The sequence below is a fragment of the Bos javanicus genome, chromosome 16 (assembly GCF_032452875.1).
Source record: "Bos javanicus breed banteng chromosome 16, ARS-OSU_banteng_1.0, whole genome shotgun sequence".
Lineage (NCBI taxonomy): Eukaryota > Metazoa > Chordata > Mammalia > Artiodactyla > Bovidae > Bos > Bos javanicus.
The window spans coordinates 4,266,826-4,391,929 of record NC_083883.1 but is presented as its reverse complement, the minus strand read 5'-3'; the positions used below and the strand labels follow the sequence as shown (position 1 = coordinate 4,391,929).

At 48.3% G+C, this 125,104-nt stretch overlaps 2 protein-coding genes and 2 long non-coding RNA genes across 8 annotated transcripts; 2 read left to right on the top strand and 2 right to left on the bottom strand.

Annotated features, from left to right (window-relative positions):
• Nucleotides 1-48,154: 48,154 nt before the first annotated feature.
• LOC133227501 (uncharacterized) lies at nucleotides 48,155-57,335 on the bottom strand. 2 transcript variants are annotated; one of them, XR_009729850.1, is made up of 3 exons: nucleotides 53,046-57,335; nucleotides 52,619-52,877; nucleotides 48,155-52,298 (listed from the first exon to the last, which is right to left on the bottom strand). It is a non-coding gene; the product is annotated as an uncharacterized LOC133227501 (long non-coding RNA). The 2 variants fall into 2 exon arrangements; XR_009729851.1 differs by having other exon boundaries at nucleotides 52,630-52,877.
• Nucleotides 57,336-57,552: 217 nt separating this feature from the next.
• On the top strand, nucleotides 57,553-86,298 carry SLC26A9 (solute carrier family 26 member 9). 2 transcript variants are annotated; one of them, XM_061382024.1, is made up of 21 exons: nucleotides 57,553-57,648; nucleotides 64,610-64,752; nucleotides 67,336-67,475; nucleotides 67,581-67,691; nucleotides 68,339-68,514; nucleotides 70,051-70,215; nucleotides 71,006-71,158; nucleotides 71,487-71,569; nucleotides 72,538-72,685; nucleotides 72,929-73,042; nucleotides 73,238-73,315; nucleotides 73,858-73,953; nucleotides 75,942-76,048; nucleotides 76,794-76,863; nucleotides 76,982-77,074; nucleotides 77,174-77,287; nucleotides 77,963-78,232; nucleotides 79,265-79,319; nucleotides 81,309-81,454; nucleotides 82,838-82,909; nucleotides 84,071-86,298. In XM_061382024.1, the coding sequence occupies exons 2-21, from the start codon at nucleotides 64,628-64,630 to the stop codon at nucleotides 84,116-84,118; spliced, it is 2,364 nt and encodes a 787-aa protein (XP_061238008.1). In that variant the 5' UTR covers nucleotides 57,553-57,648; nucleotides 64,610-64,627; the 3' UTR covers nucleotides 84,119-86,298. The 2 variants fall into 2 exon arrangements, with proteins under 2 accessions (XP_061238008.1, XP_061238007.1); XM_061382023.1 differs by lacking the exon at nucleotides 57,553-57,648 and having other exon boundaries at nucleotides 64,487-64,752.
• Nucleotides 65,429-99,676, bottom strand: LOC133227500 (uncharacterized). Of its 3 annotated transcripts, none has more exons than XR_009729848.1 (4): nucleotides 99,455-99,676; nucleotides 66,840-70,682; nucleotides 66,492-66,738; nucleotides 65,429-65,618 (listed from the first exon to the last, which is right to left on the bottom strand). It is a non-coding gene; the product is annotated as an uncharacterized LOC133227500 (long non-coding RNA). The 3 variants fall into 3 exon arrangements; XR_009729849.1 differs by lacking the exon at nucleotides 65,429-65,618 and having other exon boundaries at nucleotides 65,812-66,738; nucleotides 66,840-68,034; nucleotides 70,093-70,682; XR_009729847.1 differs by lacking the exon at nucleotides 65,429-65,618 and having other exon boundaries at nucleotides 65,812-66,738.
• A 54-nt stretch (nucleotides 99,677-99,730) lies between these two features.
• PM20D1 (peptidase M20 domain containing 1) lies at nucleotides 99,731-123,577 on the top strand. Its single transcript, XM_061382025.1, has 13 exons — nucleotides 99,731-99,986; nucleotides 102,657-102,743; nucleotides 104,258-104,490; nucleotides 105,151-105,237; nucleotides 106,628-106,761; nucleotides 107,155-107,274; nucleotides 108,064-108,139; nucleotides 108,497-108,558; nucleotides 108,769-108,847; nucleotides 110,787-110,858; nucleotides 118,460-118,628; nucleotides 121,552-121,651; nucleotides 122,860-123,577. Exons 1-13 carry the CDS (start codon nucleotides 99,818-99,820, stop codon nucleotides 122,981-122,983), a joined length of 1,512 nt encoding a protein of 503 aa, XP_061238009.1. The 5' UTR covers nucleotides 99,731-99,817; the 3' UTR covers nucleotides 122,984-123,577.
• Nucleotides 123,578-125,104: the final 1,527 nt, after the last annotated feature.

Genomic DNA, 125,104 nt, shown 5'->3' with positions numbered 1-125,104 from the left:
AGGCACGGCGGGAAGTTGAGTTCCATTAGAGGGCAGTGGCTTGCACCGCTGTACCAGGACCAGTGTGTGCCTGTATGTGTGTGTGTGTGTGTTGGGTGGAGGGGGTGGGGAGCAAAGGATTAGAAGATCAGACAGTGGATTTCCCTTGCTGAAGTATAGACAAAGTATAAATAAGCTCGTAGGCTTGGAGGAGAGCAAAAAACCACCTGAAGCGGTGTTGGCAGTGCGGGGACAGAAACGCTGCTGAGAGCCTTCCTCACAGCAGTGAAGCCCCAGAACAGCCATGGGGGGAGGCCTTGGCCTCACCTTTCAGAGGCTTCCCCTCCTCCCTTCACATCCTACCTCATCCTTCTCTTGGAATCATTCCCTTCTCCCCTCATTCTCTGCTCCAGCAGGTCCAGCCGACTGCATGCCTCTCCCGGACCACACTGCCCTCGCCTGGAGCCCGCCGCCTTCCTGCTGATCCCTTTCTTGGCTGCTCCGCACTGCAGCCCTTGCAGCAGCACTTGCCCTCTTGTCCCTTTGCTGGCTGCTTTGCACGGCAGCCATTGCAGCGGCATCCACAGGACAGTTCCTGGGATCTGCAAGGGTTGCCCCCACCAGCCAGGGCCTGCTCATCGGGGCTCAGCTCTGGCCACAGCTTCTCTCACAGCTACAAACAAAGGACCTTCTCTCAGTCCCCAGACATGCCTCTCGCCTCCCTGCCACGTCTGGCATGGGGACCTCTGTTGGGAGCACTGGTTCCTCTCTGGCCCTGCACCAATCTAATTCCTCCTTAGCTACTAATTATCAGCTAAATCATTATCCTCTTCAGTAAGGATTCCCTGATCCAGAGACAAAGTGAGGGGCCCCACTGTGTATATCCCCGAGCCCTCCGTAAACACAGTGCCAGAACTTCAGCTCCACTAGGATGGAAGTGCCACAGGGCAGGCATTTTCATTGGTTTTATTCACCATCTTCTCCCCCGTTCCCAGAGCAATGCCTGACAAGTGGTTGGGGCTGGAGAAATAGTTTTGGAAGGAACAGCTCCTCCAGTACTTTATCACAGTTGTTTGTCCATTTGCCTAGACTGTAGTATCCCTGAAGGCAGGGCCTATTCTGATTAATCACTTTAACCCCAGCACTCAGCATGGAGACTGGTGCATAGTAGATTACAAATATTGTGAAATTTAATAGAATACTACACATGTATTTTTTTAAATTACAATTGAATGTTTTATGTAATGACCTGGAATAGATATCTGATATGCACTGCTACATTAAAAAGCAATGCAGAATCATGGGAATTATATGCTATATCTTCTATAACAGGAGACTCAAATAAGACTTTATGTTCATTTTTGCTTGTACATAAAGAAAACTCTAGAAGAATGCACAGGAAGTGGATAAAAGTGATTACCTTTCAGAGAGAGACTACGCAAACACAAGACAGGAGAGACAGCAAGACTCTTCTTTGTATAATTTTGCAATTCAAATTTTGAATTCTTTGAATGTATTATATAATCAATAATTTAAAAGAAGGAAAATGAGTATTGATGGAAAAAAAGAACAAACAGGGAGAGAAGCAAAACTCCAACCAGGATCTGCCTGCCTCCAATCAGTCACATCCTACGGCCTAGAATCCAAGGCTGACAAACGTAGATTCTGCCACTTAAGAAGCCCTCCCAGCCCACATGCTCCGGCCGAGATGCCGAGTCCTCTGGGATATGGTGAGAGCCCCTCAGGTTCTCTTGGTTCTCCTGTGTCCTAGAGGAGGATCCTCTTTACTGGGATGTTAGCTAGTAACTGAGCAAGTGTTTCCAGTCTCAGACATTCAGCTCTGGAGATAAACTATCAAGTCTGTGCACTGCTTTGGGAATTTCCCAAGGCTAATCTCAGGGCTTACCAGTTTATCAACACCCTGGAACCCCCTTTCCTCACCAAAACATTGACCCCTGAAAAGATGCTGCTCTAGCTTATAAGCTCCAAAGTAAACTGGTGCAATTATTTGGGGGCTACATTGAGTAAGGCACCACATACAGGCCCTCCAATCCTACAGTTCTGCCCCTGCACAGGCACAACCCTTCCTGGTGCACCAGAGGACATAATCAAGAATTTTCTCCCATGGCCGACATAATACTAAACAGTAAAAGTCTGAAAGCCCTCCCACTAAATTCTGGAACGAGACAAGGTTGCTCACTTTAACTACTTCTATTCGACATAGTATTGGAAGTCCTAGCCACAGTAATCAGACAAGAAAAGAAAAGAAAGGTATCCAAATCAGAAGGAAGAAGTAAAATTCTCATTAAATGCAGATAACATTATACACTACATAGAAAACCCTAAAAACTCCACACCAAAACTATTCAGTTCAGTTCAGTCACTCAGTCATATCCAACTCTTTGCGATGCCATGAATCGCAGCACACCAGGACTCTCTGTCCATCACAAACTTCCGGAGTTCACCCAAACTCATGTCCACTGAGTCGGTGTTGCCATCGAGCCATCTCATCCTCTGTCGTCCCCTTCTGCTCCTGCCCCCAATCCCTCCCATAATCAGAGTCTTTTCCAATGAGTAAACTCTTCGCATGAGGTGGCCAAAATAATGCAGTTTCAGCTTTAGCATCATTCCTTCCAAAAAACACCTAGGACTGATCTCCTTTAGAATGGCCTGGTTGGATCTCTTTGCAGTCCAAGGGACTCTCAAGAGTCTTCTCCAACACCACAATTCAAAAGCATCAATTCTTCAGCGCTCAGCTTTCTTCACAGTCCAACTCTCACATCCATACATGACCACTGGAAAAACCATAGCCTTGACTAGACAGACCTTTGTTGGCAAAGTAATGTCTCTGCTTTTGAATATGCTATCTAGGTTGGTCATAACTTTCCTTCCAAGGAGTAAGCATCTTTTAATTTCATGGTTGCAGTCACCATCTGCAGTGATTTTGGAGCCCAAAAAATAAAGTCTGACACTGTTTCCACTGTTTCCCCATCTATTTCCCATAAAGTGATGGGACCAAATGCCATGATCTTAGTTTTCTGAATGTTGAGCTTTAAGACAACTTTTTCACTCTCCTCTTTCACTTTCATCAAGAGGCTTTTTAGTTCCTCTCCACTTTCTGCCATAAGGGTGGTGTCATCTGCATATCTGATGTTATTGATATTCTCCCGGCAATCTTGATTCCAGCTTGTGCTTCTTCCAGCCCAGCGTTTCTCATGATGTACTCTGCATAGAAGTTAAATAAGCACGGTGACAATATACAGCCTTGATGTACTCCTTTTCCTATTTGGAACCAGTCTGTTGTTCCAGCAGCAGCTCCGCTTTGCTGGAGCAGCTGTGAAGAGATACCCCACGTCCAAGGTAAGAGAAACCCAAGTAAGACGGTAGGTGTTGCAAGAGGGCATCAGAGGGCAGGCACACTGAAACCATACTCACAGAAAACTGGTCAATCTAATCACACTAGAACCACAGCCTTGTCTAACTCAATGAAACTAAGCCATGCCCGTGGGGCCACCCAAGACGGGCGGGTCATGGTGGAAACAGCTGACAGAATGTGGTCCACTGGAGAAGGGAATGGCAAACCACTTCAGTATTCTTGCCTTGAGAACCCCATGGACAGTATGAAAAGGCAAAATGATAGGATACTGAAAGAGAAACTCGCCAGGGCAGTAGGTGCCCAATATGCTACTGGAGATCAGTGGAGAAATAACTCCAGAAAGAATGAAGGGATGGAGCCAAAGCAAAAACAATACCCAGCTGTGGGTGTGACTGATGATAGAAGCAAGGTCCGATGCTGTAAAGAGCAATATTGCATAGGAACCTGGAATGTCAGGTCCATGAATCAAGGCAAATTGGAAGTGGTCAAACAAGAGATGGCAAGAGTGAATGTCAACATTCTAGGAATCAGCAAACTGAAATGGACTGGAATGGGTGAATTTAACTCAGATGACCATTATATCTACTACTGCAGGAGGGATCCCTTAGAAGAAATTGAGTATCCATCATGGTCAACAAAAGAGTCCGAAATGCAGTACTTGGATGCAATCTCAAAAATGACAGAATGATCTCTGTTCGTTTCCAAGGCAAACCATTCAATATCACAGTAATCCAAGTCTATGCCCCAACCAGTAATGCTGAAGAAGCTGAAGTTGAATGGTTCTATGAAGACGTACAAGACCTTCTAGAACTAACACCCAAAAAGGATGTCCTTTTCATTATAGGGGACTGGAATGCAAAAGTAGGAAGTCAAGAAACACCTGGAGTAACAGGCAAATTTGGCCTTGGAATACAGAATGAAGCAGGGCAAAGACTAATAGAGTTTTGCCAAGAAAATGCACTAGTCATAGCAAACACCTTCTTCCAAGAACACAGGAGAAGACTCTACACATGGACATCACCAGATGGTCAACACCGAAATCAGATTGATTATATTTTTTGCAGCCAAAGATGGAGAAGTTCTATACAGTCAGCAAAAACAAGACCAGGAGCTGACTGTGGCTCAGATCATGAACTCCTTATTGCCAAATTCAGACTGAAATTGAAGAAAGTAGGGAAAACCACTAGACCATTCAGGTATGACCTAAATCAAATCCCTTATGATTATACAGTGGAAGTGAGAAATAGATTTAAGGGCCTAGATCTGATAGATAGAGTGCCTGATGAACTATGGATGAAGGTTTGTGACATTGTACAGGGGACAGGGATCAAGACCATCCCCATGGAAAAGAAATGCAAAAAAGCAAAATGGCTGTCTGGGGAAGCCTTACAAATAGCTGTGAAAAGAAGAGAAGTGAAAAGCAAAGGAGAAAAGGAAAGATATAAGCATCTGAATGCAGAGTTCCAAAGAATAGCAAGAAGAGATAAGAAAGCCTTCTTCAGCAATCAATGCAAAGAAATAGAGGAAAACAACAGAATGGGAAAGACTAGAGATCTCTTCAAGAAAATTAGAGATACCAAGGGAATATTTCATGCAAAGATGGGCTCTATAAAGGACAGAAATGGTATGGACCTAACAGAAGCAGAAGATATTAGGAAGAGGTGGCAGAAATACACAGAAGAACTGTACAAAAAAGATCTTCACAACCCAGATAATCACGATGGTGTGATCACTGACCTAGAGACAGACATACTGGAATGTGAAGTCAAGTGGGCCTTAGAAAGCATCACTGCGAACAAAGCTAGTGGAGATGATGGAATTCCATTTGAGCTTTTTCAAATCCTGAAAGATGATGCTGTGAAAGTGCTGCATTCAATATGCCAGCAAATTTGGAAAACTCAGCAGTGGCCACAGGACTGGAAAAGGTCAGTTTTCATTCCAGTCCCAAAGAAAGGCAATGCCAAACAATGCTCAAACTACTGCACAATTGCACTCATCTCACACACTAGTAAAGTAATGCTCAAAATTCTCCAAGCCAGGCTTCAGCAATACATGAACTTCAGATGTTCAAGGTGGTTTTAGAAAGGGCAGAGGAACCAGGATCAAATTGCCAACATGTGCTAGATCATGGAAAAAGGAAGAGAGTTCCAGAAAAACATCTATTTCTGCTTTGTTGGCTATGCCAAAGCCTTTGACTGTGTGGATCACAATAAACTGTGGAAAATTCTGAAAGAGATGGGAATCCAGAGCACCTGACCTGCCTCTTGAGAAACCTATATGCAGGCCAGGAAGCAACAGTTAGAACTGGACATGGAACAACAGACTGGTTCCAAATAGGAAAAGGAGTACATCAAGGCTGTATATTGTCACCCTGCTTATTTAACTTCTATGCAGAGTACATCATGAGAAATGCTGGGCTGGAAGAAGCACAAGCTGGAATCAAGATTGCCAGGAGAAATATCAATAATGTCAGATATGCAGATGACACCACCCTTATGGCAGAAAGTGAAGAGGAGCTAAAAAGCCTGTTGATGAAAGTGAAAGAGGAGAGTGAAAAAGTTGTCTTAAAGCTCAACATTCAGAAAACGAAGATCATGGCCTCTGGGCCCATCACTTCATGGGAAATAGATGGGGAAACAGTGGAAACAGTGTCAGACTTTATTTTGGGGGCTCCAAAAATCACTGCAGATGGTGACTGCAGCCATGAAATTAAAAGACGCTTACTCCTTGGAAGGAAAGTTATGACCAACCTAGATAGCATATTCAAAAGCAGAGACACTACTTTGCCAACAAAGGTCCATCTAGTCAAGGCTATGGTTTTTCCAGTGGTCATGTATGGATGTGAGAGTTGGACTGTGAAGAAAGCTGAGTGACGAAGAATTGATGCTTTTGAACTGTGGTGTTGGAGAAGACTCTTGAGAGTCCCTTGGACTGCAAGGAGATCCAACCAGTCCATTCTGAAGGAGATCAGCCCTGGGATTTCTTTGGAAGGAATGATGCTAAAGCTGAAACTCCAGTACTTTGGCCACCTCATGTGAAGAGTTGACTCATTGGAAAATACTCTGATGCTGGGAGGGATTGGAGGCAGGAGGAGAAGGGGGCGACAGAGGATGAGATGGCTGGATGGCATCACTGACTCGATGGATGTTAGTCTGAGTGAACTCCGGGAGTTGGTGATGGACAGGGAAGCCTGGCTTGCTGCGATTTCATGGGGTTTAAAGAGTCGGACACGACTGAGCGACTGAACTGAACTGAACTGAACTGTTGTTCCATGTCCAGTTCTAACTGGTGCTTCCTGACCTGCATACAAATTTCTCAAGAGGCAGGTCAGGTGGTCTGGTATTCCCATCTCTTTCAGAATTTTCCACAGTTTATTGTGATCCACACAGTCAAAGGCTTTGGCATAGTCAATAAAGCAGAAATAGATGTTTTCCTGGAACTCTCTTGCTTTTTCCATTATCCAGCACATGTTGGCAATTTGATCTCTGGTTTCTCTGCCCTTTCTAAAACCACCTTGAACATCTGGAAGTTCACGGTTCACATATTGCTGCAGCCTGGCTTGGAGAATTTTGAGCATTACTTTACTAGTTTGTGAAATGAGTGCAATTGTGCAGTAGTTTGAGCATTGTTTGGCATTGCCTTTCTTTGGGATTGGAATGAAAACTGACCTTTTCCAGTCCTGTGGCCACTGCTGAGTTTTCCAAATTTGCTGGCATATTGAATGCAGCACTTTCACAGCATCATCTTCTAGGATTTGAAATAGCTCACATGGAATTCCATCACCTCCACTAGCTTGTTCGTAGTGATGCTTTCTGAGGCCCACTTGACTTCACATTCCAGGATGTCTGGCTCTAGGTGAGTGATCTCATCATCGTGATTATCTGGGTTGTGAAGATCTTTTTTGTTAGTTTTTCTGTGTATTCTTGCCACCTCTTCTTAATATCTTCTGCTTCTGTTAGGTCCATACCATTTCTGCCCTTTATCGAGCCAAAACTATTAGAACTGATAAATGGGTTCATCAGGGAGAAGGATATAAATTAATGTATAGAAATCTGTGGCATTTCTTTATACTAACAATGAAATATCATAAAGTAAACACAAAAATCCTGTTTAAATTTGCATGAAAAAAATAAAATTCCTAGGATTAAGTCTAACCAAGTGGTGAAAGAGTTACACACTAAGAAATATAAAAATTAATAAAGGAAATCAAAGAAGATTCAAGGAAATGGGTAATGCATATCCTGTGCTCTTGGGTTGGAAGAATCAATATAGTTAAAATGGTCATACTAACCAAAGCAATCTACAGATTTAAAGTGCTCCCTATCAAAGTATGAATGGTATTTTCCCCAGAACTAGAACAAATGATCCTAAAATTTATATGGGACCACAGAAGATCTATAATTGCCAAAGAAATCCAGAGGAAAAAGAACAAAGCTAGAGGCATAACCCTCCCAGACTTCATGCAATAGCTATAGTAATCAAAATAGCATGGTATTGAACAAAAACAGACATACAGATCAATGGAGCAAAATAGAGAGCCTAGAAATAAACCCACACAGCTGGGTCAACTAATTTTTAACAAAGGAGGCAAGACTATACAATGGAGAAAAGACAGTCTCTTCAATGAGTGGTATCGGGAAAGCTGGACAGCCACATGTAAATCAATGAAGTTAGAACACTCCTTCACACCATACATAAACATAATGAAAAGAGAACCTACAGGATGGGAGAAAATATTTGCATAGGTAGCAACCAACAAGGGCTTTATTTCCAAAATATAGAAATAGCCTCATACAACTCAACAACAACAAAACAAACAACTCAATAAAAAAATAGGCAGAAGACCTAAATAGATATTTCTCCAAAAAGACATAACACAACAGATGGTCAACAGGCACATAAAAATCCTCAACATCACTACTTATTAAAGAAATACAAGTCAAAACTACAGTGAGGGATCCCCTCACTCCAGTCAGAATGGCCACCATCAAGAAGTCTACAAACCATACATGCTGAAGAGGGTGCAGAGAAAAGGGGACCCTCCTATGCTATTTGTAGGCATGTAAGTTGGTGCGGCCATTATGGAGAACACTGTGGAGGATCCTTTAAAATATAGAAATAAAGTTACCATTGTTGTAGTTGTTCAGCCAAACCCCATGGATTGCCACATGCCAGGCCTCCCTGTCCCTCACCATCTCCTGGAGTTTGCCCAAGCTCATGCCCATTGCATTAGTGATGCCATCCAGCCATCTCATCCTCTAATGCCCTCTTCTTCTACCCTCAATCTTTCCCAGCATGAGGGACTTTTCCAATGAGTCAGTTTCAAATCAGTTGACCAAAATACTGGAGTTTCAGCTTCAGCATCAGTTCTTCCAATGAATATCAGGGTTGATTTCCTTTAAGATTGACTGGTTTGTTCTTCTTGCTGTCCTTGCCATCCAAGGGACTCAGGAGTTACCTGGGAATATGTTCAGAGAAGGCAATGGCAACCCACTCCAGTACTCTTGCCTGGAAAATCCCATGGATGGAGGAGCCTGGTAGACTGCAGTCCATGGGGTCACTAAGAGTCGGGCACGACTGAGCGACTTCACTTTCACTTTTCACCTTCGTGCATTGGAGAAGGAAATGGCAACCCACTCCAGTATTCTTGCCTGGAGAATCCCAGGGATGGAGGAGCCTAGTGGGCTGCCATCTATGGGGTTGTACAGAGTCGGACATGACTGAAGCGACTTAGCAGCAGTAGCAGCAGCAGCGTGTCTGGAGAAAACTATAATTCAAAAAGATACATGCTCCCCAATATTCATAACAGCACTATTTACAATAGACAAGACATAGAAACAATCTAAGTGTCCATCAACAGATGAATGGATAAGGAGATATGGTGTATATATACATATATATATATATATATATATATAAAATAGAAAATTCTCAGCCATTGAAAAAGAATGAAATAAATGCCATTTGCAGAAACATGGATGGACCTAGAGGTTGTCATACCAAGTGAAGTAAGTCAGACAAAGACAAATATTATATGATATCACTTGTATGTGGAATCTAAAGAATAGTACAAAAGAACTTAATTACAAAATAGAAACAAATTCACCACAGACATAGAAAGCAAATTTATGGTTACCAAAGAGAGAAGAGGAGGGATGGGGATAAATTAGGAATATGGGATTAACGGATACACATCACCATATACAAAATGGGGCTTTCCTGGTGGCTCAGATGACAAAGAATCTGCCTACAATGCCGGAGACCTGTGTTTGATCCCTGGATCAGGAAGATCCCCTGTTAAACAATAAGAGTTTACTGTATAGCACAGGGAACTATGTTCAGTATCTTGTAATAACCTATAATGCAAAAAGAATCTAAAAAAGAATGTGTATATATATATATATATATATATATATATAAAACCAAATCATTTTGCTGTACACCTGAGCCTAACACAATATTGTGAATCAACTAAACTTCAATTTTATTTCAATTTTAAAAAGGAATTTTAAAAATTTGCTTATTTCTTGTGGCACACAGGATCTTTGATGCTCGTTGTGGCATGCAGGATCTTTGTTTTTGGTTGCAGCATGTGGGGTCTTTACTTGTGGGATCTGGGGACTTTAGTTGTGTCATTTGGGATCTTTAGTTGGAGCCTGTGAACTCTTAGTTGCAGCATGTGGGATGTAGTTTCCTGACCAGGGATTGAACCCAGAACCCCTGCATTGGGAGCATGGAAACCTAGCCACTGGACCACCAGGAAAGTCTCCCCTGAAAGAATTTTTGGTTGTATTGTTTGTAATAGCAAAAATTTTTTTTTAAGAAACTGAAAATGATCTAGACATCTGCCAGGAAATCAGATAAATAAAATGTGGTATATTCAAACAGTGGCACATCCCAGTACTGGAAATAAATAAAGCCACATACATCAACTGGGTGAAACTCAGAAGCTCTGGAAGATAGCAAGCCATAGAAGACATACGGTAAACCATTTATGTAAAGTTTAAAACTTAACAGCTTATCTTCATACATATTTATCATAAATGCATGTGGCAAAACAACAGAAAGCAATAAAAGGCAAGCAAACAAGGGAAACCTGGACCCAAAATTTAGACTGTGTTTACCTTTGACAGGCTCAGGGTCAGGTTCAGGGGAGGCAGAGCTGCAATAGGGGCCAGACACTCAAGGCACCAGGACAACGCTGGAAGACTTCTATTTCTCCAGTTGGGTTGAGGCCACAGGCAGTCATGTTGTTATTACAGTTTGTATCTTCGGTGTATGCTACATATATTACATGTTTTTTAACCACTCAGGGATTCAATTCTAAAAATTTTAGCCACAGTCTGAGCCTTGGCATCAGGCCATTCTGGGTTTGAAGCCTGACTTTCTTTTCCATAGCTATGTGAACTTGGGCCTGTCCCCTGACCTCTCAGAGCGCCCATGGTCTCATCTGTACATAGGTATAATAATGTTTCCCTCTAAGGGTTATGTATGTGCTGTGCCTGCTTGTAGTAGATGCTCAACACATGCTCAGTCGCTTCAGCCGTGTCCAACTCTTTGTGACCTCATGGACTATAGCCTGCCAGGCTCCTCTGTCCATGTGATTCCCCAGGCAAAAATACTAGAGTGGGTTGCAATGTCCTCCTCCAGGGGATCTTCCTGACCCAGGGATTGAACACAAGTGTCCTTCGTCTCCTGCATTGCAGGCATATTCTTTACCCAGTGAGCTACCTGGGAAGCCCATAATTACTGTGTCTCATAGTATGTAAAGTATTCTCCATCATTTCTGTTCATTTGGTCCTTTCCTGTAATATTTTATTGGCATGTCACAAAATGAACATTAAATTATCACTTTAGTCCCTCAAATAATACATCTTAACATGTTTCTGTCTTTGGTGACCAGGGTGATCAGGAAGGAAAACTAGGAGAAAGAATGGTGATCCCTAGAACACGGGCTTTGTTGGGGTTTCTGCAGGAAAGGCAAGGCAGGGCTGAGTAAAAAGTTTAGGATTGGCTGGCTTAAGTAATTTCCACAGGCTTTGGGGCAACTGGCTCTTTACCTAGTCATCTGGTTCCTGGCCCTGGGTTGATTTAGGGCAGGAGAAACATTTACATGGTGTGTGAGAGTCGAAGGTGGCAGAGGCCTGGGTCTACACTGGAAAGGTGTGCTCCAGGCAGGCTACTTGCAGGAGAGACACAAACAACTCTAGCTCTGAGGTTGGCCCTGTGATTAGTTACTGCCAAACTGACAGATATAGAATCTAAGAAAACACAGTTAGAGAAGTAGAGAAGGACCACAGGTCAAAATGAAAGGAGTTTTCAAAGGACGACCCGCAACTAGCTTTGCTGTTCTTTATGGCATTAGCCAAGAAAACAGATCTGAAATTTGGGGGGATCTTTAATATTATCTTGGTAGAGTTGTAAAGTGTATTAAAAGTGTGAGATCTGTAATAAATCTCCGTTTATGTCTCAGGGGAAGGTGGTAGGGCCAGCAATAAATGGTGGTTATTCTTGGGTCAGGAAGAGTTTCAGGAGGATTGGCTTAAATCTGTTTGTGAATAAAGGTAATCAGATTCTTTAACTTATCTTTGTTAAGTGTGCAATTAAATGAATGAATGAACTGAATGAATGAATGAGTGAGAGAACAAACAAAAGAAGCCATCCATCCTGTTCACACCTCCTCATCTTCTTCCCTCACTGACTGCTGGGACTCAAGCTGCCTGGTTAGCATTGTGGTCACTTGTAAAAGCAAAATCCAATTCTCACACCTATGCAGCGTCTGGAAGCAGGCGGACGGAACGTTTAGCCCCAGGAAGACTCTGCCTGCACCCTCCAAACTGGATCAGAGAGAGGACCTCGTGGGTGGAACTCACTGCGTCCTCCCTGTCGCCATGCCCCGGCACAGTCCTGAGCCCATGGCCGCTGTTTTGGGAAGACAGGTCTTTGGCCAGCAGGGAGCTCCCCAGACATCTGATGCCTCAGATCCATTGCTCTTGAATTTCTGGGAGATTTCCTTGCCCTTAAAGTCTCAGAAACACCTGTTCTATATGCAATAACAGCCCATGATTGGAGAAAATTAAGTGCATTTCAAAACTCTGAAAATGGGAGAGACTGGTGTTTATAGGACTTCTGAGAATCTCTGCCAGTCTCTGATTTGATTTTTTTCCTGTTTCAGGCTACATCTAGAGGAGAGAATTACCTGTGGAATCAGAGACAGGGCCATAGATTTGAAGTCAGGTGATTTTAACGAAGTTTTTGTGTGATATTAAGCTAGTATTATTTCTAGCCTCAGTTTTCTCTTCTGTACAATGAGAACAATAATTGTTTCTTGGGGATTTCCCTGGCAGTCCAGTGGTTAGATTCTGTGCTTCCATAGCAGAGGGCACAGATTCCACCAAAGGTTGGAGAACTAGGAGTCTGCATGCCATGAGGCACTGCCAAAAAATAGTTATTATTATTTCTTGCTCATTTCACAGGGTAAGATAGAAAAATGATAGAAAGATAAAATAAAATCATATATATGTTAATCATTTGAAAACTATACAGCTCTGCATAACATGGTGTAGGGAGGGAATGCTGAATTCAAAATATCTTGGTTGGTTGGTTGGTGGGTTGCTTATTTTTAACACAACACATATGAATGCCATAGGTGTTAGTTTTTGCAAAAATCCCCTGAACAATAATTTGTTAGATGATCAAACATATATTGAGGCTTAGTATGTTCTGAGCAGTTTATGAATGTTAACTCTTTTAGTCCTCACAACAGTCCTATGAACTAGGTGTTATATTATCATCCACATTAGACATATGGGGAAACTGAGGCATAGTTCAGTTCAGTTCAGTCACTCAGTCGTGTCCAATTCTTTGTGACCCCATGGACTGCAGCATGCCAGGCTTCCCTGTCCATCACCAACTCCCGGAGCTTGCTCAAACTCATGTCCATCAAGTCAATGATGCCATCCAACCGTCTCATTCTCTGTCGTCCCCTTCTCCTCCTGCCTTCAATCTATCCCAGCATCAGGGTCTTTTCTAATGAGTCGGCTCTTCACGTCAGGTGGCCAAAGTACTGAAGTTTCAGCTTCAGCCTCAGTCCTTCCAATGAATATTCAGGACTGATCTCCTTTAGGATGGACTGGTTTGATCTCCTTGCAGTCCAAGGGACTCTCAAGAGTCTTCTCCAACACCACAGTTCAAAAGCATCAGTTCTTCGGTGCTCAGCTTTCTTTATAGTCCAGCTTTCACATCCATACATGACTATGGGAAAAATCACAGCTTTGACTAGATGGACTTCTGTCAGCAAAGTAATATCTCTGCTTTTTATGTGCTGTCTAGTGTGGTCATAGCTTTTCTCTCAAGAAGCAAACATCTTTTAACTTCATGGTTGCAGTCACCACCTGCAGTGATTTTGGAGACCAAAAAAATAAAGTCTGCCCCTGTTTCTATTGTTTCCCCATCTATTTGTCATGAAGTGATGGGACTGGATGCCATGATCTTAGTTTTTGTAATGTTGAGTTTTAAGCCACCTTTTTCACTCTCCTCTTTCACCTTCATCAAGAGGCTTTTTAGTTCCTCTTCACTTTCTGCCATAAGGGTGGTATCATCTGCATATCTGAGGTTATTGATATTTCTCCCAGTAATCTTGATTCCAGCTTGTGCATCATCCAGCCTGGCATTTCACATGATGTACTATTTAGCATATAAGCTAAATAAGCAGAGTGACAATATACAGCCTTGACATACTCCCAATTTGGAACCAGTCCATTGTTCCATGTCCAGTTCTAACTGTTGCTTCTTGAACTGCATGCAGATTTCTCAGGAGGCAGGTAAGGTGGTCTGGTATTTCCATCTTTTGAAGAATTTTCCACAGTTTGTTGTGATCCACATGGTCAAAGGCTTTGGCGTAATCAACAAAACCGAAGTAGATGTTTTTCAATCATTCTCCTGCTTTTTTGATGATCCAATGGATGTTGACAATTTGATCTCTGGTTTCTCTGCCTTTTCTAAATTCAGCTTAAACATCTGGAATTTCACAGTTCACATACTATTGAAGCCTAGCTTGCAGAATTTTGAGCATTACTTTCCTAGTGTGTGAGATGAATTCAATTGTGTGGTAGTTTGAACATTCTTTGTCATACCTTTCTTTGGGATTGGAATGAAAACTGACCGTTTCCAGTCCTGTGGCCACTGCTGAGTTTTCCAAAGTTTCTGGCATATTGAGTGCAGCTCTTTGATAGCATAGGATTTGAAATGGCTCAACTAGAATTCCATCACCTCCACTAGCTTTGTTCGTAGTAATGCTTCCTAAGGCCCACTTGGCTTTGCATTCCAGGATGTCTGGCTCTAGGTGAATCATCACACCATTGTGGTTATCTGGGTCATGAGGATCCTTTTTGTATCGTTTTTCTATGTATTCTAGCCACCTCTTCCTAATATCTTCTGCTTCTGTTGGGTCCATACCATTTCTGTCCTTTATTGTGCCCATCTTTGCATGAAATGTTCCCTTGGTATCTCCAATTTTCTTGAAGAGATCTCCAGTCCTTCCCATTCTATTGTTTTCCTCTGTGTCTTTGCACTGATTGCTGAGGAAGGCTTTCTTCTCTCTCCTTGCTATTCTTTGGAATGCTGCATTCAAATGGGTATATCTTTCCTTTTCTCCTTTGCCTTTAGCTTCTCTTCTTTTTTCAGCTATTTGTAAGGCCTCCTCAGATAACAATTCTGCCTTTTTGCATTTCTTTTCCTTGGGGATGGTCTTGATCACTGCCTGCTCTACAATGTCACAAACCTCCATCCATACTTCTTTGGGCACTCTATCAAATCTAATCCCTGATTCTATTTGTCACTTTGATTTAGGTCATACCTGAATGGTCTAGTGGTTTTCCCTACTTTCTTCAATTTAAATCTGAATTTGGCAATAAAGAGTTCATGATCTGAGCCACAGTCAGGTCCCAGTCTTGTTTTTGCTGACTGTATAGAGCTTCTTCATCGTTGGCTACAAAGAATATAATCAATTTGATTTCGGTGTTGACCATCTGGTGATGTCCATGTATAGAGAAGTCTCTCGTGTTGTTGGAAAATGCACTATGAATTGCACTATGAATGCACTATGACCAGGGCATTCTCTTGGCAAAACTCTGTTAGCCTTTGCCCTGCCCTATTTTGTACTCCAAGGCCAAACTTGCCTGTTACTCCAGGTATCTCTTGACGTCCTACTTTTGTATTCCAGTCCGCTGTGATGAAAAGGACTTTTTTGGGGGCGGGGGGCGGGGGGACTTAGTTCTAGAGGGTCTTGTAGTTCTTCATAGAACCGTTCAAACTCATCTTCTTCAGCATTACTGGTTGGGGCATAGACATGGATTACTGTGATATTGAATGGCTTGTCTTGGAAATTAAGAGATCACTTTCATTTTTGAGACTGCACCCAAGTACTGCATTTTGGACTCTTGTTAACTATGAGGGCTACTCCATTTCTTCTAAGGGATTCTTGCCCACAGTAGTAGATATAATGGTCATCTGAGTTATATTTGCCCATTCTAGTCCATTTTAGTTCACTGATTCCCAAAATGTTGATATTCACTCTTGCCATCTCCTGTTTGACCACTTCTAATTCACCTTGATTCATGGATCTAACATTCCAGGTTCCTATGCAATGTTATTTTTTACAGCATCAAACTCGACTTCCATCACCAGTGACATCCACAACTGGGCACTGTTTTTGCTTTGGCTCTGTCTCTTCATTTTTTCTGGAAGTTATTTCTCCATTCTTCTCCAGTAGCATATTGGGCACCTACCGACCTAGAGAGTTCATCTTTCAGTGTCCTATCTTTTTGCCTTTTCATGCTGTTCATGGGGTTCTCAAGGCAAGAATACTGAAGTGGTTTGCCATTCTCTTCTCCAGTGGACCACATTTTTTCAGAACTCTCCACCATGGCCCGTCCATCTTGGGTGGCCCTACAGGGCATGGTTCATAGTTTCTTTGAGTTAGGCAAGGCTGTGGTCCATGTGATCAGTTTGGTTAGTTTTCTGTTATTGTGGTTTTCAACTGAGGCACAGAGAGGTTAAATTACTTGTCCATTTTGTACACTAGTATGTGACAAAGCTGAAACCCAAACCCAGGCTGTTAAGCTCTAGAAGCTGAGCTGTTAGTCAGCTATTCTGCCCCCTCCTTGAGAGCTCTGAAACCTACACCTGCCTTTCACTAATTCTGCTTTCTAACTTCCATTCATTGATTCCATTCATATTTACTGAGTGACTACTGTGTGTTGGGCACTGTTCTAGGGATGGAGCAGTGAACAAAACATACTGTTACGGAGTTTGTATTCTAGCATGAAAAACGGACCATAGACAGATAATCATATAAGGTGTCCAGAAGAGTGAGTGCAATGGATGAAGAATAGGGTGGGTGTCTGAGTCTGTTCAGGCTACAGGAACAAAACACCAGACTAAGCAGCTAATAAACACCATAAATTATGTCTCATGAGTCTAGAGGCTGAAAGCCCAAGATCAGTGCTGAGGACCCTCTTCTGAGTTTCAGTTGGCCAGATTCTTACTGTGTCCTCACAGGGTAGAAGGGACAAGCTTGTTCTCCAGAGTCTCTTTTATAAGGGCACTAATCCCATTCATGAAGGCTCCACCCTCGTGACCCAACCACCTCCCAAAGACTCCACCTCCTAATACCATGAGTGTGGGGTATTAGGGAGGAATATGTATAAATAAGTGAGGAGTACAAACAGCATTGTATGAATTGGGAGGAATACAAATAGCAGTGTAAGGGAATATAATGTGACTATGGGTCACGCGGCACAAGTCCTCTTGGAGGAGGTCGCCATTAGCTCCACCACAAAGCCGCCGAGCAGATGACCCACAAACTGCAGAACAATTATACCAAAGAAATTCTCAGACTGTTAAGAAAGTTCTAGGACCCACAACAGATTTCCCAACCTGGGGATCCAGTGAAGGGACTGAGAACCCCCAGGGAATTTGACTTTGGAGGCCAGTGGCGTTTGATTACAGAACTTCCACAGGACTGGGAAAACATGCTTGGAAGGCACAAACAAAACCTTGTGTGCACCAGGACCCAGGAAAAAGGAGTAGCATCCCCACAAAAGACTGAGCCAGACTTGCCTGTGAGTGGCCAGGAGTCTCCAGCAGAGGCGTGAGTCTTCAGTGGCCTGCTGCGGGGTAGGGGAACTGAAAACAATAGTTCAAGTTTAGGTCCTTTTGAAGAAGATCACCATTATTGTCATTACTCCTACCATAGTTTAGCCTCAGGCCAAACAACAGGGAAGGAACACAGCCCCTTTAATCAACAGAAAATTTAATTAAAGATTTACTGAGCATGGCCCTGCCAATCAGCACAAGACCCAGATTCCCCCACAGTCAGTCTATCCCATCAGGAAGTTTCCACAAGCCTCTTATCAGAGGGCAGACAGAATGAAAACCACAATCACAGAAAACTAGCCAAACTGACCACATGGATCACAGCCTTGTCTAACTCAGTAAAACTATGAGCCATGCCCTGTAGGGCCACCCAAGACAGTTCTGACAAAACATGTTCCATTGGAGCAGAGAATGGCAAACCACTTCAGCATTCTTGCCTTGAGAACTCCATGAATAGTATGAAAAGGCAAAAACATATGGCACTGAAAAATGAACTCCCCAGGCTGGTAGGTGCCCAATATGCTACTGGAGAAGAGTGGAGAGATAGCTCCAGAAAGAAAGAAAAGACAGAGCCAAAGTTAAAACAGCACCCAGTTGGGAATGTGACTGGTGATGGAAGTAAAGTCCGATGCTGTAAAGAATAATATTGAATAAGAACGTGGTGTTGTAGCCACATGTTCCGGGAAACAAACTCACTCAGAAGGACAATGCAGATAGTGGAGTGCAGTTTATTACATCAGCGAGCCCAAGGCAGAGTCTCCTCTTAGCCGAGGACCCCGACCAGTTTTTGTGAAAACCTTATATACCCTAAGTGTACTTGCTCAAACCCGCCTCCCCAAATTCCCTGAAACTAATCTGAACAAGGTAAAAGAGAGATACGATCAAAGTTAACACATGATTCATGCGTCACAAGACTAGATAAACAGTGGATATTTATCAATAGGCCTGTGGTCATATCCCGATAAACATAATGGAATTTACAACTTTGTTCTGTTACAGAGATAATTAGCATATTCTTTTAGGCAACAGAGACTCCAAGTACAAGTCCTGAGGCTCTTTTATCTGGCGGGGTCTGGTTTTCCATTGGTATGCCATTTCTATAGACACCAGGCACAAAGTTCAGAGTCCATTGGGAGGGTGACCATGCGTGTAGCCTAATGTTCACAGCCTGGCCTAAGATGGAGTCCAGCTCTGTCTGTTTTCTCCTTCATTCCCCACTCCTGATGCTCTTAACTCATATTATGAGCATCATTCATTAAGGATATATTGCACCCTGGCTCTCCAACTGCCAATTTGGGAGAACGACACAGACCTTTGGGTTACAAAGTTCATAATACATTGTAAAATGCAGGGTCCACAAAGCAGAACTATCAAGGCAACTACAACCATGGCAAATATAGGTTTCCGCCAATCATGCTTCACCCAAGATAGGACCGAAGTTCAGAAAGGAATGTTTTCATTCGACATTGCTTTTACCTGGCTTTTCACGTCATCTAAAGCAGTTGAGTTCCAGAAAAAACATATATTTCTGCTTTATTGACTATGCCAAAGCCTTTGACTGTGTGGATCACAATAAACTGGAAAATTCCGAAAGAGATGGGAATACCAGACCACCTGACCTACCTCTTGAGAAACCTATATGCAGGTCAGGAACCAACAGTTAGAACTGCACATGGAACAACAGACTGGTTCCAAATAGGAAAAGGAGTACGTCAAGCCTGTATATTGTCACCCTGCTTATTTAACTTCTATGCAGAGTACATCATGAAAAACACTGGGCTGGAGGAAGCACAAGCTGGAATCAAGATTGCCAGGAGAAATGTCAATAACCTCAGATATGCAGATGACACCACCCTTATGGCAGAAAGTGAAGAGGAACTAAAAAGCCTCTTGATGAAAGTGAAAGAGGAGAGTGAAAAAGTTGGCTTAAAGCTCAACATTCAGAAAACTAAGATCATGGCATCTGGCCCCATCACTTCATGGGAAATAGATGGGGAAACAGTGGAAACAGTGTCAGACTTTATTTTTGGGGGCTCCAAAATCACTGCAGATGGTGACTGCAGCCATGAAATTAAAAGACACTTACTCCTTGGAAGAAAAGTTATGACCAATCTATATAGCATATTCAAAAGCAGAGACATTACTTTGCCAACAAAGTTCCGTCTAGTCAAGGCTATGGTTTTTCCAGTGGTCATGTATGGATGTGAGAGTTGGACTGTGAAGAAAGCTGAGCGCCAAAGAATTGATGCTTTTGAACTGTGGTATTGGAGAAGACTCTTGAGAGTCCCTTGGACTGCAAGGAGATCCAACCAGTCCATTCTGAAGGAGATCAGCCCTGGGATTTCTTTGGAAGGAATGATGCTAAAGCTGAAACTCCAGTACTTTGGCCACTTCATGCGAAGAGTTGACTTATTGGAAAAGACTCTGATGCTGGGAGGGATTGGGGGCAGGAAGAGAAGGGGATGACAGAGGATGAGATGGGTGGATGGCATCACTGACTGGATGGACGTGAGTCTGAGTGAACTCCGGGAGTTGGTGATGGACAGGGAGGCCTGGCGTGCTGCGATTCATGGGGTTGCAAAGAGTCAGACACGACTGAGCGACTGAACTGAACTGAACTGAAAGCAGTTGATACATTGCCAGATAAGTCAGGAATCCATACACAACATTCAGCCTTAATTATAGCACAGGTCCCTCCTTGAGCAGCTGTGAGTATGTCCAAAGCCATTCTATTTTCAATTACCACTTTTCTCACTTGGATCTGCTCTTTATTTAAGGCTTGGATGGCTTTTGTTCTATCTAGGAGGGCCTGTTTTGTGAAATTAGCCAAGGCCTCTACTTTAATCATAATATCTGTTTTCCCTATAGAGGGTACAAATAAGGCAACAATACACTCATACCACTGAAACACAGATCCTGTCCACCTAGCATGTAAATAAGGTAGGTTTACCGGGGCTTGTTGTAGGTTAGGCTTTTGTTACACTGGCATTTATATCAAATGTAACCCTATGACCCAAGTCTATTGACTGTAGGTCTGGCTTATACCCAGAGAACAGGGAGAGATTATGATTGTGTCCCAGAAGACAGCAGAGTGGTTTAAAAGCTCCTTGGCAGAGTGGTGACAGCCACCAGGGAAGTCCATCCATCACAGACAGAGGCATAGCCCCACACACCCAACAGTTGGAGGTATTGTGGAAGTTGGCGTAGGAATGTGCATGTTGATGAGACCAAGCAGCAGGAGTTGATTATGCAGCTTCATCCTCAAGGAGCTCATCTGGAATCTTCTTTTCCTTCTTCTTAAGGATGGTCTTAGTCTCTCAAAGGTCAGTGGGGTCCCTCTGTGCAGTCCACTCAGCGTTTTCTGGGTCTGTGTGGTATGTTCTCTTCACCCTCATATGATGGATCCAAGGGGCAATACCTGCAACTTTAACTGTAGTAGGGGTAGTTAGAATAACATAAGGGCCCTTTCACCAAGGGGTTAGTAAATCAAGTTTCCAATCTTTGACCCATACTTGGTCACCAAGTGTAAACTCATGAATCTGTTCCCCAGGGGGGAACGGCACCCTTTCTTGTACAAACTTGGTTACCTGATTTATTACCTTACCCAGTTCCATCTGCTGTGAAATCTTATCCCCCCTTACCTGAGGCAAATTTGTTGACACCTGTTTTATTATGGGAGGGGGCCTCCCATTCACAATTTCATATGGAGAATAGCCTTGGGACTGTGGGGTCATCCTGAATCTGAGCAGAGCCGTCAGAAGCAAGTCCACCCAGGAGCAGTCAGTCTTTATGATCCACTTGGAGAGTCTCTTTAAGTGTCCGGTGGGTTCCTTCCACCATCTCAGAACTCTGGGCCTATATGCAGTGTGCAGTTTCCATTTGATGTTTAAAGTTTTGCTTACTTGTTGTACTAAATCAGCTATAAAAGCCAGGCCATTGTCTGATCCAATGCTGGTAGGAAATCCAAGTCTGGGAACTATTTCCCTAAGCAGGCACTGGGCTACTTCTGATGCTCTTTCAGTCCAGGTAGGAAAAGCTTCTACCCATCCCGAGAACGTACATACCGTGACCAGCAGGTAACAGTAGTGTCGGTGAGGTTTCATTTCAGTGAAGTCCACTCCCAGGTGTTCAAGGGGCAGCGTGCCTTTCCGCTGAATACCCGGAGGTTTTTGCCTGAATATCCAAGAGGCAGCATTAACCTGCAAGCAGGCAGCATGGCCTAAGTGGGTTGCTTGATGTGTTTGGCTTACCAGAGTGTGTGCCAGCTCCTCCGGTACCAATAATTTGCCACTTGGCAATTCCCACCATCCCTTTTCAGTCTTGATGGCCCCTTTTGTTTTGGCTAACCTGACAGCCATTGTCCTTGTTTTATCAGGCTAGTGCCATCAGTATATAGGACCCAATTAGGGTCTGGAACCTTGTGCCCTTCTTTAGAACAAACTTTACCTCCTCTTTGTAGATCTGTGTCTTCTTCTTCGACACCCAGTAACCTGCTTCCATCAGCTGCTGGAGCAATGTTTTTGTCCCTTCCCAACATTTTTCCTTGGTCTCGGCAGCCAGCAGCAGGTCATCCATGTATTGTAGGAGCCAACATCCATACTCTTTTGGATGGAACAAGTCCAGGTCAGAAGCCAAGACTTCCCCAAAGATGGTTGGGGAATTCTTAAACCCTTGTTGGGGAGTCCAGATAAGCTGTTGCTTGGTGCCCCCAACTGGATCTTCCCATTCAAAGCAAAGATGGGCTGTGACACCGGGGCAAGGTGTATGCAGAAGAAGGCATCCTTGAGATCTAGGCAAGGATAAACTTTAGTCCTCGGCGGGAAGAGGCTAAGTAAGGTATAGGGGTTTGGAACAGTGGGGTGTAAAGTCACAGTAGCCTGGTTGACTAGCCTGAGATCTTGTACAGGCCTATAGTCCTGTCCTTCTTCCTTTTTGACTGGCAGGATCGACGTATTCCAAGCCGACTGGCACTCTACTAGAATGCCCACTTGTTTCAATCTATTGATGTGGGGCAGTATGCCAGCCCAGGCCTCTATAGATAGTGGGTACTGGCGCTTTCTAACCGGGATGGTGCCTGGTCTGAGTTCTATTATCACCACGGCTTGATATTTAGCCAGCCTGGGGGGAGGGGAGTTTGTCTTCTGCACAGACCTCAGGGAATAATTGAGTTAGCTCTCTCTCATGCTCTTCTGGCCCACCCGGTTCTTCCTTTGGAGGCTCATGCAACCTCCACTCATCTTGGGGTGGTATTGAGAGAGCAAATAAGTCATAGTGCCCATCTGGAAAGTTGGGTCTCTCCTCAGGGGAGAAAGTTACTTGTGCTCCTAGTTTGGAGAGCAAGTATCTTCCCAACAGGGGTACTGGGCACTCAGGAATGTAGAGGAATTCATGAATCACTTGGTGCCCCCCCATCTGACATTTTCTGGGCTGGCAAAACGATTTAATCATCTCTTCTCCCAATACCCCAGTTACAGCAGTAGTCTTTTTGGATAGTGGTGCCACAGGTTTTGTTACTACCAAAAGTTCTGCTCCTGTATCCACCATGAAGTCAATGTTTTGGTCCCCCACTTTTAAGGTTACCATGGGCTCTCAGAGACCTGATATCTCTGAGCCCCAGCAGCCCTATTAAATTTCCAAGTCAGCAAGCCCCACAACTGCGGGAGCTTCCTATTCCTTCCTTGTCTTAGGTCATTCATTTTTCCAGTGGCCAAAAGCTCGGCACCAGGCACACTGGTTTGGCTGTAATGGAGCCAAGGCCTCCACTGGGACCGGTTGAAGGACTGTTCTGTCCCTGGGGTAGAGGAGGTTTTCTGGAGGGCCGGAGATAGACTTTCCCAGAGCAGCAGCTAGCATTGCAAATCTCTTGTCTGTTCTCTTTTGTTCCCTCTGGCTCTCTGGCAGAGCGCGTTCTCTGCTTAATTCCAACCTCTCCCTCCTCTTCCTGTCAGTACTCACCAGGAGAAGCGGGTATAGCTTAGGCAGTTCAGCTGGAGCCGGATCCTGGAAGTGTTGGCCAGAGGTTTCTGCCACTGGGATCGGAGCCCGCCGAGGTGGCAGCCCTATGATCTCTGGGAGAGCTGGTGGAGGAGCAGCAGCTGCTTGCAGGAACTTCACCTGGCCCTGGATCGGGCATTAAGGCGGCCTCCAGTCATGGTGGAGCACTGGGCCAGCAGGCGCGTCATCATCCAGTATGGGAGAGGGGCAGGTCATCCTCGCCCAAATCCTGCCAGATCCCAGATGGAGAAGGAAGATCGGCGTGTCTTCAACTGCTGGTCAGCAAGGCCTAACCAGAACGCCACGTGGTCCAAGACTGTTTCTCCCTTAAAGTCCATTCTGCCTTGGTGGGCTTGATCAGGTGCGGATGAAAACATCAGATCAGATCAGATCAGTCGCTCAGTTGTGTCCGACTCTTTGCGACCCCATGAATCGCAGCACGCCAGGCCTCCCTGTCCATCACCAACTCCCGTAGTTCACTCAGACTCACGTCCATCCAGTCAGTGATGTGATCCACCCATTTCATCCTCTGTCATCCCCTTCTCTTCTTGTCCCCAATCCCTCCCAGCATCAGAGTCTTTTCCAATGAGTCAACTCTTCGCATGAAGTGGCCAAAGTACTGGAGTTTCAGCTTTAGCATCATTCCTTCCAAAGAAATCCCAGGGCTGATCTCCTTCAGAATGGACTGGTTGGATCTCCTTGCAGTCCAAGGGACTCTCAAGAGTCTCCTCCAACACCACATTTCAAAAGCATCAATTCTTTGGCGCTCAGCCTTTTTCACAGTCCAACTCTCACATCCATGCATGACCACTGGAAAAACCATAGCCTTGACTAGACGGACCTTTGTTGGCAAAGTAATGTCTCTGCTTTTGAATATGCTATCTAGGTTGGCCATAGCTTTCCTTCCAAGGAGTAAGCGTCTTTTAATTTCATGGCTGCAGTCACCATCTGCAGTGATTTTTGGAGCCCCCAAAAATAAGTCTGACACTGTTTCCACTGTTTCCCCATCTATTTCCCATGAAGTGATGGGCCCAGATGCCATGATCTTCGTTTTCTGAATGTTGAGCTTTAAGCCAACTTTTTCACTCTCCTCTTTCACTTTCATCAAGAGGCTTTTTAGTTCCTCTTCACTTTCTGCCATAAGGGTGGTGTCATCTGCATATCTGAAGTTATTGATATTTCTCCTGGCAATCTTGATTCCAGCTTGTGCTTCTTCCAGTCCAGTGTTTCTCATGATGTACTCTGCATAGAAGTTAAATAAACAGGGTGACAATATACAGCCTTGATGTACTCCTTTTCCTATTTGGAACCAGTCCATTGTTCCATGTCCAGTTCTAACTGTTGCTTCCTGACCTGCATACAAATTTCTCAAGAGGCAGATCAGGTGGTCTGGTATTCCCATCTCTTTCGGAATTTTCCACAGTTTATTGTGATCCACACAGTCAAAGGCTTTGGCATAGTCAATAAAGCAGAAATAGATGCTTTTCTGGAACTCTCTTGCTTTTTCTTGATCCGGCAGATGTTGGCAATTTGATCTCTGGTTCCTCTGCCTTTTCTAAAACCAGCTTGAACATCAGGAAGTTCACAGTTCACATATTGCTAAAGCCTGGCTTGGAGAATTTTGAGCATTACTTTACTAGCGTGTGAGATGAGTGCAACTGTGCAGTAGTTTGAGCATTCTTTGGCATTGCCTTTCTTTGGGATTGGAATGAAAACTGACCTTTTCCAGTCCTGTGGCCACTGCTGAGTTTTCCACATTTGCTGGCCTATTGAGTGCAGCACTTTCACAGAATCATCTTTCAGGATTTGAAATAGCTCAACTGGAATTCCATCACCTCCACTAGCTTTGTTCGTAGTGATGCTTTCCAAGGCCCACTTGACTTCACATTCCAGGATATCTGGCTCTAGGTCAGTGATCACACCATCGTGATTATCTGGGTCGTGAAGATCTTTTTTGTACAGTTCTTCTGTGTATTCTTGCCATCTCTTCTTAATATCTTCTGCTTCTGTTAGGTCCATACCATTTCTGTCCTTTATAGAGCCCATCTTTGCATGAAATGTTCCTTTGGTATCTCTGATTTTCTTGAAGAGGTCTCTAGTCTTTCCCATTCTGTTGTTTTCCTCTATTTCTTTGCATTGATCGCTGAAGAAGGCTTTCTTATCTCTTCTTGCTATTCTTTGGAACTCTGCATTCAAATGCTTATATCTTTCCTTTTCTCCTTTGCTTTTTGCTTCTTTTCTTTTCACAGCTATTTGTAAGGCCTCCCCAGACAACCATTTTGCTTTTTTGCATTTCTTTTCCATGGGGATGGTCTTGATCCCTGTCTCCTGTACAATGTCACGAACCTCATTCCATAGTTCATCAGGCACTCTATCTATCAGATCTAGGCCCTTAAATCTATTTTTCACTTCCACTGTATAATCATAAGGGATTTGATTTAGGTCATAGCTGAATGGTCTAGTGGTTTTCCCTACTTTCTTCAATTTCAGTCTGAATTTGGCAATAAGGAGTTCATGATCTGAGCCACAGTCAGCTCCTGGTCTTGTTTTTGCTGACTGTATAGAGCTTCTCCATCTTTGGGTGCAAAGAATATAATCAATCTGATTTCGGTGTTGACCATTTGGTGATATCCATGTGTAGAGTCTTCTCTTGTGTTCTTGGAAGAAGGTGTTTGCTATGACTAGTGTATTTTCTTGGCAAAACTCTATTAGTCTTTGCCCTGCTTCATTTCGTATTCCAAGGCCAAATTTGCCTGTTACTCCAGGTGTTTCTTGACTTCCTACTTTTGCATTCCAGTCCCCTATAATGAAAAGGACATCTTTTTTGGGTGTTAGTTCTAAAAGGTCTTGTAAGTCTTCATATAACTGTTCAACTTCAGCTTCTTCAGCGTTACTGGTTGGGGCATAGACTTGGATTACGGTGATATTGAATGGTTTGCCTTGGAAACGAACAGAGATCATTCTGTCGTTTTTGAGATTGCATCCAAGTACTGCATTTCAGACTCTTTTGTTGACCATGATGGCCACCCCATTTCTTCTGAGGGATTCCTGCCTGCAGTAGTAGATATAATGGTCATCTGAGTTAAATTCACCCATTCCAGTCCATTTCAGTTCGCTGATTCCTAGAATGTCGACATTCACTCTTGCCATCTCTTGTTTGACCACTTCCAATTTGCCTTGATTCATGGACTTGACATTCCAGGTTCCTATGCAATATTGCTCTTTACAGCAACAGACCTTGCTTCTATCACCAGTCACATCCACAGCTGGGTATTGTTGTTGTTTTGGCTCCATCCCTTCATTCTTTTCTGGAGTTGTTTCTCCACTGATCTCCAGTAGCATATTGGGCACCTACTGCCCTGGGGAGTTTCTCTTTCAGTATCCTATCATTTTGCCTTTTCATACTGTCCATGGAGTTCTCAAGGCAAGCATACTGAAGTGGTTTGCCATTCCCTTCTCCAGTGGACCACATTCTGTCAGATCTCTCCACCATGACTTGCCCATCTTGGGTTGCCCTACGGGCATGGCTTAGTTTCATTGAGTTAGACAAGGCTGTGGTCCTAGTGTGATTAGATTGACTAGTTTTCTGTGAGTATGGTTTCAGTGTGCCTGCCCTCTGATGCCCTCTTGCAACACCTACCGTCTTACTTGGGTTTCTCTTACCTTGGGCGTGGGGTATCGCTTCACGGCTGCTCCAGCAAAGCACAGCCACTGCTGCTTACCTTGGACGAGGGGTATCTCTTCACCGCCGCCCTTCCTGACCTTCAACGTGGGATAGCTCCTCTAGGCCTGCGCTGTGAGAAGGGCAGCGGTGAGGAGATACCCCTCGTCCAAGGTACATTAGAAGTGGCCAAACAGGAAATGGCAAGAGTAAACACCAACATTTTAGGAATCAGTGAACTAAAATGGGCCAGAATGGGCAAATTTAATAGAGATAACTATTCAATCTACTACTAGGGGCAAGAATCCCTTAGAAAAAATGGAGTAGCCCTCATAGTCAACAAAGACTCTGAAATGCAGCACCTGGGTGCAGTCTCAAAGATGACAGAATGATCTCTGCCCTTTTTGAGGCAAACCATTCAATATCACACTAATTTAAGTCTATGCCCCAACCACTAATGCCAAAGAAGCTGAAGTTGAATGGTTGTATGATGACCTACAAGACCCTCTAGAACTAACACCCCCCAAAAATGTCCTTTTCATCACAGGAGACTGGAATGCAAAAGTAGGAAGTCAAGAGATATCTGGAGTAACAGGCAAGTTTATCCCTGGAGTACAAAATGAAGCAGGGCAAAGGCTAATAGAGTTTTGCCAAAAGAATGCGCTGGTCATAGCAAACACCCTTTCCCAATAACATGAGAGACCTCTCTACACACAGACATCACCAGATGGTCAATACCAAAATCAGATTGATTATATTATTTGCAGCCAAAGATGGAGAAGCTCTATACTGTCAGCAAAAGCAAGACTGGGAGCTGACTATGGCTCAGGTCATGAACTCCTTATTGCCAAATTCAGACTTAAATTGAAGAAAGTAGGGAAAACCACTAGACCATTCAAGTATGACCTAAATCAAATCCTTTATGATTATACAGTGGAAGTGACAAATAGAATCAGGGATTAGATTTGATAGAGTACGTGAAGAACTACGGATGGAGGTCGTGACTTTGTACAGGAGGCGGTGATTGAGATCATCCCCAAGAAAAAGAAATGCAAAAAGGCAAAATGGCTGTCTGAGGAGGCCTTATAAATAGCTGAGAAAAGAAGAGAAGCTAAAGGTAAAGCAGAAAAGGAAAGATATACCCATTTGAATGCAGCATTCCAAAGAACAGCAAGCAGAGAGAAGAAAGACTTCCTAAGAGATCAATGCAAAGAAATAGAGGAAAGCAATAGAATGGAAAGGACTAAAGATCTCAAGAAAATTAGAGCTACCAAGGGAAAATTTCATGCAAACATGGGCACAATAAAGGACAGAAATGGTACGGACCCAACAGAAGCAGAAGATATTAAGAAGAGGTGACAAGATTACACAGAAGAATGATACAAAAATGATCCTCATGACCCAGATAACGATGATGGTGTGATGACTCACCTAGAGCCAGACATCCTGGAATGCAAAGCCAAGTGGGCCTTAGGAAGTATTACTGTGAACAAAGCTAGTGGAGATGATGGAATTCCAGTTGAGCTATTTCAAATCCTAAAAGATGATGCTATCAAAGAGCTGCACTCAATATGCCAGCAACTTTGGAAAACTGAGCAGTGGCCACAGGACTGGAAAAAAGTCAGCTTTCATTCCAATCCCAAAGAAAGGCAATGCCAAAGAATGTTCTAACTACCACACAGTTTTACTCACCTCAACATGCTAGTAAAGTAATGCTAAAAATTCTGCAAGCTAGGCTTCAATAGTACGTGAACTGTGAACTTCCAGATGTTCAAGCTGGATTTAGAAAAGGCAGAGAAACCAGAGATCAAATTGCCAACATCCACTGGATCATGGAAAATGCAAGAAAGTTTCAGAAAATCATCTACTTCTGCTTTATTGACTACTAGTCAAAGGCCAAAGCCTTTGACTGTGTGGATCACCACAAACTGTGGAAAATTCTGAAAGAGATGGGAATACCAGACCACCTTACCTGCCTCCTAAGAAATGTGCATGCAGTTCAAGAAGCAACATTTAGAACTGGACATGAAACAATGGACTGATTCCAAATTAGGAAAGGAGTACGTCAAGGCTGTATATTGTCACCCCGCTTATTTAGCTTATATGCAGAGTACATCATGAGAAATGCCATACCGGATGAAGCACAGGCTGGAATCAAGATTGCCAGAAGAAATATCAATAACCTCAGATATGCAGATGACACCACCCTTTTGGTAGAAAGTGAAGTAAAGAGCCTCTTGATGAAAGTGAAAGAGGAGAATGAAAAAGCTGGCTTAAAACTCAACATTACAAAAACTAAGATCATGGCATCCGGTCCCATCACTTCACGGCAAATAGATGGGGAAACAATGGAAACAGTGACAGACTTTATTTTCTTGGTCTTCAAAATCACTGCCAATGGTGACTGCAGCCATGTAATTCAAAGACGTTTGCTTCTTGGGAGAAAAGCTATGACCAACCTAGACAGCATATTAAAAAGCAGAGATGTTACTTTGCTGACAAAAGTCCATCTAGTCAAAGCTATGGTTTTTTCAGTAGTCATGTATGGATGTGAGAGTTGAACTATAAAGAAAGCTGAGTGCCGAAGAATTGATGTTTTTGAACTGTGGTGTTGGAGAAGACATTTGAGAGTCCCTTAGACTGCAAGGAGATCAAACAAGTCAATCCTAAAGGAAAGCAGTCCTGAATATTCATTGGAAGGCCTGAGGCTGGAGCTGAAACTCCAATACTTTGGCCACCTGATGTGAAGAACTGACTCCTTGGAAAAGACCCTGATGCTGGGAAAGATTGAAGGTAGAAGTGGATGACAGAGGATGAGATGGTTGGATGGCATCACCAACTCGATGGACATGAGTTTGAGCAAGCTCTGGAAGTTGGTGATAGACAGGTAAGCCTGTTGTTCATGGGGTCACAAAGAGTCGGACATGACTGAGCAACTGAACTGAACTGAGCTTATGGGTCAATAATGTTATCTCTTTGAGCCTCAAAGCTCTTATTGTAAAATGGAGCTACTGAGTCCTTGCCTACTCCAAACGTGTAGGGGTCAGTCAAATAAAGCACAGAAGTGTCCATGGTACACAAACTGTAAAATGCTATTCTAGTGCAGGCATTTTAGACTTTTTTGTTCATACCTGTTCCTGTGGTATTTGGTTCATATCTCTGAATGTTCACCATTGTTTCATGGTTGGCCATGCAGGTCTCTGTTTCTCTCAATAAACTGAATTTTTGATGGCAGCAACAGATTTACGTTCAGAGTAAGTGTGAAATAAAGGTGTAATTATCCACATGAATAATCTCTATTCAGTGAACCCCTACTAGTGCCACACACTTCACCTTCATATTATCTCTATTACCAGAAGAGACTCAGAGAGGTGAGTGCCCTGCCCACAGCCATTCACCAGCGAGTGACCAAACCAGGATGGGAGCTTTCATCTCCCTGCCTCCAAAACCCGGGATCTGTCACCAACCCCAAGCTATCACCTGATTATCCATCACACAACAAAATATTTCACGAGCACCTGCTATGTTCTAAGTGCTTTATTAGGTGCTGGAGGCATGGAGATGGATAAGGCAGGTGTGCGCTTGTCCACAAAGAAGACAGAACCGATACATTAACAAAGAACTAAGAGAGGCCCACTTGGACATGCTGGGGGTCCTATCCAGGTTGAGAGAGGGAAGGCGTACCTGAGGCAGGGGCTGCAGAGCTGAGCCCTGAGAAATGAAAAGAAGCTGACTTTCAGAAGATCTTGGAGGAAGGGCCAACAAAGAAAACAAGCTGAGGTGTGAATGAGCGGGGAACGTTCTCCAAGCAGCAGGGCAATGAGTTGGCCTGAAGAGTCATGAGAAAGTAAGAGGTGAGGTAGGAAAGGAAGTCTGGATCTGCACCGGAGCAGGACCTCAGAGACTGTGGAGAGGAGCGTGGGGACCTTCAGAGGTTTCCCAGTGGAAGAGTGATGTGATCTGATGTATGCTTCAGAAAAGACATTGTTAGTAGTAGTAGTTTAAATGCAATTGGGGTTTGCCGATACTAATTATAACAATATTTTAAAAACATGTTTAGAAGACAAGAGACGGGGCAAAAAGAGTAGGGAGTAGGGACGATAGTTCAGCAAATGATTTTTGCAAGTGTTTCCCTGCATCTGAACTTCAGCATAATTAAGCCTCATTTATTTTATATATAACAATCATGGGCTGTAAATGGAAAAAACTAAATAGATTTCCAGAGCTCTGCTGTGAGAGGGATCAGATTTCTTCCCCTTTCTCTTCCCACTCCCAAGGAGAGAGGTGGCCCAGCGCCCCAGGGCTGAGGGGATCTGTCTGCTGCTGTCTGGAGCAGGGTTATCTGTTTAGCAGCTTCCCTGGTGGCTCAGATGATAAAGAATCTGCCTGTAAGGCAGGAGACCCAGATCCAGTTTTCTTGCCTGCAGAATCCCATGGACGGAGAAGCCTGGCAGGCTGCAGTCACAGCCTGCAGTCACAAAGTGTCAGACACAACTGAGCAATGGCTTCCCTGGTGGCTCAGACGGTAAAGAATCTGCCTGCCATGCAGGAGACTTCAGGGAGCGAGCTCCGCCCCTGGCAAAGGTCATGAGGAAGGAGGCTTGGCATACGCAAAGGCGGGATCGAGCCTCAGGAGTCCCCCTGGAAATTCTCGAGCAATCTACTCCCAAAACCAGAGTCTGCCTACTTTCTGCTTTGTGCTTTCACCTACACCTCTGACTTTACGGGGGGCTGTCCCCCACTACCTCTCTGAAAAAGAGTTAGCTTACAGCTCCAGTTAATAATTCCTGGGTGTGACAGTGTTTCAACCTACAAACTCCTTTGGAAGTCCTCTAGCCTGCCTGAATAGGTTTTTCCAGCCACATGTGATTGCTCAGAGCCTCCCAACTGTGAGAGGCATGAGATGTTCTAAACTGTCTAAATACAGATTCCTTTGAGCAGTTAAAAGGTTGATTAGAAATTGTATGGGTGAAGGGATTTTCACTTGTTGGGCCAATGTTTGCTGCTAAGTCTCCATATCCCTTACCTGCTGTGTCCCTGGCAGTGTATTGATTAATATAATTGGTGTAAGTAGTAGCTTTAATGTTTGTAACCTTGGACCCTTGAGTTAATTCTTTTTCTTGTTATAGCCCACCACACCTTTGCTCTGTAGGAATGCAACTTTATCTAATGCTTTTGGAGGGTGGCTCCTGACCTAAGGGTCTTAAACTGTTAACAGGCCTCCGGGCCAGAAGATGATGCAAATCACCTAAGCTTTTGCATATGATAAGTTTGCAGGAAGAAAGCCTGGCTTGCTGCATGACTCTACCCCTTCCCCCGTTATCCTCTATGCATAACTTAAGGTATAAAAACTACTTTGGAAAATAAAGTGCGGGCCTTGTTCACCGAAACTTGGTCTCACCATGTCGTTCTTTCTCTTACCTTCTGGCTGAATTATTCAGCCTCTTTTTTCCACTGAATTTCCTCACTGAGCTATCCTCATTCTATTACTCTTTATATCCTTAATTAACATTTAATTAAGCAGTTGTTTCCTGATCTTCGCCTACTCAGTCTCTCCTTCGAATACCCTAGATCAGCCGGGGCTGGACCCCGGCAGGAGACCCGGGTAGCAGTCTGGAGAATGCTTCTTAGGACCATTCCCTTCTCCTCAGGAGCAAGACTCTTAAGTTCTAGATACAGTTCAGTCTTGGCCAGATTGTGGCCTGGGAGTCGTGGTTCTTATTGTACAGCCTTGGTTGTCCTCTGGGAAACAGGCAGACAGCCCAGCCTCATCGCTGCTCTATAGCCATGAATTTGTGAGTAGAAAGACAATCCCACAGAGTAGGAACAACAGAAAGGGGAGACAGAAAGCAGAGGCCTCAGATGTCTACACCACCCCTTCTCCAGTTCAGATGTCTACACTGCCTGTCTTCTGCTCCCCATCCCCTTTACCATGTTCCTAGCCAGTCCTCTCCGAGAAGCAAAAGAAAATTCATGCTGAGGTTTGACAGAAAGCAGCAAAGTTCTATAAAGCAATTATCCTTCTATTAAAAAGTAAATAAATTTAAATTAAAAAAGAAAAAAGAAGAAACAAAACAAAGAAAACTCCAAGAAAGAAAAACTGTAAGAAGCAAAAAAGATCGAATTTGAACATTTCTGGACAACAGAGTAATCTCACCCATGCAAATTACATCGGATTATGCTAATTGTAGTGTAGCTCAGTACACTGTCACATTTCCTCTTCTATTTCCAACTTCAGCTTTTTGTACCCTAGAGGTGTTTGGGGTGAGGGGATCCTGGCAGAACCCCCTGTGCTGGTGCAAAGCTGGCAGAGTTGAGTTTTCCACTCCCAGAACTGCAGATTTCTTCCTTCAGTTCTGCTTCCCTCCACTCTGGCCACAAGGCATCTCCCAAAGGGACCTGGGGAAAGCCTTTGCCCATGCCTACCTCCCCAAAACACCCTTTGTCCTAGTGCCTGGACAGAATATTTATGTACCATATTTAGAGACGATGGGGCCAGTTTGAAGGAGGGAAGGGCTTAAAATAGATTCATGCAAATAGAACTCCTTTATGCTAATGATATGTAAATACAATTGGTTTTCTTTTCTTGGCCCCCTGGAGCCAAGAAAAGTCTTGTCTATGTGCACTGGACCAAAAAGAGGCACAGAGAGTGAGCTAGAGAGCAGGAAAGTAAGAAAGAGTGGCCTGAGAACCCTGGCTGACACACCACCCACCCATCCAATCACCCACCGCCGCCCCCCCACACACACACATATCCTACCCACCACCACCACCTCCCTGCCCAGCCTAGACTCTTCTAAGCCCTGGACAAAGGATGCAGACAAGGCTGCCCAGGCCTCCAGGAGGAAGCAGAGCGCTCAGACGGTGGGGGTGGGGGAGTATCACCTGGGCTCTGAGCTTCCAGGACAGGTGCTTCCCCTTCCTCCCTGCGGGGAGTGCCTCTCACTGCCTCCCTCCACCTGTGGAGAGTCTCTCTCTGCTATTGTCTCCTACATTTGCTCGTAAATGACAACACCCCCCCAGCGGCCGCCCAGCACTTGAACCCCTCCTGGCCAGGCAGCTTGCCTGAGGATTAGCTCCTCTTTGGAGAGTCCACAATAGCCCTCCACATCCTTTGTGCCTCTGTTTGCTGCAAATATTGAAGCTCTCTCCTGAAACTCATTACAGGCCATCAGGACAAAGGCTTTCCACGGGTCTCCAGGACAGAGCCGACACCAGGATGCTCCTCAATACCGTACCTGCTGCCTCACCTGCCACTTCTTCTCCAGTTACCCCTGAAGGGAAATGACCCACGTTCACACCAGCCGTCTCTGCTCCGAGGCGGTGGGCGGGCGGAGGCCGTGATGCCCACTTCCAGGCTTGCCCATCCGAGGGGAAGAGCAGGGCTGGGCATTCTTGGGGTGAACAGGGGTCCCAGGCAGTTGGGAGATGGAAGGATCTAGGGCAAGGGAAACGGATGGAGCCAAGGACACAGCAGCAGGGGCACTAAGCGCTCACTTGCCATCAGGCCTCCTTCAGCTCGGCCTGGAACGTTCCTCCCTCCCTCTCCTCAGCCTCACTTTCAGGGGCTGGTTTTACTTATTCCTCTGGTCTCACCCTAGACTTTGCTTCATCACCTCCTCCAGGAAGCCTTCCCTGCTTCCCAAATTTAGGTGTCCTTCCTCAGTGCTCACACTGGGTATTATAGATGCCTGCTCACCCTCTGCTCCCCTCGTCCCTCCGACACCCAGGCCTCTGAGGTCCCCAAGGCAGCTCATCATTGCACCTCATGTAACACAGCCCTTAGAGCGTGGCGAGTGAATACGGCTGAGCAAATGAACGACTGAATGAATTCAATCAGGTGTGGGCTATGCCTGGTCCTGAGTCCTCAGAATTCTGCTTTAGCACCACGAAGGGCCCTGAGGAGGAAAGGACCAAGAATCTCTTGCTGCCTTCTATGGAGACTCTTCTGTTTACTGAAGAGCACGGGACTGAGTCTACCTACCAGGAGACGCTGGGTGAGTCTCTGATCTCAGAGCCTCCGTCCCCTCGTCTGGCAAATGGGAAAAATAACATTGGGAAGGTGAAGCAGGCTGCGAAGTCGATTAAGTCGTGTCTGACTCTGTGCGACCCCATAGACAGCAGCCCACCAGGCTCTGCCATCCCTGGGATTCTCCAGGCAAGCACACTGGAGTGGGTTGCCATTTCCTTCTCCATTGCGTGAAAGTGAAAAGTGAAAGTGAAGTCGCTCAGTCCTGTCCAACTTGTAGCGACCCCATGGACTGCAGCCTACCAGGCTCCTCCGTCCATGGGATTTTCTAGGCAAGAGTACTGGAGTGGCTTGCCATTGCCTTCTCCGAGGTGAAGCAGGAGGAGGCACCAAACACAGCAACGGAGCTGAGGTGTGAGCATTACCTGGGGGGAGGGAGGGGAATGTGAGACCCTGGCTTGGGGCTGGGGAGGGGCCTGGTGGGGACGCCTCACGAGCGGAAACAAGGGCTCTTCGGGTCGGTGCCCAGAGGTCACTCAGGACTAGGGGCCGGGCTGGAGACGAGGAGCCTGCCCGCAGGTCAGGGGGCAGCACGTGCGTCTCTGGGCCTGGGACTGTCAGGAGGCAACCCTGGAGCCTGAAAGCCAGCCGGCTCTGCGCGTGCGCCAGCCCCTTTGCTCACCCGCTTCCTGTGAGTGAGGGGCCTGGTCAGACAGCAGGGGCTGAGTACCGCCCCTTAGTGGGCAAGTTATTCGTTGCTCTTTGTGAAACAGAGGAAACGGTGCCCCCGCACAGGCCTGCTGAGAAGCCTGGATGAGATGACTGTGCAAACACTGAGCTCTGCTCTCAGCACCTCACAAGCACCCCGTAAACACAGTCGCTGTTCCTGCCTGTCCCCGTCTCACCCTCACCTTGTTTCGGGGAGCCCAGAGGTCATCCTCCCGTTTCACAGAAGGCGATCCCAGAGCGGTTCCGGAACTTACGAGAAGTTACCAGTGACTCAGGGAAGGCTGCACGAAGACCTGGGCTGTCCCAGTTTCTACTCCCATTTCCTCATGGTTTGGAACTTGACTCATCTTGCATTACTTCGTGTGTATAAATCCAGCCACCCCGTGGGGCAACAACAGACGTTTCTCCTGTATCTCTTACCCCCTTGGTAGTGCTGAGCTATATAGAAACCTTCGAAAATTAGTGCAATGGCTCACATACTGAGAGATGGACAGCAAAGCAGAAACGATTCCCTAATCCCCTCGGGCTCCTCAGAGAAGCTGACCAAGGGTATCTGGGAGCCCAGACGTCCAGAGGTGGACAGCAATGCCCAGGTGACTCTGGCAGCTGCAGGAAGGTTCCTGACAGGCCTGGCAAGCAGGGCCAGGGGCACTGGTTCTGACACAGGACTGCCAGGCGCAGAGGCAGCCTGGGCTGCTCACTTGCCAACAGGCCTTTAGTCATATGGAAGGAGGCTTCTGTGGAATTGTGACGACATGCTGGAGAGCTGGCGGCCAGTCAGCTCTCTGGCTGTTTCCCTACAGGAGCAGGGGGCAGCTGTCAGGAGACGGGGCCTGCCACCCAGGAGTCTGCCCTCGATGCGGTTGCTTCATGAGGAGAAAGGCTTTCCAGACAGAAGGGACTCTCCCCCCAGCCTTCAGCTTGGGAGGGCTGCCTGGTTCACGCCTTTTCCCCTCTGTGGAGCAAGGGCCAGGCCCACAGCAAACACCAAAACATACCGGAGGGACGACTGCATGAACTGTCCTCAAAAAACAGCAGGATGGAGCCTTTCACAGCCTCTTCCTGGACCATGTCAGGCCCTCAGGAGTCCGGTCCTCTCATCTCACTCCAGACCTTGAAGCTGCCACTGAATCTCCGATTGTTGGGTCAAGAGTCTAATAAGTAAGCCTCTCCAAGCTCTTGGATGGTGATAAGGTGCCCCCTCAGCCTTTTCTGGAATAAGTAATCCTAAAAATATCTTTCATCACTTCCTTGGCTCTCCGCTTGGCCCATCTCCAAGCCCTTCCTCAGATTTCCTGCTTGGACCCAAAGCCGCGCATTCCTCTGCAGGGGAGAGAGCTCTTGTGTGAAGAAGCCTGAGGCAGGGGGTGGGCACCCGGAGGTGAGAGCAATCTTCCGCTTCAAGGGCCCGCAGCCAGGGCGCTGCCTCCCTGCCTGGTGTCTGAAACTCTGCTCATTCAACCAGTCTTATCTTAGCGCCATCAACCCAGCCTCTTTCCCGGAACCCCGGGAGATGACCCCTTCCTGGCAGGGTACAGTGTGATGAGCTCAGGCCCTGGATCTTTCCCTTTACCATCCCTCAGAACTCCTTGAGGGAGCCTATTCAGAACGCAGATTCCCGAGCCCCGTCCTCAGCAGCTTTGATTCCAAGGATCTGGGGTGAGACCCAACCAGCTTCTTTTTTAGCAAGCCCCCCAGATGCTGATGGCCCAGGAATGGTGCTCATGGACCGTCTCTCCAGGGGACCAAAGGGCGGACTGAGAGATGGGTGGCTCCTACAAGGAGCGCAGACCTGGTCTTGGTGCCCATGCCAGGCATGAGGCAAATGGTGAGGTGGGGGCTGGATAGCAACCAGGACGTTGGAGCTGGTCCTGGTGGTGGAAAGTGAAGCCCTCTTCCAGGTGTCCCCCCACCGGGGCCCAGAGCGTCAGGAAGCCAGCGGAGGCAGGAGCAGGAAGGCCGCAAGAGAAGAACGCTGTGCAGCCTCCACACTGACAGAGGCTTTCCTCCACCCAGGGCAACTAGCGGGCAGAGGCTGGGTGCCTAGCTGATGAAGGGTGCTGGGTGCTGGGTAGGGGATATGGAGCAATGGTCTACCTCCCCCCTCCGAGTGAGTGGCCCCTTAGTGACCTGTGAGCTTGTCCGGTTGTCCCTCCAGTCTCTGCCTCCCTGCCCTTTGCAGTCATTCTGGCCCCTGAAACTGACAGTCCAGCTCAAGGTTCCTGAGCTTCCTGACACCACCCGTCAGGTCCCACCCGCAGAGGAGCAGCAAACACCACGCCCCATCACCCCTTGACCCATCAAACTCAGGACCTCCACCGCAGTCCCAATCCATCCTTGATTCTGTGCAGCTCTGTGCAATCCCATCGCACCCCAGGGGAGCTGCCTGCCTCCCGGGCATCCTGGTTGATTTAGAGTCGAGCTAGGGCAGCCTCCAGGCATTTCTGAGCCCCAATTTCTTCATCTGTAAAGTGGGGCTAATGATCCCCACCTCCAGAGTGCCCTTGAGAAGGCTATGAGTGCTTGATCAGTCAAGCACGGGTACAGTTGACTCAATATCCCTGTCTCGGCTGGCTTGTCCTCTGCACCACGCCCACGTGCTCCCTCTACATACCCAAACCCTGATCATCTCTCTAAGCCCGCAGACTCCAGCCTGCTCCCTGCATCAGGGTCACTTGTCAGTCTTCTCTCATCACCTAGACCCCATGTACCCCAAAAGCAAACTCTACAATTTACCTGTTTGATCCTAGCCTTAAATAATCAGGTTCCAAAGAAGCCAATATCAATAGCTTCAGATATGCAGATGACACCACCCTTATGGCAGAAAGTGAAGAGGAACTAAAGAGCCTCTTGATGAAAGTGAAAGAGGAGAGTGAAAAAGTTGGCTTAAAGCTCAACGTTCAGAAAACGAAGATCATGGCATCTGGTCCCATCACCTCATGGCAAATAGATGGGGAAACAGTGGAAAGAGTGACTGACTTTATTTTTTTGGGCTCCAGAATCACTGCAGATGGTGACTGCAGCCACGAAATCAGAAGACGCTTACTCCTTGGAAAAAAAGTTATGACCAACCTAGACAGCATATTAAAAAGCAGAGACATTACTTTGCTGACAAAGGTCCATCTAGTCAAGGCTATGGTTTTTCCAGTGAGATTTGGACTATAAAGAAAGCAGAGCACCAAAGAATTGATGATTTTGAATTGTGGTATTGGAGAAGACTCTTGAGAGTCCCTTGGACTACAAGGATGTGAGATTTGGACTATAAAGAAAGCAGAGCACCAAAGAATTGATGATTTTGAATTGTGGTATTGGAGAAGACTCTTGAGAGTCCCTTGGACTACAAGGAGATGCAACCAGTCCATTCTAAAGGAGATCAGTCCTGGGTGTTCATTGGAGGGTCTGATGTTGAAGCTGAAACTCCAATACTTTGGCCACCTGATGTGAAGAGCTGACTTATTTGAAAAGACTCTGATGCTGGGAGGGATTGGGGGCAGGCTGAGAAGGGGATGACAGAGGATGAGATAGCTAGATGGCATCACTGACTCAATGGACATGGGTTTAGGTGGACTCCAAGAGTTGGTGTTGGATAAGGAGGCCTGGCGTGCTGCGGTTCATGGGGTTGCAAAGAGTCAGACACGACTGAGCAACTGAACTGAACTGAAAGAAGCCAAAAATATCATAAAAGACACATCACACACACCATTCCCAAATCCATCCCTCTCTAGGAACTTGGAAACTAGCTGAGGATTTTCTAGTACCAGCTGGTATGATGGTGGCCCACCATAGAAAATTCAGGATTGGGGGCATCCCAGTGATGGCCTGCCAATCAGTGTTCGCCAGATCGAACCGGAGTCTCCTGCATTGCAGGCAGATTTTTTCCCAGCTGAGCTACCAGGGAAGCCCTTCAAAATTCCTACTCAAGGGCTTTGGTGAAAGAAAGAGACCCTCCCTGGTCATGCTGGCCACCAGCAGAGACCTTTGTGCTCACATCCAAATGGTGGTATGAGGATCCAGGGCATTTGACTCTTCAGAGCATATAGAATTCTAGAGTTGGAAGCGGTCTTAGGGACCATGTGTTCCCATGTCCCTTCCCACCTCCACTTCACAGAAAGTCCCAAGGTCACCTCAGGAGACAAGGACAGAGCTAAAAAGTCGCGATTTCCTAGCACTCTGATCTGACTGTGAACTCCACTGGGAGGAATATAGGCTAAAGAGCTACAAAATGTCAAAGCACTCTCACATTTGTATTTCATTTAGTCTCCTCTAACCTTTGAGGTCGGAGAAGGCAATGGCACCCCACTACAGTACTCTTGCCTGGCAAATCCCATGGATGGAGGAGCCTGGTGGGCTACAGTCCATGGGGTCGCTAAGAGTCGGGCACGACTGAGCGACTTCACTTTCACTTTTCACTTTCATGCACTGGAGAAGGAAATGGCAACCCATTCCAGTGTTCTTGCTTGGAGAACCCCAGGGACGGGAGAGCCTGGTGGGCTGATGTCTATGGGGTCGCACAGAGTCGGACACGACTGAAGCGACTTAGCAGCAGCAGCAGCAGTAGCAACCTTTGAGGTAGAGCTTCCCAGGTGGTGCTAGTGGTAAAGAACCCACCTGCCAATGCAGGAGACATGAGAGATACCGATTCAATCCCAGAGTGGGGAAGACCCCCTGGAGGAGGGCATGGTAACACACCCCAGTATTCTTGGCCTGGAGAATCCCATGGACAGGGGAGCCTGGTGGGCTACAGTACATGTGGTTCCAAAGAGTCAGACACATCTGAAGTGACTTAGTACGCAGGCATGCAACCTGTGAGGTAGGTATAATTAGTAGCATTCTAATTTTAATATTGGGGAGTGAGGCTCAGAGGGGTTAGGGTACCTGCCTGAGGTCACACAGCTGACACGTCTGGAGCTCTGGCCTCGGAGCCTGTCACACCAAGCTCTGTTAGAGACCCGAGCTCTCTGTGTCTCACTGGGCTTAAGGGAAAAGGGCCCTTGGCCTCCTAAGTGGGAGTGGGAGAGTGGCCACTGTAGGCGGTGGGAGGAAACCTCACTCCTTGAATTTTTAACCTTCACAATATCTCGAGAAGACTGTTCCCAAAGTTATACAACCACTGTAAACCAGTGGTAGCTCTTGGAACCAGGCAATGTGGAGATCTGCTGTTCTTGGCTGGTTTCTGTAGCCTTCCACCTGTGCATAAAAGTCCCACGGTGGGGACAGCTTCTGTGACCCAGAACCACTGACTCACTCACTTACTTACTCAACAAACAACTACTGAGCACCAACCACAGACCAGGCAGGGTGCTAGGCACTGAGGCTGCTCGAGTGACAAGGACAGTCAGCAGAGCCAGAGGGACCGGGCTGCAAGTGGGGCTAGGGTCCTCCCTGGCCTTCACCTCTTGGCCACTAACCTGCATGACCTGTATTCTAGTTGGGGGGTGGGGGCGGGCGGGGAATAGACACATCAACTAGGACTTGAACATTCACCCTGGTAGGTGCTCTGATAAGGCTCACAGGGGCTCAGGCAGCCCAGGGAGGGGCACCTGGTCCAGGCTAGGGGACGACAGGTGGAGCAAGTGGGCTCAGTTCAGAAGTATGTACAGAGGTAAGTCTAGCAAGAGAGAAGAAATGCCGCTCCAGGAAGCAGGTGTAGACAGCGTGAGCAAAGGTGTGTACGCTGTTTGTGCATGCTTAGAGAAAGATCTGGAAGGGTGTACCCTCAGGTGCTAGGCTGGCTATCTCAGAAAATTAGATTACGGAAGCTTTTGCTTTCTTATTTGCACATTATTTCACTTGAAATTTTTACAACGAGCTGGAATTATTTTCATTAGCAGAAAAAAGAACACACAAGGCGAGAATGTTTTGTATATGATAGAAGTGAAAAAGCACAACGTTTGACAAGTGTAAAACTGAAGGAGAAAATGCAAGGAGCTGTCAAAAGTCCCCAGGGCCTGGAGCAGTAGAGGGTTGACTCTAGCCTGCAGGCAGCAGCTGGAGTGCTCAGTTGTTGGGCGAGTCCTTTCCTGGGGAGGCTCAGGGCAGCTGGAGCCGATGTCTTCCAGCTAGAGCTCCTTGTGGCTCCGGTGCCCCCCAGTTAAAGCTCCCACTTTCCTTTAGGCGGGGAACCGTGCTGAGGTCAGGCAGAGAAGTGATTCCACTGGCAGCATCAGGGGGTTCTAGGCTCCTATTGGGTATTTCTCTTGGCCTCTGTCTCTGTTCCACTACCTCACTCCCAGGCCTGCAACTGGGCTAGACCAGTGAAGGACAAAATGCCTGAAGCTCTTTAAACAAGGTCGCTTACAAAAAAAATATTTTGATCTTATTGACCTTTCGAAGAGATTTTCTATAGACGTCATTTTTTTTTTTTTTAACAACCTCAGTATTAGTAGGCTCTTTCCCTATTTGTCCTTAGCCAGAGAAGGAGGAAGTAACTTGCAAGCTATAACTCAGGTGTATCAAACACACACACGCTTACAGTTTGTTCATCCATTCAGCAGAATCTATACGAAGAGACTGCAATGAGTCCAATCCAATCCAATCTCCTTCCCTCGTATTTGGAATTGTATTTTAGAGTTAAACACTGCTCATCCTCTTCCTAAAGCTTCTATCTTCCCCCCACCTCACTACAAATGGTAGGATCAGGTTAGAGCCCAAAAATGTAACGCAGGTTTGTTGGTGGTGCATATTTTTCTCAGCAGAGATTTCAGATCAATTTGGTATTATTGGTTCCACTGTTTAAAAAGCTCAGAAAGTGGAGAGGGCCTGGGAACAAACCAGGGGTATGAGTTTGGTGTGCCTTATCCACGCCCTCCTTCCACTGAGAACTGTGAAGAGTCTCCCAAGAAAAGAATGGGACAAGTCAGCTTTCAGAGGAGGAGCTTGGTTCAGAGCCAATCCCCAGTCTGATCACTTCTCTTTTGGTTAGAACTAGGTGGATCCGCTCTCTCTCCCCTCAGGGAGGTGTGCGTTCAGAGCCTCAGCAGATAAGGAACCCTCCAGAAGACAGGGACATGTCTCGTTCAGTGATACCGCTGGTGACAGAGATGACAGGTGTCAGTATCAGGGTGGAAACGACACAGGAGACAGAGGGACATTTCAGAGAATTTTTCATTTTAAAAGTGATGATGTGAAAGATCATCAGTTACCAACCAAAATCGCATCGTTTGTGCCAGGAGACAAAACACATATTTGGGAGCCTAGGGAGGGAAGAAGGTGGGGTTAGGGCTATGGTAGGGCCTCCCTTACCTAGCTGAGTATTTAAATAGTCTACAGAATACTCATGACCAGGTCCCCGGAAACACAGTGAGTCGGAATATCTAGGGACAAAGCCTAAGAATTTTTTGAACCCTCCAGGTGTTTAAAGTATAGACCAGTTGGGGAAACCTAACTGTGATTAAGATGAGGATGGAGGCTGGGGCAAAGAACCACTGTGCTAGGGCGGGAGAGGGCAGGGAGCCCAGCTCTGAGAAGGGAAGACCTGGAGAGAAGGAGTCCTGTGCCCATTCTGAGGTAGCCTCCTGATGCTGAGAGCTTGTCCGGAACTAACCCGGACTCGTTGTTCCAGAAAGAAGCGTCCCCAGCTCATTCGCTCTGCCCAGAAGCAGAGGCTCTGGCGGGGAGAGGTGGGGATGGGAGCGGGGCTTGCAGATCGGGCTCCAGCCCACTCAGCGCCCTCTCCCATAACCAATGTCCTGCTGAAAGAGACAACTTGTTTTCCCTTCGGGGGCCAGCAGAATGCACTCAGAGTGATTTTCCGGGTCCCTCAGATCCCGTTTCCCAGCAGTGCCTAAAATGCCTTTGCACAAGTCTCATCTCCAGGGCCTGCTGGTGGGCTGGGGGAGTCAGAGAACCCCCCAGGCGAGGGGGAAACCTGCCAGATCCTAGAGCCTTGCAGAGACCCCGCAGGGGGTTAGCGGGGGATGGGAAGGGTGGGACCCAGACCTGGTGGGTAGTGGGATGCCTCACGCACATGCACTTGTGAGGAGATGCTCCTTGAGCGACACTTCTGAAACTGTTTGGGTCCCCACAGTCTGCTTGCCTAGTTTGTTTTTTTTTTTCCTGAGTCTTCCGGCAGCCACCTTTGGATTTCAGTATGTTTCAACCTTTATTTATGATGATTGTTTTTGTGCGTCATCTCTGGATGGTGACCCATCTCCCCCCAGGGGAGGACGCGGAACTGGCCCCCCAGACAGAGCATTCCGCCCCTCCTCCGTCTCCTGCACAGCATTGCCTGCGTGTCATCACAGAGTTGAGCCTCCTGTGCTGTACCTGTGACTGATTCCAGGAATGACTAAAAATCCATGACGTCAGAGCACAGCAGCTCAGTGGGGGCCGCGGGGCTGCCTGTCCTTAGGGAGCCTCGGTGGGAGTCAGAGAGGCCCAGAACCGGGAGCCTGTTGGCCACGTTGGGAGATAAAAGAGGGGACAAGTCAATACCGGTAGAGGCAGCACCTCGGTGGAAGGTGGTCCAGTTACAGTGTAACCAGACTATCAGCTATCTAGTGTAAATGACTGGTTATCAGATCCTCCTGGTGGGGGTTAGGGAGGAGGGGAGGGTGAGAAGGCAGGATCCTCAGTGCCAGAGTGGGGAAAGGATATAAGGGTTGGGGGACCCCGAAAGGCCAGCTCAGTTCACAGCAGCAGGAGTAGGCTGGGGGTTCAGAAGTCTTGCCAGCCTCCCCGCACCCACTCACAGCTCTCTGGAGCCAGTGGGAGCAGCCCTGTTTACCTTTAGCTGGTCAAGGACACCCAGAATGGGCACTGAGATGTCGCGCATGCCTTTGTAAACACAGTGTCCCGGCTTGTAACGAAGATTAGATTTGGGGACGTGTTTCCTGCTGGTTTGAAAAAAGTCTGACTTTATATAAAACAGACTCTTTTCCAAAGAATGCAGGATCCACTATGTGAAGGGAAAGAAGCCCTCCCAAGAAATCCAATTGTATGGTTTCATTTGTGTGAATAAAGTTACAGAAAGGCCAAACTAATCTACGGGAGAAAGAAATCAGAAGAGGTTTTTTTTTTTGGGGGGGGGGTGGGACTTCTTAGGAAGGGGTCTGAGGGGACTTTCTGAAGTCATCACCGTGTTCTGTAGCTTGATGGGGGTTGAGTTGCACAGGTGTATGCGCTTGTCAGAACTCATCCCTGGCACACGAGATCTGTGTGTTTCATTGTGTGTAAACCTTATCACACACACACAAAAAATAACTGCAACAAATATTGACCTCTTGTTCACGATATGATGCTGACGTACTGGCCTAAATGGGTACTGATGTCCGCACCTCACTTTTTAAAATTCTGTGTTATATTAACCTATAGTGGATTTCCAATATTGTGTTAGTTTCAAGTGTGCAGCTTCAGATTCTTTTCTGTTATAGGTTATTACAAGATTTATAATATAGCTCCCTGTGCTATACAAGGTGCATCTATTAATCCCAAACTCCTGATTTATCCCTCCCCCTCCCCTTCCCCCTTCACTAATCATATATTTGTTTTCTCTGTTTGTGAGTCTGTTTTGTAATAGAGTTGTATTATGTTTTTTAAGATTCTACATACAGTGTTTGTCTTTCTATGTATGACTTATTTCTCTTAGTATGTTAATCTCTAGGTCCATCCGTGTTACTGCAAGTGTCAATATTTCATTCTTTTTAATGACTGAGTGATGTTTCATTATATATATCATATGTATGATGCATATACATATATCACACCTTCTCTACTCTTTGTCTGTCGATGGACACTTAGGTTGCTTCCATGTCTTGGTTATTATGAACGGTGCTGCTGTGAACATTGGGGTGAATGTATCTTTTCGAATTTGAATTTTTATCTTTTTCAGATATTTGCTCAGGAGTGGGATTGCTGTCTCGTATGGTAACTCTATTTTTCGTTTTTAAAGGAAACTTCAGACTGTTTTCCATAGCTGTTGTACCAATTTCTATTCCCACCCACAGTGTAGGAGTGTTCCCTTTTCTGCACACTATCTCCAGCATCTATTATTTGTAGATTTTTTGATGGTGGTAGCTCTGACCGGTGTGAGCTGATTGTAGTTTCAATTTGCATGTATCTAATAATTAGCATTTTTTTCAGGGCCTGCTCCTCACTTTAAAATGCATCCAGAAATTAGATGGATAGAGGGATGGATAATGGGACATGTGATAAAGCACATACAGCAAATGTTAACGGTAGAATCTAGGTGATGGGTATAAGGTGTTCAATGGAGAAGTGTTTCGGCCTTTCTGTATGTTTAAAATATTTCTTAATAAAATGTGGAAATAAAAATAATTAGAGTATCCAGGAATCATCCTACCTCCTTAGGACTTTCTGAGCCCCTCTCACAGGTCTCGGTCGGTTTGGCTCGGTAGAGCCTGGCTAAGTGAGCGGAGAGCCCAGCACCCCTTCTCTAGCCCGCCTCACCCCTTTCCCACTTGTTCTGCCTGCTGAATTCACATGCCCAGGCCGATCTGATGACGACTCCCAATGTCCCTGGCCTCCTGAATACAGGGAAATGTTCCTTCTCACAGACTCCTCACCATTTCCCTGTTCTAAGGACCAAAGAGTCTTCTTTTTTGAAAACTTTCTGTCCAGCAGTCAAGCAGTGCCCCACTGCAGTATTCCAAGCCCCAGATTTCCTCCCTCTCCCATTTCCAGGTACAGAAATAAGCAAGGGGGAGAGTCCTGTGCACCTCTTTACTTTGTTCCTTTATTGCTTCTCCTTCTGCCTGGGCTCAAGGTGTTCGCCAGTAGGGACTGCACATCTTATTCATCTGGTTGCCTCTGGGCAAGTCCAACTGAAGTGTCTCCCTCGCCCCAACAATCAGAGAGATAAACATTTCTTCCACATTTACAGAGACTCTCAAGCTTCCTTCAGAAGATTCCACACTGCCCAGTCTCTGATCTAATACCCTCACTCCAGGAAGTTCTCCTTTGTGTCTAACTTAAATCCTGTGTGCTGCTTTACTAAAGAAGCCAGCGGGGCCTGAACCTGGGGTCTGTGGTTCTAGACATGTGGGTGTGCTCATGTTGGGTGCTCAGGACTGTTTGTGTAATTGGTGGGGCAGCAAAATCAGGAGCACCTGGGGTCAAGCCAACCTTTCTTCTCCACTGGCCTTTATCCTGCACTCCGCCCAAGTACCTGGTGTGGCTGAGCCACTGGAGGTGAAAGAGCAATCTCTGCCCCCTCCCCCCAAGTCTCCCTAGGCTGAGGACTCTCTCAGTTAACACTTTCCAGGAGCAGCCTAGTGGGGTTCACCCCATTGGGACATCTCTCCCCGCTGCCCAGGCCCTACCTTCCCCATATAAGCCTGCAGACCTGTTTGCCTTGCAGTCTTGGAGTAAGGGCAGGAATTGGATGGCGACAGGATGTGAGGGAAAAACAACAAGCCCTTTATTTGGTCTGGGAACTTCAGGGAAGTCCTGGGGCTTCACAGTGTTCACCAGTAGGGACTGTACATCCCATTCAACTGTTTGTCTCTAGACAAGTCCAGTTTAAGTGTCTCCCTTGCCCCTACCCTCACATCAAGGAAGTCCTTCCCTTTTCAGAAGAAATGCAGGCCTGGTACTTCCTTAGCATAAATCAAAACATACCATTTTTTTCAGCCTGGCAGGGTGGAGACATAAGAGCACAAAGCTAGAAAGTCGGGAACCCTTTCTAGCTGGTCTAGAGGTCTGATGCAAGCTTGGGCATTTCCCAGGCGTGGGTAACTCATCCTTGGTTTCCACATATGCAAAACAGTGGTGAATAGCCCCTGTCCCCGCCACAGGGCTGTGGCCAACAATTAGATGAGATGGTGCATGTGGAAAGCACCCTATAAATTGTAAGCACTCTATAAATATAAAGCACCATTTTTCCTTAACCTTAGTTAGTAACACAACTCCGTTTTTCATCTACTTGCTAATCCCAGGGAGACCCTAGCAGACTAGAAACTACCAATCCATGGGGTTCTTTCCCAACCCTAAGACCCCCAGCCCTTCCCATTATCTTCTCATTCTAAGCAGAAGACAGAGGTGAACTAAGCAGGAGGGTAGAGCCCTCATCCAGGAAGGCTCACCTTAACCGGGGGCATCAACTATAAAGATTTTGCTGTTGGAGACAGAGAACAGACTTCCGGTTGCCAAGGAGTCAGGGTCAGGGAAGGAAGGATTGGGAGTTTGAGATTAGCAAATACAAGCTACTTTATATAAAATTGATAAACAACAAGTTCTTACTGTATAGCACAGAGAATTACATTCAGTATCTTGCAATAAACCATAATGGAAAAAAAAATGAAAAATGTATATATATATACAGAGAGAGAGAGATAGAACTGAATCACTTTGCTGTACAGCAGAAATTAACACAACATTATAAATCAATAATTCAATAAAATCTTTTTTAAAAAAGAGAGAAAGGGAAAGGAGGAAAAAAATGATTCTGCTGTTGGGAAGCACAGGGCTGGGAGTCCCAGCTGACCCAAATTGGGATCCAGAGACTGGGTGTATCCGATAAGCCGGTGAATCAGAGGTCCTCCAGACCTCTATTTACAGGAGAGGAAGAGTTCCTGTGGTCAAGTCTCCGGGGCAGAGGAGGAGAACCCAGGAAATGGGCGTCTACATTCTCTCTCCTGAGCCAAGCCGTGGTGACTACAAGCAAAAGCTGAAGGGCAGTGTTTTCATCATACTCGGGGCCCACATGTGGGTTAAAGACCAAACTACAATGAATGGAGAGGACCCCACACAGTGGACTGCAGAATAAAGTCGCTCTTTCTTCCTACAGCAGTCTCAAGACTACTGGAGCCCTCGGCTTCATAAGGTCATTCATGAGCTCAGAGCCTTTCCATCTGTTGTTTCCCGTTTGCCAGGCCACTGTCGTTGTGCACGGTTGATGCTGGGTTACCAGCATGGCTGGAGGAAGAAAGAGCGTGGAGACTTCCCCAGCATCTCAAGGCCCAGACCTGGAAGGAGCTCCTCTGGCTCTGCGTTGCATTAGTGCGCACTCAGTCACACAGTCAGGGAGGCTGGAAAATGGACTCTAGCATGCCATCACGTGCCCACAGCAATGCTGTTGCTGGTGGTAGAGAGCTAGCAGTCTGTGCCATGGCTTCGCCGGGGTTGGGCCACCACAGTGTCAGACAGCCTGGAGGGAAGCACCCACCGTGCTCCTGTGGGACGCACAGAGTGCTGCTGGTCACAGGGCACAGTGAGACACTGGACCTCGAGGGTGGGAGCCCCAGGAGGCAGCAGAGCAGAACTCTCCAGAGAGGCCCTCTCTCCACGGCCAGTGTGCAATGCAGAGTAAGAATGAGCTAAGAGCAGAAAAACCTACCCAGGGATGCCCAGGGACTCCCAAGCCTGCCCACAGGAACCTCAGCCCTGGAGGGGAAGTGGGTCTTCAGTCAGAGGGATGGGGCACAAGCTGGCAAAATGGGGGTCAGTCGTGACCCTCGACTGGGTCTCGTCAGCTGCTGGGACATGGCTGCAAATGACACACCTTCTGGAAAGCTTGGACCCTCACAGAGCAAGGCTGAAACCACAATGAACGATGGTCCTCCTATAATCGTCCCGAGACAGGACCCAGGATGGGCTCTCAGTCCGTAGGTAAGCACTGGTATTAATAAGCTCAGGACATTTTGGTCTGTGAAAGACACAATAGAAGCAAAACACCCAAATCCTATGATCCAGGAAGGGAGTCCCTTGTAAACCATTAAAGCCAAATCCCTAAGAGCACATGATCCAGTGTCTGGTTGCGGTTATCACCTGAGACAGCTGCAGGAGTCTGAACGTGGTCGGAGCAAACAGGCTGGCTGCACAGGGGACAGGTGGCTTGAGCTGAAGGACGTGGAGAGCTGAGAAGGAAGGAGAGCATTTCAAGCTGGGCGGGGACAGGCGAGAAGAGAAAGGACCAGTGGGTGGGGTGGGCCCTCTGGAAATCGCCAGATCTTGTGATAAATGTTTTTCCTGAATTGTTGCTGTTGTTCAGTTGCTTAGGCATATCTGAGCTGACTCTACAACCTCATAAATGGCAGCACGCCAGGCTTCTCTGTCCTTCACTATCTCCCTGAGTTTGCTCAAACTCACGTCCATTGAGTTGGTGATGCCATCCAACTATCTCATCCTCTGTTGTCCCCTGCTTCTCCCGCCATCAATCTTTCCCAGCATCAGGGTCTTTTTCAATGAGTCGGCTCTTCACATCAGGTGGCCAAAGTATTGGAGTTTCAGCTTCAACATCAGTCCTTCCAGTGAATATTCAGGGCTGATTTCCTTGAGGATGGACTGGTTGGACCTCCTTGCTGCCCAAGGGCTTCATGAGTTACCTTGTTCAATCTTTCCGGTATCACTCTGCGGTAGGTGCTGCTATTGCTCTCACCTTGGAGATGAGGAAGCCGGGAGATCAGAGAGGCTCAGCAGCTTGCCCCAGTCACACAGCTTGCTCCCCGGGACATGCTGGCAGCAGGGTCTGCTCTCAGCCTCCTGGCAGGGCCAGCAGCGGCATCAGAACTTCCCAGGCAGACTTGCCACTGCCCTTGGCAAACAGCCCCAGGGTCACACTGAAGGCTGGCGAGCGCCCCTTCTCCCAGCTCCCTGCTCGACGGAGCAGTCCGGGGCCTGCCCGCAAGCCTGGCGCCCTGCCTGCCTCTGAAGATGTCCTCAGTGGGAATCACAGCCAATGAATGTACCAGCAGGATGAGATGAGCTTAACGCTCAAGCAGTTCCCAGGGAACAATGCGGCTCTGTGAGCAGCCCGGGCCGGAGCTCAGCCCTGGACAGCTGACAGGAACTAGCCCCAGCGACCAACTTGTCCTGGGGACTCCTCCAAAGCCGTCCATGCTGTGGCCTGCTCCCTGCACTCTGGAGTTAGGACATGTGCTTCTTGAGCCTTGGACCTCAGAGCCTCACGGCCAGCCTCCGTCATTCCCGCCTCTGCCTGCTGTGCTGGGAGACCCAGAGAAACAGCCCCAGCCGAGGTCCCAGCACACTAGCCTAGGCCCCCTCCTGCACCATCCGTCCCTCTGGGACCACATTCTCCCACATTCTCAGGGAATTCCATGCATATCTTACGCCCCAACCCCCAGACTCCCAGAGGGATGGTGTTCAGGCTGCTCAGGACTGAGGAGCTCTGAGCATGTCCCGGGCTGAAGCCTTGAGCCGGCCCAGCCCCCTACCAAGAGTGGACAACCTCTTCTCTGGGGCTGAAAACCTACCCCAGCATGCTCCCTCCTCTGCCTGAGCCTGTGATGGCTGGTTCTGGGCAAGGAGAGGGCAGAATCAGGATGCTAGGTGACCTGACCTTGGAGGGCTGAGAAAACACAGCAAGGAAGGCTTATTTGGGGAATAACTTTCTGGACTTATCGCCCAAACACAGCCCCTGGGGGAAAACTCGGGGAGACACCTTCCCCTCCACCATCCCTCTCTCCAACATGAACTGAGGGGAGTCCCAGCTGCAAGGCTCTGTTCTTGCAAGGGCTGCCCACGCCTCGTGCAGGTTCAGCTCTCGAGAGTCGGGCATATTCCTCAGGTAGGAGGGCACCAGGACCCAGAGGGTGAGGGGACCCACCCTAGCCCACCAGCCCACAGGCTGCAGGGTGAGGCAAAGACCACAGGCAGAAAGTAATTGGGGAGTTTGTGAGGTGGGGGGGCGGGCAAAAGTAGGGGTGTATACATGCCCTGAGCCCCACTCTGTTTTAGAAAAGCAACTTGTTCAGCGCCCACATCGTGCACACGCACACCGACATTCACGCTCACACCCTCTCTGCTTGGCACCTCCCAGAGGTAGGAGGGGAAGGGGGTAGGGGCTCCAAGGCCCAGGTGTGACTAATGCCCTGATGTTTTGTTGCAGCAACTCGGGAGGAGAGCCTTCTTGAACCCAGTCTGCCACTTGGCTGCATCCCTGGGAAGCCAGGAGGGCAAGGCCTGCAAGTGGGAGCCCAACACTCCTGACTCCTGAGACGAGGGAGCAGGGTCATTGAGGTGCAGGGTGGCAAAGGGTGTCACTGGCTGGGGTGGGGCCAAAGGGCTGAGGGTAGCAGGTATTGGAGAGGTAATGGGTATGCGCGAAAGGCGAGGGGTCATGCCCCAAGGGAAGGAACTTGCCTTACAAGAGCATTTCCTTTTTGTCACGTATCCCCTTTTACAGGTGAACAAACTGAGCCTCAAAAATGAACAAACTGGCCCAAGATCACATGACCAGCAAACCCAGAGCCAGAATCTCAACCTGAAGTCTTTGTTCTTCCCAGTACATCCTGATGCCTCTCACGTACCTGTGACATAGTCACTGACTTCAAAGAGCTACTGGGGAGACAGTAACTAGAAGACCTAGACCACCTCACCTTTGGCCAATTGGGGTTCAGAGAGCACAGCTGTCAGCACTCAGAGAGAGGCCTGTGTGGTCAGCGGTGATGGGAAGGAAGAGCTGGGAGGACGGGACTGGCTGGTGAGTGATAGGTACCTTCTGGTTTTATTCTTTCCTGGAAAATGTGGGATAAGAAAGGGGAGATGTGGAGACCTCATTTTCAATTTCTTTGCAATGTCAAGCCCCTCTTGTGATCAAATTGTCTCGCTGCCCAAGCTAGACCCTGGAGGTAGGGCGAGACCCTGGAGCCAAGTTTGCCAGTGCCTTGTTTCTCCAGCTATCTCAGTTCTCCTAGAATTGGGAGGGGGTCTGGGTCCTCTTATACCCCAGCCTCTATACTCCTCTTGGAGGCAACCCCTATACCAGGCTAATACATGCTTGGCTTAAGGCCCCAAAGCCAGAATTGTGGTCAATGTGACTAGACTTGGAACTCACCCTCGCCTCACCTCCAGCCTCATTCACTGGGTTCCCAGGGCAGTGGGAAATGCCTTGAACACCCTCACCCAGCCCGCCAAGGTCTGGCCCTGAGCAGAATCTTCTCTGTCTGGCAGCTGCAGGACTAGCACACCAGGGCTCCCAGGCCCGACGCTGTGGACCTGCTTGTCCCAAACCTCACGGCCAAGTGTCCAGGCCCCATGAGCAGGGAAGTCCTCTGCAGGCAGCACTCTGGATACCCGGTGTCTCTGGAGAGCCCCTGGGTGACATGGACAAGGGAGAGAGGGTCACAAAGCCACCTCCCACCCCCTTTGTGGAGAGAGGTCAGGCTGGAGGGCCAGGTTGGGGTCCTGGGTCGCGCCTAGCCTGGGCTCTGAAACGGCCTCGCTGGGTGACCTTGGGCAGGTCCCTCCCATCTCTCTCTCACCTGTAAACTGAGACTTCTTCTTCCGCTCCTCATCCGAGGGTTCAGCAACATTCCCCTTCCTCTGGTCCCAGATGCTAGGGGGTCTTGGCCAGCGCTGATCCAACTCTCTCTAGACAGATCCTGTCCTCACTCTACAGCCTTCAGAGCCCCCCTTAGCTTCCTTCCGACATACTGCCCGCCAGCCCTGTGGCCGTGTGTGCTCTCAGAAGCCTCCCTCTGCCTGCTCTTCAGGATCGCGGCCTCACGGGGCCTGGCAGTCTTCAGTCTTGGTCGCCAGCACATAGCACAGTGCCAGGCACATGGCAGAAGCTCCGGTTCCCTGAGTTAAGACTGGACACAGCTTGGCGTCCCCAGCGTTCGCCTTGCCTCCCCTGTCCCCTGACCCGTCTCAGATCCTCACCGCTCTGTGCTCTGGCTTCCCTGAGGAGAGAGGTGCAAGCTGGCTTCTCTGTGGGTACCCCTGCAGCCCTGCCAGCTCCCGGGAACTCTGGAAACTGCTACCTGCAGGGCCAGGTCAGATCCTGCCACCGCAGGGCAAGGTGCTGAAGATTTTTCTGACTCCAGCCTTGAGGTGTTTGCTTAAGTTGCTGGGCTGCTCTGCCCAAAACATGATCCTGCCTGCACGCTTGGCCCAGGCCCCACGCAGGGCACAGGTACAAGAAGCCAGCAGGTGCTGATAAGGCTAGAGGTGGCAGGATTCGTCTCCTTCTTGAGGAGTTTACTAGTGTGGAAACTAGCTGCTCCTTAGCTGGACCAGCTCCAAGGTGACATCGTTAGAAGGGTACTTTGTGACTACTTTGGCTTTACCTGCATAACTCAGTAAATCCCCCAAATCTGTTTGGTATGAGCATATGTGTGTCTATACACACACCGCTCTAAGATCTGCTGAAGAATAGGGTGGAGCTCTGGTCAGATGGAAACTCAGGGATAGGCTTTAAAGGGAGAACCTGGGATGGAGTCGGGGGTCAGAGGCTTGGAGACACGCTGGGACCCCTCCTCTATAAAAACAGTGCTTCCAGGACAGTCCCTGTCCCCCTTCCTCCTGGGAGTGGCCACCTGGGGTTTAAACCTCAAGTCCCAGGTTCTGGCCACGATAGGCCCTTCTGTGTCCCCTCCTGGGGAAAGCCTTTCCCGACCACCCCCCACCATCGCCACAGCCTCTCCTCTGCATGGCTATGCTCCTGTGATTGCATGTGATGAGGGTCTCTTCACCTCGCTGTCTTCCCCCCAGAGTGAGATCTTCTCAGGGCAGGGGGTGGGCCTCGTGGATCTCCGTACCCCCAGTGCAGCATCCTGGCACTGGGCAATGGTTAAGTTAAGTGAATGAATGGATGGATGGATGGATGAATACAGTTTTCAACTCTAAGGGTAAGGTTGTTACCAAAGGAGAATCTGTATGCTCCAAGAAAGTACAGGGTTGATGCTGAAATGTTTTTACCATAAAAAATGGACAATGATTTAACAACAATCAGGACTGTGAGCTGCTGGGATGTTGATGTGCTTGCTCTTTGCCTCTTGCTCTTGGTTTCTGAGTCTGCCTCTTCTCTGTGTTGTCATTTCTGCCATCTGTCTCTCCCCACCTTTGTTTTCTCCCCACCTACCCTCTGTCTCATAATTTAACTCCATCCAAGATACCCCTAAGATGTCCTTTTGAGCCATCTGCCTCTCCCTCCTGTCCTCTGCTTCTCTAGCCTCTGATCTGGCTTTCCCCAGATTCTGAGGGCTCCGTCTATCTCCCTTGGTGACTTCAGAGAACCCTCTAGGCTCTATGCTTCCTGTCACTATTATAAAAGATCAACCTTCCCAGAATTTTGCTAAGACGGTTGGAGAAGGATTAGGGAGGAGCGTTAACAAGTTGCCAGCCCCATTCTGTAGGCCTCAGCCATGTTTATCCAAGTTATCTTGGAAGATATACCTGATGGGGAGGCTGAAAGTGTATAAAAGGTGGAGTCTTAAAAGGTGAATGTCATCCTTTGCTTTGTAGGTCAAAGTTAAAGTGATAAAATGGCCTAAGCATAGAATTTGAAGCCATAATATCCAATTTGGATTTCTGCCTCTTGAATCCAAGCGTTTGTGACTTTGAGCAAGTTATTTCACTTTAGTTTCAACTTCAGTTTACTCCTCCTAAAAATGACAGTAACATGACTACATCACATGGTTGCTATGAGAATTAAACCAGATAACCTGTCTGAAAGCCCAGTGTCACTATCGAAAGTCAATCAGATTCAGGAGAGACTGACTCACATTAACAAAACTCACACTAGATCAATCGATAGACCAAAATGTCCGTGGGTCATTTAAAAGAGAGAAATGTACCTGCAGGCAGGCAGTCCTAGATGCTTCAGACAGTTGGACAGTACATTCTCTGCACTAAAAGAACCAAAGTACAACCGAAAGACTTCCCTCGCAGGCATGGTATCCCAGCAAGGGAACTTAGCTGTTTATTCTTGGTACTCATGGTTACCTGGCTATAGGGAGAGTCTGATAAGGTAGCTCAGACTGTAAAGAATCTGCCTGCAGTGCAGGAGACCTGAGTTCAATCTCTGGGCCGGGAAGATCCCAAGGGAATGGCTACCCACTTCAGTATTCTTGCCTGGAGAATCCCATGGACAGAGGAGCCTGGTGGGTTATAGTCCATGGGGTCTCAGTTGCACACAGCTGAGCGACTAACACTGATAACTCATCTGTGCAAAGTTTAGACCAGGTCATGCTACCCATGCCCCTGGCAATACGAGATGGATGTGTCAGTTCTGGACCTCTGACTCTGCTTTGTTTGAAGATTTCATCACACAGTCATTCACCCACTGCACAAATCTATACTGAACTTTTACTAAGTGGTAGGCACTGCATTACACGATAGGGATGCAGGAGTGAATGGAACAGGCACTGCCCTACCCTCCTCGTGGAGTTCACAGTCCTTGGAGAAAGACAGTAACTGAACACATAATTTCCATCCATTGTGACCAGTGCTTCGTTACTATGATGAAGCAGAGGGAACCGTAGAACACAACAGCTAAGCCTGTGCGGGGGCCTGGGGAAGGGCTGCTGGAGGAAGCATCCACGTACATACCCTGCCTTCGGCAAGTGGCAGGGCATTCTCAGGCCAGCTTCGTTCAGGCCCCTGGCTACACCCTGACAACTCTGAGTGACCTTGGGTGTTACCCTCATCCCCAAGAGCAATGCATCTGCAAACTCTCCCTTGGGCTGGGCTTGCAGACAATTCATTCTTTCATTCATTCAACAAATATTTATCGTGGGACTTCCCTGGCGGTCCAGTGGTTAAGACTCTGCTTCCAATGCAGGGGGCATGGGTTCGATCCCCAGTTAAGGAACTAAGATCTCACATGCTATGCAGCCAAAAGAACCCTACATTTTTTATTGAATTCTTTTTATGTGCTGCAGCTAGCTCATTTCATCTTCTCAGTGGGACTTTCTCCTTAGCTTCCAGGGGGACTTACTGAAACCCCCTGTACTGATTCCAACCCATCTCAGAGCCTCTGTTGTCTTCTGGAGAGATGAGAGGACAATTCAGACTAACACAGTACCGCCCCAGATATGAGAAGGAAGGGGCTTCTGGCACCAGCTGGGGACTCCCTCTCTCAGGAAATACGTCAAGAAACTCCCCTAACCCACCTCTCTGCCCTCTATGAGGTTCTCAACAATGCTCAGTGGGCATGGAGTGGGTGGGCAGCTCTAACCCAGAAGGCACATGGCAACATGAGCCGAGCCACAACCGACGGGCATTAACTCATTGATTGAAGTGACAGAGGCCTGTGACAGAAATGTGCAAGTCTTCAGGCCACCATATAACTGCTGGCACTCCAGTTTCTTGAGGGTCTTTACCATATCCCAAACCCCCATGCACCCCGCACACCCTACCTGGGAAGTTAGGAGGGCATCAATCCAGACACAGAGCTTACAAGTGACTTAAGGTTGGGGACGGACCTGCGAGCCAGGTCTCCACCACTGCCCCAAACCTCTCAAAGGCCCTCAGGCCTCCCCAAAAGTGGCCTGCAGCCTTCCTCAGGGGTTTTCAGAGCTCTACTGTCCCCCTGTAACACCCCAAGTCTCCAACCTTCAAAGCAAGAAGCCCCAGGCCCCCTCCCCTTGGGTGGCCTCAATGCGTCCCCTTGTCCAAGAGGCCATGTGGCTTGACCCCAGAAGCAGCAGGACAGCAAGCTCGGAGAGGGGTCTGCTTTGACCCCTCCTCAGCCACGGCTGGCTGGCCCAGGGGAGCCAGTGGGGCCGGGGCCGCTGAATGTGACCTATTGTCTCCAGGGTGGATTTAGGAAGTGCCAAGCTCCCATCAAACAGCCCTGCTCCTTGGGCAAAACAAAAAAAGGGCTGTTCATTTGGGACCTTTCTTCCCTTATCTCCTTTTCCTATCTCCCCAGGCTTAGCTATGGTGTAGTGTTCAAAACCACTTCCCCTCCGAGCCAATCGGAAGCCGGGGCTCACCCCGCGGCCCTGAGGTAAAGTTATTTATAAACGCCTCCCTGGATTATTTGAGCAGAGCCCTTTCGCACACCTCTCACACACCTTTCGGCTGCCCGCTCCCCAGACACGCCTGCAGCCCTGCCCAGACGGCCCTGCTCACCCACCGGTAAGCACCAGCCAGGCGCCCCTTGGACTGGGGTCATCCCTGGAGGGGGGCGGGGGTGAGGGTCCGTGAGGGGAGGGATGACAGGGACCAGCTGGCCACGGCGGCAGCTGTTTGCCAACCTGAGCACCTGTGGGGAGCAGGCTCCGGCCCCCCAGGGTCTGAGAACAGCGCCCAGCCCTTTAGCCCTGAGAAGCCCCTGGGGCCCTCACTTCCATGTGAAGGTCTCAGCTGTAGGGCCAGGGGCCAAGGGAGTGTGCAGGACAGAAGCTCCAGCGGAGAGACCCGCCAGACCCCCAGATGGGGTGAGGAGAAACAGCTGGCTGCTTTGCACGGGCTTCTTCCCTTTGCAGACGAAAGACCAAAAATATTGGACCTTCCCTGGGGCGCTGGCCTTCGAGGCTGCTGGCTGCACCTCTCCTTCTTTGCAAGTCTTGGAAGCAGCAGGTTCTTAATGCTTGGCTCTCCAGTCTCTGTGCGACTGTCTCCCTGTCCTGCCCCAAGGCGTTCTCTCTCACTTGTTTGCTTCTCCACCTGCTCAAGGCACCTGCCCCCTGTCCCCTGTGCCCCCTGAGTCCTGCGAGGTTGGAGGAGGTTGGAGGGCAAAGTGAGGCTTAGAGACAGCAAGCAGGGCCCATCAGGCAGGCAGGCAGCAGCAGGAACCGGCAACCTGACTCCCTGGTGAATGCTTCACTCGGGTTGGGCCAGCTCCTAACTCCTCATCCAACAGCTCGGAGGGGGCCCAAATCACCCTCAGGCAGGACCCCCACTCCTTCCAATGAGCTCACAAGGTCCCCAGGCTCGGCCAAGCCAATCTGTCATTTGAGCACAAGCTCCCCCACTTACACTTGACCGCACTGAGCCTGAGGACCAGAGAAAGACCAGCTTTAAGGTCATGCCCCTTGGGGAGGCACGGCATGCCAAGTAGGGCAAGCCAAGAGAGGCCTTCCTCCCAACGGCATCACTCCCACTGACACCCCTCTGGCACGGCCCTCCCGGCCTCCCTCGGCCCTGGCATTCGGGATCCGGCAAGACCCTCCCTGGGCAACACCAAGACTGGCACACACAGCTCCTTCAGCACCAGGATGGTCTCTGTGGGTGCCTCCCAGAGCCTGGGCGACCAGCCTGAAGACTCATTTGTATGAAAGCCTGGGGGACAGAGGAGGATTTATTTTTATCTCCTGGTGTCCAGAGTCTTTCAAGGGATGGTCACAAAGCAGGTATTTAGTGAATGTGTGTTGAGCTAAATCAACCAACCCACATCTGATCCCAGGGAAGTCCCCGAGGGAATGAGTGACCAGGTCAGCACTGAGGAAGCTCCAGATTTCTTAAACCAGAACAGCGGGCCCCTCACTGGAGTCCTTGGACACCCAGCTGCTTCCAAGAGGTGCACCAGACTAACCCTAATCTCCATACAGACCTTCAGGAGCCTGACCTGAAGGGTTTCATGCACCCATGACCTTGGTCAGGTCTCACTGCTGGGAAGTGCCTTCCTGCTGGAGCTGATTCCTCAGCCCAGCAGCTGTCTGGGGCCGAGAAAGCAGAGAGGGGGTTCGCGAGCTTAGAGATGAACAGTGGGATGGGGTGGGTGGCAGGGATTCCCCCTGGGGGGGATGCCAGGCCCTAGAACAGCCGGAAAGCAAGAAGGCAACACAGGGAGATTTCACGCTCTCCCCTAGCACTACTGGTGAAAGAATTGGCCTAGGGTAAAGAAGGGGTGGGAAATTTGCCTAAGAAACATGGAGGCAGTAGAGAGAAAAGGAATGTTGATAAAAGGTCTTGGAAACTCACAGGCCTCTCCACCCACACTCCTTCATGCCAGAGACGCAGTCACCAGCTGAGACCCCAGCCCTCCTCTCCCATCCCCAGCTCCCACCCCACACACCCCAGCACCCAGCCTTTCCCTCTGGCTCCCACCCTGGGTGAGACGGGGAGGAACCAGCAGCTAGAGCGAAGGGGAAGCCTGAAAGTGACCTTTCCTCTGCCCAGGACACAGTGATCGCCCAAGTAGGGACCAGTGATAAGACCAAGGTGGGTTGGCCGAGCTGGGGTTGTTCCCGTGCCTGGCACGTGTGCACATCAAAGGACTCCCCTCCAGTCACACACACACACACCCCGCAGGGCTGAGGAGGAAGTCAGCCTGGGCCACAATGACGGGATCACCCCCAGGCCACTGACACCCCACAGACGGGCTCTGCAGCTCTCTGCTCCCCAGGTGTCCTGCCCTTCTGAAATGACTTTCATTTCATTTCATTCTGCCTCTCACCAGTCCTGGAAACTTTCGGAGGAATAAGGGCATGGGGAAGGGCGGGTGGGAGGCAAGTAAGAGCAGAGTGGAAAAAGAAGCCCAAGAAAGGCAGAATGACCTGCCTGAGGTTACAGAGGCGTGATGAAGAGACCCCTCCAGGGTAATCGGAGTGATTATAAGCACAGTGCAAATTTGTTGCTCACATACCATGGCCGGGCACCGTTCCAAGCCCACAGTATTCCCATGGGCACTGTAGACAGACCTTGTCAGAAATACAACTGGGAGGAGATTACAGTGGGCTTTCTTTTGAATGAGCTCACTGCAGGGGGATTAAGATTCTGAGGAAGAACCCAAGAGGAGTGTCTGCTCCGTCTGTGCACTCCTGATGGAGTCCAGTTCCCCCTGTCCCCACCCCCAGCTCCTTAGCTCTGCAAAACCCCCAATCCCCCTTGCCCCAGATGTGACCCCAGTCCCCTGCCAAGCCTTGGGGACTGTCCAGACACCCACCTCTCCTGCCCTCTCTCTTCTCTTCTCACCTTCTGCTGCCCTTAAGCCCCACGCCCCCCTCTAGGTCTCTCTGGTGACTCAGGACCTGCCTTCCGTGCCTCCACACTGGGGAGGGGCGGGGCACCCTTTTGTTCCTCCATACTGTCACATGGCACCTGCTGTTTGTCCCTGATCCAGTGGGGGATGGGGGGCTCTGGAGGGGCCCACACCGTTTGATGGGAGGCAGGCTGGGTGATACATGCCTATGGCAATAGAGCACTTGACTTTTTTCAGCCATGCTGACATCATTTGGCAGGGCTGTGTGTTTGTTTAACCAGGGATCAAGTCTTCGGGTTCCCTACACCCCCTCCCTTTCTTGCTCCCTCTTTCACCTTCGTACCCTAACCGGGCATTGTAGGAGCCCTTTCTGGGGGTCCCCGGGAGGCCCTGGACTCTCTGAGAACCCCGGGAGCTATCTAGGAGGGGTGGCTCCCACCACGCTGCCAGCTCACCGTTTTCTGCCTCTTCCTCCCATCCCCCTCTCCTCCAGGCCTGAAGGACTGGCTGGGGATGAAGTAACCTCCCCTCTGAAGCCCCACCCAGCTTCAACCCCTAGTCTTGGAATTAGGAAGTATGACTGGGGCACCTCCTCACCAGGAGCTGGGGCAGCTCAGGGGGTTGCAGGTTTCTGCTCTGTCCGTCCCTGTCCTGGGAAAGTCCAGGCCCAGGGAGGAGCCAGAACCTCCCACAGAGCCCTCAGGAGGAAAAGCAGAACCTGGACATCCTGTATCACTGGCTGGGATGGAAGGTCACGGGGTGTCCGATACCACTCAGGGATGCCACAGAGAAGAATCAGGGTCATCTCTGAAAAGTCTGGGACCTTTTCAACAGGAGCACTTGAGTTGGAGTCAAAGGCCTAGCTCAAAGTCCCACCTCTGAGACTCAGTTTCCTCGTCCACAAAATGAGAGATTTGGACCTGCCTGGTCCTCAGGTCCCCTTCTGAACAAAGCTTTCTGAGGCTGACAGGCTGCTGGGCTCTCATTTTTATACATAGACACTCAGGATTGGGAAAGCTCCCAGGGCCTTCTTCCCTTCAGCACCCATGTCTAGATGAAGACAAGCAACATATGGGGAGAGAGACAGATCTTACGTTCCAGTAAAGGGAGGGATCTTTTCTCCTCTGTCAATGGGAACTCCCCTAACATCTAAGCCCCATCTGTATAAAGCCTGCCCACAAGGGCGGAAACAGTCCCATGTCATCCAAATTCATCTGTGCTTTCGAAAGGATTTCCAGCACCAATGCCCCCTTTCCTGCTTCCCTTTGCCAGAAGCCAACAGTGGTGTGCAGGCTGGAGGGGTCCAAAGAAAGGGGTTTTGAGGAGAAAGAGATCCCAGGCCAGGGTGTTCAGGAAGGCATCAGAGAAAAGGAGGAGGAGGGCAGGGAGAAGGAAGAGAGGGAGGAGGAGGAACCTAGCAGGTCTTAAGACTGGGCAGGGCTGAGTGAGGGCAGAATGAGTCAGGGCATCTCAGGTAAGGTGGAAAGTATGGACGGAGCCCCAGAGGGAAAACTGAGGAAGCTTGCTCAGGCGGGGTGAGTGGACAGCCCAGATACAGAGGGCAGATGCAACCTACAGATCTACTGAGTCCACCAAAACAGGGTCAGGCGACGCACAGACAAACATGCCAAAATAAGGAGTCTGGACTCGATCCCCTCCTAGACGCGAGGAAGCTGAGAGTTTCTGAGCTGGGGGTGTGGGCTGGGGAACTGGTCAGAAGGCTAATGCAACAGTCCAGGTGTGAGATAAGACCTGGGAGTGACACCGGAAGGAAATAGCAGTGGGATTTGATGGGCTGCTGCCCATCAAATGTGGAGGCTGCAGGAGGGAGAGGGCAGGGACAAGTATGCCAGGTAGCGAAAGGTGCGACTGAGGACATGAGGGAGCCAAGCAGGCAGGGGAGCCGGGTGAGTGGGTTCTGTAGGATCAGATACTGACCATCCTCTCCCCGCCCCACACGCATACCCCTAGAATGCAGAGCCTCTGGTATCGCTGCATGCTGCTTGGCATGGAAACAAGATCTTCCATTGCCTCCTCTTCCCTCTCCTGGTGCAGCCCCCTTGAAAATCCCGGCTATTCCTTTGTAAGTGGTCCGTTTGGTGGCCAGGCATAGACTCCCCAAGTCTCTGAGTCTTCCTCTGAAGCCAGGCTGGAGCTTGGGGTCCCTCCAGAGGGTCATGATCCCCACTCATTTCTCCCACAGAGCCCACCAGGCAAAGCACTGGGAAGGTTGGACCCTTCCAGACCCAGTGAGAGGGTGGGGTGGGGAGGGGGGAGCGAGGCCACACTGCCTCGTTGGAGGTGAAGGGCTGGAAGCCTCTGAACAGTCTCTCCCAAGAGGAAGGAAGCACCCTCCCATCTTAATCATAGTAATCATCGCCGTTACCATTCACTGGGTGCCCTTGGAAGACCAGACTCTATACTCATGATCTCATTTAGTCCTCATGGCAAATGCCTGGGACTGTTATTATCCCCATTTACAGATGAAGAAACCGACTCTCTGAACCCAGGTCATCCTGGCTCCAAAACCTGTGATGTTTTCCTTATGCCACTCAGTCTCTCTACTTGTCCCACTGAAATGTCTTACAGGCCTTTACTCTTATTCAATTCAACCCCTGTGTTCTCCAAAAAGAACATTTATTGATCACTCAACAAGCAATTGTTGGCTGCACACTAAGCACCAGGCAAAGGGCTGGGCAGGCTCACGCACAACTGCCCTGCCAGCCGAGTAGCATCTGGGGGGTTCTGCAGGGCACCCTGGTGGAACTCAGGGTCCTGTGACCCAGGGAATGGGATGCACCAGCCTGACCTTCGTCTTCCTGGACACAGTCTTATCCACAATAGCAACTTACGTTTATATCACTCTTACATTTTACACAAGCCTTTCTTGTCCATTTACTCATCTCTTCCTCAAACAACCTTGTGAGGTTATGGCCCCCGGTTTTGCTGATGAGGAATCTGAGGTTCAGAAAGGAATGCTGCCCCTTCCACTTCACCCGTAAAGCCAGCACTAGAACCCGTCTCTGGGCCCTTAGTTAATGCATCTCCCTCCTCTCCCCCAGGGTGCTCTTCCACAAAAAGCATCAACCAGCCTGCTCCCCTCTGACAACCTGTCACTCACCCAGCTTCTCCCCTGGGAAGCGTGCGGAGGAGCATCTTGAGTCCCCCGTGTGGTTTCTCACTTTTAACTCTCTCTCAAATCTTTTGCCAAACTGGCTACAGCTATCCCACACTCTCCCCCTGGGAGACATCATCTCCCTCTAAGCGTATGCTGTCTCTTTCCTCTCCCGCCTTCTTCCTCTGAGGTCGTCCAGGCAGGCTTCTCCCAGCGCTGGGGGGCAGGGGACAGGAGAGGGGACCAGCAATTGGAGGATGGAGGAGGAACGATCTCTACCGGGAGCTCCTCTGGGCCTCGGGGGCCTGGCACTTAGCTCTGCCCTGCTCAGCTCCTGGAACGTCAGCAAGGTTGCGCAAAAAGTAAGGAGAGAGACATCAGAATACAGGGTGGGGGAAAGGTTAGACACAGGAAGCCGTGGGAGGGCCAGCCAGCGCAAACCATCTTGATTTTCCCAAACACCGCTGTCCCCCTGGGAAAACCTGTTGGTGAAGTCCTAGGCGGCTCCTTTAAGAAGGGTCCTCCCAAGGTCACCCTGGCCATCCCCCTGCCTCCAGGCAGCCTGCTTTCTTTCTTCCAAGCTGGCTGACAGGATGGTATGAGCCTTTCCGCCCGGGAAACTGAGGTGGGAGGGCAGGGCGAAGGGGCTTGTGAGGATACCAGGGGCCAGCGTGGGTTGCGGGGAGGATGCAAGGGAAGGAGGGAGAGGATCAACCCGCTGAATCCCAGCCGTGACTCCTGCCCTTGCACTCCCGCCTCCTTGTTGCCTGGTGTTCAGTGGGGGTGACAGTGATATCATAGATGTGGAGTGCCAACCACGTGCTGGGTGCCAAGCAAAACAGCCAGGGCAAGTGTATGCATCACCTGTGCCTGGGAAGGAAGGCCACCAGAAGAAGTGAGTCTGGTGGAAAGACTTGAAAGAGGGAAGGGTGGCACCTTGCTGGCTGGGGGCGGGGAAGACAGCATAAAACCCTGCTGAGCTAGGACCAGAGAGAGATGGCCCAGGCCGGCGCTGAGAAGGGATGCCCCTCATCCTCCCTACTCTGTTTCTCCCAAAGCTTGTAAATGCCCCAGACATGAGCCAGCCCAGGCCCCGCTACGTGGTAGACAGAGCCGCATACTCTCTCACCCTCTTTGATGATGAGTTTGAGAAGAAGGACCGGACGTACCCACTGGGAGAGAAACTTTGCAGCACTTTCAGGTAACATGGCTTGAAGCCCAGACTCCTCTCCCTTCTGCTCCCCACCAAACCCTCCCTGCACCAGGGCACGGCTCCTATACCGCTGTCCCTCAGACGGGACTTGGGAACCCTGAATTTGAGATCCTACACCTCATCTTTACTGAGACCCTCAAGGAAATGGGGAACGGGGATGAGGACCACTCACAGGTCCAGAGGGGCTGGCAGGTGTCCCGACCCCTGCATGGGGTCTCACCATGCAGCCCACGCAAGTCCCTCCTGGGTTCTCAAGGGCACTGGGGAATGGTGCGTCACCACAGCAGGTCAGAGCTCCCTCTTCTGCTGTCCCTTCTCCTGTCCTTTCCTCATCAAGGAAAATCTGAAGCCTCTCCCACCCCAAGGACTTTGTCCTCTTTCTCTCCTGGATCCTCTTTCCCTTCCCAGGTCCAGACAATGCTCAAAGGTAGCCCCTAAATTCCTGGGCCCCCCTAAATGATACTTACCAGGATGTGGTCTCACCAGCTTGTTGCACCCTCAGATCCCTGGAACTGTGCTGGTGGGTAGTGAAACCACACCTATAAGGAGGGGACTCCATGACATGACCTATACCTGCACTCAAGGAACCTGAGGCTATGAACTTTACCTACCCCCACCCCCCACCCTTCGCAGACAGCTGGTAGACCTCCCTCAGGCCTCACTGTGGTCCCGGGCAAAAGTCACTTCCCCACTCCCCTGGGGAAACAGCTGATTCAGTTGCCTGAATTGAGGTCACTGGCAATGGCTGAAGTGGAGATGCAGGTGGAACTGGTTCAGGCTGGGGGATCACCCACTTGAGTCTTCACTAAAAGCATCAGCCCAGCCCTATCTCTCCTGGGAGGCTCCGTCTCTGCCTGGTTATATAAAGACCTTGTCAGCATTTGTGCCAAGGAGTTTAAGTCTGTGTTGTTTCTGCACTGGAGGGATGAGGGTATCTGCTGCTGTCCTAAAAGATGAGAATGATGGAAACCATAATAAGATGTAGGGAGCTAACAATTCCCATGTGGCGGGAAGGAGAGCCTTGAACGGTACCTGGCACACAGAAGGTACTCCAATAAATTTTCGTTTAATGAATGAATGAATGTTTAGAAAACTAATTCACTTCCCACTATCCTCTTCCCACTTGGCTTCTGGAACCTCTCTATAGGTGTTTAGCATCTGTTTCCAGATCTTCTCTCAGACTTCAGAGAAGTCAGACTGCTTTGCTCAACTATGGCAGGCTTGCAAGTAAGGCTGGACATGTGCAAGCCCTTGAGAGGGTTGTTTTTCTCCCCCAGCCAGCTCTCCATTCATGAGTCCAGTTTTCCCTGCCATGAACAAACCTGAGAGAGTTCCTGGGGGGCTGGTTCTCTCTCAGGACAAGCCTTTAGAAATGCTTTAAGCTATTTACTACCAGTCCAACTCCCAGGGATGGGAGAGGCACTACCCACTGCAGAGGGGACTGGGGAGTTCAAAGGCGATGGCGATGCTGTTCCATGAAGTGCTGGTTGGGACAGAAAATCTACCCAGATTTTAAAGGGTACAAAGCATTGTCTGTGTTGATTTCAGTTTTGGGTGACATCCAGGGGACCCAGTGTCAGGGAAACTATTGTTGGGCAACAATAAAGAACAGGAATCGGTGCTGGGCAGGAAAGGAGGCCTAATCACAGCAAGCCAGTGAGTCACCAGATGGGCCCTGAATATTTGAATTCCCTTAGCTGGGAGAAGAAAAGCAAAGGCCTCCCCACCTCTTCTGGTCATCAATCCACCAGCTGTCATCCTTGAGATTGAAGTCCCTTGTTTTTACCGCTTCTGAGTTTCTGATGAAAGGACCTCAAGGTGTTCAGCAAACAGGGGAGGGATCAATGCTCCCCACCCTGCGCTGACCGACAAATAGTTTCCCCATTCTTCCCTCTTTTGATGAATTAACAGGGGAAAGAACTCCAGCATTGGAATCATCACACACAAAGGATGGTGGATCAGCAGAGGCGAACCCTGTGGGGAAAAAGGAGCCTTCCTTTAGGGAGAGTTCCAAAAAATACAGCAGCCGCCCACATTCAGACTGAGTTCTGATTCAGGCCCATTCTTTCACTTACTCATTCACTCATTTTTCCAACAGATATTCACTAAGCATCCCAGGGTGATACAGGAGGTACACAAAGCTGGACAAGAGACCAGACTTCTTTCCATGCTGGTTTTACTGTGTAGTGGGGGAGAGAGATGAAAAGCAAGAATTACAACCCGAGGTATTGCTATAGGAGCCCAGGCGAGGGTGACTGGGCCTGTTTTCAGGCAGATCAGAGGACGGTCGTCTGAGCTGGACTTGACGCCTCGGAATGCTAGGCACCCACAAAATCCATGCCTTTGAGAGAAGTCCTGCAGACTTCCCAGGTTAGCAGTGGGCAATCAGAAGACCTCCAACCAGTGTCCAGAGCAAGGTGAAGGCTCTCAAGAGAAAAGTCTCTGCCATATCGTGTGCGTGCTCACTGAATTTTGCACAAATGCATGAACAAATGACCAAGAACAGGATATTATAACAATTCCCAACTCTGAATGCAGTGCTGACTGAAAACCTGCCCTCTTCCCCTCCAGATGTTCCTCAGCCAAGATCAAAACCACAGTGTTCGGGCTGCTCCCCATTCTCTCTTGGCTCCCCAAGTACAAGATCAAAGACTACATTGTCCCCGACATTCTCGGCGGCCTCAGCGGTGGATGCATCCAGGTCCCACAAGGTCAGGGGTCCCCTCAGCCACGCCCATTCCCCTTCCCACTCCATCTTCTGTGACCTGCGTCACCCAACTGTGCCCCCGGGCCTTGACTCTCTGTGTCCTGTGCAGGCATGGCATTCGCTCTGCTGGCCAACCTTCCTGCAGTCAACGGCCTCTACTCCTCTTTCTTCCCCCTCCTGACCTACTTCTTCCTGGGGGGTATCCACCAGATGGTGCCAGGTAAGGCCCCTCCCCTCTTAGCAGGCAGGTGACCTGGACCGCGAGGATGGGTGGTGGGTGGCAAAGTGGATTCGGGTGCTTTCCCATCTGCATTCTCCTCCTGCTGGCGCTGCTTGGTCCCAGAGGGACCGTCACCGTGAGTGTCGACCCCAGGTCTTCTGTGACCTTGGAGAAGCCATAGAGCTTCCGTGAACTCAGTTAGCATGAGCCGCTGAGTCTCCCTCCCTGGAACGTGGAGAAGACTTGGCAGGACAAGAAAGGCCGTAAAGGGCTGAACAGATGGGAGAAATGGCCGTCCGACAGCCATCATCCAGCAGGCCACTTCAGGGACATTCGGAGTTCTCTGGTGCGAAGTGAGACAGAGGAAAAAGGCCTGGTCACAAAGCCTGTTTCTGACGCAGGCTCTACTTATATTTCCAAGCCTGTTTCCTCTCGTGTCCAGTAAAGTCATATTAACAGTTGGGGCGAAAGTATCTGGAAGAGTGTGGATCATGATCAAATACGAATGGTTACTGTGATGCCAGAGAGGACCCTGGAGGCCCGGAGCGCCATCCCTGTGGGGGCTGGGGAGCATTCCGGGCCCCCTGCTTGTTCCCATGGGTGCCGTCCAAACCTCTGACTTTTGCTGGCTGGGTGGGGCACCGCAGGTACCTTTGCCGTTATCAGCATCCTGGTGGGTAACATCTGTCTGCAGCTGGCCCCAGAGTCGAAATTCCGGGTCTTCAACACCACCACCAATGAAAGCTATGTGGACACGGGGGCCATGGAGGCCGACAGGCTACACGTGTCGGCAACGCTAGCCTGCCTGACGGCTGTCATCCAGGTGAGGAGCTCGGCTTCCGTCTCTGCCAGGGCCCCCCCTTAGTACAGCATCAGCTCGGATCGCCCCTCCCACAGAGGCCCAGCCTTGACCTTAAAGCCGATTTAGGCCTCTCCATCCTCCCTCTTCCCCATTTGGAGGCCACAAATGACCTTAAAAATGCAGAGTATCTCACCTGCCCAGAGCAGATGCCTAAGACCAGCACCCACACTTAATAAAACTGTCCTGAGCTAATGACTGTCTAAAGGACTCATGGCCTCTCTCCGATACCCTTTCCCATGCCCAGCTCTCTGCCAGCAGTTTTCCATTTCTGTAACATTCCTTATCCCCCTCCAGCCGCCTCTGCTCCAAGCCACAGCACCTCCTGCATGAGATAAATTGCATTTCCGCCACATGCAAAGGACTCTGCTAGATTTCATGCAGGCAAATGCAGCAGGACAGAATGTAAGAGCAGGAAGGGGCCTCAGAAGTTTCATTCATTGATTCATTCAGTTAAGGTTTTTTGGTTGTTTCACCAGGCCAGGAACTGGGCTAGGCTCTGGGGATAAAAGATAAGTAAGAAAGAGGCCCAGATCTCCAGAAGCTCACAGCCCAGCGGAGGAAGTAGCCATATCAACAAATAAATGTGTAGGCAGTAAGATAAGCAGCAGAATAGAGCTATATACAAGTAGCTTTGGGAACATCAAAGAGAAAGTCAGGGAAGGCCTCTCCTCAAAGAGAAGAAGTGACATTTGACCTCAGTCTAAAAGGATGAGTAGAAGTCGACCGGTAACCATAGGAAAGAGGCACAGAAGGACAGTCCAGTCAGAGGGAACAGCACCCCACAGCACCAAGGCCTGAAAGAGCGTGAACTGACCAGGGCATGGAAAAACAAGGCATTTGCTGTGGCTGGAGTGCAGGAGGCGTTGAGACAATGAGCCAGAGAAGAGGCCAGAGAAGTAGGCAGGGCCAGTGAGTGAAGTCTGAGGTCTGTCCCCTAAGCAGCAAATTTGGTTCCTATTTGGCAGTCAGATTGGATCAGTCAGACTCTGGAGAAGACGATGGATGGAAAGTAGATTAGAATCAAAGCACGGGGCCAGCTGGGAGACTATGAAGAGGCCCACGCAAGAGTGATGAGGGCCTAGACCAGAGTGGCGGGCAAGGAGACAGGGGGTAGACTGGAAGAACGCTTTGCCAGGAACAAAATAAACAGGGCTTGGGATATTAGAAATGAAGGGCGAGGGGGGACGACTTCCAAGTTCTGGGTTGGCCAGCTGGGCGGACGGGGGTGTCAATCACTGGGAGGGCAAACGCTGTTGAGTACTAGGTTCACTGCACAGTGGAGGAGACTGGAGCCAGTGAGGTCAAGTGTCAGAGGCCTGTGCCCCGAGGGACTGACTTTCTCTGTCAGTACAAGGCAGGACAAGGTCACAAGGGACTCATTTTCCTAGAGCTACTACTATCTTAGGGCTGCGTGAACTCCAGGCCTGGGTTTGGGCCAGGCAGATGTGGGAGTGGCTGGCCCATCATGGTCTGACCCCACCACCCCTCTGCTCTCAGATGGGCCTGGGCTTCATGCAGTTTGGCTTTGTGGCCATCTACCTCTCTGAGTCCTTCATCCGGGGCTTCATGACGGCCGCTGGCCTGCAGATCCTGATCTCCGTGCTCAAGTATATCTTCGGACTGACCGTCCCCTCCTACGCAGGCCCAGGGTCCATCGTCTTTGTGAGTCTATGAGTGCGCCCCTGCGAGAGGGTCTTGAGCAGACACGTGAGCCGAGTTCACTGTCTTAAGAAGTTGTGAGCACCTCGTTATGAGATGTTCTCAAGCAAAGGCCGTCTGACCCATTGTTCAGAATGGATTTCAAGAGGTTCCCATTTGGGGAGGGAGGGTCAAACACATGACCTTGACAGCTGGCTGAGGTTCTCTGTGATTGTTGTTCAGTCACTCAGTCGTGTCTGACTCTTTGCAACCTCATGGACTGCAGCATGCCAGGCCTCCCTGTGCATCACCCACTCCCGGAGCTTGCTCAAACTCATATCCACTGAGTCAGTGATGTTATCCAATCATCTCATCCTCTGTCACCCCTTTCTCCTCCTGCCTTCAATCTTCCCTTGCATCAGGGTCTTTTTCAATGAGTCAGCGCTTCGTATCAGGTAGCTGAAGTATGGTTAAATCTCTGTGGTTAATTCCTGCAGAAAAGGAGAGGTACACTCTCCATCAGTACCCCATCCCAGTGCCTCAAACCCTCCCTACCTGGAAAGTCTTTCCTTATGTCTAATCTCCATCCTGCCTCCATTAGCTTGAACTCTTCCTAGAGGAAAAGGAAGGGAATCAGCCTTCCCATCCCAGCATGGAGACAGGGGTGGGAAGTGGGACCGTGAGTAGGGTCTGGATTCTGCTTTGCTGTGCCTCTCAGAGCACTGATGACATCCCTCCACTGGCTCAGATGCTGGGTGGTGATGGTACAGGAGGAAGGGGTGGGAGCCCATGAGCATGATGCTCTCTCCCCCAGACCTTCATTGACATTTGCAAAAACCTCGCTCACACCAACATCGCCTCGCTCATCTTCGCTCTTATCAGCGGTGTGGTCCTGGTGCTGGTAAAGGAGCTCAATGCCCGCTACATGCACAAGATCCGCTTCCCCATCCCAACAGAGATGATTGTGGTAAGGACCTTGCCCAGGGCTGGGGTGTTGGGGCCCAGGCAAGAGGCTGTTGAAAAGGAATCTAGCTCCAGCCAGAAGCAGGAGAGCCCCTCTACCCATCCCTCCCCACCCACTTGCCCTCTGTGAGCTGGTAGGACAGAAGGTGTGGGGTGAACCCACTCCATCCCCCTGTGTGTGGTTCCCACTCTTCCTTATCCTCAGGTTGTTCCCTCTCAAAGAGTCAGAGGAGTGGGATTTGGGGTCCCCAGACAAAAGTGAGACTTGAGAGGGACCCCTACCCTGGCCCCAATTTAGAGCTAATCCCTGTTCTCCTATCTGGGATTTGCAGGTAGTGGTGGCAACAGCTATCTCCGGGAGCTACAAGATGCCCAAAAAGTACCACATGCAGATCGTGGGAGAGATCCAACCTGGGTGAGTCCAGGGGGCTGGGAAGCCTGGCCCACTCCCACTGTCCTCCCCACCTAGGTTCAGAGTCAGAGATGAGATGAACTCTAAAGTATGTTATAAATTCTATGACACTGACCAGCTATGAATTATTACTATCACTTATTATGGAGAAGAGCCACACAGCGCTGGCTGTTCATGAACAGTGAGCCGTGTGTGTGCATGCTAAGTCGCTTCAGTCATGTCCAACTCTCCGCGACCCCATGGACTGTAGCCCACCAGGCTCCTCTGTCCATGGGATTCTACAGGCAAGAATACTAGGCTGGGTTGCCATGGCCTCCTTCAGGGGATCTTCCTAACCCAAGGATCAAACCCTCGTCTCTTACACCTTCTGCATCGGCAGGCTGGTTCTTTGCCACTAGCACCACCCGGGAAGCCCCCTTAACTGCCACACTCCCCTCAAAAGTTTCATCTGATGGGTGAAGCCTCTCTGATCAGCCCTTCTCTGGTTCTTTGTCTTGCTTTAATGCATTGGCTCTTCTACCCACATGGGAAAAAGCTATTAGGATCAACAGAATTCACCGACTATCTACTCTGTGCCAGGGACTGTGCTGGGCCTAGGAGGAGAGGACCAGTGTTTATACGGCAGAGCTGGAGCAGACAATGGAGAAAAGGCCTCAGAGCACTGGGGCTGTGGCTCTGGGACCAGGGAGAGTGAGGAGTCCGAATTCTGGACGTGAACGAATGAGGCCCTACCAGTTGCTAGTGTGGTGACCTCAGACAAGCTGTGTTCTCTACGCCTCGAATCTTTGCGGTGTCAAGGGGAGTGGTGGTAGCTGCCCTGCAGCGTGACACTGAGCATCCAGTTTGGAAGTGGTGGTTCATGCAGAGGCCCTGGCACTGCATGGGGCCCTACTGCCCCCTGTGGGCGCTGAAGGACTCAAGGTGCCCTCCTCACACCCTTGGGCCCTGCTTCCTTTCTGGCTCCTTGGCAGTTTCCCCACTCCTGTGTCGCCTGTGGTTTCGCAGTGGAAGGACATGCTTGGCACGGCCTTCTCCCTGGCCATCGTGGGCTATGTCATCAACCTGGCTATGGGCCGGACCCTGGCCAACAAGCACGGCTACGACGTGGATGCTAACCAGGTAGGTCCAGCCACTCCCAGCAGGGCCGAGCAGGACGGGCCAGGGCCCACAGAGGCCTGACGAGGGATGTCAGGGGCTCTTTGGCTGACTTCTACTTGGTTGGGAGTGTATGGCTTTATAGCAGCGGGGTCATTCTCAAGTTCAAGATCCAGCTAGCTTGAATGACTATGTTTGGTCTGTACCGTGTGTCCCCCACACACACCGCCCCCACCCCAGCTTCCAATCCTGCCCCTGTGCCCACAGGAGATGATCGCCCTGGGCTGCAGCAACTTCTTCGGCTCCTTCTTTAAGATCCATGTCATTTGCTGTGCTCTCTCTGTCACTCTGGCCGTGGATGGAGCTGGAGGAAAATCCCAGGTGAGCATTGGACCAGGGCAGTGGGAAAGGGATTGGGCGTAGCAGAACAGTTGCCCCAGAGAAGCCAGGTCAGCTGGTCTCCAGCCTGCCTCTCCTCTCCTCAGTCTCCACTCCGCCAAAGGCATTTATTGGGGAAAAAAATCAAGAGCAAGAATTTCACACCTACGCCGTGTTTCCATCTCTTTCTCTGGATAGGTGTCAAGCCTGTGTGTGTCCCTGGTGGTGATGATCACCATGCTGGTCCTGGGGTCCTATCTCTACGCTCTCCCCAAGGTAAGAGCACAGCATGAGAGCAGAAGCCAGCGAGAGCCTCCAGGAAGAGCAGGCCTTAGGAGCTGTGTGATGCCTCACAGGCTACAGAGTGCCGTCACTGTTACCCTTTGTCCTAGCCACAGCCTGCGAAGTAGTTAACGTAGGTTTACTCTCGCCATTTTACAGGTGAGGGAAACTGAGGCTGAGAAGCGGTGACAAGGCTCACAAGCACAGGGCTGGTCTCAAGCTCCGGCCTTCTGACCTCAGGGTCCCCACCCGAGTCAGCGTTTACAGCGTCTGTGGGCCCCTGGCTCAGAGGGCCCTAGGCACAGGCTGTCCGGGGATGAAGGAAGAGGAGGGGATGGCAAAATTCAGGCCTGAGGGCCCTCTGGCTCCAGCACCTACACTTTCCAACCCTAAGGTTGAGTGCAAAGATTTGGGGGCTCTGCCAGTTCTGGAACTGCAACTCTGTCCTGCCAGGCTCCAGCATCCGGTGTCTGTAGGAAGGGCAGGGAGAAGGGGCCACACCGCAGGTGACGGGGAACAGTGTTCTGCTTCCCCAGTCTGTGCTAGGAGCCCTGATTGCTGTCAACCTCAAGAATTCTCTCAAGCAACTCGCCGACCCCTACTACCTGTGGAAGAAGAGCAAGCTGGACTGTGTGAGTAGCAGGCGGCCCCGGGTGCCTGTCATGCCTGGTACCCCAGGCACTGCCTCCTCCAGCCCCACAAGCCTGGCACTTCTGTCAGTGGTGCCTCTGGTCAGTTGCTCTCTAATTAGCACGCACTCAGTCGCTAAGCTGTATCAGACTCTTTGTGACCCTATGGACAGTAGCTTAACAGGCTCCTCTGTCCATGGGATTTTCCAGGCAAGAATACTGGAGTAGGTTGCCATTTCCTCCTCCAGGGGATCTTCCCGACCCAGGGATTGAACCAGCATCTCCTGTGTCTCCTGGATTGCCAGGCAGATTCTTTACCACTGAGCCACCTTGGAAGCCCTAATTAGCATAACCGAGTGTTAACAGCTGAGGTTTTGGAGTGAGACAGCTTATGTTCAAATCCTAATTCAACTGTTCACTGGCTCTGTGACCAATGGCAAGTCCCTTAACCTCTCTGAGTCTCGGCTTCCTCATCTGTGGTCACAGGTATTTTATACTCTCCAACCCTGCACCCCCACCCACAGGGATGCTTATGAAACGAGATAAAACAAGTAAGGAACACATTGTCTGAATTGTATCTTGAGTTCAATAAAACTTAGCTGTTATTATTTTTATAGTTCTGAAAAGCAAAATGAAGTCATTTAAAAAAACAAAAAACCTAGGACATAAAGCCAGTGGACCAGGATCTTGGGCAGGTTAAGACTTCTGTGGAATTCCATCTCCCCATCTGTGATGGGGTGCTATTCATGGCTGCACCATACACTGGTTCTGAGGATTAAACAAGATCAGAATTGGAAAGCAGCATGTAGCCGTGAACACTTAGCAAACATGACTTACTGCTTTGATAGTCACATTCCGAACACATCTCCCACTGGGCAGTAGAAATGAGGCTACTGTGTACCGACCACACTGCTTACCCCTCTGGAGCCCGACGTAAGCTGTGAGAGAGGATTTCCTAGCCTCCTTTCAAGATGAGGACAGCAAGCCTCAGAGAGGTTAAGTAATTCATCAAAGGCCACAGAACTGGTTAGTGGCAGAGGCAGGGCTGGAGCCCCAAGTCTTAGCCTCCAAACCTCTGAGCTGTACTGTCTTCTGGGGGAGGAAGCACACTTACATGGTAAGGAAGGAAATCCTTAAAGTCTGAGAATGAGTGGTCCATCTGGGGTCCCCCTTGAGTGAAGGACAAGGACGGGGAGAAAAATGAGGCCCCAGTATCCACCCCAAAGGTCTGCTTTGCCACATCCCAACCATCACTCCACAACAGCAATAGTCCTGGTATTCACATCGTGCTTTGGGTTCCCATCTTACCCTCCCGCTCTCCATCCCCCACCCTCCCGGCTTACACACACAACTCAGCCCCAGGCCATCAGGTCAGGAAGCTGAGTGCTGGTCGAGTGCACACTTTCTATCAGATGGAGGAATGGAACTCACGTTACTGTACCCATCACTAGGCTTGGCAGGACTTTATCTTCATTAATTCTTCAGTCCTTTCATGAAGCTGGTATTATTATTCACATAGCTGTGTGTGCATGCTAACTTGCTTCAGTCGTGTCTGACTCTTTGCAACACCATGGACTGTAGTCCACCAGGCTCCTCTGTCCATGGGATTCCCAGGCAAGAATCCTGGAGTGGGCTGCCATGACCTTCTCCAGGATTCACATAGCTAGTAAGTGAATATTCACAAGTAGGACAACAAAACTTGGAGCCCAGGTATATCTGTCCCAAGACTCACAGTCTTCGTGCCATGCCAGCTCCCAGTGGGTGCAGGGGTTGACTGCTAACATCCAGACAAGACCAGGAAGCCACCCTCAGTCCATTGGAAATGGGCGGGTGTCACCGAAGCTCGCCTACGTGAAATACTGGGAAATTGCCATGAAGAGGGAAGGGTGGTGTAAGGTTGGGCTAGCAGAGAAGGGCCTTGGCTGACCCCAGAAGACTTCCCCAGTGGGGCAGGCCCCCCAAGGCCTGCTCTGACGTCTCTCTCCTCATAGTGCGTCTGGGTGGTGAGCTTCCTCTCCGCCTTCTTCCTGAGCCTGCCCTACGGTGTGGCAGTGGGGGTCACCTTCTCCGCCCTGGTTGTGGTCTTCCAGACCCAGTTGTAAGTAATGGCCCCTCCCCCAGGGCATGGCCATCAGGCCCCAGCTGGTCTTCAGGGGCTGCCATGGGGGGCCTGGCGCAGCTCCTGGGCCCCACTGCCCGCTGGGTCTGGCTCTGGAGGGGCTGCCAGGCCCGAGGAGAGCCCGGCCCAGCTGGGACTGCTGGCACAGGCTGGGCCGTCTGACTCCCATGTCCTGAAAACCCAGGGGAACCCATCATGGTCATAGAGGGCTGGGGGCCCAGAGGAAGTGGGGTTGGGCCGGCGGGTGAGACTCAGTGTCCTTCCAAAAGTGTGCCAGCCCCCAGATTAGATGGGATCCCACCCCGAGGGAGCCGTGGGCCAGAGGACAGCTAAGTCTCTCCCATAAAAACATTAAGTGAAGCAGACAGGGAATCCAGTCCGGGGCAGGAAGGATCCTGAATGTCAGGGACCTGTTTTCTCCTCTTGAGAACTCAGAACCAAGAAGCGGTGGCTTTGGGGCCACTTACGCTGTGTTCTCCACCTTCCTGCCCAGTGAGCCCCCGCCTGGGAGCTATGTCAGGGAGCTGCCTGCCATCTCTCTGATTATAGCCCAGCCACAGGCCACCAGGCGTGTGTCTCCAGTGCAGAAAGACAAACAGGAAAACCCCAGGATCAGGACAGGACCCTCTCCTGCCCTACCTCTGCCCAGACCCCAGCCCAAGCGTCCCTCCAGGCCCGTCTGCTAATAGCATCCTCTTGTGTTTGTCTTTTCTTCTTCATCCAGTCGTAATGGCTGTGCTTTGGCCCAAGTCATGGACACTGACATTTACGTGAATCCCAAGACCTACAATAGGGTGGGTAATCCAAGCTCATGACCGCCCTCTTTCGCCCTACATCACCCCACATAAAAGGGTTTTGTGAAAAACCGATAAAAGATATCGCTGCTGACTGAGCTGACTCTCCCTGCCACAGGTCCAAGAAATCCAAGGTATAAAGATCATCACTTACTGCTCTCCTCTCTACTTTGCCAACTCAGAGATCTTCAGGCAAAAAGTCATTGCCAAGGTAAGGCTCAGTCCCCTGGTGACCAGAGGGAATGGACAGAGTGTGCCTGGCAGAGGCAAGAAAGGGTGCTGGGAGCCAAGATCTGGCCTCTTCCTCCAGACAGGTGTGGACCCCCAGAAAGTGTTGCTGGCCAAGCAAAAAAGCCTCAAGAAGCAGGAGAAGGGGAGAACAATGCCCAAGCAACAGAGGAAGTCTCTGTTCATGAAAACCAAGGTGAACTGAGGCTAGAAACAGCCCACGCCCTCTCCCTTGCCCTCTCTGACCTTGCCACCTGGTGCCCCACCTCCCAGCACCCTCAGAGGCAAGGACAGCAAGCCTCTGTGGCCACTGCCTGGTGGATGTTGTCTGTGGGCATCTTCTCCTTGGATGAGGAGCCGTCAGCTCCCAGGGTAACCACTTAACTCCATGGCCCCCTCCTCATTTTCTGGCTAAGATGAGATACACCCATGGACTTATGAGCAATCCCAGATTGCTCATAAGTTGCAAGAGTTGCAAGTGAATTTCCTGGGGTCCCCAGCCAACCTAGAACTAGGAAGGTGGGTGTGGATGTGGGAATTCTGCAGAGAAAAAGGTAAACACGGGTAAATGCAAAAAGGGTCTCAGTTGTTTCCAAAAGGGCTTCCTCCCAGAGCAGAGTAGACTGAAGCTTCAGTGGCTCTCTTAGAAGGGTCCTCTAAGTTTGCCTGCGTTACGGAGACCAAACGTGCAGACCTGCTCAAAGAGGAGGCTTTAGGAGGCGCCAGTCCTCAGGGATTACAGGGGCTTGGATTCCCCACCACGAAGTCCTCTTATTCACCTTCACCTGCACGCACCTTGCCCCAGCTTCAGCCACAGCAAAGTCTAATTGAGCCTGATGACCCTGACTGCGCCCTCCCACCCCCCCTCCAGACTGTCTCCCTGCAGGAGCTGCAGCAGGACTTTGAGAACGGCTCCCCGACCGACCCCAACAACAACCAGACGCCAGCTAACGGAGCCAGCGTATCCTACATCACCTTCAGCCCTGACCGCTCCAACGCTGCCCACTGCGAGCCCCCAGCCTCTGCTAAGCCCAGTGACACACTGGCCGGCGTCCCACCCTTTGTCACCTTCCACACTCTCATCCTCGACATGAGTGGGGTCAGCTTTGTGGATCTGATGGGCATCAAAACCCTGGCCAAGGTGAGGGAGCCCAAGGCAGAGGGAGCCCCAGCCCACCCCAACCCCGACTCCCTCACCCCTACCCTCCCACACTCCCTTTCCCCAGAGCCTTCATTTCAAACGACTAAGTGAGGAAGCTCACCAGGGAGCCTACCATCTCCTAAAATCCCTTTTCCCAGATGCCACCAGGACAGGATGCTGCCTGCAGAGCAGGCCCAGACAGCACAGAACAATGCGTGCCCGGGCCCCGCGGGTCTACCCCATCCTAGCACCCCTCTCTAGCAGACGCGGGAACCTGGCCCAGGGTCCTCTGAGTAGAGCTCGTTTGGCCCAGGTTCATGGTCTAGTGCTCCTCCCCACACTCACCCAGACACTCTAGCATCAGCCGGGTCTGGCCAACCGAGGGAAGAAGAAGAAATAATATCAGCGGCCCTCACCTTTAGGCCAGACGGCTCACAGGGCTGCTTGAATAAATGCATCCGTCTGATAGCTTTCAGCAGCCACTTCTGATGGCAGAGTCATCTCAGACTGGCCCAGAGAGAGGCAGCACAGTAGAACCGAGCACGAGAACACACAGGCTGACGGCCTCGTCAACCGGCGCACAGCCGGCTCCATCCCCAGACAAGGGCTCAGCCTGCTCCCGCAGCCTGGGTCTACTAGGATCCAGGTGGCTGAGGCATTAGCCATTCCAGGCCATGGTCCTCCCCCGCGGCTTCAGCCTAAGCCTCAAAGGCAGGCAGGAGGTGGGGTCTGGGATTCTAAGCTATCGAAAGAAAAGATCTGGCCCCATAAGAAGGGGCCACGGGAACACTAAGTGGCTGCCTTGCTGGCAAAGCCCCATGTCTGCCTCACTTTCCAGAGGAGCGGTCAGCCAACACTCCAGGGAGGAGTGGTGTGCTTTGCTGCTATTTTTATCTCAGGCTGCCAGGGCTCTCCTGGTTGCTTATTTGTTTGGCTTCCCTCTCAAGTGCGTTTTGTGAATCACTTTGGAGGCCCACTCAGAACATTCCTTTCCTTCTGTCTCCCTACCCAACTCGCTCCCGACTCCTCCAGCTGAGCTCCACCTATGAGAAGATAGGGGTGAAGGTCTTCTTGGTGAACATTCATGGTAAGAGAAGAAGGATGTTTCGGGGACTGGAAGGCTGACGAGGGCCTAGGGTGGGACTAGGTGGGTGGGAGGCCGAATAGTGAGGGGGTAGAAACTAGAACAGCACCTGTTCCCCTAAACTACTGCCTGCTCACAAGAACTCAGGCACAAGTCAGAAGAGACTGCAGCATAACATCCTATATGCTGTGCTATGCTGAGTCGCTTCAGCCATGTCTGACTCTGTGTGACCCTATGGACTGTAGTCTGCCAGGCTCCTCTGACCATGGGATTCTCCATGGGATTCTCTCTAGCCAAGAATACTGGAGCGGGTTGCCATGACCTCCTCCAAGGTATCTTCCCAACCCAGGGATCAAACCCGCGTCTACTGCACTGGCAAGCAGGTTCTTTACCACTGCTGCTGCTGCTGCTGCCAAGTCGCTTCGGTCGTGTCTGACTCTGTGCGACCCCATAGATGGCAGCCCACCAGGCTCCCCCGTCCCTGGGATTCTCCAGGCAAGAACACTGGAGTGGGTTGCCATTTCCTTCTCCGATGCATGAAAGTGAAAAGTGAAAGTGAAGTCGCTGAGTCTTGTCCGACTTCTAGCGACCCCATGGACTGCGGCCCACCAGGCTCCTCCGTCCATAGGATTTTCCAGGCAAGAGTACTGGAGTGGGGTGCCATTGCCTTCTCCGTCTTTACCGCTAGCGGTCCCAATAAAAGAGTTGGGCGGCGGGGATTGTGAAGTTAAGGAGCGGCAACTAGGATTCTGATTTGCCCACCACTAATTTGCCATGTTCAGCTCAGTTGAAGAATCTGCCTGCAATGCAGGAGACCCCAGTTCGATTCCTGGGTCCGGCAGATCTCCTGGAGAACGGCTAGGCTACCCATTCCAGTATTCTTGGGCTTCCCTTGTGGCTCAGCTGGTGAAGAATCTGCCTGCAGTGCGGGAGACCTGCGTTCGATCCCTGGGTTGGGAAGATCTGCTGGGAAAGGAAAAGACCACCCACTCCAGTATTCTGGCCTGGAGAATTCCATGGACTGTATAGTCCATGGGGTTGCAAAGAGTCGGACATGACTGAGCGACTTTCACTTTCAATTTGCCATGTATCCTTGGCCAAGTCACTTCATCTGCCTGGGGATCGATTGCCACCTACATAACATGAAGAGGTTGACTAGATGAACCAGGGAATCTTCTCCAAATCCAAAAGTCCATAAATAGGCAGAACGCACAGATATACCATAACTCTTCAGGGAAGATACACATGCAGTTTTACAAGATACACATGCAGTCTCCACAGGGCCCACAAACACAGCCCCCAGTCCCTGTCCACACAGCAGTGGACTTCTCATCAGCATGTGTGCGGAGTACAGGGATGTGGACACAGCGAGAACACACAGACGCACAGGAGAAAGGGAAAGGCACACGTTTGCACACCCCACTGCCCTCGGGGGGCCAGCGCCTTCCAGCAGGACCAGCCAGCCCCCACACCGGCCTGCGCGTGGCACAGACTCTGCAAGCTCCACCCGCATAGAGTCTGCACGGGTTCTGCTCTGAGCGTGTGTGCATGCGCACCTGCTCTGTGTGTGCGCCAGAGCTGGAATCAGAGGCTCCCTGCCCACCCTCACTGGACACGTCTCAGGAAATCATCCCCAGGGCTGAGGCGGAGTAAGGGCTCTGCCACACACCGGGCTCTGCAGGAAAGGTCTGGGTGAACAGGAGGAAGAATGGACCCTCAAGGGACAGAACTGGCCCATGATTTCGGCTTTCCCTCACCACCAAGTACGGGCACCCTGAATCAAGCTATTTCCTTCTGCCCGGGGTTGAAGGTTCAGCATCCTCAAGCTCACGTTGCCCTCTGCTGTCCAGAACTGATACTGCAAGGCCAAGGCCCAGGCCCTGTGAGGCAGCAAGGGCACGACCCCCAGGCCTCTCTCTCTCCGTCTCCCCCACCCCCAGCTCCAGGCCACAGTGGCGTCAGCTTTTGAAGGTGACCTTTCCCTCCTTGCAGCCCAGGTGTACAATGACATCAGCCACGGAGGCCTCTTTGAAGACGGGTGTCTAGAGCGCAGTCACGTCTTTCCCAGCATACACGATGCGGTCCTCTTTGCCCAGGCGCAGGCCGGGGAAGTGGCCCCGGGACACGACTTCCAAGGGGTAAGGCCTCTGCACCTGGGGAATCCTAGGCCCCAGGGCATTGAAACAACAGACCGGTTTGCGTTCCAACACCTGTTCTATCAATTAACTTTCCTTAATCCCTGTTTTCTTAGCTGTGGAACGGGTGCCTTAAAGATCTCACAGGATCTTTCTTTTGTTTTGGTTTTAGGATTAACTGGTAATTATATCTTTTGTGTCACTTGAAAGAGCTTTGTATATTACAAAATATTTATTATTATCAGTTTTGAGGTCAAACACCCGAAGCACAGTAGGTTATGCCTGGTATTCTGACATGGCTCAACCATCCTATTCCTTCCCTCTTTCTACAAGACGTTTTGGAGAAGGGAGGGGAGTAAGCCTGCCTGTTTTAATTTAACCGAGATTAGAGATTTCAGGCTGGTGACGGATGAAGAGTGTGGATCAGGGTTTTGTCTCAGTGTCTTGACATTTAATTTACTAGCTCAGTAAGTGGTATGCCAATGAGCTACAAATAACAGTGTCTACAAATAACACTCCAGAAAGCTGGGGAGGCAGAAAAAGCCCATCCCATCGGCATCCCTGCCCAGGCCTCCCCAGACAGCTCCATCTTCCAGGCTGCCCTGCCAGCTCATCTTCGGCCCTCGGCCTGCCAAGCTTCTGTGCCCTAGTCCAGGATGCAAACCCCTTCTACCCTCAGGGATCATAAGAAAGGCTTTTCTGGCCCTAGAGCAACCATTTGCTCTTTGCTTTTTGAGACTGATGAAGCTGGAGCCATCTGTTCTGGGTGCAGAAAGCCTGTCCAGGGAAACACGGGGCTGGGCACCCACCCGCCACACACAGAGGCAAACTGTGAGAGCAGTGGCCTTCCTGGCCTCGTGCCCTTTGCCAGCAGAGCAAAGAGAGGGAGATTCTGGGGAAACCCTCATCATCATAACTGCACAAATAATGCCCAGTTTCTACAGTTTAAATTCTTAAAGATGTATATTATACCAATTGTATATTTACATATTACATATTACAGAATATATTCATATCTGTAAATTATATACACACACACACTGTTTCAACAGCGTGGTAAGGCAGAGAGCCAGCAAAGTGAGTGTGATCATCCTACTTTTACAGAGAAGGGAGATGGATTCCCCAGGTCAGGCAGCTAGGTGAGCTAGGTAAACCTTTCCTGCTTCTAAAGTGCCCGCCAAGGGAGCCGACCCCGATGCACACCTGTCTACAGGGAAGAGGGAAACCGCGGCTGTGCTATATTTTGAGAGGCAAATGAGGGAGGGGAGGGAAAGGACAAGAGGCCAAGTTACATCAGAACATACGATGCCCTCCCCGAGCCTGCCATTTGTGCCAGACCATCATTCAGTCGCTGCAGCTCACTCTGCACTGGTTTCCCCCACCCAGGGGCCCGTGGACCCTGAGCTTTCTCTGTACGAGCCGGAGGAGGACAGCCCCAGCTACTGGGATTTAGAGCAGGTAAGCTGACTAGCGGGGGTCAGGGGAAGGAAGGAGACCCTCTCCCATCCAAAGTGTTGGCTGGGCTCTCCCACCAGAAGCCAGAGCAGTCACCTTGAAGGCAATAATGTTTCTTTCTCACCGTTCTTTTAATAGCAGATCTTAATTCTTCTCACTCCCTGAAAGGCATCATGGGGGACGGGAGAGTCACTGGATCAAGTCCTAGAGAAATAACATCTATTCTTACCTCTCCCACGCACTGGCCACATGATCTTGGGCAAGCCACGTGACACCACCAGGCCCCCAGTGTTTATCATTGTAAAATAAGGGAAATACGAGGAATACCTGTCCCATCTACCTAACAAGATTAGTGAGGGATGCTTTTGTTCTTTTGTCAATTCAACTGGTATCAATGGTGTGCCTACTACTTGCCTGACACTGTCCCAGGGTGGGCACATATCCGAACAGATGAATTCCAGGGGTACAAATACTACTGCAGGTGGGCAGCCCTTCCGAGCCATGCAGATGTGGCGCGTACTTCATATAGAACTCTATGATCCCGACATGAAAAGTAGCCCCACCCCAATGCCCTGAATCAAAGAAACCAAAGCTTTAAAGAAATCCAGCTCTGGGTCTATTAGAAAGAACAGCTCACTCTGTGCCTCTTCCCATTCTTTTTGAGAGTGAGTTCCGATGGTCCTCTGAGCCCATCGCTGGGAGTGCTGGTGGCATGCAGCAGGCATCAGGGAATAGAGCCAGGCCGCAAAGACTTGGCACACTGATTTCTGGGCCCCCACAGAATCTCCAGCACATTCCAAACACCTGGCTAGGACAAAACAGCTTGTCGGAGCAAGAAACGACTTTAGAGCTTTTCTGATCTCAATCCTCACCTGACCTAATGAAGAAAGGAGAGCAAAAAAGGAGGGAGGGACCTGTGACGGTCACACAGCACAGCAGGGGTGATTCAAAACTAGATTTCAAGCTTCTTCTCCCCTCACCAGTTCACCTCTTGGGCTGACCCTGCCCCTCCACTGTTCACACACACACATCCACACACCCACCCTCACTTCCTCATAACGCCTTCCTCGAAACGCCAGCCAGGGTCTCGTAGGGTCACCTGGCAATTGTGACCACTCAGATCTAATGCTCTCTCCCCCACCCCCCTTCCTGTGGCCGCTGCAGGAGATGTTCGGAAGCATGTTTCATGCAGAGACCCTGACTGCCCTGTGAGGGCCCAGGCCGCCTCCAGAGCACCTCGGACGCCCGTGAAGGATGAGCCTGGGACTGCAGGGAGTGGAGGGTCGAGGAGAACACCTCCACCGGAACCCTGGTGCCTCTCCATCCTCCTCGTCTCTCACTCTTACGTCCCCCCAGGCACCTCTAGAGCTAGCCGATCTCACCAGCAGGAAGAGACACCTCTTCGCCCTCCTACTGACCCGCAGGGCCCCAACCCGCAATGAGCATGCCTCCTGCTGGCTGCTCTGCACCTGCCCACACCCTGCCTGTGGCCGCTGAGGGGACCCTTCACTGCCAGGCTCCAAGAGTGACTCGGGAACGGAGAGAAAGCTCGTGCTGACGTAGCACGCAAGCTCTGAGAGTGCCCTGAGACCCGCACGCCTCGGCGTCAGGTCATGTCACGCTGTCACAGGACACAGGGAGAAGCCGGCCCACGACTCTGTGGCTCATCCCCTCCCACTACCCCAAGCAGTCCCCGGCAGCTCTGTACTCCTGGGCCCATGGGCTCCAACCACCCAGGAATCTCCATCTTGGCGACTGTGCCCCCTTCCTCCTCCTCTCAAGGCTGCTGAGACCCCCACTGCTATTTGGCACATCAGACTCTAGTCTGGGGAGCGGCCACCAAAAGTACCTTCCCAGGGGTAGCCTCCTGAAACATTATCACTCCCCCTACCCTTGAGGGCTGCTCCCCTCTACTTGAGACCAGGTAGAAACCCAGGAGGAACAGGGGGTAGCTGGCAGAACCCTCTGGCAGCCTAGCAACAGATACCAGTTATTCCACACAAAAGCTTTGGGCAGTCCCTGTACTGGAGACGTGGAGGTGAAGGGACGCTCCATCAGTCCAAGGCCAACTGGTGGGGCCCAAGCCCTGACAGCCCCCCTGACCTTAGAAACACCTCCCCCACTGGAGAAGTCTGCCTTGTCCTCTTCTTTGGGAAAGAGCCAATGGTTTTAACTCTCCCTTATCAACTCGGGGCCTGAGTGGTTCAGTCAGGTGAGGGAAGATGCCTCCAAGGGCATATCCCACCTGCGTGCCCGGTGTGGAGAAGGGCTGATGCAGACTGAGTCTTCCGCCACAGGGATCCCATAACAAATTCAGGATCTGAGGCCATCTCCTTCTAGGAAAGATGAGAAGAGGGGTTAAGCTCTCCATATTTATAGAAAAACGTAGAAGAAACCCACTATTGACTTGAAAATAAATAGGTTCCATGGTCAGGTGTTTTGGGAAATTTTCCACGGAAGTGCACAGAAAACGCTCTGGCCTCACCGCACTGCATCTCCCAAGCTCCTTCGGTGAGTGATCCCTGCCCAAAGGCTGGGCTGGCCCAACCCGGGAAAACGCTGGAGTTCCTAATCTCTGCCTGACCTGCATTGTGTGTCTGTTGACCGTGAGCTGGTCAGCTAGCAAGTCTTCACAGAGTTAAAGGAGGGGGTGCTGGTGAAGAGCCAACAGATTCTTGGCCTACAAGCATTGCTTCTCTGTGAATTCATTATGCCATCTGGCTGCCAGTGGAACTCAAAACTTGGAAGGCAGAGGACAGTGTTATCTGGGATTCACCGTGCCTAGCACCCGAAGTGCCAAGTTTTGGGAGGACAGGAACCATAGCCAATGAAAACTCAACCTCCCCTGCTCCACCTCCTGCAAAGTCCAGCTCAGGCCCAAGAGGTGGGGGAAAGATCACAGACTCTCAGGACATCCCAAGTCACAAGTGCTTTGGGAACCAAGTGTCTAGAACCCTCAAGGACTTGCTGAAGTGACTGCAAACCCCCAGGCCAGCCCCAGACATAAAGGGGATTGCTGGCACACAGGGGCCTCGAGTGGGGGCTCACGGAGGGATCCAGCACCATGTCTAAGGGTGTAAGTGCCACCAGAGTCCACGGCGGAGGTGAGGTGGGAAACACCTGGGGTGGAGAGAGACAACCCGAAGAGAACTCACTGCTGGAATGCCTTAGCGAGAACACAAACTCACACAGACCACTTACCGAACGTGACTGAGGCAGGGAAGGTGGGAAGGTAGAGAAAGCATCCACGATTTCAAAACTTCTGAATGTTCTTAGTGATACTGATGTGGTTCCCTGGAACCAGGACTCTTGAGATATTTGTGTAATTTATTTAATTTAAACGCCATTCTCCTTTTGTTCATTTTGCTAATAAAGTGGTTTTGAAATGTGAACGAATGCATGTGTTCAGGTGGTTTTACAGAGAGACAAACAAGTCACCTCCAGGAAGAGGTGGCCTTTCTTTGCCCAGTCCCTGGGGGGAAAGAAACAGAAAGCTAAGACTTCTCCTTGAGTCTCCCAGCTCCTCTCTGGGGTCTGGTTTTCCACTCCTGGGAATGAATAAACTCCCATGATACAGCTGAAGAACAGAGATAGGGTAAAACACCTGGTCCAAGGGATCCTCCAACTCAAGACCCGTTCCCAGAGCCAACTTTGTGATTTCTGTGGCTATCAGGGAAGTCGAACTTCCACTGTTTCATGTGCTAGTACTTCAGCATTCATGAGAAGTCTCTCGAACTTGAGTCCTATCAATACTCAGCAGAGCTTTCAGAATCCCCAGTTCGGGGGAGCACACAGCCTAATCCCACATTTCCTTCCCCTGTTTGTGAGACAATGCAGGCAGCAAAAGGCCAAAGGACTCAAGTGTCCAACAAGCTTGGCTGATCAGGAACTTTGTTTGCTAACTGTAGGAAATAAGAGGAATCACAGAAAAAGAGCAAAGACTCCTTCTATCTGAAGGAGACAGAAATAGGATGAAGTGGCAAGAGAGGGAGAACTAGAGATTAGACAAAGCAAAGAAGGAAGGACGATCAGCAGGATAGATGTATGGAAACAAAGACATCAAAAGCACTAGAAAAGGGAGAAACAGGTGAAGGAGGAAGAGGATAGGTTGCAGAGGCAGAGAAGCCATTGAGTTCCAAAACAACAATGTATCTAAAATAAATTAATCTTGCCTCACCGTGCTATATAAATGCCCTTCAAGATCTGAGTAAGCTGGCAATGGGCATCCCTCCCTTTTGAATTGTATATGTATTTTTAATGATACTATCTTAGCCTGACCACTAAAAGTAGAACATGAGACAAAAGCTCCCACACAGGTATTTGAGAAGCGACACCAGGGAGCAGGAGTGAAAGGCTGAAGGAGTGAAACAGGCAGGGAGGGAAAACCAACAAAAGAATGAGTTACTGTGGTAGCCCCTACGGAGGGCAACTGGGGCTCCAAGCTCCCGGAGGCTGCGAAGCGCACCTCCAAACTGACCTGGAGAAACGTTTAACCATCTTTCCCAGCTTATCTTGGTCAAGGGTGACCTATATGGGTTGCAAGGACGTGAGCACAGAGTAGTTCCCGAGGGGCCCTTTGCTATGGCATCAGGAAAGCCCCCCAGGGCAGGAAGGAAGAGATGTGCTTGGCTCCAGGAGAGGCCAGTAGGTAAGACTGCTCAGAATATTACCTCTCAAGAGGGTTCAGAGGAGAGTTTTGAGTGGCATATAAGCAGCATATAAATCAGATGCGTTTCTTTAACCTATCTATAAAACCTATTTTTACCGTTAGTTGTAAAACTACAACATGGCTTTAGCAGTCTTTAGGGAAGAAGTGTCAAAACTTCTGTGTTAGCTAGACTTACTGTGGTTATTTCACAATATAAAAAAATATCAAATCATTATATTGTATACCTTAAACTAATAAATTATTATATATGAATTATATCTCAATCTTTTAATTCTATAAGATGATCTCCCCATTCTACCATGGAATGGAGTATTTTAAGACTATGCATTCCTAAACATGGTCTCTAATACAATTCGTTATTAAGAGGTACCAGGGCCCCTCAGAGCAATGACTGGTTACAGGGCCAGGGCAGGGTAGGGACGAAATGAATCTGAAACAACTTTTTATGCCAGGAGGCAAGAAATTGCTCCCCAGAAATGATGGAGGCATATCACAAGGTCACAGAAATCAGATTCAAACACCTTCTACTAACCAAATGTACGGTAATTGGGGCACCAAAATAAACACAATGATGGATTTTAAACCACTAAAAACAATAATTGAGACTATACCAATACTAGATAGATAGATCTCAGGTGCTCTTGCCAGTGATTCAGTCACGTCCAGCTCTTTGTGGTCCTGTGGACTGTAGCCTGCCAGGCTCCTTTGTTTAAGGGATTTTCCAGGAAAGAATCCTGGAGTGGGTTGCCATTTCCTCTAGATAGATAGAAGATAGAAGATTTGTAGTATTTTTTTTAACATCTGGAAAGGTTAGTCCCCACCTACAACATTTTTATGATATAGTTTTCTTATTGAAGGATGTAATATTCTTTCCTATTTAGATCTCCTTTTGATAATTTAAGTAGTGTTTTCTCATATAGATCTTATACATTTCTCAAGTTTATTCCTAGTTTTTTTTTTTTTTTTAACCTTTTTCTTATATAATGTAATCTTGTATTTTCTAACTAGTTGCTGTTTGCTATTGATTTCTGTATATTAACTTTGTATCCTGAGTACCTGCTGAATTCTTACAATATTAACAGTTCTGTGATAGTTTGGCTATTGAATATTTCAAGTTTGTCAGCAATACATACTATGTCTACAAATAATTATAATTTTGTCTCCTTTTCAAATCTTTATACCTCTAATCTCTTTCTCTTATTTATTTGTCTTGACTAGTTCCTGCAAAAATGATATTAAATAATACCGGTGAAAGTAGACATCCTTCTCTTATTCTCTGACTTTAATGCTAAAGTTTCTATTTTTTATTATTAAACATAATTCTGACTTTAGTATTGGAAAATATACTTTATAATTTTTTTCACATTTTTATCACAAAAGGATTGAGAAAAATCAGTCTTTCATGACAGTGTGAGACACTACATTGACCAGCTCCCCAGTGAAACTGGTAACATTTTTTTTTTAATTTAAGCCTCTATAAATGGTCCTAAAAGGGAAAACAGCAAATTAAGAAATATCTATTCAAGAAATAGCTATTAAAAGAATATAGATATAAGATATTATAAAAAAAAAAAAGAGGTAAATTTTCATGACCTAGAATTTGGCAAAATATTCTTAGATATGACACCAAATGCACTATAAAAGAACAATAAAAGAAGAAAATAGGTACATTGAATTCATCACAATTTAAAACTTCTGTGCTTCAAAAGATACAGTCAAGAAAGTAAAAATACAACCCACAGAACGGGATAAAATATTTGCAAATCATACATCTGATAGCAGCGACTTGTATCTAGAACATTAAAAAACACTTACAGCTCAAAACATTCTAATAGACATTTCTCCAGGGAAGATTTACAAATGGCCAATAAGCACGTGTCAACATCATCATTTGTCACCTGGGAAATGCAAATCAAACCCACAATGAATTATCCATATTATACATTCTTAATATTCTTTTCCATTATGCTTTATCACAAGACACTGACTATAGTTCCCTGTGCTATGCATTAGGATCTTATTGTTTATACATGTATAACTAAGTCACTTCACTGAACAGCAGAGATTGGCACAACATTGTAAATCAACTATTCTTTAATATACACGAAGGTTTATACTAACATTATTCATAATAGTCAAACAGTGAAAATCCAAATGTCCACCAATATATGAAAAGATTAATAAATGAAATGTGGTATACTCATATAATGTAACATTATTTGGACAGAAAAAGGAATGAAGTACTAATACAGGTGAACCTTGAAAAATATGTTGAATGAAAGAAACCAGACACAAAAGATCACATATTATATTGTTCCATTTACATGAGATGTCCAGAGTAGGCATGTATATAGAGATAGAAAGTAGATTAGTGATTGCTTAGGTCTAGGGAGAAATATCAATCACCTCAGATATGCAGATGACACCACCCTTATGGCAGAAAGTGAAGAGGAACTAAAAAGCCTCTTGATGAAAGTGAAAGTGGAGAGTGAAAAAGTTGGCTTAAAGCTCAACATTCAGAAAATGAAGATCATGGCATCTGGTCCCATCACTTCATGGGAAATAGATGGGAAACAGTGGAAACAGTGTCAGACTTTATTTTTCTGGGCTCCAAAATCACTGCAGATGGTGACTGCAACCATGAAATTAAAAGACGCTTACTCCTTGGAAGGAAAGTTATGACCAACCTAGATAGCATATTGAAAAGCAGAGACATTACTTTGCCAACAAAGGTCCATGTAGTCAAGGCTATGGTTTTTCCAGTGGTCATGTATGCATGTGAGAGTTGGACTGTGAAGAAAGTTGAGCGCCGAAGAATTGATGCTTTTGAACTGTGGTGTTGGAGAAGACTCTTGAGAGTCCCTTGGACTGCAAGGAGATGCAACCAGTCCATTCTGAAGGAGATCAGCCCTGGGATTTCTTTGGAAGGAATGATGCTAAAGCTGAAACTCCAGTACTTTGGCCACCTCATGTGAAGAGTTGACTCATTGGAAAAGACTCTGATGCTGGGAGGGATTGGGGGCAGGAGGAGAAGGGGATGGACGACAGAGGATGAGACGGCTGGATGGCATCACTGACTCAATGAACGTGAGTCTGAGTGAACTCCGGGAGTTGGTGATGGACAGGGAGGCCTGGCGTGCTGTGAGAGCATTTGAACTGAACTGAACTGAGGAAGAAAGGTGAATGGAATTAAGGGATGATGGTTAAAAGGTACAAGGTTTCTTTAAGGGGTGATGAAAATATTCTAAAATTGACTGTGGTGATGGTTGCACAATTCTGTGAACATATTGAATTGTATACTTAAAAAAAAAAGAAATTTGACATCTAGACACCTTGTAATGAAACTTAAGAACACTAAAAACAAAGAGAAGTCCTTAAAAGGAGCCAGAGAGAACAGTTCACTACAAAACATCAATAATTACATTATCAGCCAACTTCTCAACAGAAAAAAATGGAAGCCAGAAAACAGTAAATTAATGTCTTCAAAGTGCTAAAACAACCATCAACTTAAAATTGTATACTCAAGAAAATTATCTTGCAAGAATGAGTATAAAATAAAGATATTTTCAAATAGACAACAATTGAGAGAGTTGACTGTCATGACTTTCAGTAAAGTAGCTTCAAAAGAATGAATTTTGGGAAGAATAAAAATTATTCCGGAAGTAAGGTTTGAGATTCAAGAAGAAAGATTAAACAAGAAAACTGGTAAACATATTGGTAAATATAAAGAAATGTCTATATAATAATAATAGCAATAACTATATTATTTTTTAAAATAAATTTGAAAATTAAAATAACAAACTACAAGAGCATATAAAGAGAAGGCAACCAGAGTTAAAGTGTTCAAATGTCTTCTTATTTTTCAAAGGAAAAGAATTATAGTATTAAATTCAAATTTATTAAGTATGAATATAAAATTTCAATAGTAAATCATAAGATAGCAAAGAATATAATTTCCAAACCAGTGAGGCAGAGAATAGGATAATAAAAAAATGCACATGATGAAAATTTAATAAGCTGTTTAAAAAGCCAGTACATGGGGGGAAAGAAGCATAGAAAATGTAGTGCTAATAAAAAGAAGATAGAAATAAGCCCAAATACACAAGAAATCACAAAAAATATAACTAATCTCACTAGTAAAAGAAATTGTCTGATTAGATTAAAAATTAAATTCAGAGACCCTGTAAAACATAGGGTCACAAAAATGGAAGAAAACATATACAAGACAAATATTAACCAAAAGAATGAGGTAGCTATATTAATTGCAAAAAATTGGCTTTAAGACCAGGAGGCCATTGAAGCATAAAGAAGGCCACTATGTCATGATAAAATTTTCAACAGTTCTAAATTTGAATGAACCCAATAGAAGTCTCAAAATAAGTAGAGCAAAATTGATACTTTAAAAACTGGAAAAAATGGCAAATCCAGCAACATAATGGAAGATTTCAATATACTGTTGGGAACTCATACAGATTTTTTAAAAGTTAGGTATGAAAGAGTTAAGTAATAAAATAAACAATCTTGAGGAAGTGAATATACACAGAATTATGCACACAACAACTAAAATGCACACTTCTTAAGTACACATGAAATATTTACAAAAAGTGTTCATATACTAGGCCCCACAGCAATTCTCAACAAATTTCAAACAGAGGTATCAGTCCACATTTTGTGACACTGCATTGTAGTTAAAAATCAGTTACAAAAAGGGAATAAAATGGTATGCATTTTTAAAAATTTTAAAAACACTTCTGAAAAACTCACAAAGAAGAAATTATATGGAAGCTTTAAAACACTTAGACCTAAACAATAATGAAAATATCAAAACCCATGGTACACAGGGAAGAGTGCATCAAAATAAATTTATAGCTCTAAATGCTTTTATCAAAAAAGAAAAAAAGACAAAAATTAATGAACCAAATATTCAACTATGGCAGTTGGAAAACAAGCAAATGTAAAGAAAACAAAAGACAGGAGACAGTAAGAACTGCTAACATCCATTCAACAATTACTATATGCCATGTGATCTTCTAAGTCCTTCATGTACATAAACTAATTTAATCTTCCTAACAACTCTAAGAGGTACGTACTGTTAGTATCTCCATTTTACAGATGAGGAAACTGAAGCTCAGAAAGGTTAAGTGAATTTCCCAAGATCATTCAGCACAACTCAATGAATGTGGAAGGCCTAGGAATTTAGCTCAGAAAATCTGGCTCCAGAGTTTAAACTCTTAGCTAATATAAAGTTGAAAACTTAAGTGATGAATAAATTGCTAGTAAATATAATGTACCAAAAATGGAATCAAGAAAACAGTAGAAAGCTGAAAAGTCCTGTAACTATTAAGTGAAATCATCAGTTTAAAATCTTCCCACAGAGACAACATCAGGTCCAAATTATTCTATTTTTTAGAATTATGAGAAAATATCTTAGATATTTGATCCTACTTTATATACACTCTTCCAGAAAATACAAAAAACAAACAAACAAAACAAGTGGGAGGAAAGTCAAGCCTAGATTTCCCTTTCTTTTCCCTCCCCTCCCCTTCTTCTTCTCCTCCTTCTTCTCTCTCCACCACCTCCACCCACAACCAACTCTCTCCCTCTCTCTCTCTACCTCCTTCCCTCCCCATAAAAGCAGATCCTCATGGTCCAGCGTGCCTGCTAGAGCTGCCAGCCGTTACATGTGAAACTGGAGAAAGTGATTTAAGCAGAGAGTATCTACTTATCCTTCATTCTCCAAATTTAGTCACATGGCAAACCTAGCTACAAGGGTGGGTCTGGGAAATTTGTTTTTTTATCTGGGTGTCAATGTGTTGAGTTCATCAGGGTTCTTATTACTTAGAAAGAAGGAGAAACGATTATAGGGGCAGCTAGAAATCACTACAATATTCTCTAACTAGATTTCTACTATACACTTGATACCAAAGCCAAAAAAGAAAAATTACAGACCAATCACACTTAAAAAGAGAATTGCAAAAACCCTAAAAGAAGACCCAGCAATGGGTTTATCTAAGTTGAGTTTATCCTAGGAATGTCAGGGTGATTTACATTTTTTCAACTTATTGATAGAATTCATTACATTAACAGGCTAAAGGAGAAACATGCTCCACCAGATGTTGAGATATATTTTAAAGTTATAGTAATTAAGACAGTCATATTAGCATAGGAATAAACAAAGCCAACGGAACAATATAGAAAGCCCAGTAATGGGCTCATTCAACTGAAAACTTAGTAAATAGGAAAGTTGTCCTTGTAGATCACCGAGGAAAGGATAGACTGTTTCATGAACAGTCCTGGGAAAACTGCTATCTAGTTGGAGAAAAATAAAATTAGACCTGGCCTCACAGCATTTATAGAAAAGCAATTTCAGGTGGATTAAGATCTTTGATGTAAAAGGCAAAAGTTTAAAATGATAGCATATCAAAATATATTTATAACCTTAAATAGGAAATGACATTAAACAAGAAAACAAAAGATTGATAAATTCACCTACATTAAAATTAGACTTCAGTTCATCAAAAGAACATAAAGAAAGTGAAAATATAAGACACAAATGAACATAAATATGTGCAACATAAATATAACCAACAGAATATTACTATCCACAATATTTAGATACTCTAAAGAGTCAATAAGAAGGAAAACAACTCAAAGCAAAAATGGGCAAAAGAAGTAAACAGCCATTTTGTTGGGAAAACACAAATAGCAAATAAACATATGAACAGATACTTAAACTCCTTAATAAACTGGGAAGTACAAATTAACACCACAATGAGATATCATTTTCCAGCCACAAAATAAGCCAAATTATTCATCTGAAGTGTCTAGTGCTGGCGAGAAAGTGAAGCAACAGGAACTTACATGCTATGCACAGCCCAATGATGGGAATACAAACCGATTCAGTAGCCTTGGAAAATGATTCAGAATTTCAAGTTGAATACTCTCATACAGAACAACCCAGCTTTTCCACTCTGGGATATACACCAGAGAATCTCTCTCACCTGTAGCCCAAGAGACAAGTACAATGTATGTTTATATATTCACAGAATGCAATATCATGCGTAGTGGAATGTGAATAGACCACAGCTAGATATAACAGTATAAATAAATGCCACAAACAAAATTTTGAGTGAAAAAACTTTTCATAGGACTTTGGATTGCATGCTCTCATTTTTATGAAAGCAAGCAAAACCAAACTCTCCTCTCATACATATACATATATGTCAGGGCTCACACATATGTGGTAGAACTATTTAAAGCACACACATAGACACACACGATTTCAGATAGTGGTTACTTGGGCAGGAATTGAGGGATAGAGGCAATGGGTCACATACACATCTTCAGTGTTATTGACCATTGTGGGAAGGTCACAGTTGTTTGCATTATTATTTGCTTTACATAGTCATTGCATATACTCATTAACTTTTAAATATTACATGATAAGAGAATTTAAAGAATATTTAAGGACAGGGTAATATTCGTGATAATGCCAAAAGAAAGAAGCAGAATATAGAACTCTGCGTATAGTATGCATCTGTTTCATTTTAAACATACTTCATGTGTGAATATTTGTGAACGTAGGAAAAAACTGGGCAACATCAAAATATTATGAGTGGATATCTTTGGATATCGGGATGGCACCTGATTTTTTTTTTCTTTCTCTTTCCTGTGTTTTCCAAATAGTTCACAGGAGCATAAATGTATATTAAGTTGACAATTAAAATTTTTAAGTTTGGGGGGTAGTTCCCTGATGGCCTGGTAGTTAGGATTCCGAGCTTTCATTGCCATGGCCCAGGGTTCAATCCTTGGTTGGGGACCTGAGTTCCTACAAGCCCAGCAGCTTGGTCAAAAAAAAAAAAAAAAAATTGAGTTGGTAAGAATTAAACTACTTTTAATAAAAATTCTGTCAATGTCCCATTTTAAAAAATCATTTCAACTCTATTTTTTTTTTCACATTCAGAAATCTCATCTAATTTGTGGTGCAAAAAATAGACATATCCATTAGGACCTTGTACTTCCACAGAGTAGTTTTGCTTGAGGGATGACAGGGGAGGTGATAATGGCCCCATGGTGAAAGGACAGATGCTAACATGGCGTGACGGGGACGCCGCTGGGACTATGACCCAGATTGGGGCACAGGTATACCTACAGCTCTGCTGCACCCCTGCCCCAACCCTCTGCCTAACTTCAGGGCAGACTCTGGCCAACAAGCAACTTCAGTTCAGTTCAGTCGCTCACTTGTGTCCGACTCTTTGCAACCCCATGGACTGCAGCATGCCAGGCCTCCCTGTCCATCACCAACTCCCAGAGTTTACCCAAACTCATGTCCATTGAGTAAGTGATGCCATCCAACCATCTCATCCTCTGTTGTCCCCTTCTTCTGCCTTCAATCTTTCCCAGCATCAGGGTCTTTTCAAATGAGTCATTTCTTCTCATCAGGTGGCCAAAGTATTGGAGCTTCAGCATGAGTCCTTCCAATGAATATTCTGGACTGATTTCCTTTAGGATTGACTGGTTGGATCTCCTTGCAGTCCAAGGGGTCAAGAGTCTTCTCCAACACCACAGTTCAAAAGCATTACTTCTTCAGTGCTCAGCTTTCTTTATAGTCCAACTCTCACATCTATACATGACTACTGAAAAAAAAACCATAGCTTTGACTAGATATACCTTTGTTGGCAAATTAATTTCTCTTCTTTTTAATATGCTGTCTAGGTTGGTCATAGCTCTTCTTCCAAGGAGCAAGCGTCTTTTGATTTCATGACTGCAGTCACTACCTGCAGTGATTTTGGAGCCCGAAAAAATAAAGCCTGCCAGTGTTTCTACTGTTTCCCCATCTATTTGCCATGAAGTGATGGGACCAGATGCCATGATCTTCGTTTTCTGAATGTTGAGCTTTAAGCCAGCTTTTTCACTCTCCTCTTTCACTTTCATCAAGAGTCTCTTTAGTTCTTCTTCACTTTCTGCCAAAAGGGTGGTGTCATCTGCATATCTGAGGTTATTGATATTTCTCCTGGCAATCTTGATTCCAGCTTGTGCTTCTTCCAGTCCAGCGTTTCTCATGATGTACTCTGCATAGAAGTTAAATAAGCAGGGTGACAATATTCAGCCTTGACGAACTCCTTTTCCTATTTGGAACCAGTCTGTTGTTCCATGTCCAGTTCTAACTGTTGCTTCCTGACCTGCATACAAATTTCTCAAGAGGCAGGTCAGGTGGTCTGGTATTCCCATCTCTTGAAGAAATTTCCACAGTTTATTGTGATCCACATAGTCAAAGGCTTTAGCATAGTCAATAAAGCAGAAATAGATGTTTTTCTGGAACTCTCTTCCTTTTTCCATGATCCAGCGGATGTTGACAATTTGATCTCTGGTTCCTCTGCCTTTTCTAAAACCAGCTTGAACATCTGGAAGTTCATGGTCCATTGTTGAAGCCTGGCTTGGAGAATTTTGAGATTACTTTGCTAGTATGTGAGATGAGTGCAATTGTGTGGTAGTTTGAGCATTCTTTGGCATTGCCTTTCTTAGGGATTGGAATGAAAACTGACCTTTTCCAGTCCTGTGGCCACTGCTGTGTTTTCCAAATTTGCTGGCATATTGAGTGCAACACTTTCAAAGCATCATCTTTTAGGCTTTGAAGTAGCTCCATTGGAATTCCATCACCTCCACTAGCTTTGTTTGTAGTGATGCTTCTAGTTCTTTTTGGTGAGAAATGGCAACACAAGTCTGTGGCACGAGTATAGTATGTGGTGAAGGTCCACTTTACAGACCACGGAGAGCCGGAGCTGGGGAGGCTGGGGAGAGAGCCTCCCCTCTCCCCAGGTCAACCTTGTGGGAACCTGGAGGGAGGCAGTACAGAGCTGGGAGCAGTGGGCCAAGGTAGCCAGAAAGCCACACATCTAGGGTCTGTGCTGATCTGGGCAGTGGTGTTCAGAAGATTAGCTGGAACTTCCTCACTTGTGTTTTGTCATCATCTTCAGAGTAGCACAGACTTGGGTCTTGATATGCTTGAGCCTTAAGAATGGAGGGGCGGGGGACCCTACAAACAGGACCACACACCCTACCGGGAGTGTGGACAGAGGGCCAGCGCCATTAGCTGCCCATAGCACAAAGGGCAGGTTCGGGGCAGGAGGCGGAATGCATTCCCTGGCCCCATCCCAGCAGGGAGACGGGAGGACTATGGTTCCCCTTGAGCCCACTCCCAGCAGCAGGCAAGACAGGGAAGGGGTGACAAGGGACCTCCTAGAGCAGCTGAGTCTCCCCAGCCCACCAGCCAGGGCCCGGCCCTACTGCCAAACTTAAGTGTGGCCATGTTAGACCATCCAGACTCAAGCCTGCTGCCAGCTGACAATGGTCACAGTGTGATCTCAGGCCAGACTGGCAGAACTGCCCCCAGCTGAGCCCAGCCCAAATGAGTGACCCACAGATCATGAGACACAAAGTTGTTTAAGCCTCTAAGATCTGGGTATCTTGTTCTGACATGCATGGTTGGTTCCCTGAAATCAGAGCCAGGGGCAAATATTTCACAGGAGAGACACAATCCCAAAGGGTAGTGAGTGTGGGTGGAGGCTGGGCCCTGGTTCACCAGGAGTCACACAGTTGGCCCTGCAGCAGATGTGACCACACCCCCAGGACAGCTGAGGAAAGAGGAAAGAGGGGAAATGACCACTTTCCATCTAGTCTCCCTCTTCCCATTAGCCAAGTTTTGCCCCTTGGGGAGTGAGCTTCCACACCGTCAAAGGGCACCCCAGCCCCTTGGACAGCCATTCAGAAACCCAGGGGCCCTTCAGTCCACCCACAGCCAGAAGTGGCAGAAGAAGCAGCTGAAGGAGACTGAGCTCTCCCCAAGCGCCAGGCGGGCGGCTAGAGAGTCTAAGCTGGACCCCAGGTCAATTCCATCTTTAATATTCTAGGGATTAAGCTGCGTAGTGAATACAGAAATGTTCATTTTATTATATTTACATCTTTCTACATGTGTGAAGTTTTCATAATATTGTTTCAAAATTCTATTGAAAAGCAAGTATATGATTGCAGAGTTTTTTTTATTTTGGTTTTTCAAGTAGGATAAGTTAAAGAGTTGGAGCAAAATACTTCCTTTCTGAGCTTTTGCAAACACCAGGAGTGTGAATTTGCAAGTTTGGTCATGACTAGTTACTGACCGTAGGGCACTTATGAGTTTTTTTTAGAGAATTGTAAAATGTGAAAGTGATATCATATTAAATTGCATCAAGGGATCTGAAAGGAAAAGTTTTTTTGGTTCCAAGAAATCTAATTTTAAGTGTATTTTACAAGACTTTTTTTTTCCAGAATGACCCTCTACTCTGAAAGCTATCACATTTCAGTTTGTTGGACACACTGAAGTTAGTAATACATGAAAGTGAAAGTTTAGTCGCTCAGTCGTGTCCGACTCTTTGTGACCCCATGGACTGTAGCCCACCAGGCTCCTCCGTCCATGGGATTTTCCAGGCAAGAGTACTGGAGTGGGGTGCCATTTCCTCCTCCAGAGGATCTTCCCGACCCAGGGACCGAACCCGGGTCTCCCACATTGTAGGCTAGATGCTTTACCGCCCGAGCCACCAGGGAAGTCTAATAACATATAATCTTTCTAAAAATCCTTCAGTCTTAATGCATTTGCCTAGAATTGCAAAAATGGAATTTAACATTGATATCAAAAACACTTCCAGTGAATTCCTAAGCAGAAGCAATCCTTCTGTTCCAAAATACTTTAGAATAATGTCCATGGACAGAACAATATTGTCCTGATTCAAATGAAACCGAGCCGAGTGTTGGAGAGCTCCCTCAAGGTACCTAGGAGAATGGTCAAACCCTAAGCTTCAGAGGAAGCGAGATCAAGGTCTGATAAGCTTGGTTCATTTACTTACCTCTTCCCCCTTTTATCTGATTTGTTGTCACGAAGAAAGGGATTGACTAGCATCTCAAAGCAGAGGGTGAGACGCACGCAAGACCTGCTGGGTAACTAACCTGGTGCCCCACTACACCTCAGCTCCACCGCGACCCGCTACCCGCTGGAGGCCACAACCCCCGAAAGGCCTTGCGGGCCTGGGGCAGGGCAGTCCATGGATTGGTGGGCCAGCGTCTCCAGGAGAGCGGCGATTGGCCAGCTCTGGGAATGGGCGGGGCTAAGGCAGTTGCGGGAATTGGAGAGGTGAAAGGGGGAAGAACTCGGTCTGCGCGTTTAGGTCCAAACTCCAGCCGCCGACTGGCAGCGAGGACGTGAGAGGAGAATGGCTCGGCCGTCCGTCTGCCTGCTGGCCTCGCTGTCTGCGCTGCTCCTAGGTATCGCCGCCGTCTCCAGATCGAAGGGCCTGCGGGGCACGGAGAGTCAAAGGGAGCCGCGAATCCCTTCTCAGTTCAGCCAAGAGCAGCGCATCGCCATGAAGGAAGCGCTCAAAGGTGAACCCTGGTCCCCTTCACCGCTTATTCTCAGATAAAGGTCCCCGTCTCCTCGGGCCAACCCGTGACTCCCTTCCCCTGCCGCAGAGGTCCGCCCCTCGAGCTTGAGCTCCGCAACACCCCACCACCAAGCCCCGGACCCATTTCCGGCCCCTGGAGACCGCACTCTGCTCCTAGACCTGCCTTCTGGGGACTCCAGGGCGTTCCTTGCCTACCCTGGAAGCTTCAACTTCGCCCGGGTTGACCAGGCTGTCATCCACCCCACCCCACCCCCACACCAACCTCCGCTTGCCTGGAACATTACAGCCTTTAACCTTTGGCAGTCTTCACTTGTTAAGTTTCTTAGGACTAAACGATCTGAACCTTATGTACCCATGAGGAAACTGAAGTTTAGGTCAGCTGAACCATCTTCCCCAGGACCCTACATATAAAGCACTGGGTGACAGCCTCTATTGCCTGTAGGATCCTGCGGGTTCTAGATGGCTCCATAAAGAAGTATGGGGCTGTTGCTGAGGTGTGAGATGTTCCTAATTTCCTCTACCAATTAAAGGACATCTTTCCCCTAGACATCAAACCAAGCTAAAAACTTACTTACCTTCTCAGTCTGCATTATCCAGGAGAAAAGAGGTGGTGGCTCAATATTGAAAGGATGGGAAAGACACGGGTTCAATCCCTAGGTCGGGAAGATCCCCTGGAGAAGGAAATGACAACCCACTCCAGTATTCTTGTCTGGGAAATCGCATGGACAGAGGAGCCTGACAGGCTGCAGGCGTCAGTCCATGGGGTCGCAAAAGAGTCAGGACATGACTTAGGGAATAAACAACAATGAAAACAATGAGATCCTTCCTCACCGTTGGGCTTACCTTCAGTCTTTTCCCTTCCATTAAGTAATGGATTGAAAGAAACTGCCTAAATAAACCTGCAGGTAAATGCAAAAGCTAGCCCTTGTTGTTAAATATAAACTGTGTTTGTGCTGGAGTGATAGGCCTGGGAGGCAGAGCAGGGCTTTCCCAAAGCATCCTAGTGTAAAGAGTTCTCTGAAAGGCATTGGGCAGCCATTCACCAGAGTCTCTTTGCACAAAAGAAAGCAAAAGCTAAATAAGAAACTAAAATACAGACCTCATAGCACCATGACTTAGAACCCCAAATATATGGACTATTGAAGTCACTCAGTCATGTCCTACTCTCTGTGACCCCATGGACTATACATATAGCCCACCAGGCCCCTGCGTCCATGGGATTCTCCAGGCAGGAATACTGGAGTGGGGTTGCCATGTCCTTCTCCAGGGGATCTTACCGACCCAGGGATCGAACCTGGGTCTCCAGCATTGTGGGCCGAGGGCAAAACATCTGAGTTCAGATCTTGAGTCTGCCTCTCAATCTCACATAGGCAGTTCCTTTAGTCTTTTTGAACCTTGGCTTCCCCACCTATTGGTAGGCTATGGTGCAGGGTTGATTCTTCACAAAACTGAGTACAGAAGTCAGAGGCCTCCCTTGACATCAAGCTGCTCTGGGTATTTTTCTTCCTACTGTTTTTGGATAGCCATCTAATCAAATTGACTTCCCTGGTGGCTCAGACGGTAAAGCATCTGTCTACAATGCGGGAGACCCAGGTTCGATCCCTGGGTTGGGAAGATCCCCTGGAGAAGGAAATGGCAATCCACTCCAGTACTATTGCCTGGAAAATCCCATGGACAGAGGAGCCGGACACGACTGAGTGACTTCACTTTCTTTCACTTTCTAATCAAATTATCTTATGACCCCACCCCTACCCCCTACTGTTTGCATTTGACAGTGGAACTCTAAGAATATAAAACCTTCCCCAAGGAATGAACCTAGTGACAACTCAAGAACTGGACTTCTGGGTAGAATGGATTAGATCGTTTATGACAAAGGAGCTTGTTTGGGAGCTTCTAAATCCCCGCCCCCTTCCCAGGCATCATGTGCCCCCAAAGCTGACTTGGGCTGAGATCAATGACACTCTGGATTAACCAGTCTATGAGGAATAAGCCTACTCTCTGTACACAAAGAGTACTTCCCTTGTGGCTCAGATGGTCAAGAATCTGCCCGCAATGCGGGAGACCTGGGTTCAATCCCTGGGTTAGGAAGATCCCCTGGAGAAGGAAAAGGCTACCCACTCCAGTATTCTGGACTGGAGAATTCCATGCACTGTATAGTCCATGGGATCACAGAGAGTCAGACACGACTGAGGGACTTTCACATACTCACTGTACACAAAAAGATACAAAGCTTTGTTCGCAAAGGGACCCAGGACAGTGGGCTCCTTGGATTCATCAAAGGGTTGGTGGTTTCAGAGGCAGAGTGAGGCCTTAGCAGCAATTTATAGCGGCTTCCCACTTAGGATCAAAATTTACTCCTGTCTGACCTCCCCCACCCCATGCCAGTGTGGACTTTATGTTCCTTTAAGAACCATTAGCCTAAACAAAGGACTTGAGTTTAAATCCCAGTTCTACTGGACAATGTTGAGCAGCTCACCTAATGCTTCTAAGCTTGTTTCCTCACCTTTGAATTAGGGAAAACAACAATGCCTACCTGGAATGATTGTTTTGCCCTCCACAATAGGATAATGAGTGCAAGAGAACTTTTTATGTACACAGGGCTGTGGAAAAATCAGTGGTTGTTATCATCTTCCATCTCTGACTCCAACAGGTGCCATCCAGATTCCAACAGTGTCTTTCAGCCCCAAGGAGCTCAACACAACAGCCCTGGCTGAGTTTGGAGAATACATTCGTAAAGGTCAGCCACAAACCATGGGAAAGGATTAGGAGAGGTAGCACTGGAGACACAGTGATTTTACAAGGTGATAAAGAAGTTTATCTTGTGACTGACCAGAGGGCAACCTGGTGTGCTTGGGCCTCTTTGGACGTGTTTGTATACAAGGGGGAGGGATAAAAGGGAGAGTTCAGGAGTTAGAGTAGACACAGAGTAGAGACTAGATTTACCCTTTGAAGAACCAAGGCAATATAGCATTGGGTTGGCTGTCAATTTTTGCCCTTTAATGTCAGTCAATAAAATAAAAAGATAGGACTTGGAATTCCTTCTTCATTTGCAAGTTTCCAGAACCACACCATGGGCTCCTCCCCTCCCTACCTCCATACACACACCTACAGCCCACACACAGGCACACTCCACCTACCCAGGCCCTGCTCCAGATTCATTACTAACACTAAGCTGCTAGGCAGTCAAAAACTTTAAACTGTCGCATAGTTGCTCTCTTCTCACCCCACTGCCCATGAGCTAAAGAAGGATGGGTCAAGGGGAAAAAGGAGACTTGGAGCTCCCCCTCCCCATAGAGAAAGCTCATGCAGAGTAGTGAGGCCACTTTACTAAATCAAATAAAAAACAGCCCCCTCTCAAGTCATCAGGAGTGGGAGAGGCTGGCACAGCACAGCAAGTAGTCCCTTCTCTAACACTCTGGGACGGGCAGTTGGGGTGGGGTGGGAATCTGGGATCAATCCCCAGTGGCCAGGCTGAAAGTCTTCACTAAATAGGAAATAAAATTGGGAAAGAAATGTTCAGCAATAGTAGACTAGATAAGCAGGCTGACAAGAAAAAATGTTTATTCTTCTTCAGTTTTTTGTTTGTTTGCCTGCTTGCTTGTTTTCAGTTATCCACAGAGGCGTGTATGGATTCTTCCAACACAGCACAAAGGGAGATCAAAGTTCTTTCTCCCATGTATCTAAAGCCACCTGTGTTATTACCTATCTGTAACTAGCATAGTTGACCCTGAGAACACTTGAACACGGAAGTATGGCCATGTGCTCGACAGGATCATCTTTTATCTCCATATAACACAAACATTAGGAGTATTGTTTTGCAAAGGAAAAATCTCTCTGATTTTTTAATATACATAGATAAGAGTCATGTTTGGTTCCAAATTATTTGGATACTGGGGCCTATTATATTTAAAATTTAATGTAATCCTAGTCTGCATCACTCTGTAACCTGTATTTGTGACAACATTAGAGGTCGGGTCAGTCCAGATCTTGAGCTCTTATCTGTCATAAATGATGCGGTCTTGATATGCATGTTATTACACAGTAATAGCACATTGAAATATGAGGAAGAGATATTTCAGAGATTGTCTGGGCAAATCAGGAATCAGACTAGCTTTGGCCCAGAGGGCTTCCTAAAGGAGGCTGCCTGTTTTAAAGGGGAGGAAAAAGGCAGGGAGAATCAGTTAGTAAGAAAACCAAAGGCAACTGTTGAATCTGGCTTTTTCTCATTGCTTTGCATCTCTTTGCTTCTAGTCTTTCCTACTGTGTTCCATACCAGCTTTATCCGGCATGAGGTCGTAGGAAATTACAGCCACCTGTTCACTATCAAAGGCTCAGACCCCAGCATGCAGCCCTACATGCTCCTCGCTCACATTGACGTGGTGCCTGCCCCGGACAAAGGCTGGGACGTGCCCCCCTTCTCTGGGTTGGAGCGTGATGGCTTCATCTATGGTCGAGGCACACTGGACAACAAGAACTCTCTTATGGTCTGAAATGCTGTGTTCCCTCTGCCTTAGAGTCCTAAAGATCAATCCAGGGTGGGAGTGCTCTGCTAACCCCTGGGAGGTGGGAGGTTCTGGTAGAGAAAACCTTGGTGCCAGGAGATCTGAGTTCCAGTCATCAGTTGGTCACTTCTCTGGGTCCTGATTTCTCAACTGTGAAATACAGATCAGAGTAGATGATCCCAGGTACCCTTTCAGCTCTGACATTGATAAATTTATGCTTTTCTCCAGGTGGGGATGTGAGCTCTGTTTCCCTACAGGGATTCCCAGGCGGTTCAGTGATAAAGAATCCACCTATCAATGCAGGAGATGCAGGAGTTGTGGGTTCAATCCCTGGGTGGGGAAGATCCCCTGAAAGAGGAAATGGCAACCCACTTCAGTATTCTTGCTGGGAAAATCCCACTGACAGAGGAGCCTGGTGGGCTACAGTCTGTGGGGCCACAAAGAGCCAGACACAACTGAGTGACTGACCATGCATACACCCGCTGCTTCCCTCCATTCCATCCCTGGGGCCATTTTAATGTGTTCTCTCTAAAAGGAATCACATCCTAGCCCTGTTCCCAGCTGCTGAATATCTCTGATGCCTTGGTACCACCACTTAGATAATAAGCCTTTCTCTTCTCCCATTGTCCTTCTGTCCCCCAGGCAATCCTGCAGGCCTTGGAGCTTCTGCTGATCAGAAACTACACCCCCCGAAGATCTTTCTTCATTGCTCTGGGCCATGATGAGGAGGTAGAATGCCTTCATCCTAAGCCTATCTCTGGGTCCCCTCCTCGGGGAGGGAGTAAGCTTCACTTTGGTCCGGTTTGCTCCCTGGCTGCACAGTTTGCCAACTTCTCTGTGGATATGTCTTCTTGCCTGGAAAATTCCATGGGCAGAGGAGCCTGGTGGGTCACAGTCCCGGGAGTCGCAAAGAGCTGGACACAACTGAGTACACACACACTGTGCATGTGTCGCCAGAGATTTCTAAGGACTTTGACCAAAATGCAGATGCCTGGGCTCTGTGCCACAGACTCGATGTTTTTTTCTATTTCTTTTTAAGAGCAGTTTTAGGTTCACAGCAAAAATTAGAAGATACAGAAGTTTCCTTTCTTCTCCAACCCACACACATGCACAGCCTTACCCAATATCAACGTCCCCCACCTTGTGACAACTGATGAACCTACCTGGACACATCATAGTTACCCAAAGCTATTGTTTACGTTAGGGTTCATTTTTGGTGTTGTACACTATAATGGTGTGTCATGGTATCGTACAGAGTATTTTCACTGCCTTGAGAAACCTCTGTGTTCTGCCATTCATCCCTCTCTCCTTCCCCAAACCCTGGCAACCGCTGATCTTTTGACTACCTCCATAATTTTGTCTTGTCTAGAGTATTATATCAGAGAAGGCAATGGCACTCCACTCCAGTACTCTTGCTTGGAAAATCCCATGGACAGAGGAGCCTGGTGGGCTGCAGTCCATGGGGTCGCTAAGAGTCGGACACGACTGAGCGACTTCACTTTCACTTTTCACTTTCCTGCATTGGAGAAGGAAATGGCAACCCACTCTAGTGTTCTTGCCTGGAGAATCCCAGGGATGGGGGAGCCTGGTGGGCTGCCGTCTCTGGGGTCGCACAGAGTCAGATATGACTGGGGTGACTTAGCATAGCATAGCATAGAGTGTTATGTAGTTGGAACTATACAGAATGTAGTCTTTTCAGATTGGCTTCTTTCGCTCAGTGTTATGCACAGATCTGAATGTTTAACAAACTCCCTGGTGACATCTGCAACAGGCACATAGTCCATCAACTACACCTTGAGAAACACCAATGTAACGGGAAGAGAAGGAACAGGCAGATCAATGAATGTGTTTTATTTCTAGTGATGCCACTTACTTTGACCCTGGGCAAATGACTTAATACTCTGGGTCCTGGTTTCTTAGTTTGGGAAATGAGGGGGTTGGGCCCTTCCGGCTCTGACATTCCAGATTCTTTGAGGCAGGATTGTTGAGGGCCCTGTCCCTCATGAAGGAGCCTGGATGGGGAGGCTCTGGAGCACCCAGCTATGCTGAATGGGTCTCTGTGAGCTATCTCTGGAGATCTGACTGAGGAGAACTGTGGCTCTGGGTTTAATATCTGCAGATATCAGGGATAAACGGGGCTCAGAAGATCTCAGCCCTGCTACAGGCAAGGGGTGTCCAGCTAGCCTTCGTGGTGGATGAAGGGAGCTTCATCTTGGACGGTTTCATTCCCTACCTCAAGAAGCCCTTTGCCATGTGAGTATAGCACCCCAGCCCTACCTCAGAAGAGGTTCTCACATGGGAGTTGACCTCAGTCTGGTTATCGATAAGCCTACTCCTCTTGCTTTAATCAACCTGCTCCAGGATTCTTGCCTGGAAAATCCCATGGACAGAGGAGCCTAGTGAGCCACAGTAGATGCGGTCACAAAGCATCAGACACGACTGAGCCATATACACAGGCACGCACTTGCTTTAATCACCCCAAGCTTTGACCAAGTCTGAGCTCTCCTTTCCCTATCTCTTCTAAAGTAAAACTCTTTAAGCAGCATGAAACAGACCTCTTGGCTTACCAGACCCCTGTACAGATGGGCCTGGGGGTCATTCAGGGTGGGAGGAAGTCAGGAGGGCCTTCTCTGATCCTTCTTACAGGGTTTCCGTTTCTGAGAAGGGTGCGATTAACCTCATGCTGCAAGTCAACACGACTACAGGCCACTCTTCAGCTCCTCCAAAAGAAACAAGCATAGGCATTCTCGCAGCTGCGGTCAGCCGGTAAGCAATTCCTGGCCTTGCTACCCACACCAGACTCCGGCTAGAAGACCTGGCACTTCCCCACTTTGAGTTGAGGAGGTTAAGCTTCCTGTCCTGATGGTGGGCTGAGAAGCCACGATGGAGGTTATAGGGAGGACAGAGCTAGCAGTACCCTGGCAAGGGTTATAGGTCAGAAAAGGACCTATCCATATGGCAAGCAAGGGCCAGCAGACAAAAGCTAGGTTAGGTAGCTGGAATAGTCCAGGCCAGAAATGATAGATCACAAGCTGGAAAAGAACCGTCTAATTTCTCCCCTTGCCCCAGCAAGATGACTTCAAGATAAGCAAAGGCTGCTGTCTGTGGATGAGGACAGCAGGGTTTGTAACAGCAGAGCTTACCTCTGGCTGGTTTTCTTGGAGAGTAGCAAGAAAAGCTATATTCTTTCAGCTAAATATTTAACTATCTACCATGTTCGAGACTTTGTGTCCAGTAATGGGCACGCGGTGGTGGAAGAAACGGACAGTCCCTTTCCTCCAGGAACTCAACAGCTAGTGGGAGAGGCTGACAGCTTTGCTACAGTGTGGTAGGTGTGATGAGACGGGGGTGCCCTCTCTCAGACTTGGTATTCGGGGACAGCTCCTGTGAGTGCAGTAGAAGTAGCCCCACTTGTGCTTGGAGATCTGGAATGGTGGAGGTGATGGGGCGGTGAGCAGGAGACCTCCTGGCCAGGCCTGTGGAAATGTCCTGTCTCTCGTCTTCTCCTTGGACTGCTGAGTTGGGTGAGTCTTGAAAGCTCCCTTTCTCTTCCAGACTGGAGCAGACACCAATGCCGAACATGTTTGGAAGTGGGCCGTTGATGACGGCAGTGGAGCAACTGGCAAATGAGGTGTGAGGAGTCTCTCAGACTCTGGTCAGCTGTGGAAGGGGAAGAAAGGGTGGTGGAGAAGCCGCCTTCAGAGTAATAAAGGGGCCCTACTGATAACCAGTGCTCTGCCCATTCTCCCCTATTTGCAGCTGCTGGCTGGGCCAAAACACAGCTTGTCCATTGGGGCTGTTGGTGCTCAGGCTGAGAACCTGAGCCCCAACACCAGCCACTCTGAGGGAGGTGGCTCCCACTCACCCTTGAGGCTACTGCCCCAGGCCCTCAAGGCGAGTCTAAAGCAAGGACAGGCCCAGGTCCCAAACAGTGAGCCTGTTATGCTGACCCCTTTGAAACCCTCTGACCTGGTGCTTTCCTTTTCAGTTTCCCTTCCCTGCCAATATAGTCTTGAACAACCTGTGGCTCTTTCGACCCCTTGTAAGCAGGTAAAGTTTTATCTTTCCATTCCTCACATCCCCACCCCAAACCTACCCACTTCCCCATCTCCTCTCTTTGGCTTAACCAGGCCTGACTAACCATCCCTCAGCCACCAGACACTACATCTAACTGGTACGCAGGACATCCCTCCTAGTCTTAAAGATCTCCAAGGTTCAGGAAAGGGGGTATCCTACAACCCTCTCTTCTTTTTGCCTTAGGTTGATGGAGAGGAATTACATAACCAATTCGCTGGTCAGAACCACCACGGCGCTCACCATGTTCAATGCCGGGGTCAAGGTAACGCCACCTGACTCCTCCCACACACCCCTCCATCCCTTGGCTTTATCTTCTTGGCTTCTCCTTCCCTCTCTGGCTACAGTTTGGATAGTAGGAAGGCTCAGTGCTGAACTGTCCTATGTCATCAGACGGGTAAACCTCAGGAGCAAGGGTTCTAACTGACATCTGCAAACTCCATGAAGTTGCTGGCCAAGTTTCATGTATGTGTGTTTCAGAGGCCTCCCTCAGGTTCTTTGGGACTGTACCCGTTGAAAAACATAACCATTACACTGATGTGAAGAGACATTATTTGGGAGTTAATTTTTGTGACCTGTACTCATTTAACATGTAATATATTCATCTAGCATTTTGGTCATGTAGGCTAAAGATTCCCAACCTCTTTACCACCTTTTTATTATTCTTCGTCATGTTTTGAAAGCTTTATTCACCTCACAAATTTAATGAATGATTAATATCTTTTCCCTGAGTTGAATTAGAGAAACTCACCTACTATTTTAAAAATCTATAACATTTGTGATGTATACAGCCTTAAAATACATACATTGTCATTCTCCAAAATAAGGTAAATTTTGGGTGGCCTTCAAATATATAAATTCTATATGAGATTTACTTTTTTGGCTTGTGGGACCCTACTTCCCTGAGCAGGGATTGAACCCTGGCCCTTGGCAGTGAGAGCATAGACTCCTAACCACTGGACCACCAGGGAACCCCTAAGGTTTACTTTTATAGAAATAAGTCTCAGGTGAACCAATACTTTGATAAAGTTTTTTCTGAGAACTATTTTTCAGCAAATCGGTCTACTTTCAGCTAGACCAGCCGCTAAGGAGCTTTTCTGTTTGAACTAGCCACACTAGCTCACGAGGGCTGAGACTTTTCTGAAATCTTGAAAGGAGTTAGACCGTTCCAGTTTCTACCAGTACCACCAGTGCAACGTCAAGGAGGATCATTCACCCAATGCAGCCTTGCGGAGCTCTGCTAACGTGCAGCCCAGGTTGAGAATAAGTGAATGGTACCTCAGAATTCATCTCTGCTGTGGCTGGTCGGTGTGTTTGGCATGTCAGCCAGACCTGAGCTGTTTTCACCAGCTGCCTAGAGAATTCACCAAAATAATAGTACTGTGTACTATGTCCTTGCATTTGAATGGTGTTTTTATCTGTCCAGAATACTTTCACATCTGTTTTTCCATTTGGTCCTCCTAACAGAGGAGGAGCCAGCTGAGAGACAGAGACACAAAGAGGTTGTCATATCTGAAAATCACACAGCCAGTTTGTATCAGCCCAGTTCTCCTGGCCCTAGCCTCGTGCTTTTTTGCACCATAGCAGTTCAAAGAAAGATACACAGTTGGGGAATCTCCTCTCTCATGGGCTCTGAGGAGAAATTCCCTCCATAGCTCAACCCTCTTTTCTAATTAGTCCTGAGTTTTTTCCTCATCAGACAGAGAACAAAGTTCACAGTAGGATATGGAAAATCACTACCACCCTCGGTTATAGTGATCATCCCCCTCAGGGCTTAATGGGGCCTCAGAGGCTCTGGGGTGCCCCTCCTGAGTGAGAACTGACTCTGACCACTGCAGAACTGCCCTAGGCACCCTGGGAAAGAGCGCACATGGAAGACCGCCTGCAGCACTGTACAGGCCAAAACAGAGGCGTCCTGGCAGCCCCAGGAAAGCGGTCTTGCTCTGAGCAGCTCTCTGTGAGCCCTCCAGGACCAAGAAACATGAAGGTCTGGCCTGAAGCAGAGACAGGCCACTAGCATTGAACATAACCACATGTCAAGGGCCCAGAGAAGACAGTGGCTGGCTAAAAATATTAAGCCTTGAGTTCTTCAGTCAAATCAGCTTCCTCTCCCTCTACTGGTGGTAATTGGCTTTTCCTGGGCAGGGGTCAGGTGTGAGGGACTAGAGGTCAGCTCAGGCCAAGGTTTGTGGTTCTCTCTCCAGGTGAATGTCATCCCCCCTGTGGCCGAGGCCATCATCAACTTCCGACTTCACCCTGCACAGACTGTTCAGGAGGTACGTACCATGTGCTCCCGAGGACTGGCTCAGCCCCACTGAAGTGTGTCCGTTGGGACTGGGCGGAGCTGGCCCAGGGCCTTATTTGTTCAGTGATTTTTCAAAGGCTTCCTATGTGCCGGGTGCTTGGCTGGGATAGGAGATCTCTGGCTTTAGGGAACGTGGAGTTTAGGAGTGGGAGATGAATGATGATAATTAATGATAAATAGGAAATGATAATAGTAGCAACACAGATAGTGGGTTTGCTGTGCTCTTGGCACTGTTCTCAGGTATATATATACTATACTATATACATAGTATATATTTATATATATATATACACACACACATACTATATACATGTACAGTAAACATATACTATACATATACATTTAACCCCTGCAGCCGTTCTGTGAAGTGGGGAATGTATTATCCTCATTTAACAGGGAAAATGGAGGCACAGATCCGCACAGCAGGTAAGTAACATGCCCAGTATTATACATCCAGGACCAGTTCCAGAGTCTGTGCTCTCAGCCTCACACTATACTAGGATTATAACAATGAGGGATAAACAAATTACCATAGAACCTGAGCCAAAACAGGGGGCTGATGCTACCTCGAAGAACCAAGGAAGTCTTTTCCAACCACTAGAAAGGACTTAAAGGACAAATAGGATTTGCTAGAAGTTGGCCATTCACAGAGTGGGACACGACTGAAGCGACTTAGCAGCAGCAGCAGCAGCAGGACATTCAGGGTACAGGGAAAATGAAATCTAAAGAGTAGAATAATTTGGGGGAAAGTGATGGAAGATGAAAATGGAGTTGTATTGATAGTTTGGGGCTCAAGGCTTTGTGTGCATGCCAACGAGTTTGGGCTGTAATCTGTGGACAAATGTCAGAGGTCTTCAAACAGGGCTGTGAGAGACTCAGGTTCTCTTAGAGAAACACTGCTGGTGGCGATCCTGAGGAAGCCTTGAAGTAAGAAGAAACAATTCAATTGTTGCAGCATCTCAGGCAGTGGGTATGGAGGTCTTAACTGAGGCTATGATCATGGGGTAGAGTAGGTGCCCGCAGAGGAGTGAGAGAGAGGTGGCTTCATCAGAATGCAGTGTTTCATGATTGGTCGTTGGGTAGAGTAGGTGCCCGCAGAGGAGTGAGAGAGAGGTGGCTTCATCAGAATGCAGTGTTTCATGATTGGTCGTTGGGTAGAGTAGGTGCCCGCTGAGGACTGAGAGGTGGGCTCCTCAGGACGCAGTGTTTGATGTTAGTTGGTCATTGCGTAGAGTAGGTGTCCCCAGAGGAGTGAGAGGTGGGCTCATCAGGACGCAGTGTGTGATGTTAGTAGGTCGTAGGGTAGAGTAGATGCCCACAGAGGAGTGAGAGGTGGGCTCATCAGGACGCAGTGTGTGATGTTAGTAGGTCATAGGGTAGAGTAGGTGCCTGCAGAGGAGTGAGAGGTGGGCTCATCAGGACGCAGTGTGTGATGGTAGCTGGTCATGGGGTAGAGTAGGTGCCTGCAGAGGAGTGAGAGATGGGCTCCTCAGGATACAGTGTGTGATGTTAGTAGGTCGTTGGGTAGAGTAGGTGTCCACAGAGGAGTGAGAGGTGGGCTCCTCAGGACGCAGTGTTTGATGTTAGATGGTCATTGAGTAGAGTAGGTGCCCGCAGAGGAGTGAGAGGTGGCTTCATCAGAATGCAGTGTTTCATGATTGGTCGTTGGGTAGAGTAGGTGCCCGCAGAGGAGTGAGAGGTGGGCTCCTCAGGACACAGTGTTTGATGTTAGTTGGTCATTGAGTAGAGTAGGTGTCCGCAGAGGAGTGAGAGGTGGGCTCCTCAGGACGCAGTGTGTGATGGTAGCTGGTCGTGGGGTAGAGTAGTTGCCCACAGAGGAGTGAGAGGTGGGCTCATCAGGATGCAGTGTGTGATGTTAGTAGGTCATAGGGTAGAGTAGGTGCCCGCAGAGGAGTGAGAGGTGGCTTCATCAGAATGCAGCGTTTCATGATTGGCTGTTGGGTAGAGTAGGTGCCGGCTGAGGACTGAGAGGTGGGCTCCTCAGGACGCAGTGTTTGATGTTAGTTGGTCATTGCGTAGAGTAGGTGCCCGCAGAGGAGTGAGAGGTGGGCTCATCAGGACGCAGTGTGTGATGTTAGTAGGTCGTAGGGTAGAGTAGATGCCCACAGAGGAGTGAGAGGTGGGCTCATCAGGACGCAGTGTGTGATGTTAGTAGGTCGTAGGGTAGAGTAGATGCCCACAGAGGAGTGAGAGGTGGGCTCATCAGGACGCAGTGTGTGATGTTAGTAGGTCACAGGGTAGAGTAGGTGCCTGCAGAGGATTGAGAGGTGGGCTCATCAGGACGCAGTGTGTGATGGTAGCTGGTCGTGGGGTAGAGTAGGTGCCTGCAGAGGAGTGAGAGATGGGCTCATCTGGATACAGTGTGTGATGTTAGTAGATCTTTGGGTAGAGTAGGTGTCCGCAGAGGAGTGAGAGGTGGCTTCATCAGAATGCAGTGTTTCATGATTGGTCGTTGGGTAGAGTAGGTGCCCGCTGAGGAGTGAGAGGTGGGCTCCTCAGGACACAGTGTTTGATGTTAGTTGGTCATTGCGTAGAGTAGGTGCCCGCAGAGGAGTGAGAGGTGGGCTCATCAGGACGCAGTGTGTGATGGTAGCTGGTCGTGGGGTAGAGTAGGTGCCCGCCGAGGAGTGAGAGGCTGGCTCGTCAGGACGCAGTGTGTGATGGTGGTTGGTCGGGTGCTGGTGCCTGTAACCAAGATTGGGAATTCAAGAGGAAAGCAATTTCTCAGAGAAATATAATGGTTTAGAAATTTGAGAGGCTTCTAATATATTAATAGACAGTTATAAATTCCTTAGATCCAAAGAGATAATAGAGACAGAGGCTGGAGTATTATTAATTGAAACCTGTAGAGCCAATAAAATACCATGGGAAGGGTGTGTAACTCCTTGAAGAGAAGAGGTTGCAGACAGACTTGTGATGTTCTGCTATGAACATCAATTTAAAAGATAGAAAAATGAATGTGTAACTGCAAACCATGATGAGCGCTATGAGGAAAGGGGGCTGCTGCTATCGAAGAATCTAAGAAGGAATGAGAATCTGTCCACAGGTCAGGCAAGACTTCCCTACGTGATATCTGAGCTGAAAGCTAAAGGGTGAGAAGAAATACACAGAACTTTTGACATATCTAGGAAAGACTAGCTTATTTAAACATCAGGTTGAGCTAAAAATAATTCAGAAGGTAAATCTGATCCTTCCGAAAATGATAAAAAAAAACCCACCTGACAGCTATGAGATGAGCATTATATTCCAGGATTAAGCAAGGTGAGGGCCAGGTGGTGTTTCCTGATGATCCTCCTGGCAGATCCTCAGGGGTCTGCCACGCTTCAATTTCTATGGTCCTTTCTGCCTGGGGCCTTCCCTATGGAGGATGCTGTGTCCTTGCACAGGCTGGGGGGCGTGCCTGCGTTGCAGGGGCTGGGGCAGCCTGCCCAGAGTCACCCAGCATTGGCAGGGGGCTGGGACAGTGTAAGCCCTGGGCTCTGCTGCTTTTCATCCAGTGCCAGCCTTTGTCGTCTCCCTGGGGGCTCATGGGGCCAGGAAATCACTGAATTCCCCTCACTGAGCTTCTTTCCACCAGTTTTTTTCCAGCCTCATTCCAACTCCATGCCCTTTCCAAGGGCTGTTTTCCACCAGCTGGGGCTTTCATCTCCCCAGGTTCTGGCACGCTGCCCTCCTCTCCAGTCCCCTGCCGCAGTGGCTTTCCTTCCCTGCCGATCTGATGAGATCTCTGGGCTCCGTAGGCCCACCCTGCTCCCCTGCTCCCCTGCACCCGTGGGGAATGGAAAGCCCCCATCACCCCAGGAGCACACAGTACCTCTTCGTCCTGGTCACGCCTCTTCCTCATGCCCTGATTCTAAATGGCTCCCTGAGCCCTCTTCGTCCATCTTTACCTGGTCTCACCCATAAGTTTTTCCAGGAAGGATCTGAATGAACTTTGTGGCCCCATCTGTGAGGAACAAGAGCCTTCAGAAACGTAACACACTGCCACGTGGGAAGGAAGGCTTGTCCTGTGGCCCTCGAAGGAGAGAGAGAAGGCCACTGGGAGATGTTTCTGGGAGCCCCCATTTAAAGCAGAGTTTTGGAGTATGGCACCTCGCATGATAGTGAGCTTCTCAGAGGCTGGATGTCCACCTAACTAGAGTGTTTTACAGAAAATTCCTGTCTTCCTTCATTTATTCATTCACTAAGTGTTTATTCAATGGCTACTGTGGGCTAGACATTCTTCCAAGCACTTGGGAAAATGGTGAACAGGCCAAGATTCCCATTCTAAAGATGTTTACATGCTAGTGGCTGTAAGTAATCAAATATATGAACAAGTGGGAGAAGTAGGCACCACAAAGAAAATCATAGGACAAGGTGTCACGAAATGGTTGTGAAGTGGGGTTGGGGCAGTAAGCAGCTTTGTATCCATGGTCAGTCCTCTCTTAGGGGCTTCCCCTATGGCTCAGCAGGTTAAGAATCTGCCTGCAATGCAGGAGTCACAGGAGAGGCAGGTTCAATCCCTGGGTCGGGAAGATCCCCTGGAGGAGGAAAATGGCAACCCACTCCAGTATTCTTGCCTCAAAAATTCCATGAACAGAAGAGCCTGGCAGGCTACAGTCCATGGGGTCACAAAGAGTCGTACGTGACTAAATGACTGAGCACATACACAGTCCTCTCTCATGAGGCATTTACACCAAAACCCAAAAAGGAGCAAAGACCTGGGAACAGCATTCAGGCATCAAGAGCACAGGCCTCTATTCTCAATAGAGGTGAAATCCTGCTGATGGCTCGAGTACTATTGACACTTTATCCTGTGGACTCTACAGAATATTTTTAAAATAAATAAAAGAGGTATGAGTAGGTTAGATGCTACAGGAAGCCGTACCTCAGTTCATCATTAAGAAGATGCTCATCGCAGAGTTCAAAGATGAGATGGATTGAAACACATGATGGTGAGCTTTCTGCCGCTGGAGATACTGAAGCACAAGCCAGTGACAGCCTGTCGTGGTTGTTTTGATGACCAGCCTCACAGTAGGGTGGAAGCCGGTCTTGCTAACTATAAGTACCCACTGTCCTTGCCCTCGAACTTATTCACTCAAGAAGAAAATACAGCTTAGCCTAAAATAGAAAACAACATAATGTGGGAATAAGGACTGTAGGAGCTCAGAGAAATGAGGAATCAATGTGCTCTGCCTTTGAGGTCCCCGTTACCGTTGATGAATCCCTCCTCTTAGTCCCGTCCTTGTGCCTCTGATCGTTGCCCAGAGTGGTCCCTCCCTTCTAAACAGGCAAATAACAACTAACATACATTGAGTGCCAGGAACCAACCTAAGCATATTACATGCATCCAGTCATGGTAACAAGCACCTTACCAGGTAGGTGCTGCTGTTATCCTTCTGTTAACAGATGAGCAAGCTGAGACGCAAAAAGCTAAGGAGCTCACGGAGTGTCACACAGCTGTGAGTGGCTCCACGAAGCACAGAGCTGAGTCTCTGTGCATGACCCCTCCATGCTCAGACTGTCTCTTGCCTCTTCTCCATCATTCTCATATCCTGCCTTCAAATTCTGGCTCAAAATTCATACCACTAAGAAATCTGTCTTAAATGAGCACCACCCTCTTTCTGGCTCTGCTGCTGCTGCTGCTGCTGCTGTCACTTCAGTCGTGTCCGACTCTGTGCGACCCCATAGACAGCAGCCCACAAGGCTCCCCCGTCCCTGGGATTCTCCAGGCAAGAACACTGGAGTGGGTTGCCATTTCCTTCTCAAACGCATGAAAGTGAAAAGTGAAAGTGAAGTCGCTCAGTCGTCTCCGACCCTCAGCGACCCCATGGACCCCATGGCTCCCCCATCCATGGGATTTTCCAGGCAAGAGTACTGGAGTGGGGTGCCATTGCCTTCTCCTCTACTCAATGCCATTTCAACCTGCAGGCACTTTGGAAACAGTAAACAACCATCCTTGTGAAGTCAGATGCCCAGCCCAGCGATGCCACCTCTATAAACCTTGGGCAAATTCCTTAATGAGACAACTCCTGTTGTTTTTATTATTATTATTGTTTCACATCTTGTAAAATGTATATATGCAACATTCATTGCGTACCTTTTATATTCTTGGTACTAGACATAAGGAAATGAGGCCTTTGAGTCCGGACCTAGCCTAGCAGCTGGTGGGAAACCTGAGCTCTGTAGTGCTCATTGCAGGTGTGTGGGCTCAGTCATGTCCCACTCTTTGCGACCCCATGGACTGTAGCCTGCCAGGCTCCTCTGTCCATGGGATTCTCCAGGCGAGAGTACTGGAGTGGGTTGCCATTTCCTCCTCCAGGGCATCTTCCCCACCCAGGAATCGAACGCGTGTCTCCTGCATCGCCAGGCAGACCCTTTGCTGCTGAGCCACTTGCTCACTGAGGTCCAGTCTGTGTGCCTTCTTCAGTTTCTGGAGGCAGGAATCTTTAAGTAATGTGGGGTAGGGCACAGAAGACACTTCTGGGGATGACTTTAGGAGCCTTCCAGAGGGTCAAGAGCATATCCAGACTATATATTAATTCTTCTATCAGAGTATTTGAGACATCTGTGCTGGAGTGAAAATAAGCTCTGACAAGTGAGTTGCCCCTCCCCTCAGTCCAGCAGCACAGAATTTGCTTTGCCTCAAATGATGGTTTCTAAGTCAGAAGAAGGAACCCTCATTTCCTTTCCAGACCTGACACTGACCTAAAAGAGGTCCTCCCGAGATAATGCCCCCCAGTTATGAGACAGACACTCCCCTTTCTAGGGCAGAGACCATCCTAAAGCAAGTGTTTATCAGATAGCTTGAGACTGGTGCTGGAGCTTTCCCTAGATGGCTGGGTGGGTTTGTGGGGCTAGACTGTCAGCATCCTAATCCATTCCCACACAGCTTCATGTGATCTGATCCTCAGGGTCTGGTCTACATCCTGCCTGGGACCAGGACTTTTGCTGAGTTCAGCTTTAGTTACTTCAGACTGAAATTTCTAGAAGCTTCCTCATGTTCCTTCCTGAGGAAAGGAGGCTCAGAGAGAAAACTTGAATACTAGCCCCCCAACTTCTAACTTTTTGTCTGTTGAGCTCATCTTCCTGGCCCCAGTGCAGATGGTTACAAACAGGAAGCAGGGATGCCCAGAGAAGGAAGAAAGTGTATGACCTGTCACCACCTGTCTGAGACTCTCCCAGGCTGAAGTGAGGTCATCATATCTACCCCTCTGCCTCAAGATGGTTGAGATTTCCACTGTGCTGTCTCCTACATTTTTACCTAGCCCATGGTTCTCAGCCTAAGGGAAATTACCCAATATCCTGATTTTGTAGTTCCTGACCTGCCTCACGGCTATAAGGCAAGCCTTCCAAGCATCTAACCTAAATCTACTATGCTGTAGATTTCCAGGAAGAACAGCCATTCTATCTCCTACAACCAGTAGGCTGAAATTGAGGTCTCAGAGCTACAGTGAATCTCCTCTGTAAAGGCTCTGCCTTGCTGGAGAGAAATCAGGACCGTATAGATTCATAAAGTATTTGAATAGCAGATCAATAAGAAATCAGACTTTCTTTGTTTCCTCTCTCAAGGTTCTAAAACTAGCCAAGGACATTGTGGCTGATGACCGGGTCCAGTTCCATGTGTTGGATGCCTTTGACCCCCTGCCCATCAGCCCTTCTGATGATCAGGCCTTGGGTTACCAGCTGCTCCGCCAGACCATACACTCTGTCTTCCCGGAAGTCAACATTGTTGCCCCAGGTAATGACTTCATCAGCTGTGGCTGGGGGAGTTTGGCGGGGGCAGAGGGGGTGTGCTGGAACTGTATCCTATCTGATATCCACTGCCCCACCCCCATGCCAGCTGTTCAGCCTGGAAACAGCTGGCTGCTTCCTCTCCTGATGGGACTGGAGCTGTATTTTCCCCTCCAAGTGGAAGTGAGAAAGCAAACAGGAAAGGATCAGAAACAATAAATTAGGTCAGCCAAGCCTGAGTCCTGGCTTAACCTAGGCCGGCCACTCTGGCCTAGAGGGAAGGATCGGCTCAGATTCCCCTTCCTCTGGAGGAGCCACAGAGGGGGTTGGGTTCCACCTATGCAGTCTGGTTCTGATCTGTTCTAAGGTAAAAAAGCTCAGCAACAGAGCTCAGAATTTGCAGCCCAGGAACTTCTCCTGGCTGTACCATTGGAATTAGCCCCCTTCACCTCTCCCAGCAGCAGTGCCTCTATGCTCCTTCCCCAGTCTTCCAGCATGCCTTCCAAATCTATGCTGTATGGATAGTGGTTCTCAAACTTAAGAGGACAAGAGGATCACCTAGGGAACTTATTAAAATGCAAATTACCTGGACCCACTCCCAAAGATTCAGGTATATTAACTCTGGAGAGCACCCTGGAATCTGCCTTTTTAACAAATATCCCAGGGGATTCTGACACCAGCTGATGGCTGACCACAGTTTGAGAATCTCTGGTCTGATGTGAGGAAAAGATGCTCTAATGTGAAGACTTGTGTTCACTTTGCTTTTATATACCTTCAATCATGGAGTCTCTCATTTTTCTAGTCTAATTCTTAGGACCTGTTAGGCGTGGACCTTAAAGATATTGTAGTGAAATTCTACAACCATAAACTCCTTGGGTATTGGGGGGGAAAAAAAAGCACTCTTAGTTTTTAATCAACTTAAATCTAACTCATTTCTCAGAAATTCAACCTCAGGCATTATTGAAGCCTCCAAGCAACCCCACCACCCGCACCTTGAATCAGGCCTCAGGGTCTCATGAAATAGCATAGCATCAGGATCCCTTAGTCTGTGGTCATCAGTCCTTGTGTTTGCCTCTGAGACATCCATTATCCTGCCCACAAGGTCACTTCAGGTTGCAGATTTCCTCTGATTCCTTGACCTGTCTTGGGGGTGAGAGCTCTGGATCCAAGATCTCCCCTGAACATTACCTCTGAGATTCCCTGCCTCCTTGGACTCCTGCCACAGAGCAGGACCTGGGCCCCTGCCATCGAGGAACCCTGGCTTTCAGGCTCCCAGGTTCTCCTCTGTTGGCCTCAGAGGCTCTCTCCCTTTCCCTCTCCCTGTGGGGCACCTACGATAATCTCATCAACACAGTTAGGCTTGTACAGAATAAAGATAGGCAGACATCAACTGGCAGAAATCTCCAGGAATTGTGAAGGGACCCATTTGAAACCAGGAGTAGAAAGTAGAGCAGCGGACCTAGAGGTTATCATACTAAGTGAAGCAAATCAGAGAACGGCAAATGCCGTATGGTGTCACTCGTGTGAAATCTAGGGCAGTGATACAGGTGAACTTACTGCAGAACAGAAACAGACTCAAAGACACGGAGCACAGACGTGTGGTTATCAAGTGGGAAAGGTGTTGGGCAGGACAGACTGGGGGCTTGGGAACAACAGATAGACACTACTGTGTATTAAGTAGATGAGCGGTGGGGACCCACTGTGTGGCACAGGGAACTACATTCAGTGTCTTGTATAACCTGTGATGGAAAAGAATCTGAGAAAGAACAGGTATATCTGAACATGGATGGCTGGGTCACTTCGCTGTCCACCTGAAACTGGCACAACACTGTAAGTCAGCTATACTTGGATTTTAAAAAGGTGCTCAAACAGAATGCGCGTGCGGCACATCATCCCAGGTTTGCTATAAAGCAACAGCCAGTTGTATTTTTGAAATTTTTCTGTCACTTTTAAACTATTAAAAATACCTATCCAACTACATGAATACAGAGCTATGACCCTGGATCTTTATGCATAAGTCTAATAGCTTCATGATAAATCTGTTCCGCCTGAAAGTACTTAAAAATGGGATACATTTCTAGAATAAAAGCGTTAACTCAATCAAAATAAAACACAAATTGCCATCTCAAATTCATCTCACCACACTTTAACTGATAAGCTAGGGAGTCTTTTTTCAAAGAACATTCATAATGGGGAGGAGTCCCAGCCCCGGCTGGGGAGGGGGACGACCTACTGCCTTCAGGAGAATGGGACACTAGAGAGTATCCCGGGACTATACGGACCTGAAGTTTGACTCTGGGAAGATACAGTCCTCCTTCAGAAGACAGGAATAACCAGAAATTATGTTCTGCTTTTCTTCTTGCCTGGAGAACCCCCATGGAGAGAGGAGCCTGGTGGGCTACAGTCCATGGGTCGCAAAGAGTCAGACACAACTGAGCGGCTAAGCACAGCAGCACAGCATGTTCTACTTTAAGAGGGTTGCCATCTACAGCAGTAAAACTCCCCCAGAGAGTGTTTGTTTCTGACCTGAGTGATACACAAGAAAGCTTGGGCAATGAAGAAATGGTGCTTAGATTTCTGGATATCTAGGTTTCTACTGATAGAATAACCTGGCCATGGGTATGAAATGAAGCCACTGGCCTCTGTGTTCATCATGGAGAGAGGGCACTTAGCCTTGGACCATGTAAGGGATGTCTCTCTAATGCCCTTGGGAGTTGAGTCCATGTTCTTGGCTGAAATGGTATCTTAGAAAGGTTTTGAAAATGGGTAGGCTGAAGGACAAAAATCCTTGGCTGCAGTCTCCTAGGGAAGATCCAGACGTCTTCTGTGGTGACACAAGGGTCCCAATTTTCCAGGTAGCCTACTTGCCACCACTTCCTTGGCTTGGCTGCTTACATAAAGCTCCATTTCTCTGGATTCTTCCTTTCTAGGTATTTGTATTGGCAACACAGACAGCAGACACTATCTGAATCTTACCACTGGCATCTACCGGTTCAACCCCATCTACCTACAACCTCAGGACTTCAGTAGGTGAGTGAGTGGAACAGGTTTGGACAGCTTGGAGGAGAGAGGAGATACATCTGACCTGTCCCTTTCCCACTCATTCTCCTGACAGTCCATAGAATGGGGGAAACCTGGAATTTGTACAAACTAAAAGATACTGCGGAGCCCAACTGGCCAGCTTTTCTCAGTGCCAGAGTCTTGCCACTCCCCAGAATTTGGTGGAATCAGTGACTGTTTTTCAGGGATGGAGATAATCAGATGACTGGAAAGAACCTGGTAGAATTAGGGCCCTTGAGTCCCACCTCTTCCTTCCTTTGAGAGAAGCCCTCCCCTCTGGATCTCATTTCCCCCAAAAGTGGGTACTCCAGAATTCTCAACTTCCACTTAGTGAACTGCAGACACATTTGAGGTCAAAGATGAACTCATGCTTTGAATTCTCAAAACATACTTTGGGAATCTAAAACATATTCACCAGTTTCACCTCCTGTGTGTGAACTACTACTTTGTGGGTTCTTCAGCAAATTTTTAGTCCTGGGATATAGGGGCATGATTTCCATTTACCTCTCTGCTCCTTACCATACCCAGCTCTGATTTCCTCATCATAAGTCAAGTTGTTTGAATATATATTTGAATTTGAACTTAAGAACAGATTTCATGGGAAGGGGGTTCGTTGGTTTTTTTAAGGAGTGTAGGTGGGGTTAGCTATTCTTTATCTCCTTTCATCTTCAAGGTTACATGTGTGCTTCGGTAGTATTGTTGTGTGGAGGCAGGCTGTGGGCATCAGATCTGGTAGTGAAATTTGAGGTGAAACAGAGAACCCCATAGGTAGCCTGGGTTCCTATCCACTTGTGCCCCTAATAATGTGGGGAGGGGTGGCTGGCATAGGGATAAGTCTAGCTGGGACTCCAGCCTTAGAGAGAGAATTAAAAGATAACTTTAGTAATTTCCCCTCAGAGGAGAAATTATTAAATGGATTCCAGAGCAGGTGATGATTTGTACTCCCCAGGACTATCATCTGCTCCCACTGCACTTTGCCGTGGATGTAGATCCTGGAGAGGTGACCAACCTGTCATCTGAAATCTCACTTCTTCCAAATGGCTGCTCCCATCTTGCCCACTTCCTACCCACTTTGACCCCTGGAGGGTCAAAGGCCAGTGGCTTCAGGGGTGTAGGGTGCTCTGCAATAACATTTGTACTAAAGCAATGGCCTCTCCCTCAAAACTTCTCTCCCTCAGCATCCACGGAATCAATGAGAAAATCTCGGTCCAAGCCTACGAGACCCAGGTGAAATTCATCTTCGAGTTTATCCAGAATGGTGACACAGACGAGGAGCCAGTTCCTCACCTGCATGAGCTGTGAGGTTGGGGACCAGCTGGATTAGGGATGCCTGATGCTGGACCAGGACTAACCCAAGGAGGGAAGCCAGTGTTGATGAAACTTTTGGTCAAAAATCATGTTATAATGACCTCACCCACCTGCCTTGGTCACTCCTAAACTCATGGCCAAGAAGGGGAGGACCAGCAGGAAGCTGGCTTCTCCCTCCCTCCCGACCTCCTTGGTTTGCCATCCGTTATTGCCTTCTTTTTCCTCTCTTATAATAGAAGGTATCTGGCTTGTCTGCCTTGCACTGGTGATGTCACTGCTCCTTGTTAAGGCCTAACTGAGCAAATACAGATTTGAAAAATATCAACCAGATTTTACCTTTTAAAAGTTTAATTTAAGGCACGCTTGTTGGGCTGCCTTCTCCTCGGCTTATAAATTTGTTCTTGTCGTTACTTCCTTTCCTTTTTTTCCCCCTCTCTTCTCGGATTGTTTATCTGGTTCTTCATCTCTCCCCTCCTCCCCCTGCTTCTCACCTCTTCCCCTCCCATTTATTCTACACCTGGAGCAGGACTGTAACTATGTCACTACCACAATTACCACAACAGCTGGTCAAATAAAGTGGTCTGTGCAGCACCGTCTGGTCACTGGGGGTAAACTGAGGCTGGAGGCTTTGGGGGAACCCCAGACTTCCTGGTTCTGGAGGTTGGAGCCTGGAGAAGACAACCTCCGTCCTTGGGCTCCTCCCAAGGGCACCCTGGGTTTCGCTCCCCTGCCCTGTCCTGCCACCTGCTGCTGCCACCCCACCCCAGGAGGCACTAATCTGCGGAAACATATCCCTGGCACATCCTGCGAGCTGAGCTCCCAAGAGAAAGGCAGCCTCTCTCTCGAGCCCAGGAGCAGCAGGGCCCTGGCCCTGCCATCATGTCCTGGATCAGACTTATCGAGGGAAAGTGGAGGGCAAGTGGGGAGGGGACTGCCTACAGAGACTCTGCTCCACGGGTGGGGCAAGGGCCAGCTGCCCTCCCTTAGGGGACCACAAAGCTCCAGTCTGTTTTCTGTGGGGTCCAAGCCGGAGCATATTGGAATCTGCTCAGTAGCTGTCAGGTGCAAGGCATTGAAAGGCAGCATTTCTTGGCTCGAGGCTGGGAGCTATGCTTTGTGGATCACAAGGGAGTCAAGGTCACAGAGGGAGACACAGACGGAACTGGGACTTGAGACGACATTCCCTCTTTTTCTCCTGTCCAGACAGGACCTTCCTCGTCTTCCTGGGGTTTAAGAGCAGTGGGACAGTAGCTTCTTTTCCCTTCTCGCAATCCCCTGCCCCTTCCCACCCACCTGTGGGTGTGAGCAGCTCCTCAGGAGCTGGAGCCTAATGGAAAGTGTTCAACATGGACAGCAGGGATTATTTCAGGTTCTCTGCTACTCCCCCTAAGAGTCACATCCCTTCCCTCGCCCTCCTTTTTTTGGCCAATTCTGTATTTAATTCAGCCTTTGTTAGAGTGTGAGCTGAAGAACAAAAAGGATTCTTCACATCTGTACAGAGCTGTACAAAGTACTTTCACACACCCGTATCACCCAATATGTGCTCTGTCGTGTCCGAGTCTTCAGGACCCCATGAACTGTAGCACACCAGGCTCCTCGGTCCATGGGATCGCCCAGGCAAGAACTGGTTGCTGTTTCCTCCTCCAGGGGATCTTCCTGACTCAGGAATCAAACCCGAGTCTCCTGCGGCTCCTGCATTGGCAGGTGGATTCTTTGCCACTGAGCCACCTGGGCAGCCCCACTTATCTCACTGGAGCCCCATGAGAGCTACGTGAAGAGGCATCATTCTTCTCACTGAGGAGAAATTGTTTCTCTGAGAGATTACACGTCTAGCTGGAGGCAGATTCAAATGCATGTCTCCGGCCCCAAGCTCAATGTTACTCCATGATCCAGTGTGACAGATGAAATCTACTTTAACAAGATTAAATATTATTTAACACTGACAACTCCAAAGGTGCTATTGCCCCTGTTTTTAACAAATGAGGCAACTGAGGCTCAGAGGTTAACTAATTTGTCATGCAGGAGTTAGGGGCAGAGCCTATCTGAATCCAAAGCTTGTGTGCAGAAGGGTCATTTGCCCAAGAAGACACAGTTCTGAAGGGGCAGCCTCAGAAT

Coding starts and splice junctions, on each gene's coding strand:
- PM20D1 (XM_061382025.1), top strand. CDS start 99,818: ATGGCTCGGCCGTCCGTCTGCCTGCTGGCCTCGCTGTCTGCGCTGCTC. Junction 105,238..106,627: donor CTCTGGGCCATGATGAGGAG/GTAGAATGCCTT, acceptor TAATATCTGCAG/ATATCAGGGATAAACGGGGC. Junction 107,275..108,063: donor CTCGCAGCTGCGGTCAGCCG/GTAAGCAATTCC, acceptor TTTCTCTTCCAG/ACTGGAGCAGACACCAATGC.
- SLC26A9 (XM_061382023.1), top strand. CDS start 64,574: ATGCCCCTCATCCTCCCTACTCTGTTTCTCCCAAAGCTTGTAAATGCC. Junction 72,686..72,928: donor ACGACGTGGATGCTAACCAG/GTAGGTCCAGCC, acceptor CTGTGCCCACAG/GAGATGATCGCCCTGGGCTG. Junction 82,910..84,070: donor GCTACTGGGATTTAGAGCAG/GTAAGCTGACTA, acceptor TGGCCGCTGCAG/GAGATGTTCGGAAGCATGTT.